Source organism: Ruditapes philippinarum, unplaced genomic scaffold (assembly GCF_026571515.1).
Source record: "Ruditapes philippinarum isolate M1 unplaced genomic scaffold, ASM2657151v2 ctg230_1_1_1_1, whole genome shotgun sequence".
In the NCBI taxonomy this organism is placed as follows: domain Eukaryota; kingdom Metazoa; phylum Mollusca; class Bivalvia; order Venerida; family Veneridae; genus Ruditapes; species Ruditapes philippinarum.
The window spans coordinates 1-117183 of record NW_026854709.1 but is presented as its reverse complement, the minus strand read 5'-3'; the positions used below and the strand labels follow the sequence as shown (position 1 = coordinate 117183).

General features: G+C 32.2%; 5 protein-coding genes and 1 long non-coding RNA gene across 11 annotated transcripts; 5 read left to right on the top strand and 1 right to left on the bottom strand.

Moving 5' to 3' along the window:
• The first annotated feature begins 526 nt into the window (after nt 1–526).
• LOC132740827 (shootin-1-like) lies at nt 527–29276 on the top strand. Its single transcript, XM_060728843.1, has 12 exons — nt 527–669; nt 2288–2403; nt 14034–14086; nt 15309–15369; nt 15836–15930; nt 21311–21479; nt 22748–22845; nt 23610–23691; nt 25233–25327; nt 25525–25671; nt 28529–28591; nt 29163–29276. Exons 2-12 carry the CDS (start codon nt 2316–2318, stop codon nt 29274–29276), a joined length of 1065 nt encoding a protein of 354 aa, XP_060584826.1. The 5' UTR covers nt 527–669; nt 2288–2315.
• Nucleotides 29277–29591: 315 nt separating this feature from the next.
• LOC132740821 (shootin-1-like) lies at nt 29592–58083 on the top strand. 6 transcript variants are annotated; one of them, XR_009627212.1, is made up of 12 exons: nt 29592–29710; nt 30213–30303; nt 31006–31052; nt 31473–31585; nt 36456–36473; nt 38931–39008; nt 43516–43581; nt 44395–44515; nt 47607–47670; nt 48727–48759; nt 52349–52393; nt 54987–58083. XR_009627212.1 is itself a non-coding variant. In XM_060728822.1 (11 exons), the coding sequence occupies exons 1-11, from the start codon at nt 29614–29616 to the stop codon at nt 55015–55017; spliced, it is 771 nt and encodes a 256-aa protein (XP_060584805.1). In that variant the 5' UTR covers nt 29592–29613; the 3' UTR covers nt 55018–58083. The 6 variants fall into 6 exon arrangements, 5 of the variants coding, with proteins under 5 accessions (XP_060584805.1, XP_060584808.1, XP_060584806.1 ...); XM_060728822.1 differs by lacking the exon at nt 48727–48759; XM_060728825.1 differs by lacking the exon at nt 52349–52393.
• A 583-nt stretch (nt 58084–58666) lies between these two features.
• Nucleotides 58667–63131, top strand: LOC132740819 (uncharacterized). The gene is made up of 2 exons (XR_009627211.1): nt 58667–62492; nt 62613–63131. It is a non-coding gene; the product is annotated as an uncharacterized LOC132740819 (long non-coding RNA).
• Nucleotides 63132–75093: 11962 nt separating this feature from the next.
• On the top strand, nt 75094–83556 carry LOC132740818 (uncharacterized). Its single transcript, XM_060728821.1, has 11 exons — nt 75094–75420; nt 76556–76777; nt 78180–78378; nt 78744–78873; nt 79039–79153; nt 79483–79659; nt 80007–80054; nt 80625–80863; nt 81325–81551; nt 82027–82139; nt 82943–83556. Exons 1-11 carry the CDS (start codon nt 75228–75230, stop codon nt 82972–82974), a joined length of 1695 nt encoding a protein of 564 aa, XP_060584804.1. The 5' UTR covers nt 75094–75227; the 3' UTR covers nt 82975–83556.
• A 2511-nt stretch (nt 83557–86067) lies between these two features.
• On the bottom strand, nt 86068–88575 carry LOC132740816 (uncharacterized). The gene is made up of 4 exons (XM_060728819.1): nt 88457–88575; nt 88091–88201; nt 86733–86834; nt 86068–86304 (listed from the first exon to the last, which is right to left on the bottom strand). Exons 1-4 carry the CDS (start codon nt 88487–88489, stop codon nt 86143–86145), a joined length of 408 nt encoding a protein of 135 aa, XP_060584802.1. The 5' UTR covers nt 88490–88575; the 3' UTR covers nt 86068–86142.
• Nucleotides 88576–105763: 17188 nt separating this feature from the next.
• LOC132740817 (uncharacterized) lies at nt 105764–115033 on the top strand (the record flags this gene model as incomplete). The annotated part of the gene is made up of 8 exons (XM_060728820.1): nt 105764–105961; nt 108180–108450; nt 109868–110005; nt 110429–110494; nt 111549–111655; nt 113463–113530; nt 114006–114072; nt 114925–115033. Coding segments are annotated over exons 2-8 (715 nt in total), but the record flags the coding sequence as incomplete, so codon positions are not given.
• Nucleotides 115034–117183: the final 2150 nt, after the last annotated feature.

Here is a 117183-nt window from a genome sequence, read left to right as displayed (position 1 = left end):
CAAAATTTAAGTACACCTTAAATGCTAGAACATGTCTTGTCTTGTTATGTCAAAGAAGACGAATACCATTTTGTATTAGACTGCAATATGCTTATAATTATCTAAGGAAACTCATGACACCTGCATATTGCTGAAAACGTACAAATGTGTTAAAGCCTTTGCATAAAGAAAAGAAAGTTTAAACAGCCTTTGCGACAAGAAACAGAAATGGTGTCGACTCCAGGACTGTATCGAATTAGGACAGACGGTGATAAAAATATCGGTCGAATCCTGACTCGCAATAAAAAAGATAATATTTAGTGTTCAATCATTTTAATATGTGAGTACTTTTGACTGCCATTTTTTTCTTTGAAATTTACTCAGGGAGGAAAAGGAGTTTTTTATGTTGTTGTTGTGTGTTTTTTTTAGTAAATACCATAGTGTGACGAGCTTTTTCAACAACTGAGAATTTTTCCGCGGAAAAAGTTCCTTTCTGTTATCTAGTAAAGCCTACAGTAGTTGCTTCCCTTTATAATAAAACCCCATTTGCACTATAATACTAAAACTTCCGGGTTGTAAATCGTGACTAAATTGAGAAGTGATTTATGATGAGGAATTTAATGTTACACATGGAGTAAGCAACTGACTGGTATTGATTTATCATCTCGTAAGCTACTGCAGTTTGATCTGGTAAGTTATGTTGCATTATGATCAAATTTTAATATGAATTAGATCTAACAGATAAAAAAAGAAAGAAAAACAAACTGTGCCTGGCCTCTTAGAAATAATTATTATTATGGTAAATAAAAATGATTTAGTTAGAATCAAGTTGCTGAAACAGTTAAGTGATGAATTTATTCTGTATTGTTGTATAGTATTATTTGTTAAAAAAGTCATGATGGCTGATTGATGACATGTCAATTATAAATGATGAAAACAAATCGATAGTGAAAATTACCCCCCCCCCTCTCCCCATACATCTGTATTATTGTACACAATTTACAAATTGTTAGAATAAGTGATTGTAATTCTGTGTTGATAAATGAAGTGTCAAAACTTTTTTTGTTAAATACATTGAATACTTTAACTAAAAGACCCTACCCATTCCTAAAAAAGATAAATGAAAAAATAAATAAACTATTATAAAGCCCTATTAAAAATATTAAAAAACAAAACAACATAAACCTGACAGTAGCCAGATAAAATATATCCTGGATTCCCGCCCTTTTCTCAACAGGACTATATACTTTGTAACTTGACATGTTCTTTTTTCACAATTGATAGATTTTAAGCAGTTTTAAAGTGTGTTTTTAACAAGGGCAAACTTTAGATCACTGGCTGAATAAAATTCACAAAATCAAGAGGTAATTTTCTTAACTTTTCATCTTACATTTGAATCTCTTTTATAATTAGTCTACACCTAAGCTATATTCATACTTTCACTTTTATGTGTACCTGGGGATTACTGTATAGAGTGTGCATGTGTGGGTTTTTAAGGGATGTCATAAATTAATAATCAAGGGCTCTAGCTCTCTCTCTCTCTCTGTTTTGGGGCACTAGTATTGTATCTGCACTTGGGGGGATTTTACAGCATTTTCCCTTGTAGAGGGAATTTTAGGCCATTTTTTGCTGCATGTAAAGTACTCATGTTGTTATTATTTACATATTTTATTTTTCAAATCACAAATTTAAGGGTTTCCTGCTTCTATCAGCAAATACATGCAGTTAAAATTATAAAAAAAATGTTTAAGGGGAATTCCTTGTTTTAAAAATAGGGGAACAATATAAACAATTTTTAGAAGGGAATGGTGCCCAATTTTAGCATAAAATCTGAGAATTGAGAGCCCTGTAATCCATTTGCAGAGGTAGTTTTAGAAAGGTAACCTTATTGAAATAAACATCTCATAATTTGATGAAAAAGTAGCTGAAGTTATAAGTTATTATCTACTGTAATTGTAACATATCTGACAGCCTTAAATAAAAGCAAATTGGAATTAATTATTTCTTTAAAATCTTGTCCTTCTTCAAAGTGTATGTTCAAGATTTTTTTATAATTTTACATTAGGCATGCACAAAAGAGCTATCATGCAATGATGGAACCAATTTAAGTTTAAAATTACTAATTTTTAAAATCATAAATTTAAGATGAGGATAGATAAGTGGTTTGAAAGAAAAATACTATGTGTGTTACAGTAGTTGTAGACAATACATTAAGTATATAAAGGTAGATATAAGTTACTCTTGATTACTACCTTAAGTGTATGATTATTTGATATTCTGATACTAATATTCTTGTATTATTGTTCAGGACCAGTCATTTAGTGTGATATTGCAGTATGGCAAAAGAGGAGTCGTTAGACTGGAAAGAGCAGTATGAGGAGACACTGACAAAATTAAAACAACTAGAGGTTGAACAGAAAGATGGTAAGTTTATTTATTTGTATTTAATCCTCAGAAATATCAAATATAAATATGAGCCACACTAGTGACTTGAAAATTAGATGAATTCTATGAATATTAATATATAATTTGCACTTAAAACTTAGTTGAATTCTGTAAATATTGGGTATCTAATTTGTACTTAAAACTTTAATAGTTGAATTCTGTAAATTTACGTATATAATTTTCGGTGAAACTAAACACCATTCAAAGAAAAAAGGCATCAACTTAGTGCAATAATGGGTTAAGGCCTATACAAATTTAATAGGAGTAAACCCGTTACTGCACTAAGGTTAGGGTAGGTAGAAGAAATGAAACTTGAGATTTGTAATTCTGAGATTTTTGTCTTGTCCTTATAGACACTATATGACTGTTTCAACTTTCATGGTACTAACTGGTGCTGATTGAAGAGTTCATAAAGTAAATTAACAAAAAAACTTCCAAGCTGGTTGATACTGGTTATTCAAGAAACAAAAATGATACGGAATATTGATAGAATTTTTTGTTCTTTTTGGAAAGCTAATCAATATTGAGTGACCATTTATTATGCTGCCATTTAATTATGTATCATTGAATGATATGTTTAAACTTTAACGATATTGACATGGTTAAAACAATAAGACTACAAACACGGAAACTTGTCTTTTCTTATAAATTCTACTAACAATACTTTTATTAATGATAAGTATGAATAGTGTATGTTTCCACAAGGAAATTAATAACCTTGTTTTCAACATTCGTGTAGATATTTATTGATATTATTGAATTTTTTGGAAATTTATAACATGTTAACTTATACTTTTAAAGTGCTTTAATGTAAAATTTAAAGTGAAAGTATCATAATATTAGAATGTTGAAAACCCTGTTAGATATTCAATTCAATACATCATTTGGCATTAAAGTAGGTTGGTCTGCAATTGAAACATTATTTATAAGTGTTGTAAATGTTGATAATTTAAAAAAAATCATAAATGTATCATTCAAATATTCTTATGAAATATTTCTGAAAAAAATGTTTATAGAGTTATAAAGTGATTTAATATGAATATAAAATATGATGCATAATAAAATTTTGTTGTAGAACAATTAAGTGTCCCTTAAGGGGAGAGGTGGCCTAGTGGTTAAGGTGTCTGCCTCTCAACCCAGAGATCATGGTTTCGAGCCCTACTCGGGTCACGACCATGTTTCTGACCTGAATAGGGAAATTAGCAAAATGATAACAGATAGTGTATGACTAGTTATTTCAAATCCTTGCTGTAAATAAAAACACATTAATAAGTTTTTTTGTCGGATGCAACTATATACCGTTTGAAAAAACATGACCTGAATAGGGAACGCAGCTTCCCATACATAGTTTATTCATTCTTTTTTTTAATAAGACATATTCAGTTAGAATTTCATATATTTCAATAAATTTCTGTGATTAGAAATATTTTACTCAAGGACGAGCATACTACATCTTTAATTGAATGGTTTGAGGTTTATAAATGTACATGAAAGAAAGAAACAAGATTTTATTGTAGGCATATAGATGTTAATGGTATTTTCATGTACTCTTAAAACATATAAACCACTCTTGTTTTACAAAAAGGAAGAGCTTTGATAAAGTATAACCTTTTTTAAAAATATTTTTTTGGGTTTGGATAAATAAGAGATTTTATAGGATTTGAATTTTCATGAAACGTAATTCTAAGTTTAAACCGTTTATTTATTCACTCATGAATATGTAACTGCTAGTGATGTTTTTTTGGAAGTATAAAATTTCAGTATATTTAATTTATAACTTGACATTTTACCTGTAGTTACAGTTATAAGTCTGTTATGTGTTTACTTTTAACTGTATTACACTCCCTTAATTGTTTTATGCATGTACGCTTCATAATGTAAGGCAAACATTTTTACATTTTTTTTAAATTTTACATATATGGTGCTTCTGATATCAAATCCTTAACCTGTTGAAATTTTATGTCCCTACTTTTTTATGTCCCCACTCTTTAATGTCCCAACTTTTTAAGAGGAGAGTGTACTGTAAAGGGGTTGCCCATCCATGATTAAACATTTGGGTTTTATGTAGCTATCTAGGAACAATAGAAAATAATTAATTTTTTTTTGATGTTGTGTATTGTCTCAGAGTTAATTATTACAAAAATAGTTTTATGTAGCTAAAAAGACCCATAAACTGATTAAAAATCTCGAGAAAGAATAAATCTTAGTTAACAGGTAGAGGTATCATGTAACTTAGTAAGGACATTGCATATGGCCAGTAGATGACCCCTATAGATTATTAGGTCAATAAGTTAACAGTCAGGTCACAATGACTCCAAATATAGAACCCTTGTCAGTTCAATAAGGGGTGATATATTTACTTAACTTGGTAGAGACATTCCCTGTGGCCAGTAGATAACCCCTATTGTTTGTAAGGTCAATAGGTCAAGGTCACACTGATTCTAAATATAAAACCCTTTTCTGATCAATCTCTGGAGAAGGAATAAGCAGAGATATATTTACCTATTAAAATTTGGTAGAGACATTTCCTGTGGCCAGTAGGTGATCCCTATTGATTTTGAGGTCATTCATTGAAAGGTCAAGGTCACAGTGGCACTTAAAAAGCTATATGTAAAAAATATCCTTTCTTGATCTTTAACTTAAGAATAAGAATAAGAATAAGCCTAAGTTTGTTAAATTTGATAGGGATATTGCCCCTCATCTGGTAGAAGACCCCTAATAATTTTGAGGTCATTAGATGATCATGATCTGATTTGTCTTTTCAATACCTAGAATTTTCTCAGTCATAGGTTTGTGAATTTTATTACTTATATTACAGCTTTTAACTTTAATATAATTATGTTACATATAATTATAACACTTGACCTTTATGAAATATACAGAAGTATGTAAATAATTCCACTGTGAAAGGCAATTGAAGTGGCAGCATCTGTGTCTACTGTCTTATAGATAGATTTGAGCCGCGTCATGACAAAACCAACATAGTGCTTTTGCGACCAGCATGGATCCAGACCAGCCTGCACATCCGTGCAGTCTGATCTGGATCCATGCTGTTCGTTATCAGTTTCTCTACTTGTTATAGCATTTGTAAGCAAACAGCATGGATCCTGATCAGACTGCTCGGATGCGCAGGCTTTCGCGGATGCGCAGGCTGGTCTGGATCCTGATGATGCTGGTCGCAAACGCAATTTACATTGGTTTTGTCGTGGCACGGCTCATTTAAAGTTGTCATGGATTTCCCCAGCTTTGTATTTGGAACAGTGCATTTTTAGTTTAGGGATTTCATTGTCAACAAATAAAATTTGAGTTACTAACAGTATAGAGCCTGGTCAGACTACATGGATGCGCCGGCTTGCGTCAGCTGTGGCTCTATTCAGGTGGCAAAGACTAATCACTTTTAGTACCAGTAGGGTATTTGAGTTAAAAGTAATATCCTTTCCAATTCACAGCTGTTTGACTGTTATAAATTAGTTAACAGGTGATATGCTTGTATTGCTTTAAATTTGTCAGGATCATGTTTTGTTTTGTACAAAACTTTTATAATGTTTGGCAAAGTATCTGTTACATAATTTGTATTATGAAACAACAGTGTTTTTGTGTGCATGTAGTGCTGACTTTTATTTCCAATTCCATTATTGTTATGGATGATAACTTAGTAAGTGACATTGAAATCTTTCATGCAGTTAAAATCAGTAAGTAATAATCCAGATGGCTTATAGAGTGTAAGAAGTACCACTTACATATGTAGTTGCCTGAAAAAAGAAGCACCAAGAATCTTCCTCCAGCTGTAATGCTGCATATTCACCATAATCACTTAAAGGCCCATTAAGTCTCAAAATGCTATATAATTTTTATTCCTCAAAAAGATTCAGTGGTTCTACTCAGGTGCTTGCTTGTGCATGAAATAATGCACTGAGGGGCATCTGAGGTCTTCCTTCACCAGTAAAGCTGGCAAGACGCCATATGATCTTTACTGTGTTGGTATCACGTAAAACCCAACCAAAAAAAATTTGAATTTTTCTCATGGTGACAAGAATCTCACATGGTCTAAATCTGTTATAACAACATTGTAAAACACATACTTCACCTTTCCACTGATTGAAAAATTTATTCATTTCTGACGTAATTTCGTGCCTTTTAATAAAACTTTATGGAAAAAAAATGAAACAATGAAATTAAATTGCAGACTTATTCTCTTCTTTATGTTTATAAAGGGTAGACTAAGAAGTGTCTGTAATAAGTGAAATATTTTGTATCTAAATTGAATGTTTAATCTTTGTTTATTAGATGTATATTTCCTATTATTAACTTAAAAGGATAATGTAGATTTTGTTTGTGAAAGTAAAAAGAAAGAATTTGTTGTAATAAGATGCATTCATATGAAACTTAAGAACAATGCTATTGAAAATAAATAATCTTTTTTATAAATACTGTATGAAATGAATGATAACAGGTATAACTTATTTTTAATTGATACAGACTGGTAAGTAAAGAATCTATATGAAACTTATATAACTATGTATGAAAATGTATGAAACTTATTACTATATATGAAAATGTATGAAACTTATTATTACATTCGGAAATTTATGGAACACATTTGAAACTGTATGAATCTTACTATTTCTTTTTATGAAAAAGTTTGAAACTTACTTTTACTTTATATGAAAATGTATGAAACTCACTTTTATTTTATATCAAAATGTATGAAACTTAATTTTTTTTTAATATAGAAATATATGAAACTTACTGTTTCTTTGAATTTACATATGAAAATGTCTGAAACTTACTTTTACTATAATTATGAAAATGTATGAAACATACTTTTACTGTATATGAAAATGTATGAAACTTACTTTTAATACATATGAAAATGTATGAAACTTACTTTTAATACATATGAAAATGTATGAAACTTACTTTCACTGTATATGAAAATGTATGAAACCCTTTCATACATTTAAAAATGTATGAAACTTACTTTTACTATATATGAAAATGTATGAAACTTACTTTTAATACATATGAAAATGTATGAAACTTACTTTTACTACATATGAAAATGTATGAAACTTACTTTTACTACATATGAAAATGTATGAAACTTACTTTTGCTATGTATGAAACTTACAAAAAAGTATAATTAATGTTATCAAATACACACCCTAAAAACTAACATCTTTGAGGTTTGTATGAAAAAAGTTATTGTTTAAATAAGGATGAAATAATAGAATAGTTGTGGTAAGGATTCACTGAAATCTCCATGTAAAAACAGGATATGGTCACCATTGATGTAAAATTGTCAGTTGTCTTTATGAAGAATTCATGAAGTCACACTTCATGTGTGTGGTAAACGATTTCTTTCCTTTAAACTCTCAAATGTTTCCAACTAGGGTATCAAATGGGATTGCTATTTTAGCTCACCTGAGCCTGTCGTGAGTAATTAGCCTGAAAGGGACTCAACTGTGTTTTTTTTTTAAATTATGGGACTGAATGTTCCATTTGATGTAGGTCTGTGTGCAAAATTTAAGATCATTCGTTCACTCTATTTTTTCGAGAATAATTCTAATTGTGAAAAATGACCCCAAATTTAAAAGCGTTGCAACGCTTTTCACTCAAATCAGGCTAAGAGTAGCACAAAAATACAATTTTCAATGTATTTCTGAGTGTAATTTCTATTTATCTTTGGCATATGATATCTTTTCTTTTAAAGTGCCCCACCCTTTCAAGGGTTTAAATTTTAATTACTTTAAAAAAAATTAAAACTTTTTTATGTCAAGTTTTTGTTTTTTTAATCAAAGCCCAAATTTTTTTACCATTTAAAGAAAATTGTTTGATAAAAACAATAATAACTACTTTTTAAAATATAGAAAAATAAATTTAAAAAATTAAATCTTTGTCATGCCTCTAAAGGGGCTAAAAATTTGGGAAAGGGAAAAACCCAACATGGCTTTGCGAACCTTAGATTACATATTTCCCAGGGTTTGAATGCTTGGAAAGCCACTTTAATATTTTATTCTATACTGAAAAAGATTGGTTTGGGAAAAAAAAAACCCCCTTAAAATGATATTCCTTCTCAACTCAGGAATTTTTTTAAATGAAAACTTTATAAAAAATAACCCTTGGGTTCTAATAAGAATTGCAAAAATTTTTTCTCCCCACTTTATTTGAATGGAAAGCGGCTAACTTTAATTGTCATTTTCCTCCCCATTTTTTAAAACAAAACCTTTGGGGTGAAATTTGAACTACTTTAAAAAAAATTGTTTCTAATGGGGATTTTGTATAAAAAAAAAAGAAAAGCCATGTGGTAAACCCTAATCAAGAAAATGGGAAAAAAAACTTTTAAACCAAGTTTATCAAACATTTATATTTAGATTTTAAACCTTTAACCATAAAATCCTTCGGTTTTCCCTGATTTGTTAGGTTAGTAATGCAGGACCCTCAGGGCTTTTTAGTTTTTGTTTATAAACCTCAATCTTTTCCTGATCATTGGAGACGATTGTGTTAGGATGTATATAATATATTATCAACTTCCTCATATTGAACTATTTTTAATAAATTCAGTGCTTAATCTATAAGGTATTTTTTGTTGCCATGACGAACAAATCATGGCAGATAAATAAAAAATTTAAGTGTAATTTACGATGACCGGGGACATCCTTCTCTTTTAAAATCCCCTTTTTTTTTTTATGCCATGTAACATTAATATAATTATTTTTTCCTTTGTCTCCTATTTATTCTTCTACAAGGTAATGGGGTTATTTAGGTTAAACTTGGTAGTTTGAAAGAGCATTCCAAGTTTGTTATTCCTATGTTACTTTCATTTCGAGTATTCCCTAAGTAAATAAACAGTGTTTAATTTCAATTCACTTTAAAAAATTAAAACTCCTTCAGTTTATCTTTTGGGAATTTATACTGCCCCCTTTAAAGGGTTTTCTTTTTATTCATTTTGAAATGTGTAAAGTTTTAAAATTTGAAAAGGGTTTTAAAAAAGTTTACATTTTGTTTTCTTTTAATTTGGGTTTTCAATTTTATATTTTATTTTTGAAAAAAAAATCAAAAAATCCAAATGAATATTGTTCAAAATTTCTATCTGTTTATCCCCAAATTTTTTTAAAAAAGAGTTTGGCAGAAATTTGATGTAATAGAAAAGGCCCAAATTTTACAAGAATCGTACATTTTTTTATTAGGGGGTTTAGGCCCAATGACCATTATAATACCCAATTTTTAAATTTTTGCTTTTCAACTAAAATTTTGAAAAATGAGGAAAATTTTTTTTGGTAAAAGTTTTTTTTAGCTTACCATAAAAAAAACACAATAGTTTGGTAAAGGTGTAAGCTTTACCATATAAAAGAACACAATACTTTGGTAAAGCTGTAAGCTATACCATATAAAAGAACACAATAGTTTGGTAAAGATGTAAGCTATACCATATAAAAGAACACATTAGTTTGGTAAAGGTGTAAGCTATACCATATAAAAGAACACAATAGTTTGGTAAAGGTGTAAGCTATACCATATAAAAGAACACAATAGTTCAGTAAAGGTGTAAGCTATACCATATAAAAGAACACAATACCTGTAGTTTGGTACAGATGTAAGCTATACCATATAAAAGAACACAATTAACTTTGGTAAAGATGTAAGCTATACCATATAAAGAACATAACAGTTCAGTAAAGGTGTAAGTTATACCATATAAAAGAACACAATTAAGTTTGGTAAAGGTGTAAGCTATACCATATAAAAGAACACAATTAAGTTTGGTAAAGATGTAAGGTATACCACATAAAAGAACACAGAGATTGAAAATTCCACTCATCAGCTCCTAATTATGATTGGATTTATAAGTTACTTGTCATGCAGGACGATTGACTCTAAAGATATTTTTTGATGCCTGGAACACAGTAGGTCGGTTAAGCCGTAAGCTATACCACATAAAAGAACACGATAGTTAGGTGAAGGCGTAAGTTGTACTACACGGAACATAGAAGTTTGGTTAAGGTGTAAGCTACATTGTATACCACATAAAAGAACACAGTAGTTAGGTGAAGGCGTAAGCTGTACCACAAGGAACATAGTAGTTTGGTTAAGATGTAAGCTACATTGTATACCACATGTTCGGTTAAGGTGTAAGCTTTACCACATAAAAAAACACAGTTTGGTTAAGGTATAAACTATATGACACACATTTTTATAATAAAGAACACATTATTTCACAACTGTCTTAAATGCACATCAGGTTGTCTATCCCACATGAGATCGCAAAAAAAAAGAATGTTATTTTGGCATATTGAGAGTTTAATATCTGTGTCATATATTTTCTTGCTTTATAAAATGTAAACAAAATTAGGTATATCAGGTTATCTGATCTATAACATTTTTAAAAAGAGATAATATGATGATAACAGATTAAATAAAAAAGTTAACCAGTTTATTTTATTGATATGTAAAGTGATTCAGCAAGTCAAGTGCAAAATTGTCTAAAGGACTGAAAATTTAGGGAAGTAAAAATAAAAACAGTCAATATAACACTTATACTTTAGTGGGTAATAGAGATTTTTATGATGTTTCACTTTTTACAGAAAAATTCATCTTCTGTAGAAAATAAGTTGAAATCTCACATAATGTATTTCTATATCAAAAATGGCTGCATCATCATACATCAATTTATTTATTTTTAGAAAATTTAAGAGTAAATTTATATTTTAACTCAGTATGAGCTGCACAACATTGTCACATAGTCAAACAAGCAAGTGCGCTTGCAGAGTTTACCGTAAAGTGGTATGCATACCTCCAAATTAGTAAGATAAATCTTTAAAAAATTATACTGAAGAAAAAATATTTTTATATTAATGATATTGACTATGACATGTTTACTTATTCACAATTTTAGTTAAAATCATCTTTTTTATGCAAAATATGACTAAATTTCTACTTTTATCATCAAAATTCTACCAAGTATTAATTAGAAAGAGAAATTTGTGTACAATTTGGTCACAATTATAAGGTAATTTCATTGGAGAGAAGTAAAAAGTACTTCAAGTTCCTTTAGGCTGCTTTAAATCACTGAATTTATATGTTAGACTTCAGTTTCATTGGCATTAATATTAGACGATTTTAAAGTTTTCTGAAAAATAAACACATAAGGCCATCTCTGGCCTGGTGGTTCAGGTTGTTGACTTTAAACCACTTATCCCTTACCACTGTGGGTTCGAACCCCAACTGGAACTTTGGATTCTTTCATGTAAGGTCTTCAAGTCCAGCTAGCTTATGAAACATCGTTGCTTCTTACTCAGGTGCCTGTTTGTGTCTGAAATAATGCAAGGAAGGGCATCTGAGGCCATTCTCTACCAGTTAATTTGGAAAGTCACCGTTATAATGACCTTAACTGTGTTGGTGTGACGTAAAACCCAACCAAAAGAAATTAACACAAATTTTAAAGTTTAATGCTTCAGTATATTTCTATGGTTATTTGAAATTACCATGAAAAAAGAATCCTTTATTAGCATGTTAAAGATATCAATTCTTGACAGTTTGTGGTTAAGATATGAAATTTCTGTACGTATTTTTTGCTGTTTCTTATTCTTTACTTTAAGGACTTTTATAAATATAAGTTCAACATGAAAATCACCTGCATTTTACTGTATGTTACATCCTGAATTACGAATAGCATTAATTGTAGAGGTAAAGAATGTAGAAGATTCCATTTTAACTTGGTGGTTTTAATTTTATTATGTTTATGGTAATGATAAATTTGAAAGATTTCATATTACATCATATATTATACTGACGAAGAGAATTTATAATTTAATATTTTGATATTACTATTTTGAACACGTTTAGTATACAGGAATACTCTTGCATCATTTTATATGTGTGTGACAGATAATAAACTTATATACATTATTTACTCTTTCTTCCCATGAAAACACCTGGAAGTATTTGTGAAATAAGTTTTGCTTTCATGACATTTGATCATATCATATTTAAAATCATGAAAACTGTTTTAAATTTGAAACTACTACTTAAGACTACCTTTTTTTCATATTTTCTTTTACCGTATGTGATACTAAGTACTTCTGTACTGTACATACTGTATTAGCTATGTGGAAATATTTGTAAACTTCGGGAATTGACAATTAATTTCTTCTAGCATATATATCAACCAACCTGTCATCAATTTCTACCCTGGCATGATTTGTTAATACTTCCTTACGCAAATTGTTCAGAGTTTTAAATCAGCTAACTTTTTGACACAGGGAAATATAGAACAACTGAAGACCAATCTGCCAGTTTAGGCACAAATATTAGCTTAAACCCTATCAAGCTTTCTTTATCCATTATGGACCTTAGAAATGTTAATAGTGATGCCCTTCAAGGGTTAATTTTGGAGCATGAAATGGTGATACTTTACCTCCATGCAATTTCCACAGAGTATTAGCCAAACAACATTTTGAATTTTTGAAAAAGTCAATGATCAAAGATAATATATATTTATAGGTTGTGCTGGATATGCACAATTACATTGTGTATTTAGATTTGACAGTGATCTCTGTGGGGATGAAGTACCCACATGGAGTTCTTTGATAAATTTGTCCTGCATGGAATTTGGGACAGTCCATTTGCAAGTGGTTTGTTTAAGAATGCCAATTTCGAGAACTAAATACAAAAATTGATCTATAAATAGTATACTGACTCTTTATTGCTGGCAAAGGCTTTTGGTTCCAGCTGACTAAGAATTAATTACTAAGTAGTCATCAGTTAGGGTAATGCAAGCTTAGATGAGACTTGAGGGCATTCAGGGCTGAGTGGTTAGGTCCTAGACTTCAAACCACTTGCCACTCATCGCTGTGGGTTCAAATCCTGCAAAGGACTTTGGATTTTTATCCTGCTACTGTCTATATTATCAGCTGGATAAAGCCTTGCCGTATAAACTTACCTATCTCCAGTCATTATGTCATATTATGATGTCACATGGTTAGCAGCAAAACAAAACTACATAATTATAGAAGCTGTTTTATCAGGGAAAAGTAGGAGTGTAACCATTTAAATAATCTAAACACATGATCAAAAGCAGGATAAATCAAATACATTGTTGATGTAGGGATGGAGAAGGCTAAAGCTTGCCAAGATACACTTTCTCGCTCACCGGATATACCCTCTCCATCCCGACATCAATGGTGTATTCTCTATTTGCATGAGAGGACACTATCTGGCTTACTTAAAGAACCTTGGTGGTTCCACTCAGGTGCCTATTCACACTTGAAATAATGCACGAAAGGGCACCTGAGATATTCCTCAACTTAAGTAAAAGCTTAAAAGTTACCAATGACCACTTCTGTGCTGGAATGACGAAAAGAAAACCCCCACCCAACCAAAAATGAAAAAAAAACAACAAGACATGGCTTCATACGTCATGTAAAATGTTGGCATAGAAAGGTCGTTATCATTTGTTACAGGTGACAAAGTCTTAAGTTATAATAGTATCACTATTCTCGATCACAATGAAATTTATCATGTAAAAAACTATCCAAAATTGTATTACCGAAATATTTTTTGATATTAATTTATATATTTATACATGTATGTTTATATTTTTATTTCAGGTCGGAGGAAGTATGATGAGCTATTTGAGAGGCATAAAGGGCTGGAAAATGAGGTACTTTACTCAAAATGATACATATAATTTACTAGCTTCCATATTTTTAAATCTTAACACTGGCAAACAAATGGTAATAAAATTGTCAGTCTGATGGCAGATAAAAATTTGAAGAGGCTCAAATTTTTTTATACTTTTACAATTATCAGGTGAAAAGTGTCAGTAATGGGTCTGCTTTGATAAATATATTACCAATATACAGTTTGAATATTTCAAGTGTTTAATTCAACATAAATTTGGTGTACTTGAAAAGAAACCCTTATTTTTTTATTATTTTTTTTTTTAAATTTTTGTTTAATTATATTTTTATAATGTTTAACTTAATGGTAAGGATATCGCATAGTGTGTTCAAATGTTTGATTTTCAGGATTTAGGACAGAGCACAGTGCTATTGTACCTAAACAGAAGATCTCTATCTTTTGCTATACATCACCCTTGAAAGCTTTTACTTTGATTCCTTCAGAGTTTCACATAATTAGCTGACTGCTTAAATATATAAATATAATCAATTATGAAGGTAGAATCAGTTAAAAAGAACCCATTAAGAAAGTACAATAGATTAAGAAGGTAGAATCATTAAAAGAAGGTAGAATCAATTAAGAAGAATAAATTATGAAAGTCGAATCAATTAAAAGAAGGTATAATCAATTAAGAAGACTAAATTAAGAAAATAGAATCAATTAAAAGAAGGTGGAATCAATTAAGAAGTATCACTTAAGAAGGTAGAATCAATTAAGAAGTATCACTTAAGAAGGTAGAATCAATTAAGAAGTTTCACTAAAGAAGGTATAATCAATTAAGAAGTTTCACTAAAGAAGGTAGAATCAATTAAGAAGTTTCACTAAAGAAGGTAGAATCAATTAAGAAGAATCAATGAATAATGTAGACTCAATTTAAAGAAGGTAGAATCAATTAAGAAGGATCATTTAAAATTGAATCAATTAAAAAGGTAGAATCCATTTTGAAGGGATAAATATAATATATAAGTAAGCATAAATTCCTGTACTAAATTAATTAACCTCAGAAATACCTGACCTTGAACCTTAAAGCAAATATGATAAATGAACAAATGTGTCTTCACTACAGCACCATATAAACATGACATAGTGTACATGTACATCATGTATGTTATGCTATTATGTGATTAAAACAATACATAACAATGTAAAAATCTATGTACAGTGATTTATCAAATTATGTCAAATGTCATTTTTACCTCCAGAAAGAAGAGTTACGAAATAAGTTACACAACCAGAAAGATCAATTGGAGGAAGTGAATAAATGTAAGTATTGAACATATTATAAATTAAAATTATATTAAAGCAGCATGCCTCCAGTTTCATGCTAATTTTCGTGAAAATTTTGAGAGTTTTATTTAATTAAAAGTTAAATGAGCCGCATCACAACAAAACCAACATAATGGGTTTGCAACCAGTATGGATCTGGACCAGCCTGCTCATCCGCGCAGTCTGATCAGGATCCATGCTGTTCACTATCAGTTTCTCTACTTGTAATAGGGTTGGTAAGCGAACAGCATAGATCCTGATCAGACTGCATGGATGCGCAGGCTGGTCTGGATCCATGCTGGTTACAAACCCATTATGTTGGTTTTGTAGTGACGCGGCTCAAATATTGTGAATGGGAACAAAGAAAGCAATTTACTGTGAAATTTTTAAGTCAAATTTTGAATATTTAGAAATTTGAAAATAATTATGATGTGGTTAAATAATGACTGTTTTTATATTACAGTGATTGAGCCTGCAATAGAGGAGTATACTAAACTACAGAACAAATATGAAATAGAGAAAGGCTGTAGGCATGAAGCCGAAACTTACGCATCTCAGGTAAAATTCTCATGTAGAACTAGGTTTGTGTGTGTGTTTTTTAGTTTGTTTTATGCTCAGTGCCTTTGTTTATGCTTGGTGCCATTTGTTTATGTTTGGTGCCATTTGTTTATGCTTGGTGCCATTTGTTTATGTTCAGTGCCATTTATTTATGTTCAGTGCCATTTGTTTATGCTTGGTGCCATTTGTTTATGTTTGGTGCCATTTGTTTATGCTCAGTGCCATTTGTTTATGCTCGGTGCCATTTGTTTATGTTTGGTGTCATTTGTTAATGCTCCATGCCATTTGTTTGTTTGGTGCCATTTGTTTATGGTTGGTGCCATTTGTTAATGCTCTATGCCATTTGTTTATGGTTGGTGCCATTTGTTAATGCTTGGTGTCATTTGTTTATGCTTGGTGCCATTTGTTTATGTTTGGTGCCATTTGTTTATGTTCAGTGCATTTTGCTTATGTTCAGTGCCTTTGTTATCCCCCCGCTGAAAAATTTCGGCGGAGGATATAGAAATAGTCTCCGTCCGTCCGACCTTCCGTCCGTCCGTCCTTCCGTCCGACATTTTTGTCCGGAGCATATCTCTAAAAGTATTTGAGTTATCAACTTGAAACTTCATATGTTGATAGACCTCATTGAGGAGGAGTGCAGTGCACAAGAATGATAACTCTACCTTGCATGATTTTTGAGTTATTGCCCTTTGTTATTTTTCAAAATTGATTTTTGTCCAGAGCATAACTCCAAAAGCCTATGAGATATTAACATGAAACTTCACAGGTGCATAGATCTCACTCAGGAGGTGTGCATTGCACAAGAATGATAACTCTACCTTTCATAATTTTTGAGTTATTGCCCTTTGTTATTTTTCATACCTAATTTTTCACCTGAGTGGAGCATAACTCAAAAAGTGTTTGAGATATCAACATGAAATGTCATAGGTGGATAGATCTTATTGAGGAGGAATGTTGTGCGCAAGAATGATAACTCTTCCCTATACAATTTTTGAGTTAATGCCCTTTTTTTTTTTCATGCTATTTTGTCCAGAGCTTATCTCAAAAAGTATTTGAGGTATCAACTTTAAACTTCAAAGGTGGATGGATCTCATTGAGGAGAAGTGCAGTGCTTAAGAATGATAACTCTACTCTGCATTATTTTTGAGTTTATTGGCCCTTTGTTATTTTTTTCAAAATTAATTTTTGTCCAGAGCATAACTCAAAAAGCCTTTGAGATATCAAAAATGAAACTTTATAGGTGCATAGATCTCTGACTCAGGAGGTGTTGCACTGCACAAGAATGATAACTCTACCTTTTATAATTTTTGAGTTATTGCCCTTTGTTCTTTTTCATACTTTAATTTTTTTCTCAAAAAGTATTTGAGGTATCAACTTGAAAACTTCATAGGTGGATAGATTTTACTGAGGAGGGATGCAGCACACAATAATGATAACCTACCCTGCATTATTTTTCAGTAATTGCCCTTTGTTATTTTCAGCCATCAGTATTCACATAGGTTTCAAATCTGTAATCACTATAGCCATCAGTTTTCATTACCAAAAGACCTCTTAAAATAGAATTATTCCGCTCTACTACATATATTTTCTTCCACATTCGGCGGGGGATGGCCATGTTGACATGGCTCTTGTTTATGCTTGGTGCCATTTGTTAATGCTCGGTGCCATTTGTTTATGTTTGGTGCCATTTGTTAATGCTTGGTGCCATTTGTTAATGCTTGGTGCCATTTGTTTATGTTTGGTGCCATTTGTTTATGTTCAGTGCCTTTGTTTATGTTCAGTGCCTTTGTTTATGCTTGGTGTCATTTGTTTATGCTTGGTGCTATTTGTTTATGTTTGGTGTCATTTGTTTATGCTCTGTGCCATTTGTTTATGTTTGGTGCCATTTTTTAATGCTTGGTGTCATTTGTTTATGCTTGGTGCCATTTGTTTATGTTTGGTGCCATTTGTTTATGTTCAGTGCCTTTGTTTGTGATTAGTGCCTTTGTTTATGCTTGGTGTCATTTGTTAATGCTCGGTGCCATTTGTTTATGTTTGGTGTCATTTGTTAATGCTCCGTGCCATTTGTTTATGCTTGGTGCCATTTGTTAATGCTTGGTGCCATTTGTTTATGCTTGGTGCCATTTGTTTATGCTCGGTGCCATTTGTTTATGTTCAGTGCCATTTGTTTATGTTTAGTGCCATTTTTTTATGTTCAGTGCCATTTGTTTATGGTTGGTGTCATTTGTTTATGCTTGATGCTATTTGTTTATGCTTGGTGCCATTTGTTAATGCTTGGTGCCATTTGTTTATGTTTGGTGCCATTTGTTTATGGTTGGTGTCATTTGTTAATGCTCTATGCCATTTGTTTATGCTCTATGCCATTTGTTTATGGTTGGTGCCATTTGTTAATGCTCGGTGCCATTTGTTTATGTTTGGTGTCATTTGTTTATGGTTGGTGCCATTTGTTAATGCTCTATGCCATTTGTTAATGCTCTATGCCATTTGTTTATGGTTGGTGTCATTTGTTAATGCTTGGTGCCATTTGTTTATGTTTGGTGTCATTTGTTTATGGTTGGTGCCATTTGTTAATGCTCGGTGCCATTTGTTTATGTTTGGTGTCATTTGTTTATGGTTGGTGCCATTTGTTAATGCTCTATGCCATTTGTTAATGCTTGGTGTCATTTGTTAATGTTCTATGCCATTTGTTTATGCTCTATGCCATTTGTTTATGGTTGGTGCCATTTGTTAATGCTCTATGCCATTTTTTTAATGCTCTATGCCATTTTTTTTTAATGCTCTATGCCATTTGTTTATGGTTGGTGCCATTTGTTAATGCTTGGTGCCATTTGTTTATGCTTGGTGCCATTTGTTTATGCTCGGTGCCATTTGTTAATGCTCGGTGCCATTTGTTTATGTTCAGTGCCATTTGTTTATGTTCAGTGCCATTTTTTTATGTTCAGTGCCATTTGTTTATGGTTGGTGTCATTTGTTAATGCTCTGTGCCATTTGTTTATGCTCGGTGCCAGATTTAGCAAGATGAAGGAGGCTTACGGCATCCTAATGCTGGTCTACATCAGTTGCCTCATAGGGGACCTCTTTGTCTATCAGCAATGCCTGATCTACATAAAATGGTGGAAGGATCCAAGATGTGTTTCTTTCAAAACTGCTCTTTTGTATGGCCACTTTTTGAAGTTAGACATGACAGGTCAACCTAAGTGCCAGGTACTTAGGATAACTTGACCATGATCTGCCTCTGGAAGGATTTAGAGAAAAGAACTAGATTTTTTGTATTGCTTTCTTATTTAGTGTCAAGTTTTACCAGTTTGACTGTTTATTGGATGACCCTCCTACACATTCTTTCAATTTTATCTGTTTTGGTGGTTTAGTTTGAAAGTTTCCTGTTTTCTCATGTAGAATAATCTTTGCAGGTCCGGTAGCAAACACTAAGCATACATAAATATGGTCATACATCATACCAGTGTCTGTTCATTATCGTTAAACGTTGGTGGTTCGAATCAGGTTACCCATTCCTACCGGATATAATGCATAGAAGGGAAACTGAAAAGTCTTCATATGACTTATACTGTATTGATGCAGCATAAAACCCAACCAGATAACATATAAAATCTCAGATAATATTGAAATAAAACATAGACAGTATACTCCAAAATACGCTGATGACCTAAACAGTTTGTGGTTTTACAAAGATTTCCATGTTTAATCACTTGCTCTGACAATTTTGTGTCCTGCTTTAAAGTTGAAACTGTCTACATTAATGGTTTTGTGATCAAATTACTAGAACTCTACATGAGTGTTTAGTTACAATGCTGTTAATAGAATCATCAAAAGCAGATATGAGCCGCGCCTTGGCAAAACCAACATAGTGCATTTGCAACCAGAATGGATCTAGACCAGCCTGCTCATCCACTCAGTCTGATCAGGATCCATGCTGTTTCTCTACTTGTTATATAAGCGAACATCATGGATCTTGATCAGACTTCGCAGATGCGCAGGCTGGTCTGGATCCATGCTGGTCGCAAACGCATTATGTTGGGTTTGTCATGGCGCGGCTCATATATAATGCAAATATAAAAAAAGAAATGGGCTGTTATTATATTGTAAAGACAAATGGTTATAATTATGATAAAATACACAGGTTGCTAATTTTATGAATGTTATTTATTAAAATTACATCAAGTCAAAACAATAAACATTAGAAATTACATTTATTTTCAAAGTATTTGTTTAAAACAAAACTTCAATTACAAATTACATTCAATTACTTTTGAAAATTTGTAATTGATTATATTTAATTACATTTACATTTTTATTTACCCTGATTGAAATGTAATTGTCATTCATTTTAAGAGACAGTGATAGTAAAATTAATGTTACAATTCACTATTTTATATACATTTAATATACATGTAAATGATTTTATACTGAAGATTTAAAAGAACAATATACATGTAGTCAATTACAATTAAATACCATTACGCAATTACGATTACTTCATGTCTGGTATGTAGTGTCAACCATAACAGTCTTTTTTTATCACCTGCAAGGGTCAGAAGTTTGAAGAGTCGATGGAATTGAGCAATATATTTAATGAAGTTCTTTTGGGAAACTCTAAAAAACCAAAATTAGAATTACATTATATTTATCTTCAGTGTCTTTCAATGTGAAATGAGGGAAGTTATTATATATTTGAGAACAATTACATTTTAAATAATTTTAAGTTGACCATATTGAACAATACTTAACTTATGAAACAAAGTTTACCTAAATTCTTCAGTCATAAGTAATGTATGCTGTACATGGAATAGAGTACTTGTGAATCATCATATATGACAAATAAAATGTAAAGTTGATTTTTCCAGAAAGAAATTGTAAAAGGAAAAAATATATATAACAGATAAGAGTAATTTAATTCATACTATGCTAAATACCTTCCATTTAAATTTGCACCAGTTCAAAGTACCTGGTCCCAAGGGTCGAGCAGCCCTACACCTTACTGCTGGAGAACAGTGTGAACTTTAACTTTTAGCTTTTCATCCCACTGTAAAAGTCCTGTTCTGTAAGTTAGGTGGTAAAATCCCTGCTCCATGCCCTATACAAGTTTTACATTCTTCCTGCTTTCTTTGGCACTGCATTCACCATTAGGCACTGCATTAATAGAGTAAATACTAGGGTCATTTCCCCTGATATCCCCCATACTGCTTCAGGGGCATGTTGAGGGGCATGGGAGGCTGCTACTGCAGTTGACTGATGCATTATTGTATGGCATTGTACAAATTAAGTGATATTTCAAAATTTTAAATATATTGTTTTGCAGATATAATGACATATGTCATTCATGTCTGATGTATTTTTCTTCTATGATAAATATAAAATATAGATTGTGAGGCAGAACAAGAAGTTAAAGAGACAGAGTATGGACCTGATAGCTGTGATGAACAAAAGTAATACACCATTACATTTGATGGATATCAATCTAGATGAAGATGATCCCGAGGACAAGAAGTTAGAAAATGGATACCAAGAATCATTAAACCATACGTTAAGAGGTAATTAAATTTGTAAAATATTTTTATGTTTCCATATCAACATGTATAATCTGTCCTCCTTAGCTCAAATTCAGATATAAGGAATTTGATTGGTCAGAAACTGCCAAAAAATGTTCACTGACCAATGAAAATCCTGAAATTTTAGACAACTCTGAAATAACCTCAAGGCCTGGTATACTTTTATAAACTTACATGTGGATAATAAATTGCCAGTTTCTTTTATATGAACATACATTTTCTGTTCTCACCTCACAGTCCAAGTCTCCATGAAATTAGTTTTGTTTGAGAACTTCTTTGACCCTGTGTCACATGATATTCATTCAGGATATATTTACTATAAGCTGGTTTAGTTGTCTCCCTTTCCTTTTGTTACCCCTTTTGTATCAAATCGAAATTTTATCATTAAATTGAGACGGATTCATGTATTGAAGTCTCGATGTGCTGAAGTTTTGACGCAAGTCTCTTCAAATTTGAAGAATTACTGAAGCTCTACTGTCGATTAAATTATGCTTATCATGTACATAAGTTATGATGATATGATAGATGCAATTTTATAACCATACCAGCTCTCTTCTATCCTGTCATGATGCTTCTAAAATATGAGAGAGAACTCTTTTATATTTTACAAATCATATGTAGGCATCAAATACAAAAAAATTCAGTATGGTATAGTCAGACCTGTTTTTAAGACCACCTCTAAGTAAAGGTTGAAAAAATAGATTAAGTTCTAATTTAAACTACTACTACTGGTATTTTAATTACCCAAACTATCACTTTTGAGTATTTTACTATGAATGTTTAGAGATTATCTGCCACATTGTATTTAGCTCGACTTTTTGGAAGTCAGTTTTACACTTTCGTTAAGTTTTTGCGTGCAAATTGGTATAAAGGAATGGGTTAAAGCTTCACACACTTATTTGAGAGCATAATGGGTGGTCATTCTCCAAGGCCTTAACTCTAACATGGATTTTGTCAGAATTATGACCTTTTTTAACTTTAACTTTTTAAATTCTACATTATTCAGGCTCTTGTTTTTACTATCAAGCACTGAGAATGGAGGAGTATGCTGTCCTATGGATTGCTCTTGTGATTAAAATAACTATTTATAAGTATAATTCAGCTATCCTGCTTATTTGTGAATCAGCATTTCATCACCTTAGTGCAGTAATTGAATAAGTCCTTCTAAATTTAATAAGCGTTAAATAGTTATTGCTCTAAGGTGATTATTTGCAAATTTTCAAGTTTAACATGTCATTGCTGTTTTTCAGAGTTAAAGAATGAAGTTGCTAGTCTGAAAGCTAGTCTGCAAAAAACACAAGATGAACTTTATGTTGAGAAGGACAACTATAAATGGGCATCCGCCATGGTAAGGCATATTTTGGTTTTATATTAAAGAGATTCCACTGAAGTTTTTTTCTGAGAATTGTTTTTTCTAGACGTGTATTACATTTGATGTTGGTCTGGACTAATAATGTGTGTGCAAAATTTCAGGTTATTCCCTTACTCTATTTTTCCAGTGTAATAAATTTTATTGTGCAAAATTAATGCTTCTCACTCAAAGTTTAGGCTTTTTAACCTCAATAGAGCTCCTTTAATACATGTATAAATAAATAGTTTTGTTGTTAACCCTTAGAACAATGGAAACTGAATGTTAACCGTCTTTTCTGCCAGTAACGACCAAGGCAAGTTTATAAATCCTGTCTATCTCCATAATATAAGCTGATAACTTTTGAATTTATATCTTGATTTTCCTAAAATTGATGATGAACTGTTCCCAGGCTAGCTTCTCACTACTCTCTGACTATCTCCATAATATTTGCAGATGAATGTTTTGAATTTACATCTTGATTTTTCCAAAATTCCAAAATTGATAATAAAATGGAAAACTGTTCCTGAAATTAAAACTTGCACACTCCATTTAAGAAATGAATGATGTAGTAAAAGGAGAGAGTAAGGGTTATTTGATATGCATCTTTTAAAATTCATAATCTGAACATCTTAATTATGTATCTAAAAATTATTTAGTAAGCTAATAGTTGATCTGTACTTCTCTGATTAATTATTACGTCTGTTCTTGTCTTTAACTTAAATAAGTTCCTAGTATTATAATTAATTGGCTATTTATTTCAGTATAAATCAGTTAAAGCACAGTTACAACAAACAGAAACGTCTCTAAAACAACATAAAGAAGCTATTAAAGAACTCTCTAAAGGTAAACAAGAAAGATATCTTCTGTTACATTGCTAAGTTTTGAGACATTTTCAAAAATAAACTTGTTTTTCAAATTCAAGTCTATTTGAGCCTATCTTAAAGATAAAGCAGCTGTTTCACAGTCTCTTACTTGGAGATTTTAGTGGTGCAGAGTTTACTTTATTGTAAAAAATAGTTTTAATTTAATGCAAAATAAAAACTCTTTATTTTATGCTTTTCAGTGGATTACTGATTTATCCGTGAAAATTATATTTGATAATTTCACAGTGAAAATTATCAAAATATAATTTCTCAATGATGAGACTACTTTTTTAAGATTTTCCCCATGTGGTACCTCAACATTGTCAGGGCTGTTTAGCTGAAATTGATGAAATGAAATTTCAAAAGTAATAAAAAGAAAAAGACTTACTTCAATATCACCAAATATCGTCTCTTAATTTTTGTTTCATTTTTACAGTCTGAAAAATACAATTCCTTCCACATGTAAAACTGCTCTTGATGACATTTTGGCATATTTAAGTATCCTACGAGCAATAACTGCCTAATAACTTGAAAAGCAATGACAGCCATCAGCCTGAAGAATAAGTAAACAACCCAGCGTTCGTAAGGCAGCCTTTCAAAAATTCCATGTTTTCCAATTTCCTAGCCGCTATTTGAATGTTTTGCACATCTGTCAACACTTATTTATTGTCTGTAACAATCCTCAAATAAGTTTTCTTTCTTCTAAAAAGGTGTATGACTAACAAATCCGAATGAATCAAACACAATTATTTTCCTCCCGTGAAATACACAACTTTAAAAATGCGGTCGCTTACATTTCACAGAGTCAGGTCTAATATAAATTTGCCGTAAGTAACAGAAATAAGGATGGATCGTTTGACTTTTTCTCCTACTAGAATTGTTTGTTATTATTATTAAAACAAGCGATCATTCATATTATTTGAATAAAATGAATAATATCATTGCCATTTAATGTTGATTGTCAAACTTATTTTTAGCCAAGACTTCTTGTATTTTATGAGAAATTTTACTAAATGAGGCTACCAGTGGGGAAAACAGATTTTAATGTTAAAGTTAATATTAAGGAAATTTCATTTAAACTTGTTTTTAACTTAAGCATAAAATAAAAAGAAAATTTGCTTGTTTGTTGTGTAAGATGTAATTTTATTTCATCTCGTGAACTTTAAAAACAGTATTCTCACTTGTGGCTATGCCACTCGTAAGAATACTGTTTTTAAAGCTCACTCGATGAAATAAAATTTCATCTTACACACAAACAAACAAATATCATCTATTTATAACACTTTTCTTTAGTCCATTAATATGTTAATTTCTGTTTATCTTGCTATTTTTATTGTTCACTATATCATTTCCTCTTTGTTCAATATGATATTTCTTCATTTTTCAGTATGTTATTTCCTATTTGTTATTATTTGTTATTTCACTATGTTATTATTTGTTATTTCACTATGTTATTATTTGTTATTTCACTATGTTATTATTTGTTCACCATGTTATTATTTGTTATTTCACTATGATCAGTATCAGAAGAAGCTTATGAGGAGTATGAGAATTTGAAGGGAAGATATGAGCTGGAAATCAAGAGAAGAAGTGTGTTTGAAAAGAAAATTGAAGAAGTAAGTGAATGCTTATTGTCATTTTATTCTTTCTCTTGGAGCGTCGGGCCAATTAGTTAAGGGCGTTGACTTCAAATCACTTGCTCCTCACTGCTTTGGGTGGAACTTTGAATATTTACATATTACCAAACCCTTATGATTTTAGTAAACAGTAATGGTTTTAGTGGTTATATTGTATCAATTAATGTATGTTTAAGGTTGCAGTACAGAACAATAAAATGAAGAGACAGAGTGAGGTATTATTGATGAAATTAACACCAGGTGACCAGCTACATAAAGCTTTGATAGAAATTGAAGATCTCACAGAGAAATTGGATGAACAGAGAAAACATTATGATGCCGAGGTAATAGATTTTTATACCAGATTGTTGACATATCTGCTACTGAGGTAATAGTTTTTATACCAGATTGTTGACATAATTGCTAATGAGGTAATAGTTTTATACCAGATTGTTGACATATCCGCTGAGGTTATAGTTTTATACCAGATTGTTGACATATCTGCTACTGAGGTAATAGTTTTTATACCAGATTGTTGACATAATTGCTAAAGAGGTAATGGTTTTTAGCTCGACTTTTCTATGAAAAGGGGAGCTATCCTACTCGCCCCGGCGTCGGCGTCGGCGTCGGCGTCACACCTTGGTTAAGTTTTTCGTACCACCCCACTTTATTTCAGAAGTATTACAAGTATGGCTTTGAAACTTACCATACTTGTTCACCATCATAACCTCCATCTACAGACAAGAGTACATAACTCTGTCAAGGTTTTTGACAGAATTATGGCCCTTTTTTGACTTAGAAAGTGTATTGAGCTTGGTTAAGTTTTTTGTACCACCTCACTTTATTTCAAAACCATTGGAGGTATTGCTTTGAAACTGACCATACTTGTTTACCATCACGACCTTCATCAACAGACAAGAGGACATAACTCTGTCAAGGTTTTTGACAGAATTATGCCCCTTTTTGACTTAGAAAATACATTGAATATGGGTAAAATCCACTTATTGCCTTAACCCTTTGAGATATTGCTTTGAAACTTTTAATGCTATTTCACATCATTACCCCCATCTGTACGCAAGAGAAGGTAACTCTGTCAAGGATTTGTTTTTAAAAATTAAGGCCTTTTATCGACTTAGAATCTTGGTTAAGTTTTTAGTACCAGTCCACTTTTTGATGAACTGTTTGAGATATTAATTTGAAAGTTGGAATACTTGTTTACAATCATGATTCCCAAAACATGTCCAGGAGAAGGTAATTCTGTCAAAGATTTTATTTGAATTATGGCCCTTAACTGTCAATGTTTTGTATTATAGGCAAGCACTAAAAAACTTAAAAAATCTAAAAAAATTCATTCCTATCCACTTGTTCACTTTACCATAAATTATGTCATATAAACATTGCTGTAATATTCAACGAGATGCCCCAATTGGTAAAAATATACTCAATGTCACGATTTCATGAACATTTAGCATGACATTAAATAATGAATTGAACTTCCTTCATGTAATTCAAATATCAGTTTACAACGCATTATCTACATAGTGGACCCACGAAAAGTAACCAGTCACCCACAGCCTGTGTGAAAGAGATCCACTTGTGACCAACTGACAACATCTAAAAAAGCTTGATAAAATTTATCTATTACTTGTATTATAAGGTAACTATAATACTTTCACATACAAAGTCAAATCTATATATTATGCTGATTGTACAAAAATATACTGCTTCCTTGGCATAGATTTCTTGAAAAATTATGTTATTATGTCATTTACCAAGGTGTTCTGAGTGACGTAAAAATACCTTATTCTCTCAAAGTGGGTTTAATACTATTAAATTTATTTAAGGCTCAACTCAGTTTTTTTTTCTTTCTTACCAGCCCTCTTTTGACTTAAACATTTCAAACTTTGCTGCAGTGTTCAAGGGTATCACACAATTCAGTAAAATAATTCTTCACTAAATATCTTAATGCTCATGGCCATTGTTCACTTTAAAAATACAGAGATTCTTGTATTGCCTTTTACTGCAAAAACTTTTTTTATTGGCAAGCAATAAAAAAGTCGAGCGCGCTGTCTTACGGACAGCTCTTGTTATACCAGATTGTTGACATATCTGCTACTGAGGTAATGGTTTTTAAACCAGATTGTTGACATAATTGCTAAAGAGGTAATAGTTTTTAGCTCGACTTTTCTATGAAAAGGGGAGCTATCCTACTCGCCCCGGCGTCGGCGTCGGCGTTGGCGTCACACCTTGGTTAAGTTTTTCGTACCACCCCACTTTATTTCAGAAGTATTACAAGTATGGCTTTGAAACTTACCATACTTGTTCACCATCATAACCTCCATCTACAGACAAGAGTACATAACTCTGTCAAGGTTTTTTGACAGAATTATGGCCCTTTTTTTGACTTAGAAAGTGTATTGAGCTTGGTTAAGTTTTTTGTTACCACCTCACTTTATTTCAAAACCATTGGAGGTATTGCTTTGAAACTGACCATACTTGTTTACCATCACGACCTTCATCAACAGACAAGAGGACATAACTCTGTCAAGGTTTTTTGACAGAATTATGCCCCTTTTTTTGACTTAGAAAATACATTGAATATGGGTAAAATCCACTTATTGCCTTAACCCTTTGAGATATTGCTTTGAAACTTTTAATGCTATTTCACATCATTACCCCCATCTGTACGCAAGAGAAGGTAACTCTGTCAAGGATTTGTTTTAAAAATTAAGGCCTTTTTATCGACTTAGAATCTTGGTTAAGTTTTTAGTACCAGTCCACTTTTTGACTGAACTGTTTGAGATATTAATTTGAAAGTTGGAATACTTGTTTACAATCATGATTCCCAAATTTATTTAAGGCTCAACTCAGTTTTTTTTTTCTTTCTTACCAGCCCTTTTTTTTGACTTAAACATTTCAAACTTTGCTGCAGTGTTCAAGGGTATCACACAATTCAGTAAAATAATTCTTCACTAAATATCTTAATGCTCATGGCCATTGTTCACTTTAAAAATACAGAGATTCTTGTATTGCCTTTTACTGCAAAAACTTTTTTTATTGGCAAGCAATAAAAAAGTCGAGCGCGCTGTCTTACGGACAGCTCTTGTTATACTAGATTGTTGACATATCTGCTACTGAGGTAATAGTTTTTATACCAGATTGTTGACATAATTGCTACAGAGGTAAAAGTTTTTATACCAGATTGTTGACATATCTGCTGAGGTTATAGTTTTATACCAGATTGTTGACATATCTGCTACTGAGGTAATAGTTTTTGTACCAGATTGTTGACATAATTGCTACTGAGGTAATGGTTTTTATAACAGATTGTTGACATAATTGCTACTGAGGTAATGGTTTTTATACCAGATTGTTGACATTTCTGCTGAGGCAATGGTTTTTATACCAGATTGTTGACATTTCTGCTGAGGCAATGGTTTTTATACCAGATTTTTGACATATCTGCTAAGGTAATGGTTTTTATACCAGATTGTTGACATATCTGCTGAGGTAATATCTTTTATACCAGATAGTTGACATATTTGCTGAGGTAATATCTTTTATATCAGATTGTTGACATTTCTGCTGAGGCAATGGTTTTTATACCAGATTGTTGACATATCTGCTGAGGTAATAGTTTTTATACCAGATTGTTGACATATCTGCTGAGGTAATAGTTTTTTATACAAGAATGTTGAAATATCTGCTGAGGTTTTAGCTTTATACCAGATTGTTGACATATCTGCTGAGGTAATAGTTTTGACATATCTGCTGAGGTAATAGTTTTTATACCAGATTGTTGAAATTTCTGCTGAGGTAATATCTTTTATACCAGATGGTTGAAATATATGCTGAGGTTATAGCTTTATACCAGATTGTTGACATATCTGCTGCTGAGGTAATAGTTTTAGACCAGATTGTTAACATGTCTGCTGAGGTAATAGTTTGACATATCTGCTGAGGTAATAGCTTTTATACCAGATGGCTGTCATAAAATGAGGTAATAGTTTTTATACCAGATTGTAGATATATCTGCTGAGGTAGAAGTTTTGATTCCAGATTATTGACATATCTGCTAAGAAAATAGTTCAAAATTCTATAATTGTAGCATTGATAAATAATTAAATTTTCAGATACTTGCATTATCTATGTACATTGTCATTTCTATGATATTGTTTTTTTTTTTGGACTTTTTTGGGACATTTTTCCCTGTTTCAGTCTAAAAATTTGAAATCCCAAAATATGGGGGAAAAAATTTTTTAGACAATAAAGATATTCGAGAGTCTATGGAGAGTGAAAGGCTGTCTCTAGAAACAGAAAAAGACGACTTGATAAAACGTGTGAAAGATTACGAAGATAAATATGCAAAGTTAGAAGAGCAATGTAAGTTAAATAGCTTTTAGATTTCTATAAAAACTGTTAGATTTCTATAAAAACTGTTAGATTTCTTAACTGTTAGTTTTCTTTAATAACTGTTATTGCTTTGGTTTTAAATTTCAGAAATACAGTATGTTTACTGTAAATCAGATTCACAAATTTTGAGAATGTTACTGTTGTGATGAATCTTTTGGATTTGTTTTCTTTACAATTCTTTGGTTTTGTTTCTTTAGAAGTCTTTGGATTTTATCTTATAAATCTTTTAATTTATTTCTTTAAAAGAAAAATATTTGGATTTTTTTCTGGGTTTAATTATTAAAGTCATGCAGACTCGTGTCATATCACAACTAGAATCAATTTGCTAGGTTTGACAATGTTTAAGGCACAAGCAGACATCTGCTAGAAAAACTGTGTGACATAAATAAATTTTTGCTATATTTGTTTTGTTTGTTTTTTTTCCATTTTTCTCCTTTATTTGTTTACAAAGTGTGATATATTTTTTTTCTAGATGATGTGCTACTGAAGGAATATGAAGATTCAAAAAGACCGCCACCACCTCCACCACCCCCGCCACCACCCCCGATTACTGCCACTAAAGGGTATAGTGTTCTATAGTACTATCAATATCTTAGTTGCTAACTGGGAACCCATCATGTTTGGTAAAGGTTAAGGCAATGTATAGATATATTCCAGTGTGGAAATGATCATTGCATTCACCTTAGTGCAGTAACAGGATAAGTCCTTCTGAATTTAATAGGAGTTAAACAGTTATTGCACTAAGGTGATCATTGGTTCGTTTTGGTATATAGCAGCAAAATACAGCACTTTGATTTAAGTCAGTATGCATCCTGTTTCATGTTTATGAATATTATATTTAAAATAATGAGTAAAATAATGATAAGACTTTAAAAGATAAAATATGATAATATTAATATGTTGTCAAGTGAACAGATAAAGTGATTTAACACTTACCATGCTAAATAACAAAACTGGACTATTCCATTTACAAACTGGACAAAACCATTTATCATTTTTAGGGAGGATTTTAAAAATACAATGTATGTTCTGATGAAAACTTGAAGCAATCATTGCAGATAATTATTAGACAGCAAGGGTTGGCGAAAATCGTTGTCTGAAGGCTGCTGAGGGTTAAAGAAGTCTTATACAATTGTTACATGATAAAATTACATGAAGTGTGCCATAACAGTTTGTATAAAAGCATTTAAATTCTGATTGTTTGATTAAGGTAAAAAATTATTATTTTCAGAAACCATTGATCATTTTTCTATTTACTGTTTCAGATTTTTATCAAAAATTATAAGAAAAAAGAAACCGGATAAAGATAGATGTAAGTATTAAAGTGATAATGAATCAGATGAATTCTGAAGACAAGATCTATCCCTTTATAGAGTTATAATTTTCTTTCAAGTATAGTTTGAACCTACATGTATTTAGTTTATACCAATTTATTTTACCTCAATTGTGTTTGAAGCTGTAAGGTTATTAAAACACTTTTGGATCTGTTCCTTGAACCTACCAGTAATATGCACTGAGTTTTATTGCTCAAAGAAACAACGGCTTGTTCCTGTCGTTGTTTGAATCCATGTGGCCAGCATTCTTTAGATTACTAGCCCAATTTGTAGAGAAACTAATGGAAACAGCATGGATCATGATCAGACTGTGCAGATGCTCTGGTTGGTCTGGATCCATGCTGGTCGCAAACACACTATGTTGGTTTTGTTGTTACATGGCTCATTTTTTGTTACAGTAAAGTTAGCAGGGGCTAATGTGAACACTGACTTTAATAAAGCCTTAGATGAGATGATGGAGAATATCAAGAGAGGAAAAACATTGAAACGTGCACTGAAACCAATTAAAAGGGTAGGTAACTCATATTTCTATGAACAGATAACTCAGTGTCTGAAAATCAAACAAGGGGCAATAACTCTTAACTGGCACATACATTACAGTATAGATGTGCATACTTATAAATACTCAAAAACAACAAAAATGTGATTTAAACTAAGTTAACTGTATGTTTGTAAAATTAAAAAATTCATTTCATCCTCAATTTTACATTTTGTGTATCAAATGAACTTACACTTTTATACTCATTGAAATCATACATTATATCTTTGTGGGAACACAATTTTTATAGATTTGTGCTTTATTTCTTTCTTTTTGTTTGTTTATGTTTCAAGAGGACAGGTGTACTTAAAGTCACCTTGTAAACGGATAAAAAAGAAACATTTTTGTGTTATTAAATAAATTTTTATTTTAAATCTGATTTCTTTTAAATCATTAGATGTAATTACATTTATATGCATTGAAATAATTTCATAATGTAACTTAATCTGATGAATTTGAAGTTACTGTAATGTAGGGAAATTTAGTGAAATCTGACATAACAAATTACACATGTTCAAAAATTCTTACACTGGTTTTTAGCTCGACTATTCGAAGAATATGAGAGCTATTGTAGTCGCCCCGGCGTCGGCGTCAGCGTCCGCGTCGGCGTCTGCGTTGGTTAAAGTTTTTTGTTAAGTCAAATATCTCAATTATTGCTTGAGATATTCAATTGAAACTTACAATACTTATTTATAGTAACAAGGTACATCAGATTGACAAGTTGGATAACTCTACCTACAATATTGACAGAATTATGCCCCTTTTTAACTTAGAAATTTTGGTTAAAGTTTTTTGTTAAGTCAAATATCTCAATTATTGCTTGAGATATTCAATTGAAACTTACAATACTTATTTATAGTAACAAGGTACATCAGATTGACAAGTTGGATAACTCTGTCTACAATATTGACAGAATTATGCCCCTTTTTAACTTAGAAATTTTGGTTAAAGTTTTTTGTTAAGTCAAATATCTCAATTATTGCTTGAGATATTCAATTGAAACTTACAATACTTATTTATAGTAACAAGGTACATCAGATTGACAAGTTGGATAACTCTGCCTACAATATTGACAGAATTATGCCCCTTTTTAACTTAGAAATTTTGGTTAAAGTTTTTTGTTAAGTCAAATATCTCAATTATTGCTTCAGATATTCATTTGAAACTTACAATACTTATTTATAGTAACAAGGTACATCAGATTGACAAGTTGGATAACTCTGCCTACAATATTGACAGAATTATGCCCCTTTGAAACTTAGAAATTTTGGTTAAATATTTTTTGTAAAGTCAAATATCTCAATTATTGCTTGAGATATTCAATTGAAATTTACAACACTTTTTTATAGTAACAATGTACATCATTTTGAAAAATTGCATAACTCTGTCTGAAATATTTGCAGAATTATTTGCCCCTTTGAAACTTAGAAATTTTGGTTAAAGGTTAAAGGTCTTCAAAGATATTTACTTGAAACTTTACACATGTACTTAGGGTCATAATTTGAGGGTCATAATTGTATGTCACTGACCAAGTTCCATAACTCTATCTTGCAATAAGGCTGATTCATATCCCCTTTTCTACTTAGTCTCTTGGTTAATGTTTACATGCAAGTTTTACAAATCTCAATAACTATTAAAGATATTTATTTAAAACTTCACATATGCATTTAGGGTCAGAATTGTAGGTCACTGACAAAGATCCATAATTCTATCTTGCATTTAGGCTGATTTTTCTTCCTCTTTTCAACTTAGAAATTCATGATAAAGTTTTGCTTGTAAGCTGTTATCTCCATAACTACTGGAGGGTTTGTGCCTTTTTTTGGACAATTTTATGCATTCATAATAATAAAGCAGTGATTTACTTGATAAAACTTGTTAATAACAAGCCTTTGTACCTTTTCTGTCAAATTTATGTATTCATAGGTAATTAGTATTATTATACTCAATAAAACACCCTAATGACATTACCTTCCAAATAGTAAAGCCAATACTGTATATTTAGACTCTCTCTAAGGCCTATAACATGAATTTATAAAAAAAGATTAGCCCTTTGGTGAACTTAGAAAATTTAACATTATCAAGGCTCTTTTACTATCAAGCACTTAGAATAGTCGAGCGTGCTGTCCTACTGACAGCTCTTGTTTTTTACATTGGAGCGGACAGTTGAACACCTTATTGATTAAAACGCCTGTATTTTAATATTGGCCAGTCTTTACTGTATCTTCTGTAAGTTTTGTTCTCTGTTCATTAAAAGATATTACGAAATTAAGTTACACAGCAATATTTTAAACATTGGTCATTTTCTATCTAAGTGCAAAAAACTTCTGAGACAGAAATGCATGGCAAATGTAGTTTGAACTAGTGGATGAGTTTCACTGATTCTTATTAATTTTGTTACCATCATTAAATGATTTATACACATATTTACAATGTAAACCATTTTAATTTGTTAATTTGTTTAATAAAGTTTTGGGTAAATTTACAAATTTGTTCATTCTGTCATTATCTAGTTTTAGCCAGTGATATTTGGTAAAAAGTTAAAGCAAATTATGTTAAGATGGATTAAGAAGACATACATAGTGCTAACAATGTTGCTAGGCCAGTCCTTATATTGGTTATATTTTCATTAAGCCATTATGACAACCATTGCTATAACAAAATATTGAGCCGCATCACGACAAAACCAACATAATGGCTTTGCAACCAGCATGGATCCAGACCAGTCTGCGCATCCGGGCAGTCTGATCAGTATCCATGTTGTTCGATTACAAACTCTATAACAAGTAGAGAAACTGATAGCGAACAGCATGGATCCAGACCAGACTGCGCGGATGCGCAGGCTGGTCTGGATCCATGCTGGTCGCAAACCCATTATGTTGGTTTTGTTGTGACGCGGCTCAATTTTTTTTTTAAACTTCAAAATATTGTAGCCTTCTCTTCTGTTGCTTAGTAACTAGGTTAGAAAGCTCTTATGGCAACATGCTATCAGGGTAGCTGTAAGAAGTGTTATGGTATATCTGGAAATAATGAATCAAGGAAACATGCCTGGTGTGGTTTCTCTGAAATTATACTGTAGTGTTATTGTTTAAGTGTGACATTTACTAAAATATTTTGTTAAAATTTTCTCTATTTGTAATTTAGAGTAAAAAAAAAGATTTTTATTTCTGACATAATGCAGTAACATTATTGTTAAAGTGTGACATTTACTAAAACCTTTTGATTACATTTTCTCTATTTGTTTAAATTGAATGCAGAGTCAGAGTAGTCCATTTTCAACTATCACAATCCGTTAAAGTTTACGCATTTTAAATGAAGATAACATTATATGATTTTCAAGGTGTCACTTTGGTAGTGCAATGAAATTTCAACATCTTGTCTTAAGTGAGTAAAGGTTATTTGTGTGCTAGGTCGATAAACTTAATGTTGTTGGGCGCTGGATTGAATAAATTCAATTTTGTTGCGTGCTTGATTGAATTATCTCAATTTTGTTGTGTGCTAGATTGAATAAACTCAATTTTGTTGTGTGCTAGATAGAATAACTCAATTTTTGTTGTGTGCTGATTGAATTAACTCAATTTTGTTGTGTGCTAGATTGAATTAACACATTTTTGTTGTGTGCTAGATTGAATTAACACATTTTTGTTGTGTGCTAGATTGAATTATCTCAATTCTGTTGTGTGCTAGATTGAATTAACTCAATTTTTGTTGTGTGCTAGATAGAATAAACTCAATTTTTGTTGCGTGCTAGATTGAATTATCTCAATTTTGTTGTGTGCTAGATTGAATTAACTTAATTTGGTTGTGTGCTAGATTGAATTTACGCAATTTTTGTTGTGTGCTAGATTGAATTAACTCAATTTTTGTTGTGTGCTAGATTGAATTCCCTTAATTTTGTTGTGTGCTAGATTGAATTAACTCAATTTTGTTGTGTGCTAGATTGAATTAACACATTTTTGTTGTGTGCTAGATTGAATTAACTCAATTTTTGTTTTGAGCTAGATTGAATTTACCCAATTTTGCTGTGTGTTACATTGAATTAACACATTTTTGTTGTGTGCTAGATTGAATTAACCTAATATAACATTTTAATAGGTGCAAATTGTGTGTGTGCAAGAATAAATTACCTCAATTAAAATTTTAAAAGGGCTATGTTAAGGAATTCATTAATTTTTATTGTGTGCAAGAATGGATTGACTGCAATGATTTGTGTATGAAGAACGAATCTCACTTGAGAGCGTTTAATTCTTTGATTAAACAGCTTCATCAATAATGGTATGAAAAATGTAAAATTATCATAGGAAATCAGATTTTTTTTAACAAAAAATATATTTTAATTAGTAAGTTTGATATATATTTCATTCAATGAAAGTCTTGTGAAAAATTACATGTTCTATGAACCAATTGGTACAGATATGTGATATCATGGCAGGTTTTTATTTGTCCGATATGGAAAGCAGTAATCTAGTATGACATTAAAAGTATTGATTTGGTTAATAAAAGCAACAATAAAAAAGATTCTAATCTAATTCATTTTAAATTAAGCATGACCTTAATATGATTTAGTAAGCAACAACAAAAACAAGCAACACCAAAAACAATAAAAGAATAATATGTAACTCATTTACAATAAAACTTACTTATTATAAAAAGTTTCTTGAAAATTTAAAGAAATTTCCTGCCTCAATTTATTTTAATTTGTTCCCTATCAAAATCAATTACAAAACTTCTTGAATGTTTTTTTTTTTTTTTTTTTTTTTTTTTTGTTGTTTGTGTTCCATTCTAAAGTGAATTAATTCAATAAAGTGACTTAAATCAGATCATATAATTTGATTAACTATTTCAGGAGACACAAGAACCTTTGGTATGTTTTAAAATTCACTGACCATGTTTATGATTTCCTCATTATCTTATCACCTTTAGAAACTTATTTAATATATTTATAATTGTGATTAATTAATATGTATACTTTTATATTTATGAGCAGTTTAATTTAATCTCACATTTTGTTTTTATTACGTCTCACAGTTGTGGGTTTGATGTTTTGGTCTTTAAGATATGTGCATTTGTATATAAGGAAGAGATCACAAAAATGTTTCCTCACAATATTGGTTAGCTCAATGTTTCTTCACAATACTGGTTAGCTCAATGTTTTCAGACAATATTGGTTAGCTCAATGTTTCCAGACAATATTGTTTAGCTCAATGTTTCCAGACAATACTGGTTAGCTCAATGTTTCTAGACAATATTGGTTAGCTCCATGTTTCCAGACAATACTGGTTAGCTCAATGTTTCTAGACAATACTGGTTAGCTCAATGTTTCCAGACAATATTGGTTAGCTCAATGTTTCATGACAATATTGGTTAGCTCAATGTTTCCAGACAATATTGGTTAGCTCAAAGTTTCCAGACAATACTGGTTAGCTAAATGTTTCCGGACAATATTGGTTAGCTCAATGTTTCCAGACAATACTGGTTAGCTCAATGTTTCCAGACAATATTGGTTAGCTCAATGTTTCTTCACAATACTGGTTAGATTTGGAAACAAAATTCAGACATAATTCATCATTTTCATCTGGGACATGATTTAATGGGACAAACAACTTGATATTTGAGCTGCTTTATTTTTTCTTATTCTATATGGTGCATGTGCTGCCATAGTTGTGAAAAGGTAATTTAAGTATTAAGTAAATGATGTATATACGAAATATATTAAGCCACCTGGCATTTCAGATGTAAACAGTATTTTTGTATATGAATGAATTTTACATGTTGTTATGAGAATATGTCAATAAATTTTGTTATAATACTTGCATTAATGTATTGATTAAAACACGCACTGTGCTTATTGATTAATTGGCTGTCAATTGAATATCAGTACAAGACTGCTTATCTAGCCAGCAGTTGCTTGTCCTGTTGTATTATGTCCCAGCTTTCACCAAACTTATAACTTAAAAAAAACATCAACCTGAGTAATAATTGATCTTGATAAACAACTTTTAATCATGGAATGAAAAAAAAACAACGGCACATCATTTTCTTCATGGCCAAGGCTGTTTCTATTTGTTACAGTAGAAAATATTGTATTGTGTATTCATTTATTGTTGATTTTTGTATGTTTTAACCATGATTGCAAAGGAAATGTTATTGTCATTTATAAGTGATGCATTCATAACTTTATAGCAGAAGTAGATTTGTATTTTGTCATAGCATGTATAAACAAGAATGGTCATTATGCAAGGATTTTGTTGCACTTTGGATATCAATAATGTGATCTCTGAAGCATGGAATGATCATCATGCAAGGATATTATTGCAATTTTGATATCAATAATGATCTTTGAAGCATGGAATGGTAGTCATGCAAGGATATTATTGTGATTTTGATATCAATAATGATCTCAGAAGCATGGAATGGCAATCATGAAGGATATTATTGTGATTTGGATATCAAAAATGTGATCTCTAAAGCATGGAATGGTCATCATGCAAGGATACTTTTGCAATTTGGATATCAATTATGTGATCTCTGAAGCATGGAATGGTCATCATGCAAGGATATTGTTGTGATTTAGATATCAATAATGTGATTTCTGAAGCATGGAATGGTCATCATGCAAGAATACTTTTGCAATTTGGATATCAATTATGTGATCTCTTAAGCATGGAATGGTCATCATGCAAGGATATTATAGCAATTTTGATATCATTTATGATCTCTGAAGCATCTAATGGCAATCGCTAAGGATATTATTGTGATTTGGATAACAATTATGTAATCCTTGAAGCATGGAATGGGCATCATTCAAGGATACTTTTGCAATTTGGATATCAATTATGTGATCTCTGAAGCATGGAATGGTCATGATGCAGGGATATTGTTGCTAATTGGATATCAATAATGTGATCTTTGAAGCATGGAATGGTCAACATGCAAGGACATTGTTGTGATTTGGATATCAATAATGTAATCTTTAAAGCATTGAATGGCCATCATGCAAGGATATTACATGTATTGCACTTTGGATATCAATAATGCAATCTCTGTAGCAATGAATGGTCTTATGATGCAAGGATATTATTGCAATTTGGAAATCAATAATGAGAGCTTTGAAGCATGGACCTTTTGATTGACCTTTGCTTTGACATGTTGTTCCTGCAACAAGAAAGAATGAAAAGAATGAAAATTTGCATGGTTACACAAAATTTTACTAATTTGTATTCTATGTAAAAAGGAGATAATCTTAACACTTACATCATGTTTATAGATTAATTTAGTTTATAGATTAATTAATATTTTGAGATTTCTATTGTTTTCAAAGGGTAGTGGAGAAGAAGGGTCTGGAGATTATAGAATGGTCTTAAAATCTAAAAGTTTTGATGATCATGCTAAAGAAGAGGTGAAACAATGTATACTATAAAATATTATAGAATATTATACCAGTGTTAGTTATAGGCATTATGAAATATATACCAGTTAGGCATTATGAAATCATTACCAACTGAAGCTTGCTTGAGAATTTTCTTATTTTTTTGCACCAAGTATATTGTATAATTAAAGTATATTTCTTAGAACTAACTTTTAGTTGAACTACTAACTTATCTTCTAACTTGATCCTGTGTTCAAGAAATGATGCATGTGTAGAAAATGGCAGTAAAATGTGGGAATAATTACCATAAAATTCCTATTAAACATTTGGGAGCCTTACATTTTTCAAAGGGGTGCTTTTATTCAAACACAGTTTTTCCTAAATCCAAAAATCATGGTAAAAATTATATTTGGTGTTAGTCTAACAGACAAGTTTTCATAATAATGTTAAAAAGTGTGAAAGTTAGAGTATTTTTTTTTGGGGGGGGGGGATACATTTTTGTGTTTACTATAAACTTAAATGGATTCTGAAGGTTTTGAATGAAATTATGGATTTACTGTTCAGCACTGGCTAGTAGATTTTATCCAAAAAAAAAATGGGGATGGTGTCTTTGTTAGGGGAGGGGCGTTTAAAGGGAATTTTACGGTAGGTTAGTAGTGGTACAGAATTTAAGAGCACTTTGTTCGGTAACTGTCAACTATAGTTTATAACTATGGCTAATTCTGCTGCACAACCTAACAGAATAAACTTGCATGGGTTTTTTGCAGATAATTTTTCTTCTATTTTTTTTTACTAATTCTGAACTGCATCATTTCTGAATTGTAATAACTGTTTGCCAATGTTTTTATATTTAGTTTAAGTGAGTTAACCAACTTTTATGAAATAGTTTTGGGTATTTTTATCTGGTGAATTTTACTCTCATATTACCAAACATTTTAGTTGTTAGTCAAGAAATACATTTGTCCTCTGTTACTATAGTGACGTTACATTAATGTCCGATGGGTCAAGGACAATTATTTTGAATGAAAACTACATGTACTTTTTATACCTAATATGATAAGTTATATATTCCAAATATTTATTTCCCCATTTACCTTATTCTTATAATCATCAAATGTCAAGTCTATATTTTTAAACCTTATCAAGAAATTCATTATTTAGTATGTCTGTTTCAAAGAAAAAGTTGAGGGTTTTTTTGAGCCGCGTCACGACAAAACCAACATAGTGCGTTTGCGACCAGCATGGATCCAGACCAGCCTGCGCATCCGCGCAGTCTGATCAGGATCCATGCTGTTCGCTTACCAACCCTATTACAAGTAGAGAAACTGATAGCGAACAGCATGGATCCTGATCAGACTGTGCGGATGCGCAGGCTGGTCTGGATCCATGCTGGTCGCAAACGCACTATGTTGGTTTTGTTGTGACACGGCTCCATTATGATTGCTGCAGTGTTTTAGTCGTTCTTGTCATGCAAAAAATTAAATGTGGCCCATTATTCAAACATTTTAAAAGTTTTCTACATGAAACTTGGAATACTTGCTTATCATAACAAGGTGCATAATTCTGAAAGCAATATTTTTGGAGTTATGCCCCTTTATGACTTATAAGCATTTAACACAACATATGGTTCTCTTTTCATCTTGTCTCTTATAATCATATCCATGTAAACACCTTTTTTGTTGTCATAGTAAATAATCTACACAAACCATCTTTCATATTTGGTTTTGTTAACTTTAGAAATCATAGTGAAACCTGTGTAAAATGATCACCAGTGAGAATTATAACAAAAAAATGATAATGTAACTTTATCCATGGTACTTCACATTTTTCAGCTTTGATATTGACCAGTGGACTCAGAAAGTATAACAGTTTGTTTGTTGTTAACCTTTAACTTACTAGAGGGACGTAGGTGGTTAAAGGCGTTGACTTTAAACTACATGCCCCTCAGCGCTGTTGGTTTTAATCCTGACAGGGACTTTTGATTCTTTTATGTGAGGAAGCTATCCAGTATGCTTACAGAACGTCTGTGGTGCCCATTTGTGCCTGGAATAATGTATGGAAGGGCACCTGAGGTATTCCTCCACTAGTAAAGCTGGAAAGTCGCCATATGACCTATACTGTGTTAGTGCAACAAAAGAAACTTACTGAAACTTAAAGCTTGAGCTGTAATTTGCAGGCCTGCCTGCAGCCAGATTAAACTCTATACTGTTTCCAAACCAACTTCAAATTCCCATCTTGATATCTCTAAAATTGATAATGAACAGTTCCAAAATTGTATGCTGTATCAGTCCATTTTAAAATTGTTTACCCTGAATTAAAGCTGCACACCTCCAGATGAGCCAAAATATTTCAAGAAAATCAAACTTGAGAAAAATGTATCAAGATTTTAAGAAAAGTAAAGAGATTCAATATTGAATTAATGATTTGCATGTTATGTGCGATTTATGACTGATTTTGCATTATTAATCACCATAATCCTACTGTGTTACTAACGCAGTAAGGTATAATTTGCATATTTTGCCCTCTTATTAGCTTATGTGGTTTGTAAGTGCCGTTTACAACGTGTAAATAACTTTCTTTGTTAAGTTTACAATATTTTACATTGAAATACATTTTCAAAATTTTCATGAAAATTAGCATGAATCTGTAGGCATGTAGTCCAATATATTAGACGTTACAGGCTTGTTATAGTTTATGTCAGTCAAGCCTGACGTCTAATAGTTATTGCTCATAAACGCATAGCATTTTTTAAAAATCTAAAATTGTCTATTGTCTTGCCTTTCAAGCTTTTTTCAAAAGCTTATCTTCTTTTCTTTCAATTTCATGCTCAACCATTAACAAAAACTCTCAAACAATGTACTTATCAATTAAAAATAAAATATAAATATCAATCTAGTTTTGCCTATCGGCCATACTGGTTAAGTTAAGTGCTTTACAGATTGATTCCAAATTATATTCTAACAGGCTTACGGTGCATGGGCAATTATTTCATTGAAAAAATATTCCATTAGAAACTTCTGACTCATTTAAACGCTTGCATTTGAAAAAGCCAATCAGATTTCGCTCACTGTATGGCGGCCATTTGTTTATCAGCTGTATTAGAAATTTAATTAAATGAGAGGATTTAATCATGATTTTTCAAATGTGACAGTTTAATTATTTTGTTAAAAGGTATTTATTTTTTAGTTTAGTTCATAAATAGGTCAAAATTAATGTAAATAATGTCTTAATTGTTTAAATGCATTAGATCTAAATCGATGTCTAATGTCAAATTGTTTGCTACACGATTTTACAAAGATCTGTTAAGACCTAAATGTAACATTGAAAATGAAAAATGTAAAATATCAGATTAATGAATGATAAATATGAAAAAAGGTTACAAATAGGTCTTATAATTAGGACTAATAGGCATGCTGCTTATGTATTTATTAAGAAGGTGGTCCGTTTCTCAGGTTTTACTGTACATGTTTATAATACTCATTCATAACAGGGTGAAGGGTATGGTGATGGATTATAAAATAATATTTCTGATAACAGGTTTAGATAAATGAATGATATATTGGTAATTATAAAACATATTGAGCTGGAATGAAAAAAAGCTTGCAGCTTTAATTCTTCTTGATAATTATGATTTCCTTTTATTTTATTTGCCATTTGCTCTTGTTAACATAAACAATAAAGCAGGCCTCCATTATAGATTTATTGCAATCTTTATTTTTTATCAAAACAGAAAAAAATATACCTAAGCATTTTGCAATTTAATTTTCTCATGCACACTTGGTATGTAACAAAATATGTTTGTAATTTGTTTCTCATTTGTTGACAATATGTAATTGACAGGGAGATTTTATATTTGCAATTTGAGTTTGATTTTGAATATATGTGTAATATATCATGTAATCTTAATTTTTTAGTTATAAGCTTTAAAGCATGCCTCCAAATATTTCAATATAATCAAACTTGAGAAATATGTATTACAATTTTAGGAAAAGTAAAATGATTCAAGATTCAAGTAATATTTTACATGTTATGTGTGGTTAATATCTGATTTTTCAGTATTTACAACTATATCTTTACTGATTTACTATAATTCAGTAAGGGCTATTTATGCATATTTTGACCACTTTTGGTAATTTATGTGGGTTTTAAGTGCCATTGATAATGTGTAAATTGCTTCCTTTTGGTTATTTCACAAGTGTGTACATTCAAATACATTTTCAAAATTTTCATGAAAATTAGCGTGAATCTGGAGGCGTGCTGCTTTAAACGTTGAGTATCTTTTCTGATTTGATAATACTGAATTGGTTCTTTTTTAACATTAACATATTGTTTTCTTTTCTGTTAAAGCTTTTTAAAAAGATATTTTTATACATGAACAATGGTGTTGCTAACAGATAAGGGTTCTTTATTGTGTTTTGTTTATTATGATGATTGCATGTATTCATGTTATGTAACTGCGTTCGATATAAAATAAAATTTTTTCACACACAAGTATATAATATTATATTGTGTACATGTAAATAAATATATATTTTAGGATGTTCCAAAGTCTCCTGGATCCCCCGGGGATAATAATGCTATGAATGAGTTACATAATATTATGGTATGTATGGATATTTATTATTTTTAGCTTCTTTTACTAATGAAACAATCTATTTTTTGGTCTAAGAAATCTATTTTTGGTCTTCGAAAATCTGTAGTTATTATTTCCAACAGACAGCATTCAAAAGGTCAGCAATGAAATAGATCTATTACTCCACCACAGTAAAATTGTGTATATATTCATAAACTGTGTCCACCAATGAAGTTTTAAAGGAACTCGACTGAGTTCCAAATGCCTAAAAATATGAAATTTGAATCTCGTACATAGATCAGCTGGGGCACTCAAGACACAAATTAAGAGATACAAAAGATAGTTAAGAAACATAAAAAGAAATAAATTGAAAAAAAAATATGTTTGTGTTATTCTTTGAGTGAAAAAAGTACCAATGGTTTTCAATTTTGGGTCATTTTTCACAATAAGAATAATTATTCTGGAATAACAGAGTGAGCAAATAATCTGAAATTTTGCACACAAGTTATTAGTCTAGACCTACATTGATTATACAACATTAATCTTGAAAATTATTCTCATTCCTAAATGATTCTCATTTCTAAATTTAAAATATTCTCATTTTTAAATTATATTCTCATTCCTAAATTATTCTTATTCCTAAATTATTTTTATTCCTAAATTATTCTCATTCCTAAATTATTCTTATTCCTAAATTATTCTCATTCCTAAATTATTCTTATTCCTAAATTATTCTCATTCCTAAATTATTCTCATTCCTGTCATGTCAAAAAGACTTCAGTGGAGTCCCTTTAATGTGATAAAGATTTAACAAAAAACCTGGAAATTTTGCCTGTTTTTCAGAACAAGATGAAGAGGACACATAGTGAGAGCGAATTGTTGTCACCTGTAGAGGCGGAACACGGAGAAACTGAATTAGCTCGAGCGTTCAGACGTGTGAAGAAATCACATTCTCTAGATCCTGGTAAAATACTTCTTTAACCCTGAACATGCTGAGTATTTAAATGGACTTGCCCCACTTCCATTTTTGGGACGGTCCATTATCAATTTTAGCGATATCAATTTGAATATTTAAAATTTGTCTGCCAATAGTATAGAGCCTGATCAGACTGCACGGATGTGCAGGCTGGCCTGGCTCTATACTGGTGGCAAAGGCTTGACGCTTTCGGTTCCAGCACTTACAGGGTTAACCTGTATTACCAATTAATATAGGGGCATCAATGTGGTCAAGCGGTTGAGGTGGCTGACTTCAAACCACTTGCCCCTCACCACTGTAGGTTAGAATCCGACTAAAAAGTTTGAATTCTTTCATGTGAGAATGCTATCCAGCTAGCTCACTGAGTATCGGTGGTTTTTTTTAGCTCACCTGTCACAAAGTGACAGGGTGAGCTTTTGTGATCGCTTTTCGTCCGGCGTCCGTCCGGCGTCCGTAAACTTTTACTTTAAATGACATCTCCTCATAAACCACTAAGCCAATTTCATCCAAACTTCACAGGAATGTTCCTTTGGTGGTCACCTTTAAAATTTGTTCAAAGAATTTAATTCCATGCAGAACTCTGGTTGCCATGGCAACCGAAAGAAAAAAACTTTAAATATCTTCTTTTAAAAAACCATAAGAGCTAGAGCTTAGATATTTGGCATGAAACATCTTCTAGTGAGTGTCTACCAAGTTTGTTCAAATAAAAGCCCTGGGGTCAAAATTGGCCCCGCCCCGGGGGGTCATTGATTTTCCCTATATGCATATTGTAAAAACTAAAAAAATCTTCTTTTAAAGAACCCAAAGACCTAGAGCTAAGATACTTAGCATGATACATGTTCTAATGGGTGTCTACCAAGTTTGTTCAAATAAAAGCCCTGGGGTCAAAATTGGCCCTGCCCGGGGGGGGGGGGGGCATTGATTTTCCCTATATGCATATAGTAAAAACTTAAAAAATATTCTTTTAAAGAACTCAAAGAGCTATGGCTAAGATATTGAGCATCAAACCTGTTCTAATAGGTGTTTACCAAGTTTGTTCAAAGAAAAGCCCTGGGGTCAAAATTGGCCCAGCCCAAGGGGGTCATTGATTTTCCCTATATGCATGTAGTAAAAACTTAAAAAATCTTCTTTTAAAGAACCCAAAGAGCTAGAGCTTAGATATTTGGCATCAAACTTGTTCTAATGGGTGTCTAGCAAGTTTGTTCAAATAAAAGACATGGGGTCAAAATTTGCCCCGCCCCGTGGGTCATTGATTTTCCCTATATGCATATAGTAAAAAACTTAAAAAATCTTCTTTAAAAGAACTCAAAGAGCTATGGCTAAGATATTGAGCATGAAACATGTTCTAATAGGTGTCTACCAAGTTTGTTCAAATAAAAGCCCTGGGGTCAAAATTTGCCCTGCCCCAGGGGGTCATTGATTTTCCCTATATGCATATAGTAAAAACTTAAAAAATCTTCTTTTAAAGAACCCAAAAAGCTAGAGTTAAGATATTTAGCATCAATTATGTTCTAATGGGTGTCTACCAAGTTTGTTCAAAGAAAAGCCCTGGGGTCAAAATTTGCCTCGCCCGGGGGGGTCATTGATTTTCCCTATATGCTTATAGTAAAAACTTAAAAAAATCTTCTTTTAAAGAACTCAAAGAGCTATGGCTAAGATATTGAGCATCAAACATGTTCTAATAGGTGTCTACCAAGTTTGTTCAAATAAAAGCCCTGGGGTCAAAATTGGCCCCGCCCCAGGGTTCATTGATTTTTTCCTATATGCATATAGTAAAAACTTAAAAAATCTTCTTTTAAAGAACCAAAAGAGTTAGAGCTAAGATATTTAGCATAAAACATGGTCTAATAAGTGTCTACCAAGTTTGTTCAAATAAAAGCCCTGGGGTCAAAATGGCCCCGCCTGGGGGTCATTGATTTTCCCTATATGCATATTGTAAAAACTTAAAAAATCTTCTTTTAAAGAACTCAAAGAGCTATGGCTAAGATATTTAGCATCAAACATGTTCTAATGGGTGTCTACCAAGTTTGTTCAAATAAAAGCCCTGGGGTCAAAATTCGGACTGCCCCGGGGGTCATTGATTTTCCTTATGTGTATAGTAAAAACTTAAAAAATCTTCTTTGAAAAAACCCAAATAGCTACAGTTAAGATATTAAGCATGAAACATCTTTTAGTGAGTGTCTACAAAGTTTGTTCAAATAAAAGACATGGGGTCAAAATTGGCCCCGCCCCGGGGGTCATTGATTTTCCTTATATGTGTATAGTAAAAACTTAAAAAAAATCTTCTTTGAAAAAACCCAAATAGCTACAGTTAAGATATTAAGCATGAAACATCTTTTAGTAAGTGTCTACAAAGTTTGTTCAAATAAAAGCCCATGGGTCAAAACTGGCCCGGCCCCAGGGGTGTCATTGTTTTTAACTATATGTGTATAGTAAAAACTTTAAAAAAATCTTCTTTTAAAAAGGCCAATGAGCTAGAGCTTAGATGTTTAGCATAAAACGTCTTCTTATGGGTGTCCACCAAGTTTGTGCAAATAAAAGCCCTTGGGTTAAATTGGCCCTGCAACGTTGGGGGGGGGGGGGTTGGGGGGGCCTATATACAGGTGAGCGACCTCAGGGCCATCATGGCCCTCTTGTTACTCAGATGTCTGTTGCTTCCTGAAGTAATACATCTTCCTCAACCAAAAGCTGATCTTTAATGAGATGCAATGTAAAACCTAACCAAAATAATACAACCAAAATAATACAATATTATCTGTACTATTCATTATCAATCATGATATAGAAATCAGTGTTATCTATAGTAACATTCAGTATTGTGTACAACAATTTCAAAGAAAGATGCAGACAAAGTTTGGTTGAAAACCAAAAAAAGTGCTTGTTGTTGAAAAATTGAATACTTTTACATTTCGTACAGCCTGTATAACACAAATAACAGGACATGTTCATTTTTCACATCTAATGGGTTCATTGTGTATTGTTGTGCTACATTAATGTTATATTTTATTGCTATAATTATGACATTGACCTTCATACTGTTTTTAAATATTTTATCTGACATATGACCTTGACTTTTAAGTTCCCGATGTACAGAGACGTAACAAGCTGTCATTGGTAGCAGAAGAAAGAGAGTCTGAAGTTATGTAAGTCTTTGACAATGTCATTATATATATATATGTACAATGACTATCCTATTTTGTAGAAATATGATGTTCTTCATGTGGCTGTTTAGAGTGTCACGTTAATTAGGCCAAGGTCACTAGGGCTAAAAATAGAATTGTATACCTTTCTTTATTCTTGTTTATACATTTATGTATACTAGATTTTTCTAAAAAGCAAGAGTAAGTGCTGAGTTTATAATATAGGAAATCCTGATTATCAGCTGATCTAATGCACAGAAGAGCACCTGAGGTTTTCCTCCACCAGTAAGGCTGGAAAGTCGCCATATGATCTATACTGTGTTGATGCAACGTAAAACCCAACAACCAAACAATAATAACAGATCTTGAACCATGATATTTCAGAGGACATCTTTAATCAATATATACAGTATTATTTCAAAGTACACAATAGAAAAATTCATTTAGATAAAAAAATAGAGAAAAAAAATAAGCCCACAGGAAAAGGAAGAATGCAAATCTGGTCATAAATCAAGCAGTCTAGTATATTTTTTATCTATGAAATGTTACTATTTTATGGAAGTTATTTGAATATTTTGTTTTATTGGAAATTAAACTAATTACTGCTGAATTGTGCTTAGCAATGAAGTGAAAGACACCACCACCGCTTTTTATGTCATATTGTTTAACAGTTAACCTGCTGTAAGTGGAGGTGATCAGCCTTTGCCACCAGTATAGAGCCTGGCTTGCCTATATGTATGTACAGAGTAACCAGGCTCTATATTGGTGGTTGCTTGAAGTTTTCATATTTTGATATTTGAATCCCTTAACCTTAGAATGAACTGTTCCAAATTCAAAGCTTGGGAAAACCCATAATGAAAATTCACAAGTTAAAGAGTAAGGCATGTATAATAATATTATCTTGTTTTTTTTATGTTTTTTGGCATTACAAATCGTTACCTCAGTGCTGTAGTAGGTTAACTCCTATTTTCTTATAAAAAGAGTAAATCCGTTAGAGCACTAAGGTTACAAAATGTTATCTGTTAAGTTTTGTAAGCTTCTCTTACAATTTTTGTTTAGTTTACGACGAAAAAAATGGAATCATTAAAACAGGTAATTCCAATATAGTTGTCCCTATAAATTGCCAAATAACTGCTCGGGGCTGTGGGACGGTGTTTCAAGGGTTGGTTTGTCCTAAATGTTTGTATTGATGTGTTTGATATAGAACTAAATGTGTTCAATTCTTTCAGTGTTTTCATCTCAATGGCAACTGTCTACACTTGTTCATAACAATGACTCATTTTGTAGTCTTCAGCCGTAACATTCCCTACCCATTAACAATATATGGTTAAAATATAATGTATTTAAACACATGGTCATAGTGTCTAACCTTTGACCATTTGTGTGACATTTTTTTTAAGAAGACCATTGTAAAAACAGGTTGTGATAGACAATGTAGTCTAGGTCTTTAAATTGCCACATTCTTGTAGTTTGATAAACTTAAACAACAAGTTACAAAACTGGAGCTATGAACCCTGGGTAGGAACTTTTTGTCGCCCTGTAGTGATGAATCTACATGTGTTTGATTCTGTCAATTCCTAGCCAGATTTTTGTTACAAAATTTTACAAAAGTTGTTTAAGATATAAGTTCTAGTCTTCAATTTTCCTATCATGTGGCCACAGTTGTGTCTACTAACTGATTGAACAGAGTTATTGCCCCTTTTTAAATATTTTCGATGCATACTAGATCTGAAATGCTTTGCAGCTAGCTGGCTATATAAACTTTGAAGTGGCTTTTGTAGATTTATTGCAATTAAAATATGTAGGCAAATCTACATTATTCAAATCTGTAGCACAGTGATTTCATATCTAACACCAATTGCTTTCCTTCTCCTAATCAGATTCCCTATATTCCTTTGAGCTGTAAGTTACTAAAATTCTTGTTATTTAATACTATTATAATAATATTATATCATATAATTTGTAGTTGTAGTTGTATGTTTTATAGAGTAATAGTAATATTGTACATTTATCAGATTATTACATGGTTAAAGGCACATTATGCTTCAGAAACCACTTAAGAGAGGACAAACATGAGTTTAATTATAATGTTTAAATAATGATTTTAGATATGTTAGATGCTTATCACCTGAAGAAAGTAGCACTGAATGTGAAATTATACTTGTCATAAAAGTAACAAAATGTAAACAAAGTAGTATTTTGACTTCCATACAGAATACTAAATCACTATAACTGTTCTATTTCCCAGAAAGCAACAGAAGCAAAAATTGGTCCAGATAATTGGCCAATGAGTGACTTTTTGGAAACTATAATGTATCACTACATGTATATTAAATAAAAAGCTTCTGAGAAGTTAAAATAAAATGATTTCTATGACATTATAATGGGCCTTTAAAGTATAGAAAATATATTTTGTGAAAATAAAAATATGTACATGTAATGTATGTGAACAAGGTTATTGGGATTCATCATTTGTCTAATGATTTTGGGAACATTGGGAAAAAGGAAGATTATTCAATTAACATGTTATATTTATAAAATGATTTTAGTTCTTGATATTGAAAATCAGTTAAATTTTTAGGTTTAGCTCATTAGTATCTAATTTTTGTCTGTTTTACACAGTTTATTTCCTTTTACATTATTCTCTCAATATTCATGGAGCACACTGTCTTACCATTTACCAATCACATTTTTTTTCAGTTATAAAGTAAATAAAGAAAAAGATGTCATTGATGTTAAACATCCTGTAACACAATTTTTTTATGGTTTTATATTAAATTAGGATTTATCAATATTGTAAGTTCCAATTTTTTGTGAATTTTGTGAATTTCATGTTAGAACGAAAAGTATTTTTGCATTCTGTGGACAGAAATATACATGTTATGCACAAGTTTATTGTAACTTCACTTTTCCACTGCCTCAGGATAGTGTGAAAGCAACTCAGCCAATTTTTCTCTTTCGATCTGTCCCTGCAGTGGCAGGTAAGCATAGTGGCTCAGTTTTGGCATGAAATGAGCAGGGGCTATTTCTGAATTGCAGTGTGTGGACATTGTGTGGCAATTTTTAAACATATGATTTTCCTTTCAAGGCTTGATCAATTTTATGGATTTGAAAATATAAAAAATTAAAGTCCTCGATATTCATCAATGGTGTCCAGGTGGGCAGGGATTATAATTGTGTGGTGCATAGTGGCTGCGATATGTTCAATTTTAGACAAATTATATTCTCACCAACATACTGTATATGGGGGCAATCCTGGAAACCAGATTGTGGTGACGGTTTGTTGGTTTGTCTCTTTTGTGTCTGCTCTGTTATACCCATGTAAGAATTTTCTTCAAATTTGACTTTGATGTTTGCAGATCTCATCCTGTGACTGGGTTTGCTCGAGGTCATGGTCACACTTATAGGTCAAATGTTGCTTTATAAATCAAATGCCCAAGGAAAGATTTTTTTTTAACGTTGCTAAAATATCCACCTTAACAACTCTATGTGTTGAAACAATGCCACCTTTGTGCCAATTCAAGGTCATTTTCAAACTGAAAGATTATTTGTAAGCTATCTTCATGTCTGCACAATAAATGCTATTCACATTGAAGGAATTTTTGTCATCTTATCTTTAAATATTCTTTAAAAAATTTTAATAAATTGACCTACATAAAATGCTAAGTCATAGAATTGGTGGATGTGTGACAGTTCTTATTTTATCATTGGATCATATATGATGAAAGCTTGCTTTGTTTACATACAAAAAAAGTATAATTATATTGGTTTATTTAACTAGACATGTTTTACTATTAATGTTCTCTATCACTATATTTCTCATTTCGCAAAGTAGTAGTAATTTAATGTATGTGTGTGCGTGTTTTTCTTTGTCTCTGTAATTAATGCTAGGTATTGAAATTTTCTTTAACAAATAAAGTAATCAATTCATGAATTACTCATACATTTAATGATATTACTCATACAGTTAATAACATTACAAACTTATAAAAAAAATAAGTTAATGAAACCATAGAAAATGGATCAAACCTTGGGTTGACATGTTAACCTGCTCAGCTTTATAGACTGAGCACCGGATCATTAATCCAGGGTTTGGTACTTTGATCCTGGGGCAATCCGTTATTTCTCTTTGACCATTTGAGTCCATGTCCGAGAACAAAGATCAAAGAAAAAATAACGGATTGCCCGAGGATCAAACTATGATCCCTGAAGTACTGATCTGAGGCTCTGTTTATTAAGCTGAGCAGATGGGCATGTTAACCATAACTCTTTGACCATTGATCTCGGAAATGGACTCAAATGGTCATTTCTCTCTCACTGCTGATTCTGAAATAATGTGGGATAAGTTACAAGTTAGTCACTTAAGAAAGAAATTGGTATTTCCTGGTTAGTTATCCAGGACAGTCGATTTTGTGGTTTGACTGTAAAGATATAACCAAAAACATGTGTTAAAGTCAACGTAATAACCAAGAATCGAGAAAATATAGCTGGTCTTGTTGGAGTGGTTGTCAAAAGAAATAACAAATTTAACAAGTTAAATGTATGAGTAAGAAATGAATGGAGATTTGAAGTCAGGGATATATTAATACATGTATTATGAAATTTTCTGTAATAATTGCGTTTGTGTTCTTAATGTTTTCTTCCGCTATATTTTCTGCAATCTCTTATGCTTTATTCCCAGAGGTGATCAGTCTACCTGCCAAGCTTCATTAAAGCGCTCTAAAAGGTAAGCTTAGTTGTTTCTCTTGTCATGTGTATTCTGTCTTGCACTTATTTCTTATTATAATATAATGTATATTTGTTGTTCTGTAAGAATTGTTATAAGCACAAGCTGAAATAATCCTAAATTTGGCATGGCAGATTTTTGGGGTTTTGTGTTTGGGTGGGGGGGGGGGGGGGGTTGGGATTGGGTAATCAAATATAATTGTTTGCTTTTATTCCCTAAAAAGTGTGGTTATCACCTTGTCCCTCCAAGGCACTAATCCAGTTGATAACTTGCTTGAAGGATTTTCAAAATACAAAAATATGAAAATATACTTAAGATAAATGTTCCATCGGCAAGAGATAATGTGTCAGATGTAAGATCAAGGTCAAGGTCAAACATGGGTACTATATATGGCATTTATAATGGGAATTTAAACAATCTACAGAGAACATATAAGCTAACTATCTTTCACAATCTGATGAAAAATCCATGTTTTATTGCACAAAAATGCACTTAAACATTCACTGTCAGATCTAAGCAATTGTTTTACTTTTGGAAAGAAAAGATAACTAAAATTGTTAAACTTACTGCATTTTTGTGACTCAGTTACCTCCCTTTTACCTTTCCCTTTGAGTCTTTATGTAAAATATGAAATGTGTTTAGAACTTTGAAAAAGTAAGTTGTTAATAAATATCGAAGAATACGGGTTCATAAAAAACACAAATTGTAACAGAAATTGCGTTTAAACAAAGGTAGGAAAAAGAAGTTCAAATTTCTCTGAAACAAATAGTAAACATGTAATTTTATGGGAAGTGAATTGGGAACACTGTGCATATCTTATATATTTATGCATGCTCTCTCTTTCCTTTTCATTTATGTACATGCATTGTTGACAGTGTTAGATGGTAAGATGATAGGTGTTAAGCTTATTTGCCATGCCAATAATGGTCAAATTATCATAAAATTCTCGAACAAAATGACTTTCCTGCACCTATTTACTATATTTAATATACATGCATATTAAATATTACAATACTGCATGTTTGTATCTTCGCTTTTCATTAGATAATTGTGACGTTTTATATACATGGCTGCTGTCAATTAATGAAAAAATCTTTCTCTTTTTTTTTTCTTACAAAAGGAAATTTGCTGTGTTATAAATTCATTATAAAGATTACTGGCAGATCATATGTGGCAGTATATAAACGGTCTTTTGCAACATAAACCTCACCTGGCCACTTGGGTTATGCAACAACTATTTATATAGGGCCTATAACCTGTCAAAGACTTTATTACTAATATAGTAAAGGAGTGTTGGTCTTAATTATCAAACAAGCTAGCTAGGGGAGTTTATTTAATGATAATTTGACCATTATTGACAAGACAAATGAGGGTAACACTTATATGTCAGATTGCAGCTTCAATTTTAAAATTAATTATGAAGCACTGTGCCACCTTAGTGCAGTAACAAGCTAAGTCCTTCTAAATTTGATAAGAGTTATCCAGTTATTGCACTAAGGTGACAATTGTTTTTGACATAATGCAAGTTCAAGATCTTAGTTTCTTAGTAAAGTAAAGGGTAAAGTTCCATACAATTAAAGATATAGTATATTCATCTTTAAGTGGAATAATTTTATTACAGGAATTTAATGAAATCTATGAAATTCTTACTGAATATGTCTGATTTGAATAAAAGAATTTCCAAATTATTAATGGGAAACTGCATTCCCATTACACTTCAAGTAAATTAGTTTGTCCTAAAAAAACCTGCCAGTTTTGTTAATGATACAATATAATCATAATGTGGTCTCCTATAGTGTGTAGAGTTAAAAACATACATAATTATATTCCACTTTGTGTGAACTCAAAACATGTTGACTTTATATTTACAAGGGAAAATTATATTCATTTATTAAATTTGAGCATAATATATATCTTTAAGGTAGATAAAACTAATAAAATCTTAACAGGATACTTACTGGTACTTTGGGTGTGTTTTGCTTATTTCTTTCTTTGGCTGATCTCTGCTTATTAACTATCAGATATTCCCACTTGCAATGAAGGCGAACATTCTTTACCAATTGAAAAAACAAGTTGCATCATGTAATTAAGTTTTAAGCCATAGAGTGGATTTAAGTTAAGGAATTTTTAGTTTCAAATGAGAAAAAAAAGTAATTTATAAAAGTCTTTGTTGGGAAAATACTATAGATTAATACAGTAGTGTTTAGTGGTCCTAAACAAACTTTCAAAACTGTAAAAATCTAGTAGTGTCTCCAAATTATTGCCATGGGTTAAAATCCTAATAGTGACTTTGGTTTATTTCATGTGAGGGAGCTTAGTAATCAAGCTAGCTTACAAAACATTGGTGGTTCTACTCATGCGCCTGTTCATGCTTTAAATAACATATGCATGGGCTATTTATATGGGATATTTATATTTGCTGTTCATCAAACATTCAAATATAGTACGGCTTCTGTGAAAGTTATATTTTAATAATTTTACTGTGAATTATCAAAATATAATTTTACTGTCAACTTAAAAACTTTAGAAATAGGTTATCTACTTAAAAACATGTACATGTAATAAAAATTAAGTAATTGCTCATATTTTTCAGTGCTGAAGATGAAGTGTTTAAGAATACGTGATCTGGACACTGGATCATTTATACTCGGGCAAACGATGACGACGTGTGCAATGTACTTCGCTTCCACTTGTTCATCGCAAATGTACGACGGTGAAATTTTCTGCCAGAGTGGTGCTGCCATTCATTGTCCTGCTTCTTATATATATTTATTGAATGTTGTTGTTGTTGTTGTTGCTGTTGTTGTTGTTTTCATAGTTGTAACAAATGTAAGAAAATATTGTCTACAGTTGTAGTGAAATTTTGAGAGAGGAGCATTGTAGGAGGAAAGTTTAAAGCTTAAATTGTATGCCATCAAATTATTACTATTATTGTGTTATAATTCTGTAAAAAATAATTGTTGGGGATAAGTTTATATGCTGTGAATTACATTATAGAATTATGTTTGAAAAATTATTATAAAAAATATATTTTAAAGATTTCTTTGTAATTTAGAATAACTTTACAAATAAAGGAAATTTATTAGTTTCAGTCCCCAAAATTATTATTATAATTGTGATATAAAAGTAGCTGTACAACAAGGTATTTAAGTTATATATTGTAATCAATTAAGAACAAAACATAAGGTAAATGTAGGAAAGTTTGTTTCAGATTTTTTCAAGAAAGATGAAAATTAAAATTTTTTATACCATATAAATCTTAATAAATAGAAATACTTTATTTGTCAATGATACCTCTTTTACTGGTTATATGATTTAAAAAATTTGAGAAGTTAAAAAGCCACTTAGATTGGGCACCGAGAAACATTTTATTATATAATATTTTATTATATATTACATTTTGTTCCAGATTAAATGTTCTAGTGGCAATGCTAATTCATAGTCTGCAATTTTCATGTAATATTGTTGTTTTCATATCACCCCTTTATCAGATTTTTACATTGGATAGTTGATATAGTTACAAACTGTAAAATGTTAAATTATCAATGATATAATTCATATGTAGAGCTTCAATGATATATTCATTTTGCTTAGAAATTGTGATGTTAATGTTGGTTGTTTTGTTTTTGTTGTTATGTCTTCATTTTGTTTTTGTTTTTTTCAAAGAAATTCTTATACATTATAAAATATTGTTATTTTTTTTTGCATTTACAAACTAGTTTTGATGTATGTTGCCTCGAACAAGGCCCATTTAGTGATTGCACAGTACATGTATTTCTCTTTTGTCAGTTTGTTTTCAGCTCCACAAAGTAAAATGTGGGTTTTAAGGTTTCAGGTCCACAAAGTAAAATGTTGGTTTTAAGGTTTCAGCTCCACAAAGTAAAATGTTGGTTTTAAGGTTTCTGTTCCACAAAGTAAAATGTTGGTTTTAAAGTTTCAGCTCCACAAAGTAAAATGTTGATTTTAAGGTTTCAGCTCCACAAAGTAAAATGTTGGTTTTAAGGTTTCAGCTCCACAAAGTAAAATGTTGGTTTTAAAGTTTCAGTTCCACAAAGTAAAATGTTGGTTTTAAGGTTTCAGCTCCACAAAGTAAAATGTTGGTTTTAAGGTTTCAGCTCCACAAGTAAAATGTTGGTTTTAAGGTTTCAGCTCCACAAAGTAAAATGTTGGTTTTAAGGTTTCAGCTCCACAAAGTAAAATGTTGGTTTTAAGGTTTCAGCTCCACAAAGTAAAATGTGGGTTTTAAAGTTTCAGCTCCACAAAGTAAAATGTTGGTTTTAAGGTTTTAGCTCCACAAAAGTAAAATCTTGATCTGACGTACGTATATGAATGAGAATAATCATGATTGCTAGTTGTAAGCAAAGTTATATTTAGAACGCAGACATGAGAAAACAACTGTTAAGGTCATTTTACAAATGACATCAAAAAACATTAACAGTGTCATTGACATCAAAAATAAAAAAGTGAATTACCCTTGAAATTTTAAAAATAAATATGAATAGATAACGATGAGAAAATTTCAGAAGTTTTATATTTATAACAAGAAGAAATAAAGAAGTAAATATCTTAAAGACTTCAAAATATCAATTTATAATTAATTTTAGTGAATAGCGTTAAAATGTTGTTTTCTTATGCATATTTATACTTTAATTAAGTGATCGCTAATTGGTATTGCGGGAGTATCAATGAATGATAGTGAAATCTATATTATTTTTTATTTTTTTATTTACAGATGTTTATTTTTTATAACCATGTAAAACCTTTAAATTTTTGAAAGTTTAATTTATTTAAAGTTTATAACAAAGTTTATTATTTTTTTTAATGTATGATAAAACAAAGTGTCGGACACAAAGGTTTGTAAATGAACAAAGTTTTTTTTTTACCAGTTTTGTTTTTCATAGATATATATTATCTTTTTTTTGTAAGATCTCTGAATGCGTTGTATGTGTATGTAAATATATTATTTTGATGTTTTTTTAACATTCCACTTATTGCATTTCCCATTATTTTTTATTTCTAAATGTATTTAAGATTTAAGCAACAAAAAATCATTCCATTTTTGTGTTTCATTATCTATGTAATTCCAAAAGAACTTCTGAATCACTTTCTATAATATGGTGTATATATGAATATAAGGCTATATAGAATGAGGGATAAAAAAAGTCTTGTGGTTTGATTGTTATGATTATACATTTAGGGTAATTTAGGGAACAAAAAATATTTTTAGAAAGTGCAGCATCCTGCGCAGCTTTGCATAGTGTGGTACTAATAGACCTGGGTTCTATGTTACATACATGTAGAAGAATTACCTCCAAAATTTGAGTATCTTTCAGTGATCTTAAAGTGTATAAAGCTTTACTATTATAAGCTCCTGCAGGGAGGTTTCAAAATTAATGTTTGAATCTTGAAAAGAATAGTTTCTAAATACATATATATATGAAAGAAATATGTTTGTATATTTCCTTAAAATACATGAAATCATTTGCTAAAGGATTAAAATCCAGATTAAAATAGCTGCCTTATATTTTGTTACAGAATATTGTTTTTTGTTTACCTACAATATTATGTGTGCTAAATTTTAAGAGACACTATGTTACAGTGCTTGCTAGAATCCATCATAAGATTCTGAAAGTAACATAATTTTAACAAATATTTCATAAAAGAGATATAGCTTTGTAATGTATTTGTAATTTATTAGAAAAAACATGTCTTTTGTTCATTGCAGCTTTGGTCAGTTTCATCATTAAAATTTGTTTCATTTGTCATTTAGTTATCAGGTCATACCAACAGCATTTTAAAAACCATTCCTTTTTTTTACATACTTTCAGGGATTTTTTTACTTATTTTCAAAACAGGTTTTGAAAATATGTTTTTACAGAATTTTTAGATTTCCCGGCTTTTTTTTTTTCAACGTATATATTCTTTTTTGCTTATTTTTTTTGTCATTTAGATGCTAAACCCCTTTTTTAACAAAAAAAAAAAAAAAATAAAAAATTTTTCCGGTTTTAAAAAAACAACTTTTTAAAATTTTAATTGGGAAAGTTTTTTCTATTTAATATTTTAGGGGTATTTTGATTTGCCTTTTTTTTTTTTTTTTATTGAAATTTGTCAAACATTCAATGTAACGACTTTCCCCGAACATTTTAACCAGCAGGCTTTTTTTTAAAGGGTTTTTCCCCTTTTATGAGTTTTGACCCCAAGGGCCACCTTACGTTAAACAGCTTTTTAATTTTTGCAAAAAATTTGATTTTAAATGGGAAAAATCAATCATAAAACACTGCCTTGATTGTTTGAAACAAACAAAAGGTTGAAGAACATTACTTATATTTCTAAATAAAAGATGTAATTTATATTCCCTAATAAACTAACCAGAGGTAATCACTTTGTCCTTATCTACATTACTAATGTTTTCTACAATAGTTTTAGTTTTAAATATATAGTATGGCTAGAAATGTGTTTTTGTTTCCTATTGAAAAGTGACGTCATTTCAAATAGACCTGAAATAGTTACACAGTCAGATTAAGAATCAACTTGTTTATAAAGCTTTATAAGCATAAGAAGGTCTGAACTTGAGTCAGGTTGAATAATTTCTGTATATTGTATTTTGAAACCTGTCTTTGGGGTAATTAAACTTTTTGTCTTTTTGTGAGTTCTGTCTCTAATCTCAGGATTTTCATTGGTCAGTGTACATTCGGTGACAGTTTCTGACCAATCAAATACTTGAGATCTGAGTTTGAGCTACGAAAATTTTTTTATAAACTCTTGCCCAGATTCTGAAGTCGCAATGCTATCTTTTTAAGGAATACCTGATCCTTGCTTTACAGATTTTCCCACTTACTGTTTTGGAACATAATACATTTTGTAGTTGAAGATTGTGAAGATGCCATTATTTTTTGTATATTGTGTAGATACAAATTTGTATTGATTAATTATACACGTGTATATTACACTTAGTAGTATATGATATTGCCATATGTTAGAAAATTAGTGCTTTATTTTGTTGTATCAAATTTTTACATTTTCAAAACTTACTTTTATATCAGCATTTTTAGTGTCCCGTAATATAATTATGCTTGCACCTTTTTGCAATTTAAAGTACTGTTGCATTTGAAATAACGTTTGAAGTAGATGATAAATTTGAAAACCATACTTTTGTTGCATGTAATTTTACATTAAAGTATAACTTAAAAGATGAAAATATACTAACCATAACATGGCCAGGAACATTTATACTTTTGCAATTATCTTCCATATTTGTTTTTTAATTATTGCTTGACACAAAACAGTTTATTTCAGGGTTGAAATTTTTGATAGATTATTTATACATGTGGGATAAATTCTTGCCATACTTTGTAACAATGTTTTTGTTTATAACAATTTTTATGCCACCACTTAAAAACGAGGAGCATACTGTGATTGGGTGGGTCATCTTTTCGTATGTAGGTCCTGTTATTTTTGTCTGAACAATTTTGTCAGAAGGTATAAGCAGTGGTATATGTAACTTGGTAAGGACATTGCACACAACCAGTAGATGGCCTCTATTGGTCTTGAGGTTATTAGGCCAAAGATCATAGTAACACTTTGTGTAAAAAACAAACTTATCTTATCAATAACTTAAAAATACTTAATTCAAAGTTATCCTTCTAAGATGCCATGAAACACACGTTTTGAGAGATATTTTCTTGGTATTTTTCCTGTTATATAAAACATTGATATATACACACTGACATTCCATAATCTTTCTTTTTTTCTGTATATACCACATAAGAAAACCTATTGTTGGAAATTAGAAAAATAAATAACATGCTTTTTGTTCAAACTTTTACTTTGGGTTATTTTCTGGGTTTTTTTTGTACTAGATGAGCATAAAATCAATGTTGTAACAAAAAATTAAATGTGATATTTGTTGTGCTTTTTTCGTGATTTTGTTGACATGAACACTATTCTTACATTTTTGTAAGATGTTTTGTTTTTTTAGTAATTATAGATTATTGTTTTGGTGATAAAACATCAGTTATTTGATGGTGATATTCTTTTGTCAAAACGCTTAAATTGACAGTGCAATAACATTATCTAAGGGTGTCTAAAGATCATTTTGTAATTCATCTTAGCCCATTTTGGGATAGTAAAAAGTTATATGTCTGTCCTCATGATAAGAATCAATGGAATCATGTCTTCCAGATGCCTGATTTTCATGATTTTTTTTATAATTTCAGTTTGTAAATGTGTTCTCCCTGTCAATAAACTGTTTAGAAAATATTATGCACAGATCTAGAGAGTGGCAGATTAAGTGAACCTAGTATAATAACAACCCTCTCTGAAATATGCACTTTGCCAAAATTTTGTGATCAACCTTTGCAAAAAGTCCTTAATCTGCACCCGAGTATCTAGTGAAATTCAGTGAAATGCGAGTTCTAGTGAAATGCGAGTATCTAGTGAAATGCGTTCACAATTTTTAGCTCACCTGTCACAAAGTGACAGGGTGAGCTTTTGTGATCGCTTTTCGTCCGGCGTCCGTCCGTCCGGCGTCCGTCCGTAAACTTTTACTTTAAATGACATCTCCTCATAAACCACTTAGCCAATTTCATCCAAACTTCACAGGAATGTTCCTTTGGTGGTCACCTTTAAAAATTGTTCAAAGAATTTAATTCCATGCAGAACTCTGGTTGCCATGGCAACCAAAAGAAAAAACTTTAAATATCTTCTTTTAAAAAACCGAAAGAGCTAGAGCTTAGATATTTGGCATGAAACATCTTCTACTGAGTGTCTACCAAGATTGTTCAAATAAAAGCCCTGGGGTCAAAATTGGCCCCGCCCCAGGGTGTCATTGATTTTCCCTATATGCATATAGTAAAAACTTAAAAAATCTTTTTTTAAAGAACCCAAAGAGCTAGAGCTAAGATATTTAGCATGAAACATCTTCTAATGAGTGTCTACCAAGTTTGTTCAAATAAAAGCCCTGGGGTCAAAATTGGCCTCGTCCAGGGGGTCATTGATTTTCCCTGTATGCATATAGTAAAAATTTAAAAGTCTTCTTTTAAAGAACTCATGGAGCTAGAGCTAAGATATTTAGCATGAAACATGTTTTAATAGGTGTCTACCAAGTTTGTTCAAATAAAAGCCCTGGGGTCAAAATTGGCTCCGCCCCAGGGGGTCATTGATTTTCCCTATATGTATATAGTAAAAACTTAAAAAATCTTCTTTTAAAGAACTCAAAGAGCTAGAGCTAAGATATTTAGCATGATACATGTTCTAATGGGTTTCTACCAAGTTTGTTCAAATAAAAGCCCTGGGGTCAAAATTGGCCCCGCCCCAGGGGGTCATTGATTTTCCCTATATGTATATAGTAAAAACTTAAAAAATCTTCTTTTAAAGAACTCAAAGAGCTAGAGCTAAGATATTTAATTAGCATGAAACATGTTCTAATGGGTGTCTACCAAGTTTGTTCAAATTAAAGCCTTGGGGTCAAAATTGGCCCCGCCCCAGGGGGTCATTGATTTTCCCTATATGTACATGTGTATAGTAAAAACTTAAAAAATCTTCTTTTAAAGAACTCAAAGAGCTAGAGCTAAGATATTTAGCATGAAACATGTTCTAATGGGTGTCTACCAAGTTTGTTCAAATAAGAGCCCTGGGGTCAAAATTGGCCCCGCCCCGGGGGTCATTGATTTTCCTTATATATGTGTATATCAAAAACTTAAAAAGTATTCTTTGAAAAAACCTAAATAGCTAGAGTTAAGATATTAAGCATGAAACATCTTCTAGTGAGTGTCTACAAAGTTTGTTCAAATAAAAGCCCTGGGTCAAAATTGGCCCTGCCCTGGGGGTCATTGATTTTCCTTATATGTGTATAGGAAAAACTTAAAAAACATCTTTTGAAAAAACCCAAATAGCTAGAGTTTAGATATTAAGCATGAAACATGTTCTAGTAAGTGTCTACAAAGTTTGTTCAAATAAAAGCCCTGGGGTCAAAACTGGCACCGCCCCAGGGGTATCATTGTTTTTAACTATATGTGTATAGTAAAAACTTAAAAAATCTTCTTTAAAAAAACACAATGAGCTACAGCTTAGATGTTTAGCATGAAACATCTTCTTATGGGTGTCTACCAAGTTTGTTCAAATAAAAGCCCTTGGTTAAAATTGGCCCTGCCGGGGGTAGGGGAGGGCAGATCATTGTTTTTCATTATAAGTGTGTACATCATGAAACGTCCTCTTATAGGTGTCTTCCAAGTTTGTTCAAATAAAAGCCCTGGGGTTTAAACTGGCCCCGCTCCGGGGGCCTACATACAGGTGAGCGACCTTAGGGCCATCATGGCCCTCTTGTTATCTTTACTCCCAAAAGGCATGATATGCATATACAACGAAGAATTATTGAAAGATATAAACCTGAAATATATTACTATATTCTTTTATTTTAAAATGGTTAAATGTTATGAAGTTATTTTAGACAAAGGGATGCACCATCTTTAACACTGCCTTTAGCTAATCAGTGTTGCACCAGGGCGTTATACTTGTAAATACATTGTATGTACATGTATATCAAAACTCTTTAATGACTTAGTATTCCACAGTTGATATAATATATGGTCAGATATACCGGTAAATGATATACAGATAGAATCAAGTTAGTGCTTTTGGTATCATTTACATGTATATAGAAATGTAGTATATATTATGCTGCATTTAGATTAAGTCAATTGTGTTTTGATATAAATAAAATGTAATTCTCGTATCAAAATTGTTCTTTGATTTTGTAACTTTTTATGTTTATTTACACAAGGGTATTTCATCAAAAAAAATAAATTACTGTTTTGCAATAAATGTGAGTACATTGTGCTGATCACTGTTCAAGTACTTAAGCTAGATTCTGTTCGTTTAAACTGTACTAATTTGTTTTATCTGGTCTGAAATTTTCCATGATGGTTTCTTAGAGCCTTTGTTTCGATTTTCTATTCTTTATTTATAATACTGTATAGTTCATTTGACATGTGTTGACATCATAAGACCTATGCTCTATATATAGATATAACACCGAGGACTGGCGGCAAATATGTAACGTATATACAGTCACTTTACAGCAGACGAACATCATTTAGACAAGGTTTTATAGCTTACACTTGAATGGATTATGGCAAATTTACTAGAATGAGAATGATACCTATGGCATTTGTATTACATTGTAGCCTGTGCATCAACAGGTTTTATAATAACTGTTCGGCGGGCGTCCGTGGCCGAGTGGTTAAGGTCGTTGACTTCAAACCACTTGCCCCTCACCGCTGTGGGTTCGAATCCCGACAGGGACTTTTGATTCTTTCATGTGAGGAAGCTATCCAGCTAGCTTACGGAATGTCGGTGGTTTTATTCAGGTGCCCGTTTGTGCCTGAAATAATGCACGGAAGGGCACCTGAGGCTTTCCTCCACCAGTAAAGCTGGAAAGTCGCGATATGACCTATACTGTGTCGATGTGACGTAACCCCCCCCCCCCCCCAAAAAAAAAGTAATAACTGTTCCATAACTTTCAACTCTGACACTTGCAATATATATAAAAGAAAATAAGGAAAGATTCAACAGTCCTAGACTCCCACCCCCCCCCAAAAAATAGTGCATCAAATTAGGAAAAGATATGTTATTTCAGATGTTTAAATTGTCCTTGAATGTCAAGAAACCCTTTTAAATCTCAATAATAGCACCATGGCCAAATTCTAGAAACAGTTCCAGATGCCAAACATCTTGGTGTAACTTATAATGTCCACATATCTTCACATCCCAAGCTACCCGCATACACAACCTTACACAACCTCATTATACGCAATATGCCATGGAAAATGCCGAAGAGCGGGAATTAACTTATAAAGCCATAGTCAGACATCACCAAAGTATGCTGGTTGTATCCAAAACCCTCATACACAACTAAATATACACGAAATTACCGAGCCTGCAACATTTTCAGTTTTGTCGTTTTGGGTGTTCTTTAGATATTCCGTTTTTCTCTTGAAATGGCACAGCATTGTTCAGCACGCTGGATAAATCACGACTTCTTACCATACAGCAATGTCACAAACATGCTCAGTTGGGATGACGAGCATAAGACAAACATTGGAGGTCTGATGTCAGGCTCATGTTTTTTTTTAAATGTGCAGAAATTGGTTGCTAAACCCTTACCCCTTGCATTAGACCCCAAAATAGATAGACAAGAAATATACATCCCCATTCATTCTAAAAGAGCTATACCCACTGTAATTATTAGTATTTTTTTTTTCTAATTTCCAGCTACTATCATTCTTTGGAACTTTCTCCTATTTGAACACGTGCAAGCCCAAACACTGGGAATTTTAAGCAGGGCATGACCAAACATGCACCCATCTTTTATCTGTACATACTTTCTAATTTGTTACACTGTAAACATACGTTATTACAAATGCACTTGTATTACTAATTTTATTCTCCTGTACGTCTCTACTACTCGCAAAGAGGAGTGGTACAGAATAAATAGATAAATAACTTCCTCAATCGTGTTTTATAACTTTACTGCATTCTTTTATGTGATGAAGCTATCAAGTGCACCTAAATGTAGATAAATTATGTCAAAATCTTCTAAATAAGGCATAATATAGAGGTTTGGTAAGTGAAGATAAGTGACTGTTAAAGAGTTCATATAGCACGTCTATGATGAACATCGTCATTACTGTAACGACTTGCCTTTTGAAAGTGAGAAAGAAAATCCTGTGTCTGATGGTTTTTCAACAATTACAAATAAGAGGTTGTACTATATAATTAATGAGACTTGTATTCATTGACTATTATTTATGTTCATATTATATCCAACAACCTTAGTCATTAGGTCACTTAATATGTCAAAATGATATCTTGAGTGCTCGACCCATTTAAAAAATAGGTCGGACACTTAAGACTAATTGCTTGATTATTATTTGTACCGTTTTGTGATATTAGTTTGTACTTATCCAATACGTATAGTTGTACTTCAGTTGTTTTTGTGTGTATGGAACGAAGGCCATGTAACTAAAAGAAATGTTTGTTTACATGGTGGTAACTCGTGCGATTGTTATTAACTGGCATGCTTCTGGAAAAAACGGGTGGTAATATTATTTCCGTTTTGATATGGATTATTGAAGATGCTCGTATGACCATTGTAACTATATATACTAAAAGCCATGGTGTAGTAATGCATGGCAAAAAGGTTACTCCTCTAGTGCTGAATTTTTATGAACTTTTTTGTTAAATTTAATGTTTATTCAATTTTTTTACGGAAGAATTGGAGAAGACAAAGTACTTAGTATTTTTGATTACCAGTATTAGTAAAGCAGACAACACTGCGTTATGTCGTATTAAAATTTGCGATGAGCTGGTCAAAAACAAAGATATTTTAAATTTAGAAAGGTCTCACCATTAAACGAACTCAAATCCCTTGACTGCGATAATCAAGTTCAGACAGTAACGATTTGCTCTACTTTATTTTGCTCTACTGACATGGTTTCTCTTTTTATCTTTATTGAAAACGTTTTTTGTTTTTGTTTGTTTGTTTGTTTTTTTTTTGTAATCACGTCTCTTGTGGAAAAGCATAAGTGAAACATGTGATTCCGTAATAAAATGCAGTTGTGAAAAAATAAACATATTTTTGTCAGTTTTGAAATTTTTTATCAAGTACATTCAGTTATAGCAAAAATATATTGCATAAAACATTCCCACCAACAAGAAGACAAAAACAACATGATGCTGCTTTCTCTTTGATTAAATTATTTATTAAATCATATTCAAATATAAAACAAACAAAAATTCACCATTAAATTATTCAATTCATTTACAATTGAGAATTTTAAATTTTTGTCGAGACAAATAAACTCGAGTGATACCTCTACATGTATGTATATTTCCGATCTTATAATAACTTAATATAGTATACAACTACTATATTGGAGTTTGACCATTTTGAAGGTATCGTATTGGCAACGAAGTACATTAGGTATTGACCACACAATGTTCGACAGGGGAGGAAACAAGAGTTTCAGCTTAATAATGATTGTACACATTCATAGTGAAAATTTAATGAAAAAGTCAAAGACGAAAATGGAAAAAGAAGTCGGCCAATGGTTTTTATGACACACAAGATCGCCCGCATTTAGCACTTGGCACAATTAAGGCAGCACGCATAAATAATTATGCTTATTTTCATGAAAATTTTAAAAATGTATTTAAAAGTATAAAACTGTGAAATAACCAAAAGGAAGCAATTTACACATTATTAATGACACTCGTAATGAACGTAAACTACCAAAAACAGGTCAAAATATTAAAAAAAATGCTTTTACTATGTTAGTAACGACTAACGTTAGCTCGACTGTACAAAGTATATGTAAAACTTGCGCCCGGATACGCGTCTAGACTTTCAAATGTATATGCAGTAAAATATGTCTTAGACCTCTTTTTCGATTTCTTAAGGGATCTTTTTCAAACTTCAAATAAATGTTGCACGTCATACGCTACGAGGTTCTGATCCTTAGCGCCAATATTTTGAATTACCCCACCCCCTTAAATATGTTTTTTATTGTTAACTCTTACTTTTTCATTTCATGAGATATATACTTTACATTTCAAATAAATGCTTCAAATCATCACCCCATCATATGTTATTAGGCTCATAACTTCAAAGATTGTTTCCGTTTAATATGTTTTCTATTTTTTAATATATTTTTTTTTGTTCAGGGATATACTTTAAAGCTACACGCCTCCAGATGAGTCAAAATATCTCAATAAAATCAAACTTGAGAAAAATGAACTAAGATGTAAGGAAAAGTAAAAACTTTCAAGATTCATGTTATATTTTGCATATTGTGTGCGGTTAATGACTGATTTTTTTCAGTATTTACAACTATATTACTACTGCGTTACTAACGCAGTAGAGGCTATTTATGCATATTTTGACCACTTTTTGGTAATTTACGTGGTTTGTAAGTGCCATTCACAATGTGTAAATTGCTTCCTTTTGGTGACTTCACAATATTACACATTCAAATACATTTTCAAAATTTCCATGAAAATTAGTATGAATCTGGAGGCGTGCTGCTTTAAACTTCAAATATATTATCTTTATCAACATTTGCATAAAAATATTTAATAGTCTAGCTCCTATCGCAATTTTGAAATGATACTTTTTATTATTTATATTTTGTATCTACTTTAGACTTACCATAAGCATTTTTGTCAGCACATCATGTATGGTAGGTTAATAACTCGAGCTTGTTGTCTCCTCTTACAGCTCTTATTTTATTGTTTTTTTGTTTGTTTTTGTTTTTTCGTTTTTTTTTAATTTATAATACATTTTTGTTTGCTACTTGGTTTTAATTATCTATTTGTAACAATGCTTTCAAAACAACTAGAAAATATATATGAACCATGTTATCATGATATCATATTTTCTTCACATCAGCTTGCCGTTGACAGTTCTACCTTAGTCACAATATAAGCGTCAATTTGATAGGAAGATTGTAGTTGGTAGATGGATATTCCAATTATTTAACAGCTGATAGTTGGTAATTCAATCCACGATCACCAGCAAGAATTGTTTGAACACATCATACATTTTTTAAACATTTGTTTGTCTGGTCACTTTGTGAGAAGTGTCTTATTTGTCTTATCAGTTTGTTAGAAGTTTCAATGTTTGTCTGGTCAGTTGGTAAGGAATGTCGTGTTAGTCTGGGCAGTTTGTGACGAGTGTCCGGTTTGTCAGTGTGTAAGAAGTGTTCTGTATATCAATTTAGTGTGTGAGTTTATGTCCTGTCATGTGAAATGTCCTGTATGTCGTGTCAGTGTGTGAGTAGCGTCATGTTTTTCAAGCCAATGTGTGAGTAGTGTCCTGTATGTCAGTGAGTGAGTAGTTATCAGTATATCAATTTAGTGTGTGAGTTATGTCCTGTCATGTGAAATGTCCTGTATGTCGTGTCAGTGTGTGAGTAGCGTCATGTTTTTCAAGCCAATGTGTGAGTACTGTCGTGTATGTCAGAGTTTGAGTAGTGTGCAGTATATCAAGTTAGTGTGTGAGTTATTTCCTGTCATGTGAAGTTTCCTGTAGGTCAGTGTGTGAGTAGCGTCCTGTTTGCCATATGTCAGTGGTGTAGTGTTATGTATGCCATGTTAGTGTGTGAGTAGTGTCTTCCTGTATGACATGTCAGTTTGTGAGTAGTGTTATGTATGCCATGTGTTAGTGGTGTAGTGTTCTGTATGTCATGTCAGTTAGTGAGTAGTGTCCTCCTGTATGACATGTCAGTTTGTAAGTAGTGTTATGTATTCCATGTCAGTGTGTAAGTAGCGTCCTGTATACCATGTCAGTGTGTGTGTAGTGTCCTGTATGTCATGTCAGTGTGTGAGTAGTAAGTCAGTGTGTGAGTAGTGTATGTCATGTCAGTGTGTGAGTAGTGTATGTCATGTCAGTGTGTGAGTAGTGTTATGTATGCCATGTCAGTGTGTGAGTAGCGTCCTGTATACCATGTCAGTGTGTGAATAGTGGCCTGTATGTCATGTCAGTGTGTGAGTAGTGTATGTCATGTCAGTGTGTGAGTAGTGTATGTCATGTCAGTGTGTGAGTAGTGTTATGTATGCCATGTCAGTGTGTGAGTAGCGTCCTGTATACCATGTCAGTGTGTGAGTAGCGGCCTGTATGTCATGTCGGTGTGTGAGTAGCGGCCTGTATGTCATGTCGGTGTGTGACTAGCGGCCTGTATGTCATGTCAGTGTGTGAGTAGCGTTCTGTATGTCAGAACGTGTGACTAGTGTTCTTTATGTCAGTGTGTGAATAGCGTCCTGTATGTCAGGGTGTGAGTAGTGTATCTCATGTCAGTATGTGAGTAGCGACCTGTATGTCATGTCAGTTAGTGAGTAGTGTCCTGTATGTCAGTGTGTGAGTAGCGGCCTGTATGTCATGTCGGTGTGTGAGTAGCGGCCTGTATGTCATGTCAGTGTGTGAGTAGCGTACTGTATGTCAGAACGTGTGACTAGTGTTCTGTATGTCAGAGTTTGAGTAGTGTATGTCATGTCAGTATGTGAGTAGCGACCTGTGTGTCATGTCAGTGTGTGAGTAGCGGCCTGTATGTCATGTCGGTGTGTGAGTAGCGGCCTGTATGTCATGTCGGTGTGTGAGTAGCGGCCTGTTTGTCATGTCAGTGTGTGAGTAGTGTTCTGTTTGTCATGTCAGTGAGTGAGTAGTGTCCTGTATGTCATGTCTGTGTGTGAGTAGTGTCCTGTATGTCATGTTAGTTGTTAGTGTGTGAGTAGTGTCCTGTATGTCATGTCTGTGTGTGAGTAGTGTTCTGTATGTCATGTCTGTGTGTGAGTAGTGTCCTGTATGTCATGTCAGTGTGTGAGTAGTGTTCTGTATGTCAGTGTGTGAGTAGTATATGTCATGTCAGTGTGTGAGTAGCGGCCTGTATGTCATGTCGGTGTGTGAGTAGCGGCCTGTATGTCATGTCAGTGTGTGAGCAGCGGCCTGTATGTCATGTCAGTGTGTGAGTAGCGGCCTGTATGTCAGTGTGTGAGTAGTGTTCTGTTTGTCAGTGTGTGAGTAGTGTATGTCATGTCAGTGAGTAGCGGCCTGTATGTCATGTCGGTGTGTGAGTAGCGGCCAGTACGTCATGTCAGTGTGTAAGTAGCGTTCTGTATGTCAGTGTGTGAGTGTGAGTAGTGTTCTGTATGTCAGTGTGTGAGTAGCGGCCTGTATGTCATGTCGGTGTGTGAGTAGCGGCCTGTATGTCAGAACGTGTGACTAGTGTTCTGTATGTCAGAGTGTGAGTAGTGTATGTCATGTCAGTATGTGAGTAGCGACCTGTATGTCATGTCAGTGTGTGAGTAGTGTATGTCATGTCAGTGTTTGAGTAGCGGTCTGTATGTCATGTCGGAATGTGAGTAGCTGCCTGTATGTCATGTCGGTGTGTGAGTAGCGGCCTGTATGTCATGTCAGTGTGTGAGTAGCGGCCTGTATCTCATGTCGGTGTGTGAGTAGCAGCCTGTATGTTATGGTCAGTGTGTGAGTAGCGTCCTGTATGTATGTCAGGGTGTGAGTAGTGTTCTGTTTGGCATGTCATTATGTGATTAGTGCCCACTGTGTTATGTAAGTGTGTCAGAAATGTCCTTTTCGTGAGGTAAGTGTGTTATGCCTTATGTGTCAGTGTTACATTACATTACAAGAGTAGTGTTACATTACATTACATTACAAGAGTCATTTTTATTATTTATTTCAAACGAAAAAGTGTTAGTATTTTAAGTGGAGTAGTAGGTGATCGAACTCGCAACCCCTTGACTTGTAGTCAGACAGTGTTACCACTGCACTACAGCGCCTGCTCTGATTTAGAACTATTTTTGAAGTCCTTTATATACATTAGTGACCTTTTAAATTTTCACACCTAAAAAGTTAATATACCTGTTAAGGTCTAAAGTGTTTTACAATGACTGATACTCGTGTCCTTGCCCGAGGGGTAAACACAAACGAGCAGTAAAAAAGAAATTAAGTTATTCGAATACCAAGCTACCAACAAACCTACTACCAAATTGACGCTAAAATTGTGACTAGGTAGAACTATTTACATGGTATCATATTTATTTTCTAGTTATTGTGAAAGAAGTGTTACAAATAAATAGGAAAAAAACAAGTCAGAAGCAAAACAAGTAAAAATAATCAAAAAAACGAAAAAGAAAAAAAAACAAGAGCTGTCAGAGTAGACAGCAAGCTCGACTAATAAACACTGGTTTCTTTACACGCAGTAATGAAAGACAAAACAAAAATCAACATTTCAGCTGTTTAAAATTTTTGCACTATATGGGCATGTAATCTTGTAAATGAGGGTAAAAATGAAAATATCATTGACAACTTGAAAACTTCTGAGAAGTTACTGAAAAAAACAAAAAGCAATAATCTGAAGTAAATTCATAACAAATTAATCACAAAAATCGTAAAGAGTAAAACGTAGTTAACGTGCATGATATTTTCAAGCAAAGCTCGAGTGCGAGCGTGTTTATGCTAATATGCAAGTTTTTAAATTCTGAGTCTTACCGATCTTGTCCGAGCTGTAACTTTAACTAAAAATTGAAGGAGCTTCTTAAATGAATTTGTACAGATATTAATTTTAATTAGACGGTGTCTGGTATGTATTTTGCGATGAATATGTGAATGAAGTTATTTAGCATAAATATTTAGCAAGATGCAACAGTTCAACAAAGACAAAATTCATATATTTGGATCACAGACTTATTTCTCTTTGTGCAGTACAGAAATGTAAATTAACGATAAAAGTCCTACTGAATAGTGAAAATTAAGCCTTTTTATTCGTTTGTCCTTTTGAAACCTCGCGGGCTCCCCTTTTGCCCCTTTTGTGAAAGAAGAGTTACGGGCTCCCCTTCGAGACGGGATATTAAATGCAAAAAATAAAACATTGAAAAAAATGTACTTAAATTTTAAGAAAAGTAAAAATATTCGCTTTTCGATAAATAATTTACATTTTTATGCACTTAATGACTGATTATGGAGTGTTTATCACCATACTTCTACTGCGTGATTAATGCAGTCAGGGCTAATTTTGCATATTCTGGTTTTGTATTTGGTAACTTTCGAAGATTTCAAGTGCTATTTGCAATATATAGATTACTTTCTTTGTTTAATTCACAACATTTAACTTTCAAACAATAAAAATAATTCATGAAAATTTCCATGGATCTTGAAGCACGTTGCTTTAAATATTTAGCTTTTAAATTCTGTATTAAAATCCCAAGCACCAGATTTATATCAGTTTTACATTTGAGCCTTGTTATGACAAAACCAACATAATGGATTTGCGACCAGCATGGATCCAGACCAGCCTGCGCATCCGCGCAGTCTGATCAGGATCCATGCTGTTCGCTTACAAACTCTATTACAAGTAGAGAAACTGATAGCGAACAGCATGGATCCTGATCAGACTGCGCGGATGCGCAGGCTGGTCTGGATCCATGCTGGTCGCAAACCCATTATGTTGGTTTTGGCGTGACGCGGCTCATTTGTATTTACACTTCAAACATGTGATAATAAATATAACCTGTTTTGATATGAAATAATAGCTATGTACATTTATCAAAGATCAATAATAATTATAGGTAAATGTAAAATATTCTAATTAGTATCACATGTATATATACTTTTCATTTTAATTAATTAAAAGTCTCTCGCTTTCGTGAGTTTAATATGAAAGTATAAATGTTAAGATAAATGTGTCGAATATATGGTAAATGCTGGTTAAAACATATTTTGCCATGACAATATTATTGTACACCTTAAATATGTTAAGATAGATGTATTTAACTGTATTAGATCTAATTGCATTTTAAGTTCCTATCTTCAAAATTTTGAACAACCCAATTTCGCATTTTATATGTGTGAGAGTTTGCAGTTGTTGTTATCTTGCATACTAATAGAGCTCGGATAGTGCCAGTGAAAAAAGTTTCTTGCGACGGTTTTACTTTTTTAAGTAAGCAGATTTTGTGACTTTGTCTAATTTCTAGTTCGTGATCTGAATGCTGATCTTATGTACGTTCCGGACGGTCGATGAACTTGGGTCTATGTGTATCATTTTAGACCTGCGAAACCAAGGTCACATGTTTTGTGACCTTAGACCGCCAATAAGTTCATTGACTTGAGAACCGAATATCACTGTAACTATGTGTGGATTTAAACTGACCAGAGGATGGCCGTAATTTCAACCAAATGTCCATTATCTATCTATTCTTTGTACAATGAATGACAGGACAGGAAGTCAATTATTGGTTCTGTGACCACCGCTCAAATACCATTGTTTCTACGAGCGGAGTCAAACTGACCGGAAGACGACCGTAAAACAGGTTCAACTATGTCCCCATTTTTGACAAACATTTTGTCCAAATATTCACTATGTGTATTATCAGTTAGTCATAAGTGCTGCAACATGTGTGTTTAAACGTAAAATGTCCTTAAAAGGTCAAGGTCACTGTACAGTGATGTCATACAAACCTAAAAGGCGAAAAAATAGTCCGATTACTTTATTAAAATTGTAATGTAAATTAATTGTATGGGTTTTGTATCCTATAATAAATGTTTGTTAAATACTTTAGAATATTCACATAATTTACTGTCATGTATATATTTAAAAATAACTTTTTATAGTCTAGAATAGGTTTGAAATTCAATTTTGCAAATTAAAGATAAAACATATAACGTTGCTAGATTTCAGTTGAGAATACTGTTACTATATTGCTATATAAAAATACAACATATAATCAAAACTTCCCTTTTTATAACAATAGGTTTACTATTTCAAGATCCGATCCAATGTTATTGACGTCATCATGTTTCAAACGTCACATGACATGTTGCAACCGTTCCTTTCTTTAAATTGTGCATAGGCGCCACATTTCATGTGACATGTGTACCGCATCTTTTCAGGCCTTTCCGTCAAATTTCGGATAGATGTCTGGAAACATCAAACGGATATGGTATTACGCTGCAATACATGCATATGAACAAAGGAAATAAATGTAAACATCAATCAAATTTTGACTGTTAAACCAAATATTGATAACAAAGCTTTTTCATTTCTGATGACATATGATACTCTATAATTAATTATGACGATCTAATCATAATATCATCATGAAAACCTTGTTGTCCTCCTGATGTTCAATAACTTCATGTAATTATAAGTTCTAGTTTTGTTAACAAAAGTAAAACTACTGTAACCTTTTGTTAACCAACGTTGTTTCCGAGATTATTATTAGTAATCGGAAAGGTGTTCCGGATTAAATCTATACCACCATTCTTTGTAATGATAATATGCAAATAATTACATTTTGTAAAGCAATGTTAGAATATTATATAGCTGTATAACTGTTTTTATTGTGAAATAGTAATTTACATAAGACAAATATTGTTCTAAAACAGTTGTATGGATTTTAACATTACAATATACACCTGTTACAGTAAAAAAGAATATTATCAAATATAATTAAAATCTAAATTATATCAATTGCTTCGGCGTATTTTGCGCGGCTTTGCTAATAAGGCAAAAATATTGGATTCTTTTTATCAGAAGATATGCCATTTTATAAAAACAATTAAAGGAGACTTTTCTTAGAAGCATATTCTTATATTCTCAAACACAACATTTTCAGATTGTATTCATAAAACCTTTGCGTGAAATAACAAAGCGTATTAGCTCCTTTTGTTGCACAAAATGTTTATAGTTCAATCTACTGTTACTATATATTTAAACCGAGATAATTCTTCTTCATAACGTTGTTTAATTATGGAGAAATGGCTAAAAAACGGTTAAAACATTTTCTATAAAACAGAACAAAATTTGAAATTGAAAGAATGTTTTTTTTTGTCCTGAACGGGTTAGATTGATAGGACTCATTTTCTATACAGACCAGCTTCCAACATACTTCTATACATCTAGCTATTGTCAAATGTCTTATATAATTGCCGTGTACATAAGAATATACTTAAAATAATAAAAATAAACAAGTTCTCTGTAACGTTTGATACTGATCTTACTACGAATTATTTTTTTGGCTTGGCCTTTTCAGTGCTCTTTGGTAAAACGGTAAAATGAATGACATTATATAAGTGTTCCCGCATTTAATCTAAATGTCATGCAATGAACTGAGTGTGTCACGAGTGTCGTGAGGAAATGGACCTTTCACCTTGACACTTTACACTATATATACGCATATTTTCACGCAATATTCGCCGCATCGCTTTTTCGCGACGTTAAGACGTTAAAATATATATAAAAAATTTGATCATTTAAAAAGAATAATAATCATGTTTTTCATTAAAGTGGTATTTATTGCATTATATTGTCTGCATCAAGCGGACAGTTTTAAGGTAAAATTTAATACGGTTTCGACGATTTATTTACCGTATACATATACACCGACGCCACAATTCGCACTGGACAAGGACGCCGCGGAACAAATGGCATATGATACAACAGAAAAAATTATCTACTCAATAGGTAAGATATTTTTTAAAATGTTTATCCTTTTTTCTACTTCTTTTGCTAAAGTTCTATTTCCATTCTTTTAACTGATCCCTTCCGTCCTTGTTCTTAAGTGTATTACTTTTGCACATAATTACAGTTCATGAAATATATGGATTAGAAAATGTTCAAGTAATATTTAAAATAGTTATTGTCAGGAATTGAAATATCGAGTGAATAAAAAGCAATTTATTTTAAGCAGTACTCGCATTTTAATATATTTTAAGTATAAAGTCTATATTTTATAAATGTCCTTCTCTTTGTCAACATTATGTTCAAAACTTATTAGTCACCATTGTTATATGACAGTGGCTTCTTGCAAACGCCCTTCTATGCACAAGTGGCCAGTAGATTAATAGTCTGGTTAGGTATATTTGTCACTAGGAAGAATTTATCATGTTCGTAAAGCCACAAGTGACAATGACAAATTGGCTGCGGACGCACTTGATACGTTCAATGATTTATTGTACATATATTAAATGAAATGTATTATGTCCCTGAAGAATAAAGAAAAAATTAGATTAACAGAGAAAATCTTGCTACCATAAGGCATACTCTGTTGTCAAGTTTTGTATTTAAAAAATGAAGAAATTATTTGATTTCATGCTTTAATATCTTATCGAGATTTCAGTATCAAATTCCGTCGACAAAGCCATTTACTCTTACTGAGGAGATATCTAAATAAAATTTTACGTAAACGAATAGGTAACTCGCGTATATTTCTATTGCATTGAGAAAAAAGTACTTCTTTTACATTTCCGTTAAATATTGGTTAACTTTTATGGTATCCAAAAAGTTATATTTGCCAATGACCTGAACTATCTCTTTCATCTGTTGCTCTTTGGCAATAAGTATAGTTATAGTGAATAGTGGAAGTCAAAATACATGTACTACATTGCTTACATTTTGCTACTTTTATGACAAATCATTTCACATTTACCATAACTTTCTTCAGTTAAGAAGCCTCCAATATTCTCTTCATCCATTATTTAAACACTATAAATTCTTGTTTCCCTTAATTCTAAAGAATTAAAACATTATCTGCTTCTGAGACATAACGTGCTTTTAGATTAAGCTATTATTCAGAAGATATATAAATGTTATCTTGCAGGAAATACCAACATTCATGTCATTGACATAAGTAATGTACACCATCCAACAATATTGTTACATCAGTCATACGACCATGTTGACGCTACAGATGTTGAAGTTTGTGGTGACCACGTGTTTATTGCTTTTGATAATAGAACGGTCCGTGAAGAAGGTTTTATTGATGTTTATAAAGTGTACAATAAGACGTCCGGATCCCTTGATCTGGTCCACCGCATCATCGGTAAATGAGTTGTTTGTTTGTTTGTTTTTTTTTATCTAATTTGTGATTAATAATGTGGTAAACCTTAAAGTATAATAAGATATTTTTTTCCTTTTCACTTGATGATGATAAAGAACTGTGTTTCATCTTTTTTGGTTTTACTCATTACGTTTACATTTTGCCCTAATACATATCATTTACATTCTTAAACATCATGTTTTTGGAAGTGACTTATTTTGTTATCTTGATAAAAAATTTAATTGCCTCAAAGTGATCATTACCGTCCACAAGCATGTAAAACGGCGACGACAACTCCTTTAAAGATATATTATGCTCAACTTTGATATCAGGAATTATTGTCAATTGCTACACAGTCTCTTTGTAAATATAAAATAAACATGCTTTGACTTCACACAAAGTAGATATTTCATGTTTAGAACTCTAAACACTATAGGTGGTCACAATATGAATATATAGTGTCGTTAAAAAAACTGGCAAAAAACTGGCAGTTTTTTTAATGAAAATACCAACTTTACTTGTCCTGTTAAAGGGAACACGAATTCGAATATATAGTTAATTCATTTTTTTATTCAAATTAGACATATTTAGTAAGAATTTCATAGGTTTTAACAAATTTCTTTGATTAAAATATTTTACTCAAAGATGAGCATAGTATATCTTTAAAAAGGAAACGGTGGTCTTGTGATAAAAGGTGTCTTTCCCTCAAACCAGATAACATGGGTTCGAACCGTACCGGGTTATGATCATGTTTTTATCATGCCATTACTATGACAACTGCCTGATAAAGCCTGTCTGAGAACAGCAACCTTTCTCAGTCAGTTACTTGAGAACACTATGTTCCTACGCCAGATCAGCACTGATGATGTTTATTGTTGGTATTGTTTGATTGACTTTGCTGAATATTTATGATAATACACAGTAAATAAATTGTTAAAGCAAATTGTACCAAAAATTGTGTTGTGTTATAAAAGTATTGGTAAAAACCCTCGGACTACTTTTTTGGCGTATAACCCTCTTGTGGTTACCGTACTTTCAGAAATTAGCGCCCCGAATTAAAAAAATAAGATGCAAAGTCATAATGGAGGCATTATAAAAAGAATAACAGGTTACTGTCTTTTGAGAAAGGGATTTCTCAGACTCGGCTAGATATGGCCAGGAAGGGGCTCGGCAAGCCTCGCCCCTTCCAGGACCATATCTAACCTCGTCTGAGAAACCCTTTCTCAAAAGACAGTAACCTGTTATTCTCTATTTCTCATATTACATCAGCACTGGTTAGTTTCCGGAAGCGACTCGCCGGTGGTTAAATTAATCTTCAAGTTCTCATTGTAATTGAACAAAAATGAATATGTTGGGACTAAATTTAAAAAAGGTGCATTTCAAAAGAACTTAATTGTTATTATAGTTGGTGATATCCCTGATATGATCCACCCGACCAAAGACTGCAGAAAAGTTATTGTTGCCGTAGAAGCGGAACCATACATTGACACTGCCAACAGTAAACTTGTAGATAACCCCGGTGGTGTAGGTGTCATCACTTTTACTGATAGTAACCTTGGTGGATATACTTACAAAGTTGTCGATTTTGGAACATTCAATTCCAGGTATTGAAAATAAACGGAATGATGTTACAGATTGAAAGATTGATAAAAAAAATACGCATGAATTTGTATGGGACTGTGTAGTCTGTTGAGGGTTGTGATTTGTAACTGTTGAGTTTCGTTTGTTATATCTATTATCTTTTTACTTTTACGTAATTATTAGGTATGTTGAAGTGATCATACTCTAAAAATGTAAACACTTTTTCTCTTATTTTCTTATCATTGTTTACTTGTCAATTTGATACTCGTAGTTTAACATAAGTTTAAGTATATTTAGACCAATTTTCATTTCTTAATTCCAAGTCTAAAGTGCAGATTTCTATATCTAAAATTTTTCAGTTTGTTTTATGTATTTCATGTTCTGTCAGATTCGCCGATTTAGAACAGACAGGTGTACGATGGGTATACAGGGAGAACGGCAACACATTTGCGAACGATATTGAACCTGAATACATTACCTTCAATTCTGATGAAACTAAAGCTTACATCTGTCTGCAGGTAAGTCATTTATTAATTAGTCTATTCTTTTCAATACATACATTTAATATACATATAAATTATATACACGTATGCACTTTTATCGTTTTCAGATGCGTCAAATTCCGTTTTATCAATATTAATACTGCTGTTAAAGTGTCACATATTGTTTTCAATATATTACAGGAAAACAATGCAATTGCGGTTTTTGATATGCAAACTGAACAAATAGAAGATATTCGTGGTCTTGGTTACAAGAACTGGAATGACTTTACGCTAGATGTCAGCGACAAAGACGGAGGTTAGAAATCCATCATGCGATAACTTTTAAAAACTTTTTCCACTTTTCCTTATTATTGGAGACACTTTTTTAATCCTATAAGAATGAAACCAACCAAAGGATACGGCTAATGAGCAAAACAAATCCATATGTTACATGTTTGTTTTGTTGTTTAATGGTATTTTCCAAATGTCGCAACCAACGAGAGCACTCCAACCAAAAAAAGGGGAAAACTAAAAAATGAACCCAAAAAAAGTTATTTATGACTAATTAGCTGTCTTTTAAAGTAAAATATATAAAATGAAAATAATAATAAGATTTAGCAGGAACTAATCAAATATATATTTCAGGTATTCACATGAGAGAATGGCCTGTATATGGCATTTATCAGCCTGATGCAATAAAATTTTATTCACATCACGGTGTGGAATATCTTATTATGAGCAATGAAGGTGATTCCAAGGATTACGCTCCTTACTTTGAAGAGTCAGTTCGAGTTAAAGATATCGATTTATCGTCAGTGTTTGGTAAATATCATTACCTAGCATTTCATTTCTTCAAACCCAGACCATCCATCAAAGTGTTCTAACCTATCAAATGTTTCTTAGATATGTTTTAATTTATTGTAAACACAGGAATTTAAATGTATTGCAAGTTGCTTCATGAACTTTTAAATATATATCTATTCATTGTCGTTTTTATACGCAGAATCGAAAAACCCTTGTACCAATGAATGATTAGAGCAAATCATTTACTCTTGAAACCGACCTGAAATCATTGAATTAGATCAAAGTAATATCAAATATTGCAATATAGTTTTGCAATTTACACTATTTTTTGGCATATAAAAATAATAAATGTTTATACATTTCAGAGAGCAATGCAACTGTAAGACTTCAAATGCAAGAATCGTCTCAATTAGGTAGGTCTTTTCACAAATAGAAGGTTTTAGTAGAAAAAAAAGCCTTAAAAATAAGGGTAACTGTGATCTAGGTTGGAGCTTTGTCTTAATTTATATGTAAGCAATGTGAGGTTTGGGGCATACTTCCCAAGAACTGTTTTGCTCTGGATTGTCAGAGGTGCATTTTGGCGTGTACTTAGCGCATATACATGGGGTGATTAGAAATTGCATGAAGACAACATGAACTTTTTTTTTTTACTTTCGTGCGCGGCCTACATGCAAGCTAAGCAACCAGACCAGTGCTTAGTTTTGTTGTAATTAACTTATGTATATTTTTATGGAGACAACGTTGCGGTAAATTTGTTTAAGTTATCCTTTATATATACCTTCAATGATGTGCTATTTTTGTAATAAAGACTTATTGAGAACCTCCGATAAAAGGCATTCTCAAGACTTGTATTATTTCAAAAACGAGTTGCTTGTGTTTAACGCGCAAATGCACGAACGGTGGCTTTTCACATTGAAAAAAAAATCTCCTAATCTAAATATCAAACAAATGCATTGTAATTCTATTTTGCACTAATTTTACAGGGCGTTTGCACGTATCATCTGTTAACGGGAAGAATTCGACGACAGGCAAATATGACCAGTTATTTACATTTGGAGGTAGAAGTTTCTCAATCAGACGTGCAGATACTATGGAGCTCGTGTATGACAGCGGTATTGAAATAGCTCACAAAACGGCCTTACTACAGCCTAATCTATTCAACAATGATTACAGTGAAGGAAAAACTGTAACAAGATCTGCAGACAGCAGGTCAGATAACAAAGTATGTACTTCTTGTGTATTCTTTATCTGCTTTTCCTTAAAGGCTATATTTATCTCATCATTTTTCAGCGTGTTGATATCAATAGGGTATCTGGTTAATCTTCGTTGCATTTTTACTTGAATAACCGCAACAAGTATGATAGGTTTTTTGTTTTCTGTGAAATGCAATTACTGGTTTTACTGTGAAATATTGTATTTTTCATGGTCGACTAAACGTCGTGTAAAATTCACACTACAACCAAAACCATAATAAACGTTGTGTTCCCATTAGATAAAAAATATTTTTTATTTTTGTACAGTCAACTATAGAAGTTGTCGTCTGTATGAGGTTTAAAAGAATGTGAAATTGAAAGTTTGTTGATTATAATATATAAGAAAATGTGCATATGAAAATTACTATTTAATAACATTAAAGTTTACAGAGAAATACAGTTTCTGACATACTCGTTTAATTACTTTTAGGGTCCGGAGACTGAAAGTATAACAGTGGGTCATTTTGGAGACACTACGTTGCTGCTGATTGGAAATGAAAGGCCTGGAACAATTGCAGTATACACAATAGACGAACGTCTGTCTGAAATAGCTCCAACATTTGTTACGTTTCTTACCGGAATCAACAAGTTTGATGACACCTGGGAAAATATGTATGACAGGAGGGAAATAAGCATGCTTGATCCTGAAGATATCAAGTGAGTAAACATTCGATCTTTTTCTTCCTGATCTGTATTGCTTTGGTTCCCATTGGACTTCTAATCTGTAAAGATCTGGATTTTCTTTCGTACTAGTAAAAACAGAAGTATATCCAACCAATACCTTATAATATTGAACTGAAGACTTACTGTAAAATATTGAATAACTAAACAAAGAATCATATAACAATCAAGGAAGTCAGTCTACAGATTTTAAATGTTGATGTTACATTAGGGATTGCGGTAAAATCTGAAATTAAATTCTTACACAAAAACTGAGCGAAATTCGATGTGGCGTTGATAAAACAAATCATTGCTGAACTGATGAACAGATGTTTATTTAAATTGGAACTTTCATAATAAAAGAAAACAATTTTTTGTAACTGTTTGATTGATCATTATCATAGAGTTCAGGTGAAATGTATTTTAAAAACCTTTTTTGTTTATTTAGAGATTTATTTATCTTTATCTTCAGATTTGTCCAGAGTGTTGACAGTCCAAGTGGGAAGCCTCTTTTGTTGGTCAGTGGAAGTACTAGTGGTACGGTGTCTATTATAGAAGTTAATGTTGATGTATCCCAACACCAAGGTATGTTTATAAATTCAAACTTTCAATATTTTCATGTATAAAAAAATCTGCTTAGTCCAGTGATAGGGCCAGTGAACGGTGGCATGTATTTACCATTGCCGCTCATGAACAGGCCCAACCAAGTATATATTTTCAAGTTTGCCTTGTTAGCTGATTTTTTAAGACATAATTATTTGCTTTTTTTGGTATCATTATATCTAAAACGTTCCGTTTAATGTTCTACTTATTCCGAAACTAGTAATTATTTAAATATCTGACATTTATTTTTGTATCATAACAAGTTAATAAAAACAAGTGTACAAGAATCCTTTTTTATAATGTCTTCTTTCAGCTCTTCGGTAGAAAAGATCCCCTTTGTTCAAAATCTCATGATCATTTCCGCATGTCTTACAATTTGGCTTGTATAATTTTCAATTTCTAAAATGCATTATTAGTGGACTAATTGAAGAGGTTTGTTTTATCCCAACGTAAACTGAAATAAAGATTTAACAAGAGAAAACCACCATTCATGTGTAACAATCAGATTTTTCTTTTAAAATGGACATCACAAAAAGATACGAAAAAAAAGATATTGATATTGAATTTTATTACACTAAAACATTCAATTTAAAAAAAAGTAAAGCGTGAAAGTAGACAATGTTTAATTGAGCTTAAACACGGAGGAACGTAATACAAATGCATAAACAACATTCCATAGATCTTTTACTCATGCGGAAGAAAAACGGTTAAAGTATCAATTAATATCAATCAATGTACGTTATCAATATATAATACCTTGAGTTTTATTTTTTATTTATTCACAGCTAATGATCCTGCCTTTGACGTATTCCAATAGTGTAAACTACAGAAGTTTCTTCGACTTTCATATTATTGGGGACAAGATACAACCAGATGATTCTTTGATGCTGACAAATTGTTTCCTGACGAAAATGGTCGCCATTAAAAAAATGTTGTTACTGTTTTGAAACGAATCCTTACAAACAGCGATGAAACAGTTTTGACTTATTATCTAAATGTTAAAATGTATATAAATTGACTGCAATATAATTATTAAGAAGGAAGAGTTAAAAATGACAATCAATAATCTCAAAACGGAGTCATGAAAATATAAATTATGAAATATGTTATGTTAGTAACTTACATGAACCTTATGTCATATAATATTGCAAATGTGTCATATATTATGATGGTAGATTACATGTGTTCTATTTTATGATGAAAAATAACATGTTTTCTTTGTTGTGATACTAAAACGCATGTGTTATATGTTACGATAATAAAACTATCTCTTATTATATAGGCGCTAGTAGTATTTTTTCTGTTTTGCTTTGCTAAAATTGTTTATTATAGATTTGTAATATAAATTCTTTCTGTTGAGATATAATATCTCAATTTGTTTTTGTTGCTTACATGTGTATATGTAAAACTGGAATACAAAAGTAGAAGTTCCTGTAGTTTTTATTTTAAATACCTTTAACAAACCAGAAAATATATACCTAACGATGGTCGCTATATTGATGCTGAGGTTTCATGGTATACAATGATTTTACATACAGTTAATGTTCATGTTGTACATTGTATTTGCATATTGAAATATCATCTGGCATTGAACCATTTCGCTATATTAAAAAGATTAATACCCAATATTCTTTTTGTTTTGGCATATCTGTTATCTCATAGCACTGAAATATTTTAATTTTATGTTTTTCGTCTTTGTAAACATTTATCATTTTAGCAAAAAACAACAATTATACCAAATGGAAAATGAAAGGACAACACGTTCTGACAACACTAGCCTATGCAGTATAAAAATATAAGCAAATCCATACTTAACCTTTATACACATGGGCAATTACAAATATTATGAATTGTTTTAATTCTGAAATTTAGATACTCTGGTATAAAGAAACATATAAGTATTTCAACATGTGTAAAATTTGAACAAGTGTAAATTTGTGAAAATACCCTATTTTAGAAGTATAATACATTATGCGCTGATAACTATAATGCACCAAAAGAAAGATGTAAACAGTGAAACTCGTATTTATTTCATACACAGTTACTTATATGCAAGTCATAATCTTCAAACAAACTAGAAGTTAAATAAAAAACGCAGTTACCCTGGATAGTAGGATATAAACAACATATGCTATCAAATGTATCACTTAACATCTTGCCAGTAAAAGAAGGAATGGATATCTAAACTAGTTGACTAGCTTTGGAAGTTCCTTATTCAATCAATATTCTGACCGTAACAAGTATTGTCTTATATTGGAACTTGATTGTATCAATGTACGTTTTAATATCGTGATCGTTTTAAGAAAATTTAAGTCGTTTAAACAGCGTAGAAAGCATGGGAGTCTGCTTTTTTTCTATTTTGTTGAAGATGTTTGCCATCAGCATGCTCATACTTCAATTAGGACAAAGTATCCCAACACTTTTCATCACAAAAGGCCATAAATTGTAATAGTTATCATTAAAATAACTTAGATAAATGTTCATTATTAAGAATGCTCCAAGACCATTGCAATTAATATGTATATGGAATGTTCTGAACACAAGTAAAATACTCAAGTAAAATGTCAAAGTGTCAGTTACTTAAACAATTGATAAATTCATCATAAGTGTATATAAAATATAAAGATCCATAATACTTATACATGTATTAACAAATATTACAGAGCAAAAATCAGCTTCATATAAACGATATATGAATGAGTGAATGAATGAATAAATAAATGAACAAACGAATGAACGAACGAACAAATGATGCAATATACGTATATGTTTAAACAAATTGTTGAGTGTCTGTCGAAAGTATATGAGTTGTCTTATGCTAAAAATTACATATTATACATTCATTTTTCTACCTATGCATGTCCTGTTGTTGTTGTTGTTTTCGATTTCAGAAGGCCAGATTGGAAATAAGATATATATGATTGCTATTGTATGTTCTTAATGTGTAACCTTCTTTAAATAAAGATATTATTATTATTATTTTATTATATGACAGCAAGGATCAACAATGGAGGGCGGCTTTCATGGTATTAAGTACAGCTTAATATCTTGTCATACAAAATAAACTAAAATGAACCCACTGTGGCACCGGTTCGCAAAACTTTGTTTAAATGCTCTACCAAAGCTACTTGTTGACCTTTTAATTATCAGGTCGCAGGGATATCAATAATTACTGCAGCTTGTTTTTTTTTCTTTGTTTGTTTCGTCCATACTTGTCACATATCTGTCGTGACTGCATTGTTTTGATAAAGATAATAAACAAATTCTAAACAATCCATGTCGAAGATTAAATTGTTATATAAATTCAATTGATGTCTCATTGGAAACTAGTGACTATAAAAGTAGCTTGCGAAATAGGTTTTTAATATAGCAAAAATCACTTTCAAAATACTTACATTTATGATTCCTTGCCTCATCAGCCATGCTCAAGAATACATTACGTTATAGCTGTACCTTCAACTTCCGGGAAGCAATTATCCCCCAATGCCCTAGAGAGATGCATCTAACACTACAAGATCTCGGATAGATATTCAATATTCTTATACATAGTGTACATATAATTTAACTTTCATTCTGCCTTATTTATTAGTGTCATTTTATGACATGATAGTTTTATAATATATGAATATGACATTTCTATTATGTTTTAGCATTAGTTTTAAAAATCAAAGTAAGAATAATTATGATATTTTGTTGTTATAAAAACGTTTGAGCTTTTTTTTCAATATTCTTCTATTTTGTGGTCAATTTTTGTTATGTTTTCATGTTATTATCATCATTATTATTGTTATTGTTGTTGTTGTTGTTTGTTATTGTTTGTATTGTTGTTATTGATGTTGTTATAAGTTTCATATATATACAACTCAAAAGAAATATCTCAAAAGCTAATTAAAGAATAAAAAAACATGTATTGTTTTGTTGTTTACATTTATTTCAACTGTAGAAATTACATGGTTGAAGGGTATACGCATCATTACGTCACATTTCAGCCTAAAATAGAGCTTGGTTGTGTGGCGGTCTCGCCTCTTTCTAGAAGAAACATGTCATGACGGGAGCAGTAATTACGTGTATATTCTGGAAGGTTCGGGTCATCATGATAAATTCTTGTCTCTGGAAGCTGACCTACCCATTCTCTCATCATCTTTAACTAGAAGTAAAGTTATGTTTAAAATAACGAAATTATTGTATTTCCCTTTGCCAAAGATCCTGAATCAAGGTGTTATATAGGATTTGCCTTACAAGTTTTATACGATTTAATGGTTTCGTTATAAGCTAAAAGATATTATCTTCATGAAATCATTTTCTTTCAATGTTTTTAGAAACAAGCATAATGAATTCAAATATTAGTTTAATGAAAAGAAAAACAAACGTGTACCAAGATTTTGGCATGAATTTAATAATGTCTGGGACAAAATGTTCATATTTTGTATTAGATAATACATGTTTTTGCATGGGACATTTTAATAATTTCAGCATATAACAGCATATAACGTTCAGACTAAACTAAGTATTATAATGTGAACGGAGTCCAGTCATTCTTTGGGGAATAAACATCTGAAGAAGTATAAAATTTACCTCAAGATCCCCAAGTCCTCTGGAGGAGTGGATATGATCAATTTCATCGTGAGTTAACTTGACCAAAAAGCACGTGCTATATGTTCGTGTAATGAAATGACTCTGAAAAAAGTTCGAATGAAGAATAATTTACTTGTATAAATTATATTGATAATTCCAAAGCTTAACAAACAAACAAAATATATTTGCCTTCTGTAAAATTTATTGTAATGCGCTAATATGACAAGTGGCAAAGAAATATACGTAAAACATATATAACTGTTATATATATATATACGAGTTTGACAATGATATACAAGTTCTAATATTAGCAATGAGCAATAATATTTTAATGCTTTGAGTAATACTACTTACGTTCCCTAGCTATAGGCTTTTGAATAGTACTAAATTTATAGGCTTTTGAATAGAACTATCAAAAATTAATGATTTCACAGATATAAAGATAATACACACATATATACATAAAGTGAGTGTTATAAACTGTGACTAGTACAACTGCTTATCAACAAAATGACCTGTATATACATAATAGGTTTGAAATAGACATGTATTATCTTTGACGCAATGTTAAGGTCGTATTTCCGATGATATGCAGTTGTTGAGTTCATAAATAAATATTCAACAATAATGTTTGGTAACATTTTAACGTTATTCGGTTACATCTGGCCAAAATGTCTTTAAAACATGTTACCAAATTGTGAGTTTATACTTTTACTTAAAAATAAACTGTTTTAATGTCCTTATCCTGACTCCATACAGCAATTCACCCTATGACTTAAGCACATATTATATTTAAAGCACTTTTTGATACATGATAGAGAATTTTTTTTTATCCCAGTAAGTTCATTTTCTTTAGTTCCTTTGGTAATCATGTTTACATTTTTGGCTGATATTTTTGTGATTATTGTTCTGTTTTATTACTATATGGGGTTCTTATATATCTAAATATCTGGAAAAAAATGTAAGCACTACAATCAGCAAAATTACATTGCAGACTCTGTTTGATTCAGTCTGTACATGTGGGATGATAAAAAGTGCAACATCTTACGCACACCCCTAGCACCGGCTTGAACGGTATGCAATCGTCATTTGCTGGAATCAATGATCCCGTAGGCAATGATACAAATTGCTATTATTATCTTTTTTCATTGTGCTAAGAGGCCTGTGATATGAGTTGTTCTGTATTACCTTCTTTTCACAAACAGACTCAGTAAAACTTTCTGCAGTTGTCATTTATGTAATGTTTTCTTTTTTGCTGAACAGAGATCTTACATCTTCAGAACAGTAACTTTCAATAAAAGCATTTACAAAGAAATAATAGTTTGTTAAATTTTAACTAGAGAGATGAATCGACTTACGAGAGTAGGTTCAAACATGAAATTTATCTGACTGGACTCCGAGTGATCATAGTAAGGTATGGTTGTATGCGGCGGGTTAGCACCGTTCACATAACATACAAAACTTGCCAACTGAAATTGTAAAAACAGATTACAAATACTGCAATTATGTACGATCACAGTAAACTACTTGCAAGTTCAATATCATAACATCTCTGAATCAGTGAATTAGTGATTAAATCATTCCATGTACGCACATAATGTACTTTTCATTAGCGATTGACATTTTAAGATATTTTTAAAAGATAATCAAGAATAAAAATACATATGTCCTATTTGATGATTTTAGAAATGTTTGAAATAAATTTAGCGTAGTTTCTGACTAACCAATATGCCAAATATTTTGTAAGCCATTTTCATCGGAATAATTCAACTCAATGGTCTTAAAGATGTCTCAAATAATCATATGTACTATACATAGAAACAAAACTTGGTCAAATGATAAGGTATATCAAAATGAAAGTCAAGGTTAATGGTTACTACATTACAAACGTCAATCTGCTTACTATTATAAGGCGGCACAGAATTGCCTGACCTAACAAGAGTTTATATTAGTTTATATATACACAATTGACCTTATATTCTTTAAACAACTTGAAGAATATTTGTGATCATTTAAACGCACATATGGGGTCTTCTGTTCAGGTTTAGTTACTTGTGTCTTATAGGGTATAAAGTTTTATCGTATAACACCCCTTAGATTTCTACGTGACATGGTCGGTTTCTGAACCGGCTATTTGTTGTTTCTGTAATGAGCGTAAAAACACAATATTCTCGAGCCAACTGCTAAAACACTTCTTGTCTGATTCCCTTGCGGATTCGTTTTTGTACAAGTTTGGAGGACCTCTTTACAGAAATATAATGCTCGAAGCCCTAGCCCAAGAAAAACATCCGTGAGATTTCCGCTTGGCATGGTCATTTATTTGAACGGCGATTCTTTCTATATATAAATATTTTTAAAAATAGACACTATTCTTGGGTCAACGGCTAAAAGACTATTTGTCTGATTCCGTTGCGGATTCGTTTTTGTACAAGTTTGGAGGGTTTTATTTACAGCAATATAAGGTCCAAAGCCCTAACCCAAGCAGAATGTCCGGGAGATATCCGCGTGGCATGGTCGTTTCCTGGACCGGTGATTTGTTCTATCGGTACATAGTGTATCAATTGACGTAAAAACCCACAATGTTATCTCGTCAACTTCTAAACATCGTTTGTCCGACTCTGTTGGGGATTCTTTTCTGTACAATTTTGGAGTGTCTTCTTTATAGCAATATAATGCCCAAGCCCTAACGCAAGCAAAATGTCCGGGAGATATCCGCGCGTGGCATAGTCGTTTGTTTGAACCGGCAATAAGTTCTTTCTGAATATAAAGTGTAACAATTGGCGAAAAAAAAACGTATACCATTTTCTCGATCTAACTGCTAAAACGTCATTTGTCTTTTTATTTTGTAATGCGGATTCGTTTTTTATTAGTTTTTTATATAAGGCTCAAAGCATCCGAAGGAAAATGTTCGGGAGGTTCTGCATTGCATGGTCCTTTATCGAACATCAACATTACTGAGACAAACCCCAATTGAAACTGAGATCTACAGTCAAATCTCATTCGCTGGAACTCTGAGGGCCTGTGCAAATTTGTTAGAGAAATCGGTACTTTCCTTTACAGCAATATAAGGCCCAGTGCTCTTATAAAAATATAATTATCTGGGGGATTTCCGCGTGGCATAGCGCTGTTTGGTCCGGCGATTTGTTCTTTCTATATATAAAATGTAGAAAGTTGGTAAAAACACCATTTTCTCCAGTCAACTGTTCTCTAGTCACACCATTTTCTTATTTCCGTTTCGGATTCGATTTTGTATCAGTTTGGAGGGTTCTCTTTACGACATATAAGGCCAAGTGCCCTAACCCTATCAAAATGTCCAGGAGGTTTCGACGTGGCACGATCCTTTTGTGGACGGGTCATTTGTTTTGTTTTTCCTAAAATTTTCTTAAAGATATGCTATGCTCATCTTTAAATAAAATAATTTGTTTGCAGAAATTTATTGAAATTTATAAAATTCTTACTGAGTATGTCTTATTTAAATAAAAGAACGTACAAACTATGTATGGGAATCTGCGTTCCTTATTACAGGTCAAGTAAAGCTGGTCCTTTCTTAAAAAAATTGCCAGTTTTTTAAGGACACTATATATTCATAGTGTGTCCAGTTATAGTGTTTAGGATTTAAAGCTTTGTATGAAGTCAAACCACGTTTTTTATATTCTAAAAAGGCTGTGTAGCCATTATAGATATTTACTTCTGGCTGGAAGTTGGGGATTCACGCGACTAACCAACTGTGTCCCCTTGTCGACGTAGAGTGCTTGGTGATACCATTTGGTAGAATTCATCTATCTTGTCAAATATCTGTTTCTTTTCTGAAAAAAAAAAGATTAAATTTTAATAAATAGTAAACTAGTTTGCGTGGCTAATGCAGTAAGGGCTTTTTTTGCATATTTTGAGATTAACGTATTTGGTAATTTACGTGGATTGAAAGCGTTGTTTGCAATATGTTTGCAATATGTAAATTACTTGCTTTGTTGACTTAAAAACAATTTACTTTAAATTTACACTACATTTTTATAATTGTCATGAAAATAAGCATGCGTCTGGAAATTTGCTATTTTAAAATACTTTTTTACAACAGAAATATTTTTAACAAGTGAAACTGGATTAAATAGAGTTGTGTTAAACCATGATTAATCATTAACAACAAGTATTTGTTTCAGCTTAACAATCAATTGTCAATATTAGAACTGGGATTCTATTTAACAGTACATGGCACTACTCACACACTTACATACATGGCACTACTCACACACTGACATACAGTACACACAGGACACTACTCACACACTGACATAAAGGGCACACAGGACATACTCACACACTGACAGGACACAAAGGACACTTCTCACACACTGACAGGAAATATAGGCACTACTCACACACTGACAGGACACACAGGACACTACTCACACACTGACATATAGTACACAAAGGACACTACTCACATACTGACAAAAAGGGCACACAGGCAATACTCACACACTGACAGGACACACAGGACACTCCTCACACACTGAAATGACACACAGGACACTACTCACTCACTGACAGGACACACATAAAACTACTCACACACTGACATATAGTACACACAGGACACTACTCACACAGTGACAAAAAAGGCACACAGGCAATACTCACACACTGACAGGACACACCGGACACTACTCACTCACTGACAGGACACGCATAAAACTACTCACACACTGACATAGAGTACACACAGGACACTACTCACACACTGACATAAAATGCACACAGGCACTACTCACACAATGCCAGGACACACAGGACACTTCTCACACACTGACAGGACACACAGGACACTACTCATCCACTACCAGGACACACACACTGGCACCAGATACAGACTGCAAAAAACACCGACTGACACACAAGACAATGACGCACACAACACCACTCACACACAGGCCTCTCTCAAAAAAGACATTAACCAGACCTAACACGAACGCATATACACAATAACAACAAACCTACCACAAACACTGATCAAAACCCCCTGACTTTCCCAAGAAACTACTATGTACACCTGACGCAACAACCTACTCAAAAAACAGCCCCTGACCGTAGGAACTACTCAAAACAAGACACTTCCCAAAAAAGTAAAATTTGGGACCTGAAACACAAACCGGACCACATGAAACTACACGAAACCCCCCAAAAAGCATAGGCATTCTCAACACTGGCACGCAGGCAAGTACTCAAACCCAGACATGAAACACAGGACACTACACACACACGCATTACACACTACATGCACCTAAAACACAGGGAACTCAAATACTTACACACTGACACATACAACACTACTCAAACACAGACCTGACACATTGCTTCTCACACACTGACACTTCTAAACATCTGACATGACAAACAGGCCACTACTTAAACATCAATCTGACACAACCTTCACCCCCAGAGGACTACGGACACACAGGACACTGACCTTAACACAGGACTATCACACACTACCTGACAACATAAAATTTCAAACATGACACACAAAAATTACTAAAAACAAAAAACAGATCTGACACACAGGACGCTACTCACACACTGACCTGACACACATGACTATTCACACACAGACCTGACACACATGACTACTCACACACTGACGTGACACACAGAACACTTCTTAAAGAATGACACACAGGACACTGTTTAAACACAGACCTGACACACAGGATAATACTCACACACAGATCTTACACAGGAAACTAATCACACAGTTAACATGAATCACACACTATGCATCATAAAACTCACACAGGGACCATAACTCACAGTCATTGTCATCATCAGTACATCATCACCATAACCAATTTGAAATATTGAAGTTAAACAAAAGTTAAACAAACATAATATGGAAGCCCTGGAGGGACATTTTAAATTAATATTTAAAACTTGTTATTTAAAATTTAATTCTTAATATTTAAAATTTAATTTTTAATATTTAATACTTAAATCTTATCATTAAAAAGAGACGCGGGAAACCATCCCGTTGACAGATTGACGCCACAAGTTGTGGCAGCGAGAATACAAGTAGCGAAGGAAGTAAAGTAAGTTGGACTTTATATACAAGAAAAACTGTTTTGAATCACACTTGGACACGCACACGCAATTAATTTTAATGAGGACTGGCTTGGGCGGGTTTATTTATTTGTTTTTTTGCAAAAGACAATCCGTCCCAGATTGTAGGGGCTAAAGGTCAAAATTGGGCTGAGGGGAATATAAAATAACTTTTTACAATTGTTCACCGCCATGACAAGGTGTGTCGCAAGGTCAATGTCACATTTAACGGTCTTTTTATACATACATTGATGCAGTTCATAGCGTCTTCCATACAATAAGCATTACAATCAAGCAGGCTGGGCATGCTACCCTTGGGGATTTAGGTACTGTAAATCTTAAATGAAAAGCCTTGATTATAAGACGCGTGTTTTAGGGCCACAATCATCCTACTAGTATGCTCATTGATTTACATTGGAAATTACATTACCAGTCTTATAGGTTGTAGTAGTGTGCTTTTAAATGCCTGCAGTTTGCTAAACCTTGCCACAGGTTTGGTAAATGTAGCTAAAGGGGCACTCCCTACATCTAGCAGATTATATTCTCGAAACACAAAGTTTGTGCTCATTGAAAGTAAAATGATAAATAAATACAATGTCAAAGAAGAATCTATGCTGAAAGAAACCTCATTTTACCACCCACAATTTATCAATTTAGAGGCGTTCTGAAATAAAGTACATCAACCCATTAATTGTACAGCAACAGCTGTACATAGATTATTGACTGGTTTACAGTACTGCAACATATTTTAATAGCTGTTTTATATCGATAATGATTGGGAATGTGTAGTTGAAACTTTTAATTTAAGTTAATATATTTTCAAAGGCTCTATTATTTATAATTTAGAGGTTATTTAGTTTGACATCAGTTATTATTTATATACTCCTGAAACTATCAACTGTCACAAATGGCGCCCAACGGTGTGTTTTTATAAAGGGTGTCAATCTGACTGCTAATCTTCAAATCTTCAGTGTGCTGTTTATATATTCATGATTTGAAAGCTGCTTGTTCTATACACAAGGGCCATACAAATTAGTGTATTAATAAGTCCATATGGCAATTTTTTTTTTATATAAATATTTGATATAGTGTGTACACACATTTAATTGGGAACATTCCTTATTCCCAACATTCAGTGCATTGAAATATATATAATTGAGTCATCGTTTCGTCGTTGGATAGGAACCTGGGAACTTTCTCGTGCTTGTGTTTTATTTACATTCGTGATAAATCCTCTGCTTGAACAATTTTAGCGTTTTAAAACTGTTACTTTTATGTTTTGCAGTGCTTATTTAGTAATTCATTGTGCTTTGTGTATTTAAAATATTTTTTTTGTGTGTTTTTCTCCTTGTGTTTAGAGTAAATTTTTGTTTTTGAATTTTTTTCCCCCTCCAAAACATATCCCTTTGTTCACCCTCCAACCTGGTGATTTGCTTTCAGTAATAAGGGCAAGTTTAAAATTTAGAATATCTCATTCATATCAATAAAGGGGTTATTTTTTTTTCTTTTCTGTTGCACTGCACTTAATTGACTTAAGAGTCGTTTTCATAGGAACTCAGAGCAGTTTAAGACTCAAGATTTTGTTTTACAAGAACGTATTGTTTTTGTCAATGACTATTTAAAGTCAATTAATTCTAGACGTGGTTATTCGTCAATTCGTTTTAGGGCTGATCTTCTTCATTACAGAAAGAAAAGTTCTAAATCTTCCAACAGGTCATCCATTAATTTTAATTTATACAAGGACGGTATTCATCCAGGCTTAATTTTGTCTAAGTACTGGGCAAGGCGTTATGCACAAAGAGCAATTGTTGACTGTTCTTAGTGTTTGTTTTCTGGGGTGTATCATTGGTGTGGTTGGGTGCTAGTAGGTAGGGATTGACCCAATCACTGTACTGGCTGCACTTTTGGCTCATTTTGGATGCAGATGCTGGGGTTGGTTGACATTGTTTAGAGTGTATTTGATAACTGTGTTTTTAGCATTGTACTGTATTTCAAATTACATACATGTACATTGCTACATTGTTTTTATATACATACTGTGATTTTTAAATTGTGTTGTTATAAATAAAGGTTGATTGTGAAATCTTTGCAAATTTCACATTTCTTGTTTAGTGTGTGTGTTATTTTGACACAATCATTTGGTCCATTGGTTGTTTAGAATCTTCATTTACTGTTGTTTGTGTTTGAATATTTACTGTTTTTCGCCAACTGAACTATTTTTAAAGTGTTCTATTTTGTGTAGCTCATTTCTTTTATTTGAATAATGGCTTCTCAGGGTGCTGATGGTGGTCAATCTAAAAGTTTATCTCAAGTTATAGATGAGATAAATAAAGGTCAAGATTTTAGGGTTGTTTCTAAGGCTGAATATGATAAATTTATTGATTTTCAAAAGTCTTCTTTCTCACATAGTACACCTCATTTGAGTAGTAAACCTAATGTAGGAAGAGGTAGGGCTTCATTATTTGCTAATTTAGCTGACCATACTCCAGATAAGACACCGCATAGTTTATTTAGTAAACCACATAGTGTAAGTTTTCCTTTTCAGACTGTAGATGAATTATCTGTTGATGATCATTACAGTGATGATAATTACAATGAGGGGCACATTAAAAAGGATTATTTTAACTCTACAATCCTTGGTGCTCACTACATTCCCAAACTTCCAATTTTTAGTGGTTCTGAAGATGTACCTAAGGGTGAGGTCAAGTTTGATGTTTGGCAATTTGAAGTCAAATGTTTAATAAGTGACAGCCATACTCCACAGTCCCTTATTCTTCAAGCTATCAGAAACTCTCTGAAAGGTCAAGCTAGGTCCATGTTGGTTTCTGTAGGAGAACAAGCAACTCCTTCAGATATTATCAATAAATTAGATGGTTTTTATGGAACTGTAGAAAGTGGTGAGGACTTGATGCAGTTGTTTTATAATGATTGCCAGAAACCAACAGAAACTATTGTTTCCTTTGGAGTTCGGTTAGAAGAAACTCTTTCTAAGGCAGTTCAAAAAGGTCACATTGATAATGTTGCGAAAGATTCGATGCTTCGCAACAAATTATGGATAGGTTTGTATGATAAGGACTTGAAAAGAACTACCCATCATTTGTACAATAATATTAAGGATTTTAGGTCTTTATTGCGTGAAATTAGGAAAGTGGAGCAACAAGAATTGGCAAGTGTAACTAGGTCAAATTCTTCTTTTAAACCTAAAGTGGTACAACAACAAGTAGGTCAAGTAGAAAATCAGAATGATTCAAATGCTCTGGTTTTAAAACAGTTACAAGAGCTTATGAACAGAATGAAGACATTAGAAACCAAAATGGAGTCTTCATCTGCAAGTAACCAGCCGCAATTCAGAAATAATAATTTTTCTGGTGGTTACAGTAGAGGTAGGTTTTATAACTACAATCAGAATAGGGGTAGATATAACAATTCTGGTCAGTATAGGGGCCAAGGTAGAGGTTATGGTAGAGGTTTTAGAAATGGAAGTAACAGAGGTAGTACCAATGGCCAAGGTATTACCCCTGATAGTTCAAAGGATGTTATACTACAGCCTGATCCTTTAAACTTTAACAAGTATTTCTGTTGCGGGGCAAACAGAAGAACAAGGCTTTACGAAGTCAATTCAGAGGCCACAATGTAAGGTGCAAAAAGTAGACAAGTCAACACCTTTCGTATGAAACAGATTAGTTGGTGACTCAAATGTAAGTTCTGTCACTGTTTGTGGTGTAGGAATAAGTGGTTTAATAGACACAGGTTCTATGATCACTTCAATTTCTGAAGAGTTTTATCAATCTCTTCAACCCTTACCAGTTTTACATGACATTACTGAATTTGGTTTATCTGTTGAAAGTGCCACAGGTGCACATTTACCATACAAAGGTTACATTGAGGCAGATATTTCTGTTCCTTTCCTAGTTGATGTTTCTTTTTGTATACCCTTATTAGTTGTTCCTACTACAAGTTACAACAGCAATGTGCCAATTATTGTAGGTACAAATTTGATCAGGTTATGTAAGAACTATAGTACTGAAAATAGTTTACCTGAAGAATGGCAAACAGCCGTGGATAGCCTATGTAATATTGTACAGGTTAGAACTGTCAATACCCATGCCATTAAAGTGCATCCAAACGAGGTTAAAACTATCCATGGTTTTGCAAGGAAAGTAGATGACACCGAGACAGCAGTTACAGAACACATTGATTCTTGTTTGTCTGGTGGTCTGACTATTTGCCCTAGAGTTGTTTCATTGAAATCTCCAGGTAATACTGTTAGAGTACCAGTAAGAGTGTGTAACCTTTCTGCCAAAGTTATATATATTCAACCCAAATCTCTTTTATGTTCTCTACACAGTGTTAAGGTAGTTGATTCCTGGAAACCAGAATCCCCTGAACAGTGTCAAACATCTTCTGAAACTTCAAAATTAGAGGAGATGGGTGTTAAAATTGGTGTAGAGAATTTGAATCAGGATCAATTACTAAGAGTAAGGCAAGTTCTAGGAAATTGGTCACATATATTTTCTACAGGTCCGACAGATCTAGGTAAAACAGATATTGTTCAACATGAGATCAAGTTAAACAATGATACTCCTTTTAAAGATTGCCTAATCGTAGAATTCCTCCTGGTATGATAGCAGGAAGTCAGACAACATTTAAAAAAAAAGGAAATGTTGGATGCAGAATGGGCAATTTAGAACCTTTCCATGAGTACTCGTTTTTCTTACTTAACATGTATGTTTCTCTAGCTTAGAAAGAAAGGCTACGCGAAATGCGTCTTAGATTCTGCATATGACTTCCGCAAAGTTTGAAACAATAGAACCCATTTCTAAAATAGATGCCCTATAATGTTACCCTAGAGTAGATGAATTTACGGTAGATAGGTTAATTGGATCAAGTATTTCTCCAAAAATTAGATTTTACATTAGTGGTCAAACTGGCAGGTCGAAATGAAAGAAAGAAGACAAATTTTAAACTGCATCACATGTTATGGAAATCTTAGGCGTTTTATGAGAATCCAAAATAGAATGGCACATTTGGATTTAACCACATGCACCGGCAAACATTTGCAATACCGTTAAATAGTGTAGCCGGTGTATGGCGTATAGATTTGAACTTTGAGAAGATCTGTCTCATAATTTTTAGACGCAACCTTAATTCTTATTTCTATTAACTCGAAACTTTTGTCAATGAATCATAATCAGAAGGCTTGAAGACAGTTTCTCTAGTAAAAGAACCATGTGGCTTAAAAACTATAAACCTTCACGTAATGTGTGAACTTTTAGCACACAGTGTAAGTATCTGGTCATAATTGCTTAGTCAAAGCATGCACCTATTACCTACAGACCCTAGACCAAAGAAAAAGGACATCTGATTGTTACTTGGTATCCCTGTTCATAAAAATTGCTCAAGACACAATTATCGCTCTTTATCCTCTATGTTTCATACCATTGTTATTATAAGAAACATTTGTACAAAACGATATATCCACAAAGCTGGCTAAGCCTTTAAATATTTACATAGGCTCCCAGCGGTATCTTAACAAGAAAGGTAAGAAAAGTACTCCAAAACAGTTGTTGAATAAATGGTTTTGGGGAGACTTGCAACAAAACGCATTTGAAACTTTAAAGAAGAACCTTTCGTCTCCTCCAGTTTTGGCCTATGCAGATTATGATTTGCCTTTTCATTTAAATGTTGATGCCTCGGGTCAAGGCTTAGGAGCAGTTTTATACCAGAAACAGCATGGCAAAGACCGTGTCATTGCTTATGCCAGCAGAGGTTTAAGAGGGGGTGAGAAGAATTATCCTGCTCATAAGTTAGAATTTCTCTGTTTAAAATGGGCTGTCTCTGAAAAATTCCATGACTATCTATATGGAAACTCTTTTCAGGTATTTACGGATAACAATCCGCTAACATATGTTTTTACAACAGCAAATCTTGATGCTACAGGTCATCGTTGGCTTGCTGCTCTTGGCAATTACAATTTCTCTATTCATTATAAGACTGGTAAATCAAATAGTGACGCAGACGGACTTTCTCGTAGACCACATGAAATTATTGAATTTCCTGATGTTGTTAATGCTATTTGTCATGCATCAGTAGCAGATTTTGTCCCATTTGCTGAAACTTTAGGTACTTCTGAGTTTGAGGATGATTCTCCTGAACATTTAGAAGCCTCGGAGTTCAGTGACATTAATTGGTCAAAGGAGCAAGAATCCGATTACACCATTTGTAGAGTTATAACCTTGTTAAATCAGGTAATCTTCATAAAGGGGACGCCCTAAAATTGGAAAATCCTGCTGTGTCCAGGTACTTTCGTGAATGGAAAAAAACTTTCATTACTTATGATATTCTATACCGAACTTCTACTCTTGATTGACGTACTGTTTAACAGTTAGTCTTACCAAACCGGTTTAAGGATCTTGTTTCTCAATCTCGTCATGATGATCTTGGTCATCAAGGTCGTGATAGAACTCTTTCTCTTGTTCGTTCTCGTTTTTATTGGCCTGTTTTAGAGTCAGAGGTTGATTCTAGAATCAAGCATTGTCCACGCTGCATTAAAAGTAAAACACCAGTTAAGACTAGAGCTCAATTAGTTAATATATCTTCTACTCAACCTATGGAATTAGTGTGTATTGATTTTTTTAACTTTGGAACGTTCTAAAGGTGGTTTTGATAGCATAGTAGTAATATCTGACCATTTTACTAGGTATGCACAGGCGATTCCAACTCGCAATCAGATGGCTACTACTACTGCTAAGGTTTTATTTGAGAATTTTATTCTCCATTATGGTTTTCCTGCACGTCTGCACAGTGACCAAGGTCGAAATTTTGAAAGTCGTGTCATTAAGGAACTATGTCATCTTGTAGGTGTAAAGAAGTCAAGAACTACCCCGTATGACCCCATGGGTTATAGAGAGGTTGAACGAGTCAACCAAACCCTTATTGGAATGTTCAGTACTTTGGATGACGACCAAAAGTGAAATTGGCGTTCTTTTGTTGCTCCGTTGGTGCATACATACAATGCTACTCGTCATACCAGTACAGGTTATTCTCCATTCCTTTATATGTTTGGGTGACAGCCACGTCTTGATGTTGATACATTTCTTAATCTTCTATCTCCCTCTTCTCCGTCTCAAGATAGCAGTAGGAAAAACCCTTTACTTCTTCTTTAAAAGACCGTTTAAATTATGCATATAAAGATGCCTAAACCAGAATCTGATAAGTCAGCAAAAAGACGTAAGTATAATTATGATGCAAAAGTAAAGGAGGCAACCATTGATGTTGGAGATCGTGTTTTGGTTTTGAACGATGGCCCCAAAAGTAAAAACAAATTAGCTTATAAGTGGGCCAAAGACCCATACATTGTAATTGACACACCCAATAGTGATATACCAGTTTTTAAAGTCTGTAAAGAAAATGGAGATGGCAAACCAAGAACTTTACATAGAAATATGCTTCTTCCTTTTTCTACTATTCCATCTACTTCTTCTGTATCTCACAATGCAAAGAAGTCAGATAGTTATGTAAAACAAAAGAATAGGGTTTCAGTAGACAAAATACAATCGGATGGTTCTGATAGTGACATATCAGATATATTTTTATCTTTCTTTTGTAAAAGTCCTGTTAAGATGCCAGCAGTTAGATCTTCTGTTCCACAGATAACAAATAATACTGCTACATCTTTGACTTCGTCTTTTACAAGTGTATCTGATACAACTCCCTTGTTGAGTAATACTTCTTTTACTAGATCACATGTATCTAATGCAACTCCTTTGTATACAAACATGTCTGCTCCAGATAGTACATCTGTTGTCAATTTGTCTGATTTTCATAGTACACATGATAATCTTCATTCCATTTCTGATCCTAGTAATGAGAATGTTCCAAATTTAACTGTTGACTCCTCTATAACTCCTTCTGCCCAAAATTCTCACACCTCGTCATCTATTGATACTCCAAACATACCATCAAGACCTGTTAGAAATCGCAACAGGCCAGCAAGATTTGGAGACTATGTGATGTATCAACAATCGGCAGAAACAGACCTTGAAGTTTTTGTTTAAATTGGAGTTAGGGGAGAATGTTACAGTATCTTTACAAAGACAAATGTCATGGAGCTATTTTATTCATATCTTTTATTAGTTTTTATTTTTAATGTGTATTGTTTTCAATTCTGGAAACTGGTGAACATTTTCCACATAATGTATATAACTGTATGCCTTGCTGCTGTTTTGAATAGAAGACGTTTAAATCTCTAAACTGGATGAGATTAGATAGGGAAGAAAGCTTGCAAGTACTTAGTTAGCTTAGATGTAAGTGTTTGGTAATGTTGTTCTTAAGACAACATAAATAAGTAGTTCTCATCCAGGATATTGTCTAGTTTAAAAAAAAAAAACTGTTGTTTTTAATTATTTTGTTTGTTTTTCTTAGCTACTGTGAAAAGTAACTGATGTAGTAATAATTTATATGTATGACTGTTATCTGAATACTCATGTCTCTTTGTTGATGATTTTAACAAAGATTGCAATTAAAATGCCAGGAGTCATTTTTTAAAGCAGGGGAGAATGTTACAGTGTGGAATTTATATAGATGAGTCTGACCTAAATTTAGTGGCCTCATCCCTTTCAATCATTAAAATTTCATGACAACTAAATATAATAAACACTAACCTTTGTGTGAGAGGTCAAAATTAACAAGTTTCATTGGCTAACAAATAAATAACATCTCACTTTTTCACGTTTGGCGGGATTTGTAAAAAATATTCACTTTGGTCAGAGAAATTGTTTGAGAAGGATGGTCTCAAGCCATCCTTGATAGATCTACATTTTGTTTGAACTCATCTTTACTTTACAGTCAGGTAAATCCCAGGTTGTCCCTGTCCTTTGTCCTTTTTAATTTGGTTATGTAAAATTATGGTTAAATTCATTTTGATCCAGATATTTTCCATACCATTCTGAATCAGCTGTTTCTCAGCTGACTTGAGTTTTTATAATTTTTAGAATACAGCTTCATAAGTAAACATTTATCTACATTTGAAATTATTTACAATTAATTTGCTTTTGTTTGCTTATGCTTGCTAATGTTTGCTCTTTATTTTGCTTTTATTATTTTGCTTATTTATGCTTTTTGTGTATTTGTAGGACACCCTTTTTATTACAACTTGAAGTGAACCTACAAACAATAAAATATTTTTATCAACTGTGACACCCTCAGAATTATTTATATACTCCTGAAACTATCAACTGTCACATAGTGTATGTCCCTCTAGGCCAAAATGGTATGAAATTGGTTGTTAAAATAAAAGCTCTAATATATTTTAGGCAACTGCTGTGAAGAAAGGCAGAGGACAAAGCAGTGCATATATATTAAAAATGTGATTGAAAGAACAGATTTGATACTGAAGCAAAAGGTGGATATGCACGAATGATGAATTACACGTTTGGGGAAAGTCTGGCAGTAGAAAGAATAAGAAATCAAGCGCTTAGTTACTATTTCCCGGACGGAGAAAGTAACATGGACAGTGTGAAGGACTTCTCATTGGCTTAAGCATCAGGAAAAGTGATTGACAGTTATACTGATGTAGACCCAAATATAGACAGTTCCACAGAGTATTTAAGAGCTAGCAGTTTGTATGCTTCACAGTGTCATATATACCTGAGAAATAAAAGGAGAACAAAAGTTTCATGATAAATGGAGTCCCTGTAGAAAAGGGCGTCAGAACTATTTACATAAAGTACAGCAAAGTTAAGCATGCCTTATGTTCTTGAGAACAATCTGAAGTATTTGCCAATCAATATTGCGGTGCTTTAATGCGTCTGGGCGTCCAGAAGAAAATAATGCATGAATATGATATGTTTGCAGATGGGTATGTGGTTTCTAGAATAGAAGTACAGAACACAGTCTTCCAAGAAAAAGATGGAAACCTTTATAATTGCCCAGATGCTTCATCGCATTAACATTATGTATTGAATGAGCCAAATCAAATATTTTGTTTTTAAGTTGATGATAGAAGATGTTTGGTCCTTGGTAAATTACAATTGTTCACATTCATTTAAAAATGGTTGGTAAACGGAAATTTATTTTGTAATGGTATCAATCGTTGTTCTGTTTTTATGAGAAATTGTATGCACTGACATATATGCTGTAGCCCTGTGATAATTATAAATACTAATTGACAATTATAGATTATGATATGATTTTGGTTATTATAATAATGTTTGCTTCTTAAACACTTTTATCAAAGGGTTAGTTTTTTGTACCTGCCAATTACCTTCGTTAAATAAAGATTTTATTATTTTTATTATTGTTATTGTTATTATTATTATTATTTTAATTATTGTTATTGTCATTATTGTTATTATTATTATTATTATTATTATTAATATAATAATAGAAAAATATTTCCGTCGGGCGGGAACTAGTCTACAGTGTAGGGTCTTAAAGTTATTTTGACAATTTAATATTGAATGTCAAGGCTACAAAAGTTTGTTATATAAAATCTAAACATGGTCATGGTTGACTAAATTAATATATTCTATATTTGCAATAAACGTACCGGGTACATAAATATCGCTATTAATGAAGCAAAAAAAACCAACACGTCTTAAGAATGCAATGTTATGAAAGCAGAACATACATATCTTTGTAAAAGTATTATCCTGTTTACATGCATTACAAAAATCTATACAAAGGATAAAACATAGAAAATCACACAGAAATGGAGATAACTGTCAAAAAGTTGGGAATTGAAAAATGACAACTAGTGCATGAAAAAGGAAGTAAAATTTCTTAAGATTTCCGATTTTAAAAAGTCCAGACAAACACAAACAGTTATGAAAGGTAAAAATTTCGTTGAAATTTCAAAAATGTTACATAATTTCATAAAACTAGTTTGAAAATGTAGCAGGGTTTCATTTATAGGGCACAGCAACTTCTGAACTGTCTTCAATGAATCTGTCAAACAAACTCCACTGAGGATTTTTTTACATAAAAGGAAATATTTCCCCAAGATTTGGGTACCAATTTGTTGTTGGCCTGGACTACAAATTTTCAGGTTATTTTCTCACTTAATATTTTGTTGTTTTTTTTGTTTGTTTTTTTTCTCTCATTTTTTTTTAATTCGTAGAACTTTTGAGCTCATGTGATTTCCTTCAAGACAAAAATTCAATTCTAACACGACCAGCATTTTTCCCTATTGAACATAGAAGAACAGAAAGTGTGTGTTATTATGCAACAGATGCACAGTTTGACGTTCTATATTTAGACATGTGACGTAATCATTATACACGTGACGTAACCACTAAAAATCCGACGCGCTGAAAATAAGTTCGGAAACAAATCAGACGGAATTTTGCTTAACTATCATGTACCGCAACATTTGTTTGTTACTGTCGTGTTAGAATCGAAATAATATATCCAAAGCAGTGATTTTATCGCTTGATAACATCACTGTTTGTCGTTCGGATGCGCATCATTATATCACTCGGGCTACGCCCTCGTGATATAATTCCTCGCATCCGAACTCCAAACAGGGGACTAACTCTATATATATCTAAGATATGACTGAGTGGCTTCTTTCCCTTTGATTATTACACAACAACATGAATAAGTATGCAACTTGCGTCATAGAAATGCATTTGTTTGTTTGTTTGGATTTTTACGGCACGTCACCACATAACTGGCCATATCGTGCCGAATGCTATAATAGACTTAAAATGCTATGTAAAACTTTGTAAATGACAACAAAAAAGAGCCAATTAGATCCTAGAATACAAGTTTATCTCAATTATGTTTTTTGATGGAATTGTATTAAAGTGGGTGATGGTGGGTGTTTTACAACAATTTCAGTTGTTTAATAGAAATGATTAATCAAACTTTTGTGTGTGTTCCTCACAAAATTTGACCCACAGGTGATACAACCATAGATTCCCAATGACCTCACAGAGCTTACATGATCTTCATATGACAATGAAAGAGGCAAAGTATGAACAATTTACAAACATATTACGAAAAAAAAACCAATGATATACATGTATATCGCTCATTCTCAATGAAACACAGCATTTGATGTTCCACTGGGAAGCTCCTATACGGAGGTTTTTCTTGAGGTCAAAATGTCGTTAGAAAGGTGGCTGCCACTTTGTCTTATAAGGACTCTCTCAGTTTTACATTTCTATCCTTTAGTTTTCTTTTACAAGTACCATTAATGCCATAAAATGTAACATACGTTACTGTCGCCACCCAGAACTTTTAACTTTGAATTTGTGTTTCAGAAAAATAAGTTCCAGAATAAACGAAACATGTGCATTTAGTCATTGCTGCGTGTATATGCACTTTGATTATTGGCAAAAATTATATTTGACTGTTAAAATCTCATTGATATATTGGATGATCAAATGTCGCCAAATGCATATAAATGAATAATGACAAAATATTGTAAAACATTATAAGCGGATTTATTTAGCTTTCGTTGAAAAAAATATATATAGATGAAAATCCCGACGGTTTTAAAGTGATTTAGAGAAGTACGCTAATTCTTTCGTGGTTTATTATATATTTTTTGTGTTTTTTGTTTTTGTTGTAATAAATCTAAATTGTTGTATTCAAAGTCATGGACAAAATTGATGGTTTAATTTTCAACATTGGTTCTAACTGCTTGAATTGCGTCAGGTAATTTCATACAAATACACGACAAATTAACATATTTTCGGCAACAGAATATTTCCTCCCTATTATTAACTGAAGCGTATTAAAGTGAAATTGATGCACATGCGCATCTGTAATGTTACCAACCAATTTGTCTCCTTTCAGTCCTTGGGCGATTGATGGTTTGTAAGTATCTGTGACTTTTCTCTATCTGTAAGTGTTGCGCATAGCGCGCGATAGTTGTAATTTCGACACTTTGTGGGTTCGATTCACGGGCTGGCCAACTTAAATTTCTAATAAGTCTTTCGGATGAGACTTTAAGTCGTGGTCCTGTGTACGAGTGCTTAAACTTGAAACATTTAGAACATCGATTCGATAATCAGAATCTGAAATCGTGATGCCGATTCATTTTCATTCGATTGCAAATTTGGAAAATATAACAACTAAAAGTCATTGATATCTTATTATTTAAAGTGGAATCTTTAAAGGAGAACAAACAGGTATTTCGTTTCATATTCAATATCCTGTTTATAGAACAATTCGTGATTTTTTACAATGTAAAAGGTCGTTTATAAAAATATCTTATTTCTTTTATTTTTCAAATGTGTTTATATTTGAATAAAAGTAGGTCTATTATATCAAACTGTAAAGAAATCGTCCCTCATTTACACGGTTTCTGTATACTTTGCGGACTAGATTGTACATCGTTTTAGCAGGCAATATTGTTTTAGGTCATGGCCAGAGGTTGCTCCTCACTGGGGATGGGGATGAGGATTGGGGGCCGTCACTTTCCCAACCACCTTATCCACTCGACAAAAGATATTTTAAACACTTTTTCCACTTGTTGGTTAGCTTTTTGAGGCGCTATCTATTTTGTGACCTTATATTTGATACTAAAAACATTTCGAATTCATATCGTAATTCGTAATTAGTAATTCAAAATAAGTAATAGTTCTTGTATATGAAACGAGTTATTTATGAGGGGCGACATCGAGGGGGATTCTGCTAAAAAATGTCGAGGCCGTAAATGTCGTCCCCACGACCTAACTATCTCATGGCCATGACTTAGTAGCTCGTGGCCATGACATAGTATCTCGTTCCCACGACTTCACGACTTAACTATCTCGTGGCTACAACTTAGTGACTCGTGGCCATGACATAGTATCTCGTACGCACGAGATAAATAAAGACACACACGTGTCACCATTGTGCCACCGTATCTTACAGAAGAGATATACTAGTAACTTCTTTTTATGCAGCTGTCAAAAGGCTCTGAAAAGCAAAGGTTAGCTGCTCAATGGCACTGAAATGCGGAGATTAGCTGCCAAAAGGCTCTGAACATGACGCGCCGAAATTTCGTCGAATTTCGCCAAAAATGAAGCCATCAACAATTTACCGGTGTTCACGCTTTTTCTAGTTTCGTACATAGCATTTTGTTTACGTTCGTTGATATGGAAAATAAAAAGCTATGTGATTGTCATTTGTTTTCAAACCGGAAATTAATTTTGCATAATAAATAAAAATCAATCTATTTGAAACAAAGATAGCTACAGTGGTATAAAATATTTGTGATAATACACGATTTCAAATTCTCACATTGACCCCCCTCCCTTTACATGTTGCGATCATGACCTCGTTTTATTTCGAACCCTTAACTGTACACCTAATATACTGCGTTTTCTCTAAAAGTATCATTGTGAAATAAACGTGAAATAAACGACTTTTTTTGTTGTCTGAAATATGTAATAAGTAAGGCGATATAGGCAATTTTGTATGTATAACTTGATACTATTTTAAACATTAATAGCTGGTCGCATGAAACAATGTCAAAATGTATGACAATTCAAATTGGAGTTTCGACATATTTGAAAGGAATGTATCCGCAATACATGAAAAAAAACCAGAAGCGTTTCTATGGTTGTGTTGACATGAACCTCATTTTGTTTGATTTGTTCGAAAACATTTTTTTTGTGTAGGGTTTTGAACATTTTTACGCTAAATACAAACAATGGCTGATTCGTGATACAAGGTATGAAACAAAGTAAAGCAGATATTCAAGGCACACAGTCATAGCTCAATAACAGATGGTGTACATGTACAGGCATATCATCTAATAGCTAAAGAGACTTTAGCGAACTGGTTTTATAGTACTGCTAGACCTGTTCTTTACTGTCGTACAACGTCAAAATAAAAGCGACATATAAAGTTATGGAAGCCAGAACTAATCATCTTATAGCGTATGCCGCCACATATACTAAAATCGAATGTACGTTGTTTGTTCAGTCCGGAAGAGTCCAGTAGATATACCTCTTGCCGTCTTTCCATTGTTACATGCTAGGTGGCGGCCGTAAAAATCACCCATAAGTTTTATTTTGTTGATTTTTTTAGTTGTTTTTTCTTCAAATGCTTTAGTTCGTTGGGACATTGCTTCACTTGGTGTCTTGTACCAGTAGAAGAAAAATAGTAATTGGTTATGATTTCTGTTTATGGGCTGGTATGTATTTGGGTATAATGGCACACTTTGTCAAACCCATTTTAACTTTTCCCATGATATATTTCACTTCCGCAAGATCTGCCTTTTCTGTAATAAGAATCACATATATAAATCGGCTTCGAAAACCGTAAAAATATTTGATATTGCAAGTTCCTACACACTAAAGTAAGTGTGTAAATAATTGATGCATCAAGTTTTAAAATGTCACTTTATTTTATTTTCAGGATCCCCACCGTCACTATCGTGACAGTTACGAGGACCACTCAAACGGGGCAAGTGGTGTATATAACCGTGGTTACGCCCCTTGCCAGTGGGGTTACTGGTCTTCGGACAATATGGCTTATGCCAGACAAGATGACGCCTTTTATTCCATCCAAGATGACCGTTCCCGAGGTCGAGGACGAGGTCACTATGCAGGAAATATGTTTGATAACGCCGGTTATCATGGTTACAAACAAGGAATTAGTGGAGGAGGCAGTTATAAATTAAAACCACGTAAGACACCGATATATTTTGAGAAAACTTTTTAATTCGCGTCCGTCCCTTTCCCCTCTCTCTCAAAATCCATTTATATTTATTTCTCAGGGTGATCTTATTCCAATGCTACACTTAAATGGAAAAGGATATTATTATTATTATTATTATTATTATTATTATTATTATTATTATTATTATTAGCTCGATTATTCGAAGGATAGGGAGAATTATTACACTAAAGCAAGCGTTGGCGTCACTTTTTGATTAATTTTATGCGTGAAAGTTAGTATCTCCAAAACTACAAAAGGGAATGGTTGAAACTTCACACACTTATTTGAAGCATAATTGGAGGTTATCGTCCAAAGCCCAAAGCAAGGATTTAGGCAGAGTTATGGCCCTATTTAAACTCTTTTTGAATTCTACGTCATATTCATTTAGGATTGTCATTGATAATGAACTGTTCAATAGACGATATGAATGTTTAAGATTGTTTAGTGCCATTAGTGGTTCCATCGTAATATAACATAAATAGTTTTTGAAGTCAGATATATTTTCAAATGAAAAACACAAAAAACATTATTGCTTATTAAATTATGCATGTTTCACGGAACGTTCTGAAAGATAAAAAAAAATTGTCTATACTGTATATGTTCTGTATATGTTCTGTGTACTGTACTTATAGATATTATTTATAGAGTAAATTTATAAGTAACGATGGAAATATGATGTTTGAGAGGGAACATTCTGAATTGATTTTCTGTTATATTAATTCGTTTGTACACAACTGTTTAAATGCCTTAAATTAAATGCTTAGCATGGAGTTAATTTTCTTTGTTTTTGGTGCAAACAATTTAATTTTGTGTATTATAAAACTATTTTGTATTCATAACGATAGAGGCAGAAATTCATAAATAATACTTGAACTTTCTCTGACTGATTATGATTGAAAGATATATAATTATTTGGTGAATATGTAAATCGTGCTTTTTACAAAACATTGAAGATGAATATAATTTCGGTATTTAATTAACATTAAAAAGTTTAATCATAATTATTTTATTGCTAATATACATGTTAATATTCAGCTTTGCAAATAATAGAATAAAAATGCATGGTATTCAAATATTTTCAGACAAGATATGCGTTTGATTTTTTCTGAATTCCTCAAAGTCCTATAAATAAGTTTTATTTTATAACAAGACAATGCTTGTGCATTTTTTATCAAAATTGATAAAAAAGAAAACCTAAAAAAACTAAAAAACAACTTATATAATATAAAAAAAAGAAAAAAAATTCTTGACTTTGTTATTTTTTAGATCTCAGTAGGTACACTAAATGTTACAATAATAGTATTGACTCATTGCATATTAAACAGCAGTTAATATATTAAGTAATTTTAGAATTAATCGAATCGTATATTGCTTGTTTATTATAGTGTCCAACACTAATGGGTTTTCGGAATACCCAGGGGAAGGATCGGCCAAAAGTTCCCGACGATGTTGTGTTGTCATGGCAGTCGTCGGGATGATGTTTCTTTTAGGAGCCGCCTTGGCAATCGGAATTTATTTTGGTGGTGAGTTTACATTGTTGTTCTTAACGTGTGTACATCTCACCTGCGTTTTTTATAGCCATTATTTAAAGCTGAAAAGTTGCAGTAAGAACTAAGATGTACCAGTGTAAAAACAAACAATCTGATTATCTCGTAAAATGTCTTTTGTAGCCCATTGTTTTCTCCTCGAGGGCTTACGCCTTCATTTGCTTGTAGACCACACACAACTTGGAGTGGCACTAAAGTGCCGCATTAAAGGCTCCATGATCTCCACCGTAACAACTCATTTGATAGTGGATTTTTCTAAATTTAAAATTTCAACTTTTTTCATATTCATTTAATGCGTATTCATATAATTTGTGTATTCATATAATTTGTATTCATATAATGAGTACTGCTTTATCCTGTGGTAGTTGGGCGTTATATGATATATTATTTTTGTTACAGTTGTAGATAAACCAGAGTCCTTACGAGACCCGGATATAACCACGACGACTGTAGCGCCGGCGCCAGGTCAGTCATTTATCATCTTATCATCGTTAATAAAATTGTTACACGTTCATTATGCCTCAGTAATGCTTTTATCTTTATTTCACAAAAACTTTTTATTGTGTTGTACTGTTTTTAGATTCCGAAAAAAAAAATCATTTGGCCATTTACCCGAACCATCTGATTTGGTATTTTGGATTGAAGTCAAATTACTATTTTGTTTCAATTTTACTTCTGTTTTGACAAACAATTTCACAATCAGCGAATCTTTTGTTAAATGACAAGCGTCTAATATGCTCTATAAATTACTAGTTTCTGAGGCTTAATGTGCCCCTTTAACTTGTAAAGAATCAAGTAACCAGTTAATATGTGTACAAATGCGACATTCGGTGGGACAGGCCAAACTCTCTGTCTTGAAATGTTTGGCAAGCCTCTTGCTAAGTGAGCGTTTTGATAAGCTTTTGGATGTAAGAGGTTTGGAACGCTGTTGACTGAGACATTTTGAAAGCCATGGCTAAGGGAGAGATGTCATAAGCTTTTGCCTCGGTGTGAGGTTACGTTAGTTGTTTGACTAATAAAAAGGTTTTGTAAGCTTTTAACTAAGTTAGAAATAATTGTTTATGTTTTTGACAAAGTGAGAGGTTTTGTAAGAGTTTGACTAAATGGGGGATGTGTAAGCTATTGGCCAAGTGAGAGGTTTTGTTAACGTTTGACTAAAAGGGGGACGTTTAAGCTAGTGGCTAGGTGAGAGGTTGTGCAAGCCTTTAAAAAAGTGAGGGGTGTAGTGTAGTTAGTCTTTAAAAGCGAGTAGAGGTTTAGGTAGCTTTTGGCTAAATGTGAGGTTTCGTAACCTTTCGGATAAGAAGAGTCATTCTAAAAAAATTGGTTTACTTTAGTATTTTAAAATATGAGACTTGTTAATAAAGGTCAGTTTCATAAAGAGTGACCATAATAATTATAGTTTGTCACCAGTCTGAACCATTTTAGCCATGTTCTTATCATTTATTTTATTTCTTATACTAGTATATGTAATGTCTTATTAGTCACGTAAGGACTACGTTTTTGTTATATATTTCAGCGTTGTCTGTGGATATGTCGTTGACGATAGATCGGACTTTTGACACGGACCTGTACAACCCTGATTCTCAAACTTATAAAGACCTTGAGACTGAGGTCAAGGAGAAGGTAATCTATAAATAGAAAGATAAAGGCGCCCGTGCCTTACCGAAATGACAAAACCATACATCCGAAACTCAATTAAACTTTCTATTCAAAAGTGTCATAAGACAAAATATACCATGAAATACTGTAAGATAAAAATGTACATTGACTCTTGTAGCATTACAAATATGGTTCAATAAATTTTCTAATGTCTAAAACATCTTAGTAACATTTATATGAGAAATTTTCCTTAAACATGACATAAAATGATAATTTTGCATAGGAAGTTACAGATGAATGCAATTCTTGTTGAATTATATCTTTTAACCTTTTTACAAATTGTGCTATAAAGTAGTTTTCTGATGTAACTTATTGACTTTCCCATACATATCCAAAACCACGACTTTATAAATTTTTCTTAAAGATGTAACCCAATTGTCATGTCCCTGTATATCATCGTTAAACATTATTTGATAACACATTTTTAACTGATCTATTATTTGGCATTTTAATAATTTAATAATTGTTACCAATAGTTAAAACACCTCTTAATGGATACTTTATACAGGAGATACCTCCCACAGTCGCCTTATACAGCTACATTGGATGCATTTTGTTTACAACACATAAAGCGTTTACATGCATAATATTGTAAGCTCTTCAAATTTACCCATTCCCCAAATTTCAGCCCAATATAGTCACTGAGCAAATATTTTAGTATCAAACAATTTAAAAGAAATACTTTTTTATTTAATTGGCCACAATCATACAAGGATTTTAAGATTGATATAAAAACCCTCTTACCGTTTATACATAAATTATGTACCATCATGTACACAAGGTAAGCAAAATATCATGTCATCGGGTAAACATAATATCATGTCACAAGGTCAACTTAATTTCATGTCGCAGGTTAAACAAAATAACATGTCATAAAGTAAACAAAGTATCATGTCACTAAGAAAAAATTGTGTCGCAAAGTAAACAAATGTCATGCCACAAGGTTAACGAAAAATCTTAATATCATGTCACTTGTTGAACAAAATATTATGCCACAAGGTTAACAACATATCATAAGTTAAAAGCTAAGAACAAAATATCATATCAAAAGATAAACATAAATATCATGTCAATTGTTAGATAAAATGTAATATGGAACGGTAAATAATCATACGAATTTATAAGGTAAACAAAATGCCATGTGACAAGGTAAACAAAATGCCATGTGATGAAGTAAACAAAATGTCACTTGACGATGTAAACAAATTGCCATGTGACAAGGTAAACAAAATGCCATGTGACAAGACAAACAAAATGCCATGTGACGAGGTAAACAAAATGTCATGTGACAAGTTAAACAAAATGCTATGTGACAAGGTAAACAAAATGCTATGAGACAAGGTAAACAAAATGCCATCTGACGAGGTTAACAAAATGCCATGTGACAAGGCAAACAAAATGCCATGTGACAAAGTAAACAAAATTCCACTTGACAAAGTAAACAAAATGCCATGTGACAATGTAAACAAAATGCTATGTGACAAGGTAAACAAAATACCATGTGACAAGGTAAACAAAATGCCTTGTGGCAAGGTAAACAAATGCCATGTGACATGAAAAATAAAATGCCATGTGACAAGGTAAACAAAATTCCACGTGACAAGGTAAACAAAATGTTACACAAGAAAATATACACAAATGTGCTTTGTATTTGTTTGTTTATATTATTGTTTAAATGTTAATTTTTATTAAAATTTTCTGACATTCAAGTGTTTTAACACTAGTCTTAGATATACATTTGTATCAGATTTCTTTTTCTTCTTTTTCATAGATTGATCAGAATATGAAAAACAGTCCACAAGGTGACAGTTATTCTGAGGCTGAGGTTTTAGGATTCAGGTAAATTATATTAATTTCGTACGAAAAAAAAATAATGCAAACTTCAAAATAAAGACACTTACAAAATTGAAAATACGATTATAATTGATTACATAATTATGTGATATTTTATACTATTTTGTTTGGCTTTTAAAATATGTCAGACTTGTTAGACTTTAATGGTAATAACGACTTCCTTTGTGGGATTAATAACTGGTGACATGCGGAACAGAAATATGCCAGAAATGGCCGAAAAGTTGCAATCATTTCTTCTGATGAAATTTGATTTTGAAATCCATGTACTGTTTGAAAAAGAATAATATGCCATTGGATTCATTCTCATAATCAAGTTGATGGACTTTTTCAAAAATATATTTTAACCGGCTGTTTGTTTGAAGTTCACCTTCATAAATCAAAAGTATTTTAATAATTTCCGATTAAAAGTTATTTAAAAAGTACACTGTATTATTCTGAAATTATAATACCACTGTTTCAGTCAAGGTAGCATTGTTGTTTTAACGAGGTTAAAATTTGCGAAGAAAACAGTAGTGGAGAACAATGTTGTAAGTGATATTACCTTAATATTTATTCAAGTTATATATTTTCTGAGACTTGTATGAGAATACTTCTTATGAAAGAATGTACATATATTTTTGCAATCATAATTATGTAGATACTTCTGGACGGAGATTATTCATACAAAAATTTAGCTTAATTAAATCAAAATAAAAAGCGCCACAGGAAAATGTTTTTGTTGTTGATATTGTTGTTGCTTTTGTTGTCAAATTAAATTTAAAACTTTATATTTTTACTGCGTGCTGATAGAAGCAGCTAATTTTATAAAAAGCAGAAAGCCTTTGGTTATTAAAAGAAAACAAAACAATGCATTAAACGTACGGTAAGGGAGGATCTCACATTTTATATTTATTTCATAAGAATACTCCTAAATACTACTAAAACAGTCATTGAATATCAGTGACTAGAATCCGAAAGACCCTATTCATATGTATTCACAGTGGTGTTAAAGCTATTGCTAAAAAACGAAGTAAATTCTAAAACAAGAGATTTTTAGAAGTTTAAGAAATAAAATTTTAAGAGCACAACTTCTGCAGGAGAGACACGCATTTTGATTAATGCAGAGATATTGAGGTGTCTCTCTAGAGAGGTCAAATCTTATGAAGTCTCAGTTTTAGAAGAAAAAAAAACGAAACTGTTGTTGTTAAGAGGTTATTGCGCTATAAGTGGCCCGCTCTGTGGAGGTTTCATCATGTTCACAAATCAGGCGAAGCTTTGCATAGATTTTGCAAAATAGGACTTCATCTACTAGTTTCATATCCAGTTATTTTCAATTAATCAGCATTTTGAAGTCTTTAGATCTCAGTGTTTTTTTTCACGAACTATTTTTGATATTGCAGGAGGTAGAATTAACTCCTGAAAAGATTATAACCACGTTTAAAGATCAGTTAGACCAGTCTAACACCGTTCTGTTTGTCAAAGATCAAATCACAGCCAAAATAAGCACAGGTACGTTATATTTTCAACAATAAATTTCATCGTTATGCACTTTCTTGTATTGGCGTATGAATGCAGCAGGCCTACTTTTTTCAAAAATATAACCAGAGAACCGTGTTGAAAAAATACATATAATATAATAAAGAAACAACAATGAAAAACAAACTGATGCCCTTGATATTCTTTTATTATTGCCTTATTATCTATTGAAGAACACAATTAGCATACGACAATCAAAAGGAAATTATTATAACATGCAGATCAGTCTTTCGGACATCTATGGCGCTACTAAGGACATATATTTTTGGCTCGTCTTTTCGCAGAATAATCGAGCTAATGCAGTCACCCATTTGTCGGCGTCGGCGTCGGTGTCGGTGTCGGCGTCCCTGTGGTTAAGTTTTTGCGTGCAAGCTGGTATCTCCATAACTACTGAAGGGAATGGATTGACACTTCACACACTTGTTCTCTGTGATTATCTAACATGATTGACACAAGTCCCATAACTCTGATTTGCTTTTTTGCATAATAATGCCCCCTTTTCGACTTAGAAATTCTTGGTTAAGTTTTTGCGTGCAAGCTGGTATCTCCATAACTACTGAAGAGTATGGATTAAAACTTCACTTTCTTGTTCTCTGTGATTATCTAACATGATTGACACAAGTCCCATAACCCTGATTTGCTTTTTTACATAATTATGCCCCCTTTTCGACTTAGAAAGTCTTGGTTAAGTTTTTGCGTGCAAGCTGGTATCTCCATAACTACTGAAGGGTATGGATTGAAACTTCACTTTCTTGTTCTCTGTGATTATCTAACATGATTGGCACAAGTCCCATAACTCTGATTTGCTTTTTCGCATAATAATGCCCCTTTTTCGACTTAGAAATTCTTGGTTAAGTTTTTGCGTGCAAGCTGGTATCTCCATAACTACTGAAGGGTCGGATTGAAACTTCACATGCTTGTTCTCTGTGATTATCTATCATGATTGAAATAAGTCCTATAACTCTGATTTGCTTTTTTGCATAATTATGCCCTTTTTTTGACTTAGAAATTCTTGGTTAAGTTTTTGCGTGCAAGCTGGTATCTCCATAACTACCGAAGGGAATGGATTGAAACTTCACACACTTGTTCTCTGTGATTATCTAACATGAATGACACAAGACCAATAACTCTGTTTGCTTTTTTGCATAATTATGCCCCTTTTTCTACTTAGAAATTCTTGGTTAAGCAAATATCTCCATAACTACTGAAGGGTTTGTGCCTTTTTTTTAACAATTTTATGCATTCATTATTATACAGCAGTGATTAACTCGATAAAATATCTTAATAACAAGCCTTTGTACCTTTTCGGACAATTTTATGTATTCATATAGGTAAGCATTATTATACTCAATGAAACACACTTGTGACAATTTTTCGAATAGTCGAGCATTACTGTCCTCCGACAGTTCTTGTTTTTGATATTTTGAAATACATGAAAATTGTTTCATTCACAGCGCAAACCCTTTTCGATGACTTGCACATTTTATGATAATTCATTATCACACTGTTTTTTTACATCTATATTATCATCTGGTCGTGAAAAATCGCATTTCAAAATGACAATTTCGTTAACCTGAAATACGATAGGCTTTACAATAAAGACCGTGACCTTTTACCTACAAAAGAAATCGTGACTTTAATACAAAATACAAAATTGCGTAATCTGTTGAAAAAATTCTTTATAACAAAACTTGTAAATGTTGATCAGTGTCTATATTTAAACCTTTGAAATAAAGTATATAACATTATGCAGATCGAAATAATATAGAAATTGAAAACTTTTGAATGTAAGACGGCCTTCCCAATAAATAAAGATACAAAATACTCAAACGGACTTCTCTTTCAAATTATAAGACTACCAGTCTGTTTCACGCACCAACGTCATAAATACGTTATATCATGTGACATATTATATTAATGTTTTTCCTTTTTAAAGTATCACCTATGTAAGGGATACACTTTTGAAATATCAAGCCACCTTTTTATACAAAACATACACATTTTTTGGCCAAAAAATTAACATTAAGCTTAGAACGAATACGAAACACTTTAAATTTTGTAAAATGTTTTTTTTTATACCTTTTAATGTACTAAAAGAGACCATAACATTTAGTACACCCCTA

What these genes read in the sequence shown, in the direction of transcription:
- LOC132740827 (XM_060728843.1), top strand. Translation starts at nt 2,316, where the DNA reads ATGGCAAAAGAGGAGTCGTTAGACTGGAAAGAGCAGTATGAGGAGACA. An exon ending in TATTAAAGAACTCTCTAAAG is followed by an intron (nt 23,692 to 25,232) that starts GTAAACAAGAAA and finishes CACTATGATCAG; the next exon opens with TATCAGAAGAAGCTTATGAG. An exon ending in GAAAACATTATGATGCCGAG is followed by an intron (nt 25,672 to 28,528) that starts GTAATAGATTTT and finishes TTTTTATACCAG; the next exon opens with ATTGTTGACATATCTGCTGA.
- LOC132740821 (XM_060728822.1), top strand. Translation starts at nt 29,614, where the DNA reads ATGGAGAGTGAAAGGCTGTCTCTAGAAACAGAAAAAGACGACTTGATA. An exon ending in TGCAAAGTTAGAAGAGCAAT is followed by an intron (nt 29,711 to 30,212) that starts GTAAGTTAAATA and finishes TTTTTTTTCTAG; the next exon opens with ATGATGTGCTACTGAAGGAA. An exon ending in TCATTAAAGCGCTCTAAAAG is followed by an intron (nt 52,394 to 54,986) that starts GTAAGCTTAGTT and finishes CATATTTTTCAG; the next exon opens with TGCTGAAGATGAAGTGTTTA.
- LOC132740818 (XM_060728821.1), top strand. Translation starts at nt 75,228, where the DNA reads ATGTTTTTCATTAAAGTGGTATTTATTGCATTATATTGTCTGCATCAA. An exon ending in ACAGCAGGTCAGATAACAAA is followed by an intron (nt 80,864 to 81,324) that starts GTATGTACTTCT and finishes AATTACTTTTAG; the next exon opens with GGTCCGGAGACTGAAAGTAT. An exon ending in CTTGATCCTGAAGATATCAA is followed by an intron (nt 81,552 to 82,026) that starts GTGAGTAAACAT and finishes CTTTATCTTCAG; the next exon opens with ATTTGTCCAGAGTGTTGACA.
- LOC132740816 (XM_060728819.1), bottom strand. Translation starts at nt 88,489, where the DNA reads ATGAAAATGGCTTACAAAATATTTGGCATATTG. An exon ending in ACAAAATATTTGGCATATTG is followed by an intron (nt 88,202 to 88,456) that starts GTTAGTCAGAAA and finishes TTACAATTTCAG; the next exon opens with TTGGCAAGTTTTGTATGTTA. An exon ending in TCATGTTTGAACCTACTCTC is followed by an intron (nt 86,835 to 88,090) that starts GTAAGTCGATTC and finishes AACTTTTTTCAG; the next exon opens with AGTCATTTCATTACACGAAC.